Raw genomic sequence first — 144,179 nt, forward strand, 5'->3', positions numbered from 1 at the left:
GATCTAGAACTAGAAATACCATTTGACCCAGCCATCCCATTACCGGGTATATACCCAAAGGATTATAAATCAGTCTGCTATAAAGACACATGCACACGTATGTTTACTGTGGCACTATTCACAATAGCAAAGACTTGGAACCAACACAAATGTCCACCAATGATAGACTGGATGAAGAAAATGTGGCACATATACACCATGGAATACTATGCAGCCATAAAAAAGGATGAGTTCATGTCCTTTGTAGGGACATGGATGAAGCCGGAAACCATCATTCTCAGCAAACTGTCACAAGGACAGAAAAGCAAACACCGCATGTTCTCACTCATATGTGGAAACTGAACAATGAGAACACTTGGACACAGGATGGGAAACATCACACATTGGGGTCTGTCATGGGGTGGGGGGAGAGAGGAGGGATAGCCTTAGGAGATACACCTAATGTAAATGATGAGTTAATGGGTGCAGCACAACAGCATGGCAGATGTATACATGTGTAACAAACCTGCATATTGTGCACATGTACCCTAGAACTTAAAGTATAATAATAATTAAAAAAAAGAGAATCAGATTTTTTCATATCCATGAAATCCCTCCCCTCAATCTTCCTAGCACCAAATACATAGAAAATTTCCCATAACTTGTGGTTTCTAAACTGAAAAAAGTGAGGTCAGGGTGGAAAACTACCTTCCACACAATCTTGGGTTCTTTGACAGGAGACCTGCCCATACCTCAAACTGTAGGAGATATCATGAGTTCCTGAAGGAAGACATATCTCTGAGGACAGCCAGAGACAAAGGTGGGAGGTAGGACTACCATTTCCAGCCTTGGAAACTGCTCTGTGACTCAACTAAAGGGGATGCCAAATCAGTGACTGTTCAGCAGTACCATGCTGTAGGAAGTATGTTTCACAGTTCCCCTGGGCACGAACTCTTGGCCAGACTTTCCATACTACTGGGATATCCTCTTTTGGACCTCCATATTCAGGATGCAGAATAGGACTTCTATCATTTAATAGAGACAAAGCAAACCTGGACTTAAGGCACCATTAGTATTGAAAAGGAGGCAGTGACCTAGGAGAGAAAAAAAAAGAAATTCAACAAGTAAATTCTAAATAATTCTTAAGCAAACATTTCCAATAAAAACCAAACCAAGCCAGACAGAGAAGACTGGAATAAGTAAATAATCCTTCAATGCAAAGACATAGATGTACATCTACAAGAAACAATAGCAAAGAGGAAATCATGACTCCCCAAATAAAAAAAAGCAATATGGCCGGGCACCGTGGCTCAAGCCTGTAATCCTAGGACTTTGGGAGGCCGAGACGGGCGGACCACGAGGTCAGGAGATCGAGACCATCCTGGCTAACACGGTGAAACCCTGTCTCTACTAAAAAATACAAAAAACTAGCCGGGCGAGGTGGTGGGCGCCTGTAGTCCCAACTACTCGGGAGGCTGAGGCAGGAGAATGGCGTAAACCCGGGAGGCGGAGCTTGCAGTGAGCTGAGATCCGGCCACTGCACTCCAGCCCCGGAGACAGAGCAAGACTCCATCTCAAAAAAAAAAGCAATAAACCAGTGACTAACACTAACAAGATAGTGATATATGAGCTCTCTGACACAAGAATTCAAAACAGCAGTTTTAAGGAGACTCAGTGATTTCCAAGATAACACAGAAGAGAAATTTGGAAATTTATCATAAAAACTTAACAAAAAGATTAAAATAATTTTAAAAATCAAACTGAAATCCTGTAACTGAGAAATATATTTGCTAAACAGAAAAATTCATTAGAAGCTCTCAACAGCAGACTAGATCTTAGAAGAGGAAAGAATCAGTGAATTTGAAGACAAGCTATTTGAAAATACAAGTCAAAGAAGAAAAAAAGAATAAAAATAAATGAAGATTGCCTACACAATAGAGAAAATTACCTTAAAAAAATCTAAGAAATATTGGCATTCAAGAGGGAACCAAGCAAGAACAAGGGATGGAAAGCTTAAAGAAATAATAACTGACAACTTTCCAAAACTTGAGGAAGATACAAATATCTAGGTACAAGAAAGTCAGAGAACACCAAACAGATTTGACCCCAACAAGACTATCCCAAGGCAGAAATGTTTAAACTTTGAGAGTTTAATCATCAAATTCTCAAAGGTCAAGGACAAAGAGAGGGAGGATCCTAAAGGCAGCAAGAGAAAAGCTAATAACATACAAAATAACATACATCAATTTATCTGGCAACAGAGTGCTCAACAGAAACCACATAGGCCAAGAGGGAGTAGAACTACGTTTTCAAAGTGCTGAAGCAAACAAACAAAAAAAACTGCCATGCAAGAATATCTTATCCAGACAAGCTATCTTTAAAATATAAAGGAGGTATAAAGTCTTTTCTAAATAAACAAAAGTTGAAAAACTCATACAACCAGCCCCATCTCATAAGAAATGCTGAAGGAAGTTCTTCAATCAGAAGGGAAAAAAATCCCTAATGTGTAAAAAGAAAACATTTGAAGGTAGAAAACCCACTGGAAAACAACATAGACAACCCCAGAATACTCCCATACTGTAATTATGGTGTGAAATCCACTTACAACTCTAGTAAGAAGCCTGTAAGACAAATCTATCAAAAACAATAACTACTGCAACCTATTAAGAAATAGACAGTATAAAAATATATAAATTGAGACTGGACACTAGCTCATGCCTATAATCCCAGAACTCTGGGAGGCCAAGGCAGGGGGATTGCTTGAGGCCAGAAGGCCAAGACCAGCCTGGACAACATAGCAAGACCCCATCTCTACCAAATATTAAAACATTAGTCAGATGTGGTGGAATGCACCCACTATAGTCCTAGCGACTCAGGAGACTGAAGTGGGAGAAACACTTGAGCCTTGGAGTTGGAGGCTTCAGTGAGCCATAATCACACCACTGCACTCCAGCCTGGATGACAGAGTGAGACCTTGTCTCAAAAAAAAAATGTAAATTGAGATGACAAAAAGTCAAATGGATTGGGGAAGGACTGGGGTGCAGCTAAAGAATCCTTTTTGTTTGTATCCTTTTTTGTTATCTAAGATAAGTTGTTGTATTAGGCCATTTTTGTGTGGTTATAAATAAATATTTGAGGCTGAGCAATTTATATAGAGAATAAGTTTAATTGGCTCACAGTTCTGCAGACTGTACAGGAAGCACAGTGCTGGCATTTGCTAAGCTTTTGATGAGGGCCTCATGAAGCCTACAGTCATGGCAGAAGGTGAAGGGGGAGCAGGCATGTCACACGGTGAGAGTAGGAGCAAGAGAAAGAGGGGAGAGGTGCTACACACTTTTAGACAATCAGATCTCACCTGAACTCAGAGTAACTCACTCATCTCCAAGGGGATGACACTAAGCCATTTATGAGGGATCTGTCCCCATGATCTAGACATCTCCTATCAGGCCTTACGTTCAACACTGGGGATTATATTTCAACATGAGATTTGGAGAGGACAAATATGGAAAACATATCAATTGTCATTTCTTTAAAATAACTTGTTGTATCTATGAGATGGTTTCTGTAAACCACATAGTATTCACAATGCAAAATTCTATAATACATACTAAAAATACAAACTAAATAAATTAAAACATACTTAGAAAGAAAATCACTTAACCACAAAAGATTTCAGTATGAAAGAAACGAAGGAAAAGACTCGAGTTACAAAACAACCAGAAAATGAGGAATAAAATAGCAGTAGTAAGTTTTTCTTATCAAAGATAAGTATCGCTTATCAACAATAACACTGAATATAAACAGAATGAATTCTCCAATTAAAATACATAAAGTAGATGAATGGATTAAGGAAAAAAAAAAACCAACTATATAGTGCCTACAAGAAACTCACCTCACCTACAAAGACACATGAACTAAAAGTGAAAGTATGGAAAAAGATATTCCAAGCAAGTGGAAACCAAAAAGAGCAGGAGTAGCTGTATTTATATCAGGTAAAATAGACTACAAGTCAAGGGATAGAAAAAGAGACAAAGAAAGTAACTACATTATGATAAAAAGATCAATATAGCAAGAGGATGTAGCAATTATAAATATGTATGCATCCAACACCAGAGCTCCTAAGTATATAATGCGAACATTAATAGATCTAAAGGGAGAGACATACTGCAATACAATAATAGTAAGGGTTTTCAACACCTCACTCTCAGTAAGAGACAGATCATCCATACAGAACATCAACAAAGAAACATCGGAGTTGAACTCCATACTAAACCAAAAAGGCCTCACCGACCTTTACAGAACATCTTACCCAACTGCTGCAGAATACACATTGTTTTCATCAGCACATGGAACATTCTCTAGATTAGACAAAATTTTAGGCCACAAAATAAGTCTGAAAAAATTCAAAAAAGCAGAAATTATAGAAAGTATATTTTCTGACCACATTGGAATAAAAGTAGAAATCAACAAGAGGGACCTTAGAAACTACACAGGCACATGGAAATTCAACAACATGCTTCTGAATGACCGATGAATCAATGAAGAAATTAAGAATGAAATTTAAAAAGCTTTTAAACAAATTAAAATGGAAATACAACATACCAAAATCTATGGGATACAGCAAAAGTGGTATGGGGAGAGTAGTTTGTAGCAATAAACACCTACATGAAGAAAGTTGAAATACCTTAAATAAACAACCTAACGATATACCTCAAGGAAACAGAGAAGCAAGCACAAACCAAACCCCAAGTTAGTAGAGGGAAAGAAATAATAAATACCAGAACAGAAATAAAAGAAATTGAGACTAAATAAACAATACAAATCAACAAAACAAAAAGTTGGTTTTTTAAAAAGATTAAATTGGCAAACCGTTAGTGAGACTAAGAAAAAAGGAAAACACCCAAATAAATAAAATCAGAAATGAAAGAGGAGACGTAAAAGCTGAGACCACAGAAATACATAGAACTAATGACTATTATGAACAGATGTATGCCAACAAATTGGAAAACCTGGGAGAAATGGATAAATTTCCGGACACATACAACCTACCAAGATTGAACCATGAAGAAATTTAAAAACCTCAACAAACCTATATAACAAGTAACAAGATCGAAGCTGTAATAAAAACTCTCTCAGCAAAGAAAAGCCCAGGACATGATGGCTTCACTACTGAATTCTACCAAACACTTAAAGAAGAGTTAATATCAATTCTATTCAAACTCTTCAAAAAAATTGAGAAGAGAATACTTCCAAATTCATTATAGGTGGCCAGCATTACCCTAATACCAAAACCAGACAAAAACACAACACAAAAGAAAACTACAGGCCAATATCACTGATGAACATAGATGCAAAAATCCTCAACAAAATACTAGCAAACCAATTCAAGAATACATTAAAAAGATCATTCATTATGATCAAGTGGGATTCATCCCAGAGATGCAAGGATGTTTCAACATATGCAAATCAATAAATGGGAAACATCATGTTAACAGAAACAAGAACAAACCTTTATGGTTATTTCAATAGATGCTGGAAAAACATTTGATGAAATTCAACAACACTATGATAAAAACCCTCAACAAACTGGGCATAGAAAAAGCATACTGCAAAGTAATTAAAGCCACATATGACAAATCCACAGCCAACATAATACTGACAGGGAAAAATTGAATGTATTTTCTCTAAGGTCTGTACAAGACAAGGATGCCCACTTTCTCCACTTTTATTCAACATAATACTGGAAGTCCCAGCCAGATAAATTAGGCAAGAGAAAGTAAAGGACATCCAAGTTGGAAAAGAAGTCAAATTAGCCTTGTACACCGATGACATGACCTTATATTTAGAAATATGTACAGACTCCACAGGAAAACTGTCAGAACTGAAAAATTCAGCAAAGGTACAGGATATAAATTCAACAAAACAAAAATCAGTAGCGTTGATATAAACCAATAGCAAAAAATCTAAAAATGAAATCAAGAAAGCAATACCAATATACAATAGCTACAAAGAATATAAAATACTTGGAATCAATTTAACCAAAGATGTGAAAGATCTATACAAGAAATACTATAAAAAACACTGTTGAAAGAAATTGAAGAGGACACAAACTAATGAAAGATGTTCCATGCTCATGGAATGGAAAATTAATATTGTTAAAATGACAATACTACCCAAAGTAATTTACCAGTTCAATACAATTTATATCAAAATACCAATGACATTCTTCACAGCAATAGAAAACTTAATCTTAAAATTTATGTGTAACAAAAACTACCCTGCCTAGCCAAAGCAATTCTGAGAAAAAAGAACAAAGCTGGAAGCATCACACTACCTGACTTCAAAATATACTACAAAGCTATAGTAACCAAATCATCATGATACTCACATAGAAACAGACACATAGACTGATGGAACAGAATAGAAGATAAAGGAAATAATCAACAAAATGAAGAGACAACCCACAGAATGGGGGAAAAATTGGAAAACTAGCCATCTGAAAAGGGATTCACAAGTACTCAGAATCTATAAGGAGCTCAAAAAACTCAATAGTAAAAAAAAAAAAATTCAATTATCACATGTACCCAAAAAAATGTACATCTAATAAGTGTCAATATAAATAAAGTAAATAAAAATTAAAACAAAGAGAAACAAACACTGTATGTTCTCACTTACATATGGAATCTAAAATAGTTGACCTTACAGAAGTGGAGCGTGGAATGGTGGTTACTAGTGGCTGGGGAAGATGTTGGTCAAAGGATCCAAAATTTCAGCTAGATAAAAGGAGTAAGTTCAAGAGATCTATTGTACAACATGGTAACTATAGTTAATAATAACGTATTGTATTCTTGAAAATTGCTGAGATCAATTTTAAGTGTTCTTACAACAACAACAAAAAAGATAACGGTATGTGGTAATGCATATGTTAATTAGCTGGATTTAGCTATTCCACAATGTATACATATATCAAAACATCATGTTGTACATGATAAATACACATCATTTTTATTTGTCAATTAAAAATAAATTAATTTGGCCAGGCATGGGGGCTCATACCTGTAATCCCAGCCAGCACTTTGGGAGGCCAAGACAGGCAGATCACTTGAGGCCAGGAGTTCAGGACGAGCCTAAACAACATGACAAAATCCCATCTCTACAAAAAATACAAAATTAACCGAGTGTGGTGGTGTGCACCTGTAATCCCAGCTACTCGGGAGACTGAGGCACAAGAATCGCCTGAACTGAGGAGGCAGAGGTTTCAGTCAGCCAAGATGGTGTCACTGCACTCCAGCCTGGGCGACAGAGGGAGACTCGGTCTCAAAAAAAATTAAAACTAAAATTAATTAATTAATTAATCAACATAACAATGTTTGCTCTGTCCTCCCCTCTTCTCAGCTTTTGAGTTGTTTATTAAAAAAGCACAAATGCAAAATCATCCAGCCATGGGTACCTAGAGAAAAAGCACTCACGGTTCCCATTTTTCTATATCTCATCCCATTCCTATTTGCATATTACTCTCTGTAACAGAATGAAAAGTAGATATTTATAAGTGTTCTGTACAACACTGAGGATGGCAAGAATGAGAGGAGTCCTTTCTTCTACCTAGAGGAATAAAAGATGGCTTGATCATGTCTTTCTAGTGTATAAAGGATGTGTGCTTTGGTTTGTTTAAATGATTGGCATTTTAAAAATCTATCCTTCTATATGTTGATTAAAATGCTTAATGAATTTTAATCTGTAATTTTCTCAAATTCTTTTAATTCCTCAGATTTGCAGATGATATAGAATTAAACTCTCAAAATATCATTTTATATACATAAACACCTCTCTATGGAATTCAAGTTCAGTTTTGAGTTTTGTCCAAGTAATTTTTTCTAACATTAACGTTAAACTTATAGATACTGTCAATGAATATAGAACAGTGACCTAATACTTGAATGGCATTTTTACCCCCTAACTGAATAATTACTGTAATCTACCTTTCCTCTGAATTCATCTACTTTCTTAACTTCCACAACTATTGCTATGCAGATAATTTTCTGCTGGAAATAATATAGGTATACAAATTCCATTTTTTTTCTTTTTCTTTTTCTTTTTTTTTTTTTTTTTGAGACAGGGTCTTACTCTGTCACCCAGGCTGGATCTCCCAGACCCAAGTGATCCTTCCACCTCAGAATTTTGAGGACCTGGGACCACAGGCACATGCCATCATGCCCAGCTATATTTTTAAATTATTTGTAGAGATGGGGTCTTGTTGCCTAGGTTGATCTTGAACTCCTGGGCTCAAGTGATCCTCCTGCCTCAGCCTCCCAGTGTGCTGGGATTACAGGTATGAGCCACTGCATCCTGCCTCAATTTATAATGCATGGTATTTTGGAGATAATTAGAAATGTGTATTTCAGAGTAACTTATTTGCATATCTAAGAAGAGTTGAGGTTTCTAAGCAAAAACTCTATTTTTTACAAATAAACATTTGAGGAAGATAAATCAGGATGGAAGACAAGCTCTCCATAACTTGAAGATTCTCACGTTCTAGCTACCAGGTAGGAATATGAGTAAGCTCCATGAGGGCAGGAGTCATTGTTGTGCTTACTCATGTATTCTAACTGACTGGGAGAGGGCCTGGCACAGAATTGGTTAGCAATAAATACTTGTAGAATTAATGATTTAATTGATTAATTAATTAATTTAAGGTCCGTATCTTTATATGTAGGGAATTACATTGACACTATTTGCCATTTAGCTTCCATATTACAGTGTAAGGTCTCATTTGCTGAATTACACACTATATTATCTAGGTCTTTGTCCTTCTTGTTCCCTCATACATAATTATGGGCAGATATTACAAGACTGGAGGTAAGATCCTTGGGTAGAAAAGGGAGCAATTATAAAATTAGGAGAATTGGAGTCATTATGGTTTTAGGGTTGATTTGGGGACCATAAGAATCCTTTAATGTCTTTAACTTTTGGTATTTTAATTCAACATTCACTAAGTAATTATAGAAACTTACTGTGTGCCAAGCACCACTTAGGCACTAAAAGTATAGCAATGATTAACACACATGAAGATTCTTCTTTCATTCATTTGCAGTTGGGAAGCAGGGAGACGGGTCAGTTTTCTTTAAAAAGGATAGAAAAAAAAAGTGATTAATTGATTGATTAGTTGATTTCAGAAGTGATAAATGCCAGAAAGTAAACTTTAAATTGTCTGATGTACTGGAGAATGACAAATGGAGCACACACATGTATACGTACACGCACACACAAGAAAGGGAAGTCAGGGGCTTCCTGAGGTAAAGCAGGATCTGCGATCGAATGGTGATGATGCCAGCAGTGGGAAGACATGAAACATGTTTTCCATGCAGAGAGTGAGTAACCTCAAAGGCTCCCAGACAGAAACAATCCTGGCAGGTTCAAGGATCTGATCCTATGCCAGCATAATCAGAGGATATCAAGCCAGAATGGATGAAGTAGTAGAGAATGAGATCAGAAATTAAGGGCATGTAGCCATGGAAATATTGTATTCCCAGTTCATTGGGAAGCCGCTGAATATTTTAAAATTGGAAAGTAACACAGTCTGACATTTTTAAGAAGATCATATTAGTTGTTTGTTTTGTTTTCCTGTTGGTGGTGTATCCTCTGCCTGGAAAATATCTTCAGCTCTAGAGACTTAAAGAGATGAGGCCAAGCTAAGAGAAAAGAAGAGCTGAAAAAAAGACACTTGGGAGAGTTCCTTACTAGTTGAGAATTCCTAAGAATCATCAACAGGGCTTGTTTAAAATATAGATGCCTAGAACCTACTTCTAGGAGATTCTGATTCAGGGAGTCTCAAGCAAACCCAGGAATTAGCATTTTAATTAACAATTACCCCAGGTAATTCAGGTGTAACTGACTGACAGATCACTTTGGTTAAAGAATTAATTTTAGTTGAAAAGAAAAGATTTAAGAGTCTTTTAGGTTGACCAACCCAGTTCAACATTAGAAGAAAATAGCAAGAATTCTGGGAAGGGGTTTTGTCTGGAAAACAACTATACCCCTGACTAGAATTGGATCTCCAGCGGAAGTAAGTTTTTACATCTTCCTTCAAGAAAGAGAGAAATAAAGAAAGAAAGGGAGAGAACAGGAAGGATATACACTTGGTATGAATAAAGTCCAACCTTACCTGATGTTTTAACAGGACATCACAATAAAACGAGATCCAACACATTTTATTAAATGACTTCATTTCCTAATCTGCCCCACATATCCCATACTTCAATCCTTGCCCCAATTCTCTTCACAATTGTGCTTACATTTGCACTCCTCATTAAACTCTTGCTTCTTCTCCCTGAATCACAGCTAGTCTCATCTCTCATGGTTACAAATATTTGATTCCGGCTCTTGCATCTCTCTTTCAGCAGCACACAAAAAAAGCTACTGTGGATAATGAGCACCCTGACTCTCCCCAGTTTTCATACTGGCTCTTCTGACTCTTTTATACTTGAGGGGAGATAAAATGATAATAATAAGCCATTTTACACATGTGGTTGGGGATCACTTTCCTTTAAAACTGTACCCATTTCATTCTGCAACCTTGGTGGCAGAAATTGAAACTTGTCTCTTGACTCCTAAGAAAATAGATAGGGCTGGGCATGAGGCTCATTGTAGAATCCCATGTACTCACAATATGTGGTCTAAAAGAATGTTGTCCTGAGCATATGGCTTCAAGAGGGGATTATGAAATATTTTTCTACCCAAGGTATGAAGAAGTTATGCTTTAACTTTCACATTTAAATCTATAATTCACCCAAAATTGATTTGGGGTTTATGTGAGAGAGAGATCAGCTAAATAGCCAATTAGCCCAGCACCACTTATTGAATAAAAAGCATTCTTCTGCCTATTGTACTTCTATCATTATCATATCATATCATAGTCACTATCATCGTTATCATCATCTTCATTATTTGTTTATACACCTATCTTCTCCACTAAACCAAGACACCTTTGAATAAGACCATGTTTTGTTTACCAGTTTTCGTCTGTACATAACACAACTGCCAGTTAAAAGCCTATGATCAAAGAGATGTTTATTTGATAACTATGTCATGTCAATCTGAAATAGAGGTAGAGATCATGTAAGAAATCACATGATTATTTTCAAAGTTCCGGCATCCTGTCTAGTATATCATTTTAAAGGTATTAACAGAGTGTGGCAGACAGTGAAACACTATTGAAGATCCACAGAGAACAGGAAAACTGCTAAAAGACTGGCAATAGCCTTGTTTTGATTTTTTTACTGCATTCTTGTGAGTTTGATGTGGATTCTCAGAAATACAATCAAATGAATTTTAAGAACATAAAGAATGGAACAAAGAATTCTAGGAGCTTAACTGAGAACAAGTCATGACAGACTCAATTTAATTGCTCTTTTATAACACATTTAATTTGGTAAAGTAGGAAAATAGAGTTTATGTATTTTAGAAACGCACTTGATATGCCCTCTCCTGATATCCTAGTGAAATAATAACTGTGACTCCTGGACAATAAGTTTCTTTGAGGACAGAAACCATGACTTTTTACCTATGTACTCTGCCTAGCCTCTAATACACTATAATAACTCACTGTTAATAAGTGATTTATAATACAGTTAAGATTATTCTTTTACAGCACAGTGCCTCTGTTGAGCATAAACTTGGACTCAGAACCTGCCTGTTTGATGAACTAGTAATCTATCCTATTTGCGTGATTTCATGAGCATGGGGGTCTTTATTTGGGGCTGAAATGGAATGGAGAAGTTAAAGAAGAAATAAAGAAGAAAGATGAGGGGGACAGGGCTGGATAAGACAAGGTGACTCAGATCTACTTCTCTCTGGCTTGAGGAGCTAAATTCGCGCCCTGATGATGAGGAGAATTAAAGTCAGAAGGGTCAGGAGATGTTTTCATGAAAGACACCTGAGGCTGTGGGCATAAATGTCACTGCACGGGGTCCTCCAACTTTGTCATTGATCACTGAGGGGGATTTGGCAGTCTGTGGGCTCAGAGAAGCCACGTTGGGGGATTCCTATAAAGAATACCAGCAGCAGAGGACGTGGTGATGTGACTCAATGAAGAACACGAGCCACCATGTGACACACCCTGACATCCTAGAAATAACTACTGATGACTTTACCAGGGGGTGGAAGAAGTCCTTCAGTATCAAAGGCAGAGGCTAAGTCACTATAACTTGGAAAATAATGCTAATGTGACTTCATTTTAACATGCTACTAAGACTTAGGGAAATTCCATAACTTGTAAGTACTAAATGAACATATATAAAAGTAGTGATTTATTAAAATCTAATCAATCTCAAATTCTTGGCATGCAATACTTTATTTAAACTTTTATAACCTTACTAAGCTTTATTAGCAATAAATTTAGTTGTTTTTGTCTGTCTGTTTTTCTGGATAAACATTGTAAGCATTTGCAAAGTTGATTTGTAATCCCATTTGAATATTTATTAGTATTATATTTGTATATATACTTATTTAGAAGAAAAAAACATTGGCATATACAGACTCCTCATATATAGAGGAAGCCATGTTTCTCCAATTCTCTTCTAGGTATATTGCCTATTCATTTAAAAAAATTAGTTTGCTTCATATAAGCCTTGTGGTGTTTGATAAGTTTATTTCTATCTTATTTCAAGTATTTTCCCAATACCGTGAATGAACTCATCTTTCATTATATTTTCTAAATGTGAATTGTTGGAATAACCCATATTTATTGTTACATAGTTTTCATACATATCATTTTACTAAACTTTATCATAATATTTTTTGACTTTAGCCATATGTACTTTCTAGGTATATCTTCCTATCTACAAATAAAAATAATGTTGTCTTCACATTTCCAAAACTTATGCACAACTTGCTTCTATTTGAGTCTTACCACCTTAACTAGAACTTGCAGAACATTGATAAATGATCGTGTGACTGTGAGAATCATCTATTTTTAAACCCTTCCATGTGGTAAAATAGAAAGAATTTAGACGCTTCCTAACTCCTTTATAATTAAATTGAAGACAAGAGGAGAAACAATCCTAAAAGAAGGTTGGAAGGTGAGAGGGTGACAAGCATATTTATGAATCTACATATGGGAAACTGAGAAAGAAGCTATAAGGGGCAAGCTGGGATCCAACGACATTAGCATGAGTGAGTCTACGAGACTCATCCCTGCAAGCAGGTCTTGGAAGAAAGAAGTAAAGAATGAATGTGAATGTTAGATACAGCGTTGTTGGTGACATATAAAGGCGAGATGGCAGGTGGAGGGAAAGGAGGGAATGGGCCATAAAAAACAAATTTTGTCTTCCTCACAATCTCACCTGGGATTAAGATTGAAATCACATGACAGATTGTATGGTGCTGATTTTCAATGTTAGCCAGAGCAATGAGTTCATATATTTGATGTCTGTATTTCCATTCTGAAGTAAACAAAATTTCATTGTCACCATCTTACGCATAATCAATTTGACCATTTTCTTGAGGAATTTGTGATAAGAATAAATATGAGGTCTTCGAGTCAAAGTAACAAATATTTGGAGAGAGATAGAATAATGTTTTTCCATAAGAATTGCCTGAAATTTTAAAACAGAACCAATGTATTGGCAGAATTGGCTGGAAGAGGAGAGTTAATTAGAATTGACTACCTTCCTAATCACATTGAGATGTCAAACTTGCAGATGGAACCAGTACCCTAGATTCTGACGAGGTTGAGATTTCTCTTCTGACAGAGAAAAGGCTTTGAAGGTTCAGAAAGATGCTCTCCACAATTGATACATTCCCAACTGATGATGGAAACCTCTTGATAGAAAATGCTGTTTTCCAGTCAGACGCTTTTCTTTCAGAGAATTAAATTTTAGAGAGCAGGGGGTGGGGTACCAGGAACAATGAGTGGAAAGACCGTGTCCTTGGAAGCAAAACATCAGCTCGAATCATAGCCTACCCTTTATCACACTCTATTGTTTGAGTGGTAACAAAACTCTACATACCTTCGTTTACTCACCAGTAAAATAAAACTATGCATATAATAGGTGGTTGTAAAGATGAACATATATATATATATATATATATATATATATATATATATTTCATGGCCTGACACCTGGCACTTTTGAAGGAAATTTTAAATATTGGTTTTCCTTCATTTTTGTGTAGCATTTTGAAATATGTTATTATTTTATTTACTGCTCCTTTTTTCATCTTTGCTCATGATCTTTCTCCTTTTAGCCAGCAGTGCCTATTGCCTCAGAGAAGTTTAGTATCTTTATAGCTGGGATGCACGCAGAAGCTAAAAATCCATTTTCATTTCTAGACTTCCAAAATAGGCACTTGAAGTCCATCTCAGGAACAATAGTCCTGAAATCCGGGCTTTTGAATGTAACTACTCAGTCTTTGAGATAGAAAAGACTGTTCTAAATCCCAAAAGCTTCTTTTTAAATATCAGAGAACAAAGCTTGAAGGCCTGACCACATTGTTTTCACTGTAAGTCATAGGCCAGAAAAGAGGAAGAATGTATGGTACAAGTGCATGTCCTAAAGTGAGGGGATTATAATACTTAAAACATACACATTTTGTATTCCAAGTAGTTTGCATATATGAACTCATTCATCCTTATAGCAATCTTTTGTACAGATAAGAAAACTGAAGCTCAGAGAGGTTAAGTAATTTACTCAAGATTATACAGCTTGTCATTGATGGTGCTGGTATTTGACCCCTTTGATTTATCTTCATTTGGTGCTCTTAAAAATTACACCACAGTGCTATAAAAGCTGGTCCTGAAGTTGGGAGGAGGTGCTTGGAGAGTGTTGGTAGGAATAAGACTGGTCTGCCTTCTGAGAGCCAAACATTTGGAGGGGGTAGATCAACAAATTTCCAGACATGTTTAGCAATTTCAAAGCAAAGGAGGCTGGGTCAAGATGGCCTCACACTTATAAAATGTTCCATATGGTGCCAGTGTCTCTTTCTTGGTCATCATGATGTGATTACTTTGTTGTACTAAGGAAATGTTTCTGATTCTCACTGAGTCTGATTCCAGGGACAGAAACTAAGTGCACAAGCCAACTTCAGAGCAGGGGTCACTTTCTTCATTCGTTCAGCTGCCCTCTCTGCTCTGGAATTCTATTTTATATACTTCTCACAAGTCTGACACCTCTGTTCAATGTGTCTTGTCATTCTTGGTTAATAAAATTGGTCTCATGCCAAGTCAAGCATTCTCTCAAACCCTGGTTGTCCCATCTCATCATGTCTTCCTTTCATCACTGAATAAAGTGCAGCTCTGTTTAACCAAAAAAATAGATGACTCCACAAAGGGTCTCTGGGCCCACCTGCATCCCCACCAAGCACACGTGCAGCACACATCCTAACACTGGTGGGTGATCTGGCATGGAGTGTTTGTTCTGAAAGGGGCCTTGGAGTCCCATGCCCTCTGCTCCCCACGCTTCACATGCCCGTGATGCCAGTGGGGCATCCTGAATGTCACTGAGGCATCCAGTGCTTCTGAAATTCAGAACTGGACAGAGGTGTGCTGAAATGCTCCTGCTCAGGGACCACTGACCAGGACATTTCTGGGGTCTGGACACTGAGAATGCAGAATGAGCTGCCTCAGGCTGGGTTCCAGGGCCCCTTGTGTCAGCACACAATGTTCACTGATCAAGGGACATAGAGAAGGCCAGGTCAGGTCCATACGGCCTGAAGTGTATAGAATTTTAGGAGCCCACTTTAAGAAAAAAGTATACAAAATGATCAATATCATTCTAAGAAGGAAAGTGAATATTTATTTATTTATTTATTTATTTATTTTGAGATGGAGTCTCGCTCTGTTGCGCAAGCTGGAGTGCAGTGGCACCATCTCAGCTCACTGCAACCATCACCTCCCAGGATCAAGCAATTCTCCTCCTGCCTCAGCCACCCGAGTAGCTGAGATTACAGGCATGTGCCACAATATCTGGCTAGTTTTTGTATTTTTAGTAAAGATAGGGTTTCACCATGTTGGCCAGACTGGCCTCGAACTCCTGGCATCAAGCACTTCTCCCACCTCAGCCTCTCCAAGTGCTGAGATGACAGGCCTGAGCCACTGTGCCTGGCCAAAAGTGAATTGTTTTTTATATTGAGAAAAAAAATGTAAGAAAGCTTACAAATACTGCAAGTCTAACAAAATCTAAGTAACATTTTTATTAATTATTTGTTTATGCCTTAGTAAGACATTTTTCCTACATTTTGGACTGCATACTTTTTGATCACCTCGGCATAGGATAATTATTTTGTAATATTTTCTATAGAGAGGATAAAAAGGTAGATAATTCACATTTTCCTCAAGTATGCTTAACTTTTTTTATTATTGATCATTGAAAAGCATAAAACCCATGACTTCACGCATAGATATACCTCTGTCCTACAAACACAGAAATTCTGAGTTCCATTTTGCATGATTTCCATCAGAAAAAATATATGTATGCATGACATTTACAAGTATATATGCTACATTATTCAGTATATTCCTGGCCTGAGAAAACTTCTGTATATCCAGTTGTCAATGAAAATTGAATCCTCTGTTACTATTTTACCTCTCAGATGACTGGAGGAAACTTCTATAGGCTTCTCCCTAGGCTTTTTCTCCTCCACTCCCAACACACTTCTGGTGCCAGGCATTCTAAGCAGTATATCCTGATACCACTCCAGCCCTGCACATTGTAAGTAGGTATAGCAAGTGACAGGAATATTTCTGGAAGCCATTATTACCAAAGGTTGTCCAGCATATAACTTAACCATTTGTGGAAGTGACTCCAAACCATATAAATATATCACACTAAATACAAACTGAGGGTATCCCCATGTCACCTTCCCCTTAAATGACCAATATTCCTACAGCCACTCGAAAGCCACTTTATACGGCAGACAGCTTTCGTGGAGGGGAAGTCAAGTGGTGGGCAACAGTGTCTCAATCAATTGCTGTTAAAGTGTTTTACTTTCATTAATGTGACAAAAACTATGACCATGTGAATCCATCATTAAGGCCCTTTCTAAGAGCCTGCAGATGAGAAGCTCTGTAGTTTGAGCTTCATTAACTACATAGGAAATTCAACCCTGGGCATGAGACACCTCAGGGAATAGAAAGGACAAGAGGACAGAGGGAGGACTAGGAGCTTTCCCCCTGGCTTCTCCATCCAGGGTCTGGATCTCGTCCTGGGGAAGGGAAGGAAGCAGAAACACTGACTCACCCTGGAAAAGAAGAAGATTTAAACTGAAAATGAGAAAACGTGGACGGGCAACTTAAAGTTTTTCCTCATTCTTGACCAGAATCGGAGGTCTTATGGGTAAGGTGAGTTCAGGTACAGAAAATAAAACTACATTTCTGGATTTCTAAGCAATAACTTTAAGTAACCACCCCACTACATATGAAAATAAAATGACTGAAACAGGAAAAGCCAAATAATATAACCCTCTGTTTTAACAGAATTGTGAGTTAATATGAACACTTAAAAAAGGAACAGATAACAGCTTGGAGAGCTTTAAATAACTTTCTGTGATAACTCCTAAATCCCCAAGGTTCTGTGTAACTTTGACAAAGACATGGACCCAGAATGAACTGATCTGATCTTGGTTTCACTATGGCACTGGCTGGTGATGGCAAGGTCTGGAAATAACACCTGGTGTCTGCAAGGAAGTTTACCCCCAGGTTGACCCTTTTCTCTGGGTTTGCCAGGAAGACAGACAGTTGCAGCAGGAACAAATTACTCCACCAAAAGATAATGTAAAACAGTAAATTTGGTTGATCACTGCTCTGGGCTAGATTGCATCCCTGCAAAATTCATATGGTAAAGTCCTAACCCTCAGCATCTCAAAATGTGACTATATTTTGAGATGAGGTTTTAAAAGAGGCAAATAGTTTAAAATAAGGTCATGTGGGTGGGCCTTAGTCTAACATGACTGGTGTCTTTATAAGAAGAGATTAGGGATGCAGACAGGCACAGAGGGAAGACCAGGTGAAGGCACAAGGAGAAGACAGACCAAGGAAGAAGACCTAGAAAGAAACCAATCCTACTGTCACCTTGATCTCAGATTTCTAGCCTGTAGAAGTATAAGGAAACACATTTCTGTGTTTCTCTACCCAGTCTGTACTACTTTGCTAGGGAAGCCTAGTAAACTAATACAACCCCTAACTGGGGTCTGGGTAAAATGGAAGATTCATTTTATGCCCATAAATGACCATGATTTTATAAAAGTTTAAAAAATAATCTCTTGTTCATATCTACCAATTTTTTCTTCATATCAGCCAATCCTTTCTGGGCATTGATGAGATCTTTTTTAAAAAAGGAAAATGTCCTAAAAATTAACATGTCACAATAGGACTCATACCCCTGTTGTTGTGTGTTGTAAGCACACACTGAGGATCCTGGGGACTGGTAACAACTTCTGCGCAAAAAATTATTCTTCCTCTGTGATGTTTCTTGGTTTCTCTTGTAAGGGGAATTTAATATTTTTTGTTCTTGCATTAAATAACTGAGCCTATATTTGGGATGGGGTGTGGTTGGCTGAATGAATAATGCCCTCCTACCAAAGATGCCCACATTGTAATCCCCAGAACCTATGGATATGTTACCTAATGTGGTAAAGAGACTTTGCAGATGGACTTAAATTAAAGATGTTGAGATGGGAGATTACCCTGGACTGTCATTATGATATTATCACAAGGGTCCTTCTAAGTGAAAGAAAGAGGCAGGAGAGTCTGAGTAGGAGATGTGATGATGGAAGCAGAACTCAAACAGAGAAAGGTATTTGAAGGTGCAGATAAGGGGACGGAGTGGGCAGGAACTGCTGTGGATGGAGTAGGCAGGAAGTGCTGTGGATGGAGTGGGCAGGAAGGGGCCACGGCCAATGAACACAGCTGGAAAAGGCAAGAAAATCAATTTTTCTCTTCGAGCCTCCAGAAGGAGCACAGCCCTGCCAACTCATTTTAGACTTCTGACTCCTGAACTGTGAGATAATAACTCTGTGTTGTTTTGAGCCACCAAATTTGTGAAAATTTGTTACTGTCATAGGAACTAACACTCAGTGTGTACTGCAGGCTGCCCGCAGCCCTGAGCCCTTTCTTGACCCTGAGAACATTAGGATAAGGAACAGGAAGTGTGTCAAGACCTTCAGTTCCACTCTCTACTGGAACATGAATTAAGTTGTGCCATTATCTGCCCAATAACTGGCCCCCTCGGGGAGAATCCTGAGCAAATCTCACAGCGCTTGAATCCATAGCACTTCCTGCCCACCCCATCCCCTGATCTGCGTGGGCCTAGTCTCCGTGCACACAGACTCCCATCTTGACACCCACTCCAGCAGCCTGCTGCCCAGAGCATGTCTCAGGCCTTAGCAATCCTACTTTTCAGTAGGAGAAACCATTCTGTAAGAACTGGAATTGAGAAGAGAGATATATAGTTTCAGAATCATATGCCTCTTGGTTGTTAAAATAAAACTGGATTTTGAAGAAGAGTAGCAGTGACAGAACACCTCAAAAGGATGTGAATTTCATGTCAGCAACATTGCCAGTCCAACCTCACTTTGCCTTTGATTTATGTGAAAGAAAAATTAACCTCAATCAGCATTGCCCTGTTTAAGACTTCTGGGGTTTTCCTTAGAGCTGAATCAATAAAGAAAGGCCTAATGGCTTCAGAGCAAATTGATAGAAATTTTATTTCAAGTCTGACAGTTAAAGCAAAGCCATTATAAGTAGCTTGTTTACCCTCAAGGAAAACTTAGATATAGACATGTGGTGAGTTCAAACTGTTCTTCAGGAATGAGAAAGGCTGAGATTCATTAAAATAATAACCATGATGATAATGATAACTGCCATTCATCGGACATCAACTACAATGCCAGACACAGAAGTGCATTCCTTACAAGCATCATCTTGAGTCCTTGCAACAATTCCAAATAAAGTAATTGATATTATCTTTACATATGAGAAACTTGAGATTAAATACTTTGCTTAAAGTTGCACAGATAGAATATGGAAGGGTGTGTAATATTTACATGACAGATAAAAGTCACTTTGTTTTATTCACATGAATAATTTATAATGTGCATTTTTCTAAAGACTACCTACTACTTCGGTTTTCTCTTACTTCTGTCACTTATATTTTTATCTTCAGATGTTACATGACTATGTGATGTTTCCCCAAAATTCCAAGAAGCAATGGTAGACATCTGTGGTTCTTGCCTGTTTGGCACTCACACCCACTTCAGGTAATAAATAGCACCTCTGTGCACCCTCAATCCAGATGACTAAAGTGGGCCTACCCCATCTCCTGGCTCCAGAGCTGGGAATTTTGGTTAGGATTTTGGGTCTGGATTTTGACTGGGTCTAGCCAATCAAAGAACTGTATTACCCTGGCACAAGGTGACTGTTTCCAAGATGATCCTATAACCTTGCAGGGTAGAATAATTGTTACCCAAACTTTTGATGGAATGCATAAGAAAAGTCTTTTGCATTTGTCTTTCCATTGGAGTTACTCAAATGATGAGGCAAAAGCTCCTACAGACAAAGAGATAACCTACCTGAATTTGTAATTAGCACAGAGAAAAGGAGCACCAAGTGATGAAAAGAGGCAAATTCCTGAAGATCTGTTTGAACCCCTGGATCCACCTGTGCCTGAAGTCACCTAGACTTCTTCATTTAATGTCCTAATAAATATCTATTTTTTCTTTATCTCATATTAATCAAAAAATTCTAACATGGAGTATACTTTCCCTTTGAAGATGAAGGAAGTGGGCCATGAGTCAAAGAACGTGTGTCCTCTAGAAGCTGAGAATGACTTTCAGCAGGCAGGAAGAAAATGAGAACCTCAGTCCTCCAACCACAAGGAACTGCCAACAACCTGAGAGCCATATTCTCCCCTGGAGCCTCCAAAAAGAAACAGACTGCTGGCATCTTGATTTCAGTCTAATGAGACCCACACCAGGCTTCTGACCAGCAAAATATAAGATAACAAATTTGTGTTGTTTCAAGTCACTACATACGTAGTGATTTGTTACAGAAGAAATAAAAAATTAATATGGATTCTAATCACTATATTTGTCTTGGAGAGTCTGGAGACTCAGACAATACCACCCAGAGTTCTTTTGGAAAAATTATCTGGGCTTTGGGGAAGGAAACTTTGGTCCTGAACTTCAGGTTGATGATGTTAGCACACTCACACCAAAAGGGAGGCTAGGAGGAGAGGCTGCAGAAGTATAATATAGAGAAGGTAGGGATCTTAGGCTACCAAAATATGGCAAACATGTGCCCATTTTGTGTTACTGAGCAATCACTGGCGAGGAATATGTTTGCTGTGTTACTCTTGGGCTTTGGCAATTATGTTCGAAATTCCTAATGTGGTATGAGTAAAGAAAAAGCAGGACATTGGACCCTTAGAGGTCCAGAAAGCATTCATTGGTAATGGAAATACTTCCCTCCGACACTGTTGGTACCAACAGTAGAAGTTCTGATGGCAAGTCAAAGTATTGATAGGGAGAGAGAACACCAAGACTACTGAATAGAAGTAGCAGGAGCAGCAATAACAGTGACTGGGCTGGGGTGATCTAAGCTGAGTTGTAGCAGCCACTGAGAAAGAACATGGGGTCCCCAGGGCCCACTCAGTGAGAGAAGAAGAAAGGAGAGTGCTGGGATCCCAGTGAGAATTCTGGAGAAGGGATGGGGAAAGTCAAGGAAATAACTGTTGCAATTATTGTAGAAATTCTAAGTGTTCCCAAGGGCCCCACGGTCTGGCAATATAAGGGTTACCATGCACACTAGTTTATATCCACTGAGACTTCTCAGAATGTTCTAAATGAGCTTATGTCCCTTTCTTCAAGGATGTTGTTGCCCTCCGGATGATGCCTCAGAGGCCCTATCAAGGTCCCTCATTCAAGGCTCATGATAATGATTTTATACTACAATAGCCAAACACCAAGGTTTAAAACACACGACTCACTTGGCTGATTGGACACAATGCAGAGAAGGCCTAGGTACTTCTGGCAAGATATTCCTTCTACTTCTCCATTTACCTGGCTTCTGACGTCTTCTGAAGGGAATTAATCGGGGATTCTGAAGAGACTTAATCATAAATCTCTGAAGAAAGTACTTGAGAAAAAGAAATGGAGCTTATAAAGTGGAAATCTCCAGAAAGATATTCTTTTCTTCATTCAAGGAAAGTTACATTTATTACTAAAGCACCCAAGTCAGCTTTCTTTCTTAAGTAAATCACTGTTTCTTTTCTTTCTTTTTTGTAATGAGCTGTTTATACTTTTAAAATAAAAGGTGATGTCTTTAGAAAGTTTGTATTTTTGAAATCCTGAGAATAATTGAATTATTGATTTAACTTTTTAGGAATACCAGAACCCTATTTAAAGGTAATTCTGGCCCTGGTATGTGATCAGAAGCCTGTCGGGGGATGAGGGGCAAGAGGAGGGAGAGCATTAGGACAAATACCTAATGTATGCGGGGCTTAAAACCTAGATGACGGGTTGATGGGTGCAGCAAACCACCATGGCACGTGTATACCTATGTGACAAACCTACACTTTCTGCATATGTATCCCAGACTTAAAGTAAAATAAATAAATAAAAAGAACTTACAAATGAAATGCTCCTCGTTTTTCCCTGTGTCATCAGCTTTAGCGCTTATTTTATGTAATCAGTCTGTAAGCTCCATGAGGACAGTTTTATTCATTGCTATTATCTTCTAGAACTGTCAAATGTGTGAAGGTGAAACAGATAAACATTAGTATCAAATATAGCAACTTGAACAGGGGTTGGCAAGAGGCTAAGTATATTGGATAAACATATTGAATGGATGGCCCTTGTGTTAAGAAAAATTTCCAAGAAAAAAATTTAAAAACCATCTTTCACCAAAGCGTTTAATAGGGGAAGCCCTTCCTATATCAACCTTCCTATCATTAATAATGACTATGAAATCTCACTGGGTCCCTGGATGTGTTTTATGTACTTATAAACAGTAAAGCATTAACAAGAAAAAATAAAGGCACTTCTAGCTATTCATACTTTGATATTACATGTGTCAAGACAGAAACAACAGAGAAATTAATAATTGTGTTAGAAAAAAACAAGAATTCTTTGGGACCTAAACATACTGTGTACTGAGGAATCATAAGGAATTCATAAGGATAAATACTATGGTTTTAAAAGTCATAGCTTATCTGTTTTATTCACACATTCTTTTTCTTATTCATACACAGCTATAATGCCTCTACCCATTAATGACTCAATTGAGCTGATTGCAGATAATCTATAAAATGGAAGCTTGTGGTCTCTTGATATACACAACTTGGAAGAAAGGATTCTAGTTCATATTTCTTACAGCAGCCTGAGCTTGGGAAATTTTGAAGAAGACAACGAAAAGAGTTTTTTCTACAAAGCTATATTTACTTTTATTTGTTTATCTTCCTTGCTACTTAATTGAAATGTGAACAGAAGATAATTCGATTCCTTATTTACCAATAGATGTCTACCAAACAGAAAACAATGACAGGTCCTTCCTAAGCCACAGTGTTCTCTGAGCTGAGAAGGGCAGTTAATTGCATTCACATAAATTATCCAGTGGTAAATAGCAATGCACAACCTTTCTTTGATCCCTAAGATTAGTTGTTCTTTGTGATTCTGAGAAGTAGCAATCAATAAGGCTAATAACATACAGTAACCCAATGTGGGTTTTTCTGCTCTTTGCTTTTCTTAACAAGTAAGGGCTAGAATTTAAAGTGACATTAAACAAATGTTGCTCATTAAACTCTTGCAGTAGAGACAGATAAACAATTCTGTGGAGAAATTCTGTTCTGTGAATTGCTTTGATTCCTGGGTTTATAAGAAGTCCTTTTATATGATATCAGGAGATTGATTTTTAAAATATTTTAGGAGTCGTCATTTTCTTACCAGCCAGCCTTTCTTTCTACTTGTGAAGAGCTGCTAACAAAAACAATAAAACTACCACAGAACAACAAAAAAACAGGAATTTGGATTTCATGAAATCTCTAATTTCAGCTTTGGTTGCCTAATGGTGGAGAGAGTGTCTAAGATGACTTAGAGAATTGAAGACGTGGAAAGGACGTTGACATCATCTGCCCTGTGCTCTCCCCCCGACACCCCACAGACCTACTCTCTGGGCAAAGAACTTGCCTTGTTTGCTCTTCACTGAACTTCATTACAAAAGAGGAAGTCAAGGCCCAGAGAGTATGAAGTGACCATCATCACTCCACTGACTACTAAGACAACAGGACTTCTAACTTCCTGTTCAATTTTCATTTCCTGCATCTACGGTCCCTGGAGGATGCAAAGGGTCAGATCAAAATACAAATAATGATGTTGATATAATGTTAGGACTAGAAGGAATGTAGACATCTAGTCCAACTCCCATATTTTTGGGGTGAAAAATATGAGACTCAGATAGACTGTGACTTGTCTGAGATCAGATGCCTTGTCAGAGGAAAAGCAGAACTCAGTGGTACTGTGCCCCGACCACCATCACCATCAATGGTCAACAGGCTCTATGTAGTGTGACCTGAAAAAGTGAGGCCAGCTCCAGGGACCTCACTGTCTCTGTCATTTTCTTGTGTCTCATAGAGTTCTGTGTAGGTGACTTTCTCCAAATGGAGTAAGGCAAACTATTTCAAAGGTCCAAATAATGAAAATCTGCAAGACATTCCTAAATTCCTTAACTTAATAATGTCATACAATTGACCTTTGGAAAGAAACACAGTAACCTGCCTGTCATGTCCCCCTGCCTATGGTACTTGAAGGAACAAAGCCATCTTCTGCCCTAACTTGGGGTTAAACCTCACAGTTACTTTGTAGATATCCCAACAGAAAATAGAAGTTATGATGTACCATTGGAGTACAACTCCAATAGGACACTTTTTAATTAAGATAGAAAACATGTCCCTGAGGAGAGGCAATTGTTTAATGGATCAAGAGAGGCAGACTGTTGCTTTTCTTTGTGAATTTTATTTAACCTATAGTCTACATTTTCAATAGGAAGAACAGTGAAATACACATTACTAGACTCTCAAACTTGGCAGGGCATTTGGGAGCCTTGGTGAGAAAAATATTAAGTAGATTTAATAGGGATAGCTTTATAATTGGGTACTAAAGACTAATCTTGTCAGAGCCAAGCTCTTTAGACTCCCTGCCACATTTACTTGATACCCCAGGATATGTATATGTTTGCCACAATGCCTCTGGAAATTTTAATTCTTAATTCATTTACAAGCCCTGCTCTCTGCAAAGCAAATAATAATAACAATAACTGCTATTAAATGAGTTCTACTTATATGCTAGGCACTGGGCTGTGTGCTATTTCCAGTCTCACAAGAATAAGACCAGTCATAAGACCTACACAATAGGTCTTATGATGCACCCTTTATAGGTGATAAGTCTCAGAAGTCCAGAATTTGCCTAAAGTCACACATGTAAGGTAAGGACAGAGATTACTTCCACTTGTGTCTCAGTTGACTCAGGGGATCTTTACAGATTTCTCCTCTCTTCTAACCCTATTTTGGCTTACAGTCCCCATCCTCTGGCTATATTACATCTAAATTGAAGGTTCGAAAATGACGTCCACCCTCAGAGAAATTGCTGTTGCTCTAGCCTTGGAGATAGCTTCCTTTCTTTTTATTGTTCAGGTTGAAATAACAAAGAGCTGGGGAAGTTGTGCATTTCACTTAAGCTGCAACCTACATTTTCAATAAGAAATACAGCAAAATCCACATTCCTAGACTCTCCGACTCAGCAGGGCATATGGGGACCCTGATGAGATAAGCATTTGAGTGGGTTGAAGAAGATGTTTGAGCAAAGGAAAACTTAGAGATTGAAGCTTGACACTCCTTAATCAGAATAATATTCAAATCCAAAAAAAAGTGGAGCAAAAATAAGTACTAACTTTGGGATAGAGTGGGAGAAGGAAACAATAAGATTAAAAAGGTTTTAGAAATACGAAGTAAGATAGAAGGAATGTAGGAGGTGATGAGGGTAATAGTGTGGTTGGCAGGGTGGAGTTTTGGTATAATTTTAAGTGTATACCTAATAAGATTTAAACATGAGCTGTCAAAGGAGTCATTTCTAGGTTAGAATAAGGTATATACAGAGACTCAGGATCAGAGATTTATTACTGTCTCTTAACTCCTTTTAAAATATTACATAATTATGTGGACTCCCTCTGCTATAGAAATTGACCTACCCTTCACAATAACATAGAAGTTAATCTTGTCCATGGTTATTCAACAATCCTGTAGCATTGACACATTGCCCAAGAGAAATTAGGCCTTATGTTTTTAGTGAGATTAATCATTGAGTTGGTTCATATATTAAATCAGTGAAGAAATAGTATTTCTGAATCCAGTGCCTTTTCTCTCTGATTCTAGTGATGCATTAAACTGTTATCTTTACCCTTACAGGAGTGGGCCTATTGACTCTCAAAGGCAATTATAGATTGGAATGGACTAAAAGGTAAAGAGTACATGCATTGTAACCTATGAGTGAAAAACGTATAATGTCTGTTTCCTGGGTTTCAACTATTAAGCAACATATTTAAAAATATTGTTACTGTTCACTCTAACCTGTGCAGGCTTCATTACTCTTGTAACTATAGATTTTTTGTCTGTTGGTTTGTTTTGAGACAGGGTCTCATTTTGTCGCCCAGGCTGGAGTGCAGTGACACCATCAAGGCTCACTGCAGCCTTGACCTCCCAGGCTCAAGGAATCCTTTCATCTCAGCCTCCTAAGTAGCTGGGACAACAGGTGTGTTCCATCACATCTGGCTATTTTTTTTAAACTTTTTTATTTCTTGTAGAGACAAGATTTCACCGTATTGCCCAGGCTGGTCTGGAACCCCTGGGCTCAAGCAATCCACCCACCTCAGCCTCTCAAAGTGCTAGAATTTCAGGTGTGAGCAACCGCACCCAGCCTGTAATTATAGTTTTTAAACTATGCATAGTTGTCAACAATGCTCTGAAATTGATATTTGCTATAGAGTAATAGATGATTAGATTAGATAGATAGATAGAAATGGATAGGCAGGCAAATACATGCATGCATCTGTGTAAGTCTTTGTGATATGTGCATATTTTATTATTTTGATCAAATTTTGATTAACTAAGATATATCTAGATTTTAGAATTTTTAAATACTCATCTCCAGGCTCATATCTGGCTATTTGTCATCTTTAGAAGTTTTTAGTATTAAAATCTCTTGCAAATTACAAAATTAGCCCATGTTGCAACAATCATGAAAAAATATTCAAAAGAGAAAACGAATAAACACTCTTGCCCCTGTGTCCCTCCATGCCTACCTACCAACCATCCCTACCCTGAGACAACCTTTCTTGTCTTTTTACTTCTTTGCATAGTAATCAGCTCAGGTTTGGGATAAGTCCATTTTTCTCAATGCCCTGATAATTTTAATGCTATTTTGTATCCATTTTTTGACAGAAACATGTTACCTCACATGTCCCAAAGGTTTACATGTATGCTCATGAAGTTCTAAAATTGAACAGCAAAGAGGTCCCTTTACAGTCTAGGAAGCCCTAGGAAGCTTCAATTTCTGTCACAAGAGCAATAGAATATAGGAGGAAATAAGTTCATCGGTTTTAAGTCTTCCTCCACTGACAATGTAGAGGATGAGGAGACCAACTCTTCCCATGGTTAAAATCTGGAGAGGGTCCTGAAAGAGAAAAAATTTATAAATCCTTTGATCTCATGGATCTTAACCTCGGTGGGTTAATAATGTCATTCAACCAGTCCGGAATAAAACATGTATTTCTTAACACTGCAAAGTAAGGTTACTCTGCACTCATTTTTATATTAGCAGGGTTTTTATTTTTTTAGATAAAAGTTGAAAAATACCGCTCCATGCCACATAGATTTTCCTTTCCTTCCTGTTATTGATTATTTAGTTGCTGGACAATACACACACAATCATTAAAAGTTCTACAGAAAATCAGTGTTATGTTACTCTTATCCCTTTGCATAATTTTCTCATTGTATTTTCCACAATGCCATTTCCGAGCTTTTTGCCCACTGTGAAGACTCTCCTTTAATACGCCCTGAAGCATCTATTTATACAGAGGCTTCTAAAGGTGCAGGTAAATATCTTTTAAATAACTTTATGCTCTGCATGAAATACCTGCAGGAAAGCCTAGAGATGACCACCGACAGTAAGATATTTGGCCAGATACTTAGAGAACGTACTTCACACAAGCAACAGTGACTGAGTTCAGTTGAGGATGCAAGGTAAATGTGACTGGATTCCTGTCATCAGGGGCTCACATCTATTGTTCTTGGCTTATGGAGAGTACAACAATATAGCACTTGATATAAGTGGGGATTAAGGGTGAGTTGAGAAAGAATTAGGAAGACGATTCATATTTAAGAAAGTAATATGAACAGGAGGTAACATGGCTGGGCATTATCACATAAATTAGCAGTTGGAAAATATTTTCCATAGAGGGCAAGATAGAAAATATTTTAGCCTATGCAGTCCCTGTCGTAACTACTCAACTCTGGTGTGTTCTAATTAAACTTCACTGACAAAAACAGGTGGCAGCTGGAGTTGGCCTGAGGGCCATAGTCTATTGACCCCTGACATAAATTATCACAGTTTCAAATTAGATGTCTGTTTAGAGGGTGATGCCATTAATAAAGAAGAAAATGGAAAGTAAGACAGGTTTCCTGAGGAAAAAAAAAAAATGGGTTTGAAATTAATAAATATTTTATTTAATATGAAAAATATTTCCTGAGCACTTCTAGGCATGAAATCCAGTGTCAAGGAGAAGGAAGTAGACAAAATATGAGCTCCACTCTAACGGAACTTGCAATCTATCATACAATGTGGTAAGATTATAAGATTATATCATACTGCCACAGTTTTAAGGACATATTGTGTACTAGAGTAAGCAAGCCATGAACAGGGACTCAATGAAGCGCCTCCATTCAAATCACTTTAGTCCACAAAGCCACTCATGATTCAGTGAGTTGGGGTGAGTAGGGCAGGTAGAAAAATATGGCAGTGAGTGCTGGCAAAGCGAGGATAGGTGGACTTGATGAGTTCTGAAGCATGCAGTTGGGAATGTGATGAGTAATCCAGGCAGATCAAGGCTAAATTGTTATCAGTGGTGAAAATCATACTTATCCCCTTCAGTGGAGTAGTGGAAGTTGGAACAGGGCATAAAACTTTAAGTGCAACAATATCATGGGGATATTGATGTTTTCGGTAAGCAGATCATCTACTTTAAACAGGGTGTGCTCTGTGTTCCAAAAGTTACCATTGTAGGAAGAGAAAAGGATGTGCCACTATGGTTTCCAGATGTTAGTGTTCAATCAGAAGAGTTTCCCTACATGTCAATTTTGTGGTTTTGATGAAGCAAGGGAATACAACTATCCCATTCCTAGAGAAGTTGAAAGAAAAAGAGAAATGTCATTATAATTATCCAGTGCAATGATTTGAGTATTTGAAAAACATGTAGACTCAGAAAATATAATGAAAAATAGAGATAATATTTCCCCCATGTTCACATATACGAACAAAAATTTCATGTAAATCCAGAGAATCAAAAATCTATTAAAAACTATTAATTCCCTAGAAATTTGCATATGAGAGTTTGAGAAACTCCACCCACAGTATGTCAACTGGTTTTCATAGTCATCTCAGTTGATCTTCAGACCACAGACAACAGTTGACAGAGGTACCATTATCACTGCTGTGGAAAGATGAAGAAGCCAAGGGCCACAGAGACTAAACTTGCTGGAGATCATCAGACAACAGTGTATTAGAGCTGAATCTCTGAACACCGTGATCCCATAGCATAGTGGAACTCACACTTGCCTTCATGCTCTAGTGGTCTACCTGCAATCTGTGAGAAAGAGAATGGAATCATTCTTCTATAAAACAATTTGTATGACATTTTAACTGAAGCTTTCCCAAAAAGAAAATACTTTCTTTGGTCTTAAATATTGAAAAAGTGTGGTAGCCTAAACAGCATGCTCCCTTTCCCCAAAAATATCTATATTCTAATCCCCAGAGCCTGTGAATATGTTATTTTCCATTGCAAAAGACACTTTGCAAATGTGATTAAGTTAGTGATCTTGTGATGAGGTTATCTGGGATTATTCCAGTGAGCCTGAATAAAATCCCCAGGCTTCTTTATAAGAAGAACACAGGAAGCTCAGGCAGAAGAGAGGGTAATCTGATTATAGAAGCAGAGATTGGAGTGATGTAGTCACAAGCCAAGGAATACCAGCAGCTTCTAAAAGCTGGAAGAGACAAAGCACAGGTGCTTTCCTGGGGCCTCCTGAAGGAACCAGTCTTGCCAAACCCTCCATTTTAGCGCCATAGGCCTCATTCCAGAACTGTAAGAGAATAAATTTGTGCTGTTTTTAGCCACTAAGCTTCTAACTATGGTAACTGGAAATTAATACAAAAAGTGAAACCAAACTAAGTCATATTATTTAATATAATCAAACGCCTTTTTTTTTCTGAGCTCCACAAGAGCAGGAAGTTTTATATTCCAAGTACCTAGAAGACTGCCAGAAACAGAGTACATGCGCCACAAAAAATAAAATAAAGCACCCAATTCTTGGTAGTGACATGGCACTTCATTTTAAATTTGCCAAAGACAGCCGGGCGCGGTGGCTCACGCCTATAATCCCAGCACTTTGGGAGGCCGAGGCGGGTGGGTCACCTGAGGTCAGGAGTTTAAGACCAGTCTGACCAACATGGAGAAACCCCGTGTCTACTAAAAATAACAAAATTAGCCAGGTGTGGTGGCGCATGCCTGTAATTCCAGCTACTCAGGAGGCTGAGGCAGGAGAATTGCTTGAGCCCAGGAGGCGGAGGTTGCAGTGAGCCAAGATCACACCACTGCACTCCAGTCTGGGCAAAAAAGCGAAACTCTGTCTCAAAAAAAAAAAAAAAAAATTGCCAAAGACAGGCAAGTTTAAAATGCAGCTAGGGGACCATTTCCACAGGGAGAAAAAAGAAATGTTTTAAAATATTGTTGGGAACCACAAAAACAACTATCTTAGCCACATGTCTGCACCAAAAGATGAAGAGGCAGGGAAAGCATTATGCAAATTTTAAGGTGAATTTATTAATGAATGAGCCAAATTCTTCCATACACAAGTACTTTCCTCATACGATCTTTTTTTACTTATAAAGGAAGTGATCCAACTTCAGTTCTAATAGATAACTATATTTTTCTTTTTCTGATTTGTTCTGATCATTCCTGCTATTCTTGTTGGAACTGGTCAGGAAAAGAATCGGGTAGAGGCAGCTGTGGGCAGAGGCTGCAGCTGAGAACCCTCGCAACCTGGAAGCTGATGTCTGCACCTCTCCACATCACTAAAACAAAGTAGGATGACCATCCCTCTTCTCTTTAAAACAAAAACTTTCAAATTGATCTTCTGTGGCCACTTTGCTTCCCTAGGGTTGTCTAATCTAGGGGATATAGGATAAAGAATGAAAACAAAATAAACTCAAGGGTCAGCTTTATTAAACACTTCTTTTTAAACCGTAATTATTCCAAAGCTTTATTAGTGAGGGCCCCCACATTTTGGTGCCTTAGTATAATTAACTGTATTATGTGCTTATACAAAGTCCAATGTAAATATTCCTAGTTAAGTAATCGGAGACCCAGGACTCCCCAGAGCCTTTAGGTCTTCTGTGGGATCCTGTGCATCTGGCAAGCAAACAGAAGAGAGAATCACACACAACATTTATATGAGTAAGTCTGAAAGTGATACATTCCATTAGGCAGAAATATTTCATGTGTCTACATACCTAACTGCAAGGCATGCTGAGAAATACAGTATAGCTACCTAATTAGGAAGTAGAAAAAATAGCTTTGGTAAATTCAAAGACTTTGCATAAGCTAGCCACTTCTGCCAACTCATTTCCTGTTATTCGTCTACTCATTTAGGTTGCTCCAGACACTCTGGCCTCTTTGCTGATCCTTAAGCATACCAAGCCATGGTCCTGCCTCAGAGCTTTTGTACAGGCTGTTCCTAGTATCTGCAATGCTCTTCCTCACTAGACAGTCACATGGCTTGCCCCCTAACTTCATTCAGGTCTCTGCTCAAAACCGCCTCTTTAGAGAGGTTTCCTTAACCTCTTGTCCCTCAATTTAAAATAGCACCCTGTCACTTTCCAGGCCCTGACCCTGCTTTTTTTCTTTTATGACATTTATTACTCTCTGACATTGTGGCATACATTTATTTGTGTGTTCGATTTTTATCTGTTTGCCACACTAGAGTTTAACTTCCAAAAGGTCAGAGATTTTTTATTCTTTCATTAATCATCATGTTTGCATCACCTAGAACCTATTGCCCAGTACACAATAAAACACTCAGTAGGCATTTTATTTAATGAATTATGTTTCTTAATAAGCACTTCAAACATGTGCACATTGCAATGATTCTGTTTTCTGATGACCCAGTCTTGAGCAGAGCCTGAATTACCCACTCTCTAAATTATCTCTGTTCATTCCACTTCCTCACCTCACTAACCCGTTTTTATCTTACATTTAAATCCTCATTTCAAAGATCCTCTCTTTTCCCAAAACTCTAGCTGCCCTGTGCCCTATAGAGCCTCATGCATAACTCATGCTTGTTTGGAAATCTGCTACAAGACCAGGGCAAAGCTACATATTACTCAAATTTGTATCTTCATTGCCTAATATACTGTGTCTGGCATACTGTCGAATCTTATTAAATGTTTGCTAGTCAGAACTTTTCAATAATTTTTAAGACTTCTTCTTGCTTCAGGAAATCAAGAAAAAAAATTATGCAAACTTCCCTAAGCAGTTTCAGTGCAAATATAACAAAACATTATTTCCTCCATCATCTTCTGAATCACAAGAATACAAGCAAAATTAATCCTTGAATCATGTGTAATTAAAACCATGGCTATTAGAGCTAGAACATTTGTTTTAAATAAGTAATGTGAGTGTGTGTTATAATTGTTAAGGGTTATATATGTACATTGTGGTACAACGGGATTCCTTGAATAGTTGATGTACACAACTTATTTGTATTATTTTTATGGATTTTAGAACATAACCTTATTTTAAATGACTGCAGAGATTTTAGTATATGTTTCTATGAAACAGTGTTAGTTTTTAAACTCTGAATTATTTTATTATTGTACTCATGATCAGAGAAGACAGGCCTAATTACAACACTATTGCTATAGGGAAAAAGAACCCACTTCATACTGATATGCATTGTGATTCAACTTCTACAAACATGGAGATTTCCTATAGTAAATGAATAATTAGAGAGACAAGCCATTCCTTGAAATAACAAATTGAAATGATTTTCAATTAGATGATTAGAAAAATTAAGTGTTTTTGTTAACTAGATAGGGCTTTTTTGTATTTATCTTTCATGTGTATAAAAGATTTCCATAAAATCTGGTAGCATTTAGACAAATGTAATATTATCAGAGACACCTTCAATCTATATAGAATAAAACATATTATTTTTGTATCTAGATTTATGGATCCATATATATATATTCTGTGTAATAGGCAACAGAAAAAATAAGATATAGAGAACCATTTTTTTGAGGTTCCAAATTTCTTTCAGGTACCATTCTAGAAGATTTATTGGGTAAATCAGACTTTCCATCTTCTACAACCTAGAAGGCACCACATTTGCAAAGAGCATAATTCAAGTCATACTGATTGAGTGGTCCAATTCCATCATAACCAGACAAACTTAACCAATCTGGGGCAAACTGAACACATTCATCAATCCATAAACATTATGCTTATGGCATGAGTTCATTCATTAACTCAGTCATTAACAGATATAATGGTGGTGCTGAATGCCAAATCACTGTTTATTCTTGCTTTGTTCTCACACCCATTACAGAAAACAAAATCTAGAACTATATTTTAGTTTTAATTTATTTTGCTTTATTTTTCTCTTGTTATGTGATACCACATGTTTCCACCAGAAATATTTATAGTTCTGCATTGAAAAAATAATATCCTATTTAATATATGGCAGATTAGACTCGTCAAGAAGAAAGAACAAGAGGCCAACTGGTTGGCTCATGGGCTATTTTAAGTAGGGTTCCTTGGGGATGTAGTACCTGTGCGAGATTAACACAGGCCAGGTGTTTAGTTGTGTGGTTTGCTAAAGTCAATTCTATCAGTTCACTCCAAGTGTGATCACACTCTGGGGAAATTATTTAGACTGGAAAAACCTGTAAGAGAAGGACATGAAAACCAGAGTATCCATTTATTTATATAAGTTGACATTTTGGCAGGATAAGTGTCATTGATCAGGGTAATACAGCAGGGAAACTGACTTAGAAATTAAAAGGTTGCTCAGTGAGCTCAGCCTAAGTGTAATGGTAGTTAAGAATTCTTAAAAAGTATTCCGTCAGACTAAACTAGTTGTTCAAATAATAGTTTTAAGCAGCTTTATTGAGCTATAACTCACACACTATACAATTCACCCTTCTAATGTGTACAATTCAATGTTTTAGTTCATCCACAGGGTTGTGAAACCATTACCGTAATCTAATTTTAGAACATTTCATCACCCCAACAAAAATCTCATACCCATTAGAAGTCAGTTCCCATTCCCTCTTTCCCCCAACCTTACTGCCCTAGGCAAACACCAATCTACTTTCTGTCCAATAGATCTGACTATTCTGGATATTTTATATTAATGGAATTCTGCAGTATGTGGTCTTTTGCGACTGGCTTTTTTTTTTTTTTAACTTAGTGTAGTGATTTCAAGGTTCATCCATGCTATAGTATGTATCAATACTTTGTTTCTTTTATTTCTGAACAAAATTCCATTTTATAAATATGCCACATTTTACTTATCCATTCATTCGTCAGTTGGTAAATATTTGAGTTGGTTATTCTGTGTGGATATCAGTTATAATGTTGCCATGAACATTTATGTACAAGTTTTTGTATGGACATATGTTTTCATTTCTCGAGGGTATATACTCAGGATTGAATTGCTGGGTCATATGGTAACTGAAGTAGCTTCACCATTCTTCATGCCCATGAGTAATGTGTGAGTGCTCAGTTTCCCCATATCCTCACTAGCACTTGCTAGTTTCTAGTTTTTGATAATAGACATCTTAATGGGTATAAGGTGGTACTTTACACTTTATTATGGTTTTGATTTGCATTTCCCTGATGGCTAATGATGTTGAGCATTATTTTATGTGCTTATTGGCCATTTTTATGTCTTCTTTACAGGAATGTCTGTTGTCTATTTTCAAACTGGAGCATATATTAATATCATTATTTCACTCTTTTGTTGACAAATTATATATATATATACTGCATTTTATGTTTCCATTCATCAGTTGATGTCCTGAATAGAATAAAAAGGCAATGGAAAGACAAATGTGCTCTTGTCTTGAGCTGGGATATCCATCTTCTCCTCGCCTTGGACTTTGGCACTCCTGGTTCTTGGACCTTCGGGTTTGGACGGGAACTATGCCACCAGCTTTACTGGGCCTCCAACTTACAGATGGCAGATTATGGGAGTGCCCAGCCTCCATATTCACATGCGCCATCAACATCATACCTCTCTTTCATTATATCTCTGTATCTCCTAGTGGTTCTGTTTTTCTGCAGAACCCTGAATAACACAAGTGACTACGAGGAAAGGGAATTTCAGGAGGAGACAGGATGGGGCACAAATAACAAATTCGTGTTGTTGTGAAACAATATATTAGTGTGTTATAAAAACTACTATTGCAGGAATGGAACATGTAAAATTAGGAGCCGCAAAAGATGAGGCAGTAGGACAAGGAGCGATTCGAGTATCTATTATCCAATCAGTTGAACAAGCCTATGTTAAGAGTATTCCAGATGGAGACAATCTAAACACTCAACAATAGGGCATTGATTAAACGTACAATGGAATACTAAGTATGGCCAAAAATTGATGCTGGAGAAGCCTTATTTAGTAACAAATAGAAAGGGGTGGAGAAAGAAGAAGGGGAGGAAGGAAAGAAGAAAGGGAATAAGAGGGGAAGGGAAGCAGGGAGGAAGCAAGGAGTGAGGGAGCGAGCGAAGGAGGGAGAAAGGAGGTAATAAACAGGAGCCTGAGTTATACGCTTGCCATGATCTTCCAGAAATCCAGACACACTCAGGTAACATCAAAATGGACTTTAATGTGAGCCTTCAGTGTTTCTCCAGTGATTTTCTGGGAAAGACACTGCTATGGGATGATCCAACAACCTGCCTTCCTTCTCCGTTACCAACACAAGCTCAGTTTTAATTGAGGTAGCAAGATGTCTAGCCTAGAAAAAGCAAGGCAACACCATAGCTGCATGCTTGGTGCTTATTTCCACAGCCTCCTTGAGTGATCTGGTGACCACATGCTGGTCAATGGCTCTAGGGAAGGCAATGGATTCTAGAAAATACATTTTCCTCCATGAAAGACAAATATATATAAATATATATATAAATATAAATAAATATATATAATATATATACACATATATATACTGTTGTTTTCACTGAGATTCTATTTCTTCCGGCTTTGTGTGCAGTTTGTAAAGATACGATTTTTAAGAAGATGGCAGCCTTCTTATAGTCATCCAGTGACAAGTCTATTTTGAGTCCAGTACTGGGCAGAAGGCAGGGATATAAAAGAATTAGAAGTGATGGTCCCTGTGCCCAGAGAGCCTGTAATACCAAGTGTCAAGATGTGCACACACAAATTAACTTGAAAAAATTACAAAGCAACTTACAGTATTACTCAGTGCCAAATAACTCAGAACCAATGGCAGCCCTCCAGAATCCACTGTTGGTAACTCTGTCCTGCCAATTCTTCTTGCCAATCCGGTTAAACTGATGAAGTTTTTAGGAAAGATGTGACATTTAGAGAAGATTCTAGTCTCAAATTCTTATATTTTAAAAATTCATTGCTGCTCCTGTTTAAACATCACTAACACTTTCACTTGGAAAGGAAACACATTGTCCAAAAAGCACTGGGCTGGACATTGGATTTTAGTCTTCGTAAAGTCACTGAATAGCTGTAGGACATTGTAAAGCTTCACTTAAATATCTGGGATTTTGGTTCCCTAATTGGCAAACTGAGAGTAACAATTCAGTAACAAATATTTACTGAACATTTAATAAGCGTTGGACACTGTTTTAGGCAACAGAAATACAGCAATGAACTAAAGAGCCAAAGATCTCTATCCCACCGAAGGTAGACGTACAATAAGCAAATCTATACCAATCAAGCTGTAGTACTAAATTCAACAGAAAAACATAAAGCATGGTAAGGAGGATAGAAAGTATGCCAGGTAAGTGTTGAGGGGAGCTGCTAATTTATATAGAACAGTCAAGAAAGTCTCTTTGATAAGAGGCTCGCATTTCCTTTCCCACGTTGGGTATGTGTGCGTGTGTGTGTGTGTGTGTATGCACTTCCACATGCACTGGTATGCTGGTATGCTTGTCTAGGGGGAGAGAAGAGGAGGTCAAATGACTGAAAATACATGAAAAGCACTTAGTAAATTACTTGGCACTATGTGAACATAATGTATTATTACCATTGTTATCACTGTAGATTAAGTCTAAACTCCTTAGCTTGACATTTAAGATCCTTACAACACAACCTTCCAACCTACGTTTTGTCTCCATTCCCCTGGATAAACCTAACCTGCAAATGAAATGTTCACTTCATCTACTTCACTTGTCAATTAGTAACGTACCAGGTCAAGTCGCTTCTATTGTTTTTTCTGTTTAAATCCTTTATGATTTCATTTTTTATAAATTCTGTGTTCCCAATGAAATGACAAACTTCCATATATCAGTCTTTCTACAAATGCTTTGAGTACAAAAGCCATTCAATAGCATTTATTGATTTCGTTTGATGGACTGATTTAATGTGTATCATCACTCTGAAAACTATGACCCTGTTTAGAATTTGGTGCTGTACTCAATTCTGCATGAGTTTTGAATCACCTTATTCATCATGGAACTGTGTACTGTTTGAGTTGCAGAATTTTTAAAACCTTTGTATTGCTAAAGAGGTCCTTTAATTGTATTCAGGATGTCCCTCAAGGATCATCTCAGAGTCAATCAGACCAAAAGCAGCTCTACATCTTACATGTCTTTTTCGTGATCATAATCCTATGTGTCCTTTTCATGACTTTTTCATGACTTTGGGGTATTTCTTGCCAGTACTGATTTGTTATTGTTGTATCTTGAATAACTTTCCTGTGTATTTTTGAGCTGTAAAAACTTCCCAGCAGTCTGAGAAATGAAACAGCGGAGAAGGATGAATAAGGTCTAGTAGAAACTACAGTGTAAGTACTAAATGTGGTTTTGATAGGCAGAATAATGACCCTCCCCAGTGATATCTACACCCTGGGACCTATGAATATGTTACTTTACACGACAAAGGGACTTTGCAGATGTGATTAAGAACATTGAAATGGGGAGATTACTCTGGGTTATCCAGGTGGACCCCATGTCATTACAAGGGTCCTTCCAGGAGGGGTGCAGGAGGATCAGAGTTGGAGGAGATGAGGCAAGAGAAGTAGAAGTTAGAGTTCTCCAACCAAGGAATGCAGGCAGCCTCTAGAAGCTGGAAAAGACAAGGACGTAATAGGTGATCCCCTCAGTCTCCAGAAAGAGTGCACAGCCTCTGTGGGCCTTTGATTTCAACTCTAAAATATCCATTTTCAGATGTCTGACTTTCAGAACTGTTAGCTAATGAATTTGTATTTTATTCAGTTAGTGGTACTTTGTTGGCAGCAACAGGAAATGAATACAGTAACATAGTAAAAACAGCCCTAGACAGAACTAGAGCTTGGTCACAATCTAGTCCCTACAACTCATATAATATATTCATTGTATAATCTCAGGAAAATCACCCTATCTCAGTTTCCTTTCCTGTAAAGTGAAATTATATCTGCCTTACAGTGTTGTATAAAGACAAATAAAATTATTCACATGAGCACTTTGTAAAGGGTTTCATCCTATACAAATGTTAGGACTAAAATTTTGGCTTAGTTTGCTTAATGAGGGGGAGAATTGGAATAAAGACATCTGTGTTTAGCATATTTATGATATGAATACGATGATGACATAAATATTATGCCACAACCACTCCTGTAATAAAGATGTCCTTTGGGAAGCGGCCTAGTGTAGGGAAGACGACCCAGCTCCCTTCATCTTCAACCAAAATGAACACGGCTAGCCCGAGAACCCAGACGCAGCCTGAGAATCCTTCTTAACCCACCTTCAGGAAGCAGCTATCAATTAACTACACCCGGCATCAAAGAAGAAACTTATTTAAAATCCCTGATCTAGTGGCTTAGAAAGTTTGATCTTTTGGCCACTAGCATGGGCATTACCTGGGAGCTTGTTAGAAATGCCTATCCTGGGCTGGGTGTGGCTCACGCCTGTAATTCCAGCACTTTGGGAGGCCGAGGCGCGGGGATCACCTGAGGTCAGGAGTTCCAGACCAGCCTGGCCAACGTGGAGAAACCCTGTCTCTACTAAAAATACAAAAAGTAGCCGGGCGTGATGGTGGGCGCCTGTAATCCCAGCCACTTGGGAGGCTGAGGCAGGAGAATCGCTTGACCCCGGGAGGCAGAGCTAGCACTGAGCTGAGATCGCACCACTGCACTCCAGCCTAGGAGACTGAGTCTCCGCCTCAAAAAAAAAAAGAAAAGAAAAGAAAAGAAAGAAACTAAAGAAGCGTTTCTTCAGTCCCTACCCCAGACCTATTGGATCACAATCAGCATTTTAACAAGACCCCCTAGGTGAGTGCTGTGTACTAGTTGAGAGGATATATTTTGGATTGGTTTGAATCCCAGCTGAGCAGGTTACTACTGTGCGACCTCAAGCAAAGTGTTTAGATCATCTAAGTCCGTTTCCTAGTCCACATAGTGAGGCACCTCAATGGGTTGTAGTAAGAATTAAAGAGGCTGAGGCTGTATGTAAGGCATTTTGCACAGAGCCTTCCAACAAATACCCAGTTAATAATGAAACTCTTTTCATCATATCATTTCGCACCATCTACAGCTGCTAACCATACTACACATCCATTCAGAATTCTGGAGCTGCTCAACAAGGACGATTTCCAAAGCCCACAAAGCCCTCCAAGCCCATGGGGTAAGGGGAAAGGGGTGGGGACAGGAACACTGTCAGCAGTGCCTCTCGGAATACGCAGGATACTGTACATTTTGCAAAACATATTACTCATCGGATCATCTTGCTTTCAGATCTTCACTGCACGTGGCTTTACTGGAAACCTTCTGCTAGAGTCTAGACTCAGCCATGGAGTCTGGTGACCTGTGGGAGGGAGCAAGGGCCAGAATGCTTGTTAAATCGCTCTGGGCCCCCAGCCCTCTTCCTTAATCCCTTCTTAACTTTCCATCTATCTCTGGTCTCCAGGGGTGCAGAACTGCAACCCACCAGCCCTTTCCCAGCTCCCCGGGCCGGCGCTCAGCAGCCTGGGCTGCAACACTTTCCCCCAGGACCGGGAAGGCGGGGGAGGGGGTTTGGAGGGGGCGGAGCTCGGCCTCCTGCTGCCGCCGCTGCTGCTGCTGCCGCCGCCGCCGCCTGCAAAGCTGTCGCCCCTCTCTCGGATGCTCAGGCTGGCCAGCGCTAGACAGATGGGTGCACCCCGGGCCTGACGGATGAACAGTCGGGCAAGTGAACTCTCACCTCCAAACTGGCTCTGCGCCCGGCTGGGGCGGCGGCGGCGGCGGCGTCTGCAGCCCCGCGGTGGGGGCAGCCCCTTCGGTCTCCGCCAGACTGCTGCGCGCCTCCTCTGCTCTTGGCATAGTAATTTCAGTTCCTGAACGCACGGAGCTCGCTCCGGGACCGGGCTGAGAAGGACCTGAGCTCGCTGGCCCGCCGGAGCCATCGGTGTGGCGCCGAGAGACGGTGCTTGGGATATGCGACGGGGAGCCCCCGCCACAGCGCAGGCAGTGGCCCCGCCGCGCCGCGGAGCCGGGCAGAGCAGGTAGGAGACCCGCGGCCGTGGGAGGAGACGCCCCCTGCGCACCTACGCCCGGCGGCCAGCGCGGGGGACCGGAGCCTGGTGGTGTGCTCTGGAGGGATGCGGAAGGGATTCGATCCCACATTTTGCCCAGGGATCCTTTGCCTGTTGCTCTTGTCTCAGTCCCATCCTGCGCTCTAGGAGGGGCAGTCTTTCTGGCAGGTGATGAATTTCTCTGCAAGGTCATTGCTCTCTTAGGCTCTGGCTTTGAAGGTAAATGGGAGAAGACGCCTGCTGATCGTGGGCAGGGGGATTTATAATCAATCCGGTCTGCACACTGCGAATATTCAAATATGGGGGGGGGTGTGTAACATTTATCTCATTTTCCTATGCTTATCCCCTTTAAGGTCAAAACACCATAGAAATATATATTACATATGCATTTATATATGTGTGTGTATACACACATACATACATTCGTATGTATATAGGTTTTCTTGAGGTAAGCAGAAAGAAGAGGAAGGGCGGGCAGGGGTTGATAAAGGGAAATCGTTGTAGAGACCTGTTCACTAATAGAGGCGAACTTTGGAACCACATTAAATCAGGGTAGAGACTAGAGGTGATAAACAGTTCTTTCAAGATGGGCTTTAGAAGAGGTCTGAAGGAGCCTGTCAGCCAACACACACAGATCTTCATGCTCTCCAGGCAGATGGAGACGATGTAAGCAACATTTCAGACGCAACAATGGATAGTGAAAGAGGAAAAAAAGGAGAGGTACTTAATATGCCACTGGGAAGTGATTTTTGGGTGGTGGGAAGGCATTGAATCCAGACCAGGTTTCAAGGGCTTGCTGGAGGGGCGTTGGGAGAAATCACCGCTTGGGGTGTAGACAGTTCAAGGTTAAGACGATGTGAATGTCCACAAAGCAGCCGAGGAGATGAGCAAAAGGCCTGGAGGGGGAGGGGAGAAACGGAGCTCTGAGCAGTCACTCAAGAAGCACCCACCTTTGAGTAAGGTGTCTTCTTCCTCTTGGTTAAAGCAGTACTTGGATATGCGCCATCTAAATATTTTCACAACACATTTGTTTAAAGATCCATTGGACTATGTTTTTACTTTGTTTTTGCAAGGTATCTGGGTCATGGTGGGACTGGAAGAAACTGAAGTGTTTACAACACCAGCAAGATTTGGAAGAGAGGGTTGATTAAGGCTTAGCTTCATGAAATATTTACACATCTCCTGCGTGGGCTTTTGTTTGCTCTTGTTGGTGCTGCTGCTTGATAATGCTTTGAGTGTACTTCTCCCGTATGTGCTTATTTTCCAGTTATAAACTATTCTTTCTTTTCCCATTGTGCTCACCATTGGCCTGCCCTGAGTAACAATTGTGGGAATAAAGGTACATGAGTCACAGCCCAAAGTAGAAAATCTCTGCTGCTATCTGCAAAAGACAGGAGTTTGCATTAGAGAATGTTCTTTTGAAATAGAAGCAGGAAGAACATTTTTCGAGTTTTTGTGTGTGTTTAGTTTTTCAAGTTTTGTGTGTCTTTAATCAGGGGAATAGGTTATTGACTCAAAAGAGAAAAAAAACCCAGTAATTGCAATTGCAAGTCTAGATGTTATGTGATTGAAATTTATTTTGGAAACAGCAGAGGAACTCATGGAGAGCCATGTACAGTGTATTGTGGTGTGGTGAGCCTTCACCTAATCACTAACTAGACTTCTGCGAAAATGATTAGGACAAAATCACAAGTGCATCAGCTTCACATGGGAAGTAGAGGACTGAAGCGTTATATGAGTCAGATCAGTGTCAATTGGAGGGCAGGCTGGATTCCAGCAAGCTGTTTTGAAATTTGAGTGTTTTAATTGCCTCAAAAGAATTGCCCAATATGCTTAATTATTTGTTCCTGCAACATTTTCTTAATTATGCCTCAACATACTTAAAAGACTATATTTAGATCTAGCTATCCTTCACCGTTTGAATTTCCAGTCGCAAAATCTGCAGCCTGCAGGAAGCATGGAAATATTGGAAATATTGGTCCTGGAATCACAAAATTATAAAATATTGGGCTCAGAGAAGGAGGACACATTATTCTAGCCACAGCTCATATTTGAGCTCTTTCATTGGCAGCTGCTCCTGCCCTTTATGCACTCATTTATTCACTTTTTCGTGAATATATGTTGATATATTTAATCCTGGACTAAACATGATCCTAGATTGTGGAATAGAAGAATAAACAAGACATAGTCTCAGCCTGCAAAACTTGGGAGGGATACTGCCAGCAACCGCTGGTGGAGTGCCCTGACGGGGTGCTGTGGAGGCCAGGGTAGAGGTGGAGAGAATAAGGAGAGTTTCCCATGGACCTGAAAGATGAGAGGGCCTAGTCCAGTGAAGAGGCGAGGAAAGGACATTCCTGGTGTAGGAACCAAAATAAGCAGAGACCAAGGAAAATACGCAGCTCCAGGTGGTTGAAAAACAGTGTGAGTACGTAAAGATGGCAAGATGAGAATGGAGAGGGCAGCAGGATCCACCTACAAACTGAAGTCCTAAAGGCCGGCCAACTCATCTGGTCAGTAAACCATTTTATCAGGGTGACTTAGGTGAATGCATTCATTTTAAGGGTCTATGGTATTCAGATTACCCAAATTTATATTCTTCAAATATCTGAAAACGGTATTTACCTTAATTTACAATAGACTGCTTAAACGGGGAAAAGTCTTAATTCTTTTTGGCTCAAATATTTCATCCACAAATGTCTACCACCTACTTTGCATATTAGAAAAATAAGAGAGAGAATGGGGGAGCAGAGGTTTGAATTTTATACAAATGAGTTATAAAAACTCAAGGATTCTTATTTTTATGAGAATAGAATTCAGGGGAAAAGAATTACAAATAGTATATATTCTAAGTATTTACTTGTCCTAGATGACTCCAAGAGGCAAATGTATGATAGTGTAAAAAACAGACTGAACAAACAAGTAACTCAGAAACACAGGCTAAAGAGACCCCAAAGGCCACATACATTTTTAAAAATTATTTTTTAAATGAGAGAAATAGTACAGTAATCCCACGGTAATCATTAAGTGCCCTTCAAGAATGGTGCTTTTCAAACCAACACACTGTGAAGTCAGTTTAGTGGGTCCGATCAGCATTTTTATTTTTGAAAAATAAAAGACTGAATCAGAAGAGTAAGTATTGTTCATGAAATTCCTTAAATATATATACATATATGTGTGTATGTGTGCACGCCTGCATAATGGACTGTGATGTAAAATGTATACCTCATTATACATTATGTTCCAAAAAGTCTGAAAGCTCTTGCTTTAAGTGATACAAAGAAGAGATGCTCCCAGTTTGCAAGATGCCAAGAGCCGACCAAGAGATCTGACAGATCTGATAGACAAGCATTTTCCGCAATATTCTGAATAGCATAATTGCCTGATTGAGGAAGGCAAGACTTATGATTTACCGACTGCATGGCAGTAAAGTCAAAGAGCAAGATCCTTGGGTACTGAATTAGTCTGGAAAGACTTCAAGGAGGAGGGCAACCTTGAGTTAGTTTATAAAAGACGGATGCATCTGGATGGGCCGTGAGGAAGGGGTGCTGATTTTGTGTCTATAGAAGGAGGAAGCAAAGAATGAGTGGAGTAATGGCAGTTATATTGAAGAATCATTAAGAAAAGAAAAAATAAGTATCAAGTTGGGGGAAGAGAATTGCAGTAGAATTTCTGATGGACTGAAATATTACATGAGTTACTTTTAAAAAAAGTAAAATTCATTGTGTATATTTAAGGTATACAACATGATGTTATAAGATATATACATTGTGTGTGTGTGTGTGTATATATATAGTAAAATGGTGACGGTGTCTGTAGTGGAACCAAATAATGTATACATCATCTTTTATATCTACTACTTTGTATCCTTTGGCCTGGATGTCCCCTTTTCCTCCCTGACCATTTTCACCCTGGTAATCACTGTTCTATTCTCTATCTCTATATATTTGACCTTTTTTGAGTTGTTAATTATTTTATGACTAAGATCTATTTTCCTAATACTGCTACTTTAAGAAAATCTAGCCAGAGTGGCCATAACATCATAAATCTGCCATTTCCTGCCATCTTTTTATTTGTTTTGCAGTAATTTACTGGTTAGGCCTTGTTCAGTTGAATCTTGCTGTTGAACTATTGACATTACGATATACACCACATTGTGGCGTGATTATTTCACTTCTCAGAATGCAACTACAATCATTGGCACAGAAGGCAGAGGTGGTCATGTGAGGAACTGACAGGCTGTGAAGATGAACCAGATCGCTTGGTAGCCATGAGCTCCTGAAGGAAGGGCAGCATCTGCCATATTTTCTTTTCGTCAGTTGCTCTGTGACTTGTCCGTCTTCTTAGTTCGATATTTAAATATGTTTGTATGCATTTTTAGACATTTTATTCTGGTGTTTTGCTGTCCCCTAACAGTTATTCTGAGGAAAGCAGTTATTCTGAGGAAAAGTTAGAGAAGAAAACCTTTACTTGTGTTCCTGAACATTTTCTTGGTGGGCTTCATTCAGCTCTCGCTGTCTTTTCTCTGGAATAGAACAATTTTGTGATATTGACACCCTTTTAAATGAAGCTATGCCTTTAAACAGAAGAACAATGCCAGTTAATTCAGAGATTCATCTGCTTGAATTAGTTGGAGTGCAACCAAATATGGAACTTTGCTTTAAAAAAAAAAATTACTTGGACCTCTTTCTTGTCCTTATCAGCGTGTTCAAATTAGTGATAAACTAACTTTTTTCACATAAGCATCAAGTCTGGAATAATAAAAACATTTAGAGTCTGCATTTGGATTGAAATTCTGAAATTACTGAATTTCAGGGAGAAAATGTATATACTCTTACAATTTAAATCACATACTGTCTTGAATGCCAGTGAGAAAAGTTTTCACAGCTTTTTAACTGGGCATATTGGAGTTGGCAACATAGTAACAGCTTTCTAATTGTTCATGTCGGTAATTAAATTATTGGCTTTATTTTGAAGCTAGCAGCATAATCTGGGACCCCAATTATTATTACCAGGCAGTTATAAATGACCTTAATCTGAATCTGAATCTGAATCTGGAGGTGGGGCTTAGCAATCTGTATTTTTATGAAGGTCCCAAAAGGATTCCAGTACCCAGATTTGGAAACCATTGCCTTTATTTACAAAGAAATAAAATGATTACAGATGAGTCCCAAGGAAGTTAATAACTGTTTCTAGTCACTAATAGAGCTGAAGCTAAAAATCCAGAACTCCTCTTTCTAATTCCCCATTAATTCTTGGCTAAGGGGAAAATGACCAGGACCTGAAGACAACGTCCAAGAGTCCTCTCCATGGTGAGGGAGGAGAATCAGTTACTATGCACCTCTTCCTCCAAAATTGAGAGTCAATTCAGTAAGTCTGCCTAAATGACAATGCCATGATCTCATCTCTGTCCCAAGGGTCTAGTGTAGCAGAAATATCGTGGGGAACAGCTGGGTGATCTAAGACAAGACAATTTATTGGCCTTACACACCAGATTCCATTTAAAATTTTTAATTCTTGGATCCTAAATAGTGCGGATATCAAGCCACCTCTAGAAGATTGGTGTAGTCAGGATTCACAGCCTTGTGACTCTTACAGAAGCAAGAGAACCCTAAAAAAAATTCTGGAGGCTAGAGAGTAAAAACTCACAGTGTCAGGCATCTCCGGGGACCTCAACATTGTTGCTAATTCAGTAATGGACAGACGGAGATCTATCTCCAAAGCTCCTTTGACAATCACATTTGCATCTGTTAATCTTCTGGAGGAAAAAAGAGTTACAGAGAATGTTTTTAAAACTTGAATTGCAAATAGTCCATCCAAGTGGGAGATCTGGTTTATGAAGAATAATCAGATGCTTTACGTTAATAGATTCCTGATTGTTTTTCAGAAATCAGTTGTTAATGATTTCTAAATAGTGTAAAGTTAAAATAACCATATTGTGTCTATGGGAGACTCCTCTCTTTCTTTATAATGTATAACTTTGGTTAAATGAAATGCCTGAGGGAGTAAAGTGTTTGTGTGAACTATATTTTCTGAGTAATCAGAGCATTTTTTGTTTCAATTCTTGTCAACAGTTTTTCTAAAATGTAACAGCCTGCAAATATTATCAAGATTCAAAATTTTGCATTGCCTCTGTGTCTTTATTCTGAATTATGACTGTATGGGACAGATATGCTGAATATAACATAGAAGTTTTTCTTGCATTTCTTCCTTTTCACTCTGTAATGTGAATGTGCTTTCTCAGCATACATTTAAAAAAAAAATTGTTGTTCAAAAATGCAAAAGACATTTGACTCGTTGTGAGTTCCACTTTCCTGGAGTTTGCTCTCTGCTTTTGCCATGACATCACTTTGAAATGCTCATTCCTTCACTCCACATTAGTTTCTCAATCCACTCAAAGTATGGCTTACAGCTCCGTGATTGCAGCAAAACTTTCATAATCCTTAAGACCTGTTTCTAATTTGTTTTATACGTAGCATGATTCTTAAATTTATACTTAGTCATATTGTTAATTAAGCATGCCTTTCTTTGAATTTTTCTACAAGGTATTTCTCCCTGAAAAATGCAGGTAAAAATGAAGCAGCTAAAATTTTAATTGTTAATTAAAATTAACAATTTTAAATTCCAGTAAAAATTTTAGTCGGGGCTAAAGTTAGTAAATGCATATTCGTTTTCACCTGCATCCTTGGTTGAGTAAAAATTGCTTATGACAAGTGGGTATGGATGATTGTTCTTATTTTCATGTCGAACATGTTCTGAAAACAGTCAGAGAGCAGAAGTCTATCATTGTCAGGGTAAGGGGCTGAGCTCTGATTAAGTGAGTGAAAATGCACTTCCAGTCTCCTTTCACATGAGGGATTGTCTACCCAAGTGGATTCTCAGAGTAGAAGAAAGCTTTGCTGTGAGCATCTGAGACACTTGGTACACTTCACTTTACTTGTCTGGGCCTCAGATTTGGAGATGTACGTACCAAATCAGAATTGAAAATTGGCAGTCTGTGGGCCCAGCAGGAAAACTGTGACCTTCAGGTATTTATTTTTTAATTAAGCCATTGTTTAAACATCAGATCTATTATAAAAAAAATGAAGCCCTCACCCACATTCTCTAGGCTGGAGCTGAACAGCAATATATATGCTACTTCATTATTTTGCTGTAGTCCCCACTTCTCAATGTCTCACTGACATTGAGCATTTATATAAGTCACTTGTGCCTAACAGCTTCACTTCGTTGTGTTACTACCTCAAACCTGTAGGTACTGAGTCTGTAAAGTCTGGACTACTTAGGTGTTCTCTAAGTACCATTGAGCTCCAAAATGCTATGACTATACTCATGAAATGGATGTGTCTACAAAGCCGAAAGGTAATGCACCAAATATAGTTAACCCCCGTGAACCATAGTGAGGGTCTCAAAATTTTACAATATCAAAATATGTAGAGTCTGTGAAAGTTTAATGAATTAAAATTGAGTTAACGTAGTCTGTTAAAGAATAACAGAGTTTTTCATCTGTGTACTTGCTTGCTTTTTACTGCACCACGAGTGGCGAATAAAAAATATTAGCAGTTTTAACAATAATGTAATTTATTTTTTCTTTACCGTAAAGACCAACGACTGAGATCTCACATTGGATTGCTTTATGTACTTTTAAATGCACCATATCTTTATCTTATGTATAATTTTTAACATATAGGCCAAACTTGCATAGATAGCTTCCTGAAAGTCCAGAGTATATCTCAATCTTTCAAGTAATGCTGCATTTTATTTAGCAGGCCTGGCAGTCGAGATGAACTTTCAGGAGTAGCATCAACTTGTGTCCCAGCTTGTATTTCTGTATAGCCTAGAAATGCTCAGTTATTGATTGCAGTAGGCAGTGTTTGCAACCCCTCTCTGAGGCTAGGCAGATCACTGCACAGCCTGGCCACTTGTGCTATGTTAATATGGCTAAAAAATGAGATGACTGCATCAGGGTTGATTTATTCATGTTGCAAACAAAGACAAATGCCCTTTTGAGGCAACGAGATGGAAAACTCAGGCAGATCTCTTCGATAGGGAAAGCTGTCTTCCCAGCGCTCTGAAATCTCTCATGCCTTCTCAACTTCTGCTGCCACTTTCCTTCCTCATGCACACTTCACGGCATACCACCCCCACTTCGTGCCTCCTACTTTATTTCTAAAAACATCCCCTCATCTAATTATTAATCCTAAAGTGTCGGTGCTTCAGCAACTTCACTTAAAGACAGTGCCGAGAATAGTACCGATCGAAACGAACAGAGGACACAGTGCCACACTGACTCTGCGCTTTCTTTGGAGAGAGTGGCATTTCCTTATAGAATGGTGACCGTGTTTAAGTATCAGGCGTCCTGTCACCTAAAATGAATTGATAATATATAAAAGACCATAGGTGTTAAAAGTCTTTAGAGATAAAGTTATTTTTCTGAAAGTGCCATTTAAAACACAAATGTAGTTCACTGAAATGTTTATGTTCTCTTATGAAGAAACTGTTCTGCTATTCCCCTGGTGGCTATTTTGATGTTTAGAACTATAATGATAGGTTTTTTAAAAATCCTCCCTGTGGGGTTTGTGGCTTTTGAGTGATGAAATCTGAGTGTCCGAGAGGGAGGGGAAACGTTAATAACCTGAGCTGGACTGGATTGAGGGCATCTCAGCTCCTTTTACTTTGCAGATTGAATCAAAGCTTTCCTCCAACTGGAAATAGGAATTTATTTAGGAGGTGAGAGATAGAATGTGAAATGGGGTTGGCAGAAGGCCCTGGTTTAAGAAAGGTGAATTCTTTGGATCATTTAATAAATCTGTATCAAGCACTTTAGATATATATATGTGTGTGTGTGTGTGTGTGTGTGTGTGTGTATCCCTGTTCTGTGTGCTAAGGGCTCAAAATTGAATAATACATAGTCTGAACTCTCAAATAATTCCCAGATGATGGGAATAAGCTTAGTAATAAATATAGTTCAACAAAATTAGAATGAGCTCTTTTCCTGGTCATGATCTCAGAGAATTCCCCTGGTAGCCTAACAACCTGGGTCCCTCCTCTGTCCTAACCAAGAAGCCCTGTACCTCTTTCTTCCTTCCTGTATGCTGAGCAATTCAGCTTCATTTCCGTTCCTCTTCACAGCTTCACCACCTGCTTGCCACACCTGGGTTCCTTTCCTCCCTGCCAGGCTAACTTGAAAAGTATATGTCTTTCCCATACTCCACTTCCTTAATGTTGTAGAAAATAAAGTCACAGACACGTGCATTTTTGACTTAATTCTGTTAAAAACAACTAAGAAGCAGAGGGTAGCAGAAGTGACAAAAATGGAACAGATATAAGATGTAGAATTCTTATTAAGAGTCTGCTGGTCTGCGTACTACAAGAAATTTCTTTCTCCTGAGGGTACCAGAACCTCAGTGTAACTTCATTTCCATTTTTTTTCCTATTCAAGAAAATATCCACACATGCCAGTGAGATGAGTGAGAGTGACATTATCATAGAAATAACTTGATTTTTGAGGTTAATATAATTCATTAGAGAAAACGGCTCTAAATTATACTTTAATAAATAATTTGCTGTCATTGGTGCTTTATCATTGCTCATAAACTCTCTGTGATACACGAGTGTATTTTAAGATTGTTTAAGGGCCACTGTTTTAGATAATTGCTTAGACTCTCAGGAAGCTCTTCCACCGTTGGGGAACGATCTTGAGTCAGATCAGTATTGGGGAATGTACCCATTCCAATGGTACTGTAAATACCCAGCTGTTTACATAGCTGCTCTGTGAAATACCCCATGCCTTCTTGCTATCTTTTTATCCTGAGGAGGTGCTCACCACTCTCCATTGGTCTCCCTCTCCAGGGCTTCAACTTTGGAAGTTTAAGTGGTAATTCATGCCTCTGGAATGCCTAGTAAGTGATTCCATCTCTGTGTATTTTCCCCGACTGGGAGGAGAGCCTCCTTTGCTTTGGAGGGCAGAGAATGGTGGTGTAGGGGAAATAAAAGAAATGGAGCCTCCATTGTAGAATTAATGATGATGAGTGGAAAAGAATGAAACACCAACTAAACGCATGCAGGAAGAGGGTTTAAAACTCATTAAAGAAGGAACAAGAAATAAAACAAAACAAACAAAAAAACACTTGAGGCACTTTGCCATCTTGATTCTAGAGCATAAGAGAACCCTAACACGTGTATTCGTATATATCCATCTACTTTCCAAAGGAAATGGGTGAGGGTTAGACTACAGATATGTAAAAATCCTTCAAAATTTTATTCTTCAGGCTTATCTGCCACTGGCATCTTGCTAAAACCACTTCTCCTTTAAAGAAATCTCTGAGGTTTGTACTATTAAATAATAGCACATTAATAATTCACCATTCTAGAGATGAGGAAATAGGTAACTTGCCCAAAGTCCCACAGATGGTAATGGAGCTGTGTCAATTCAGTTGTCCAACTTCAAAGGCCGTGAGCTTCACCACTTTGCTGCACTGCAGGACTCTGTTGGTGATGCAAATCACAGTGGGTCAAAATGTAATGACTCAGTATGATTTTATGAACTTCTGTCTTCTATCTTGGATTTCATCTTGTGTTGCCTAAAAAACAAATGTGAAAGCTTCTAAATCAGCAATAAGACATTAAAAAAAAAACAGGATGAGTTCAAGGACAGGTATTTTAGGTTAAAATTTTATAGAGCATTGCATAGGTGATAAAATTGGCAAACATAACTTTTTATCAAGATACCAGGTAACACGTGTGTTCAGCAAACAACATTTCTTTGTTTCTCAAAAGAAAAACCAATTGCTTTTCTTATGACACATGTGCGTGCGCACCCACACACATACACACACACACACACATATACACAAAAACAGAAAAAACAAACATGTGTCTTTGTTTAACTGCCTATGGACTTTGGACCTAGAAACTATTTATAGAACTAGTGTTTCCGTGATTGATGTTTTAATCATAGACATTCATTTACTTATGAAAGTTAAGCGATTTCTTATTATAGCTTACAGCTAAGTGTTCTCATTGCAAATGGAATACTAAAAAAAAAAAAGGTAATCCACGCACAGGAGGCCCATTTGAGACAATTCCTTCTTTAAACTATAGTTCTAATGAATTAATGGTACTTGGTAGGAGGATGAATATACCTGTCTGTCCATTTGGAAGGTGAAAATCCAATAACTGAAAAAAGCCATGATTTCTGCCTTAGTTTTTGAGTTCCTTAATAAACGATTGATTTTTTTTTTTCTAGTAAAAGAAAATGGACAGAAGTCACCTAGAGGCATTAGTCTTATAACTGGATCCTTTGAATCGCTCTGGAATATCTTTACCACCTCATGTCATTTCAGAATTCAAACTCTTTGTTCCCGGAGGTAACACAGTAGAGGGCACTGCTTTTCAAAGTGCAGATTTCCGGCAGCGACCTGTGAGAGGATTTTAGGTGGTATACAGACTTCCTTTTGATTTTAATACTTATGAATTTATTTAAATGTAGAAATATGTTCAGAACACATTTCAAAATAGATTTTTAAAAATATATGCTATGAAAAATAATATAACCAATACATCAAACCTGTAATTTCACAGATATTATTTTTTAGAACAAGGCTAATGTTTTCAACCAGTGCACTAGTTAAAGTCAATTTAATGGAAAATTGAGTAAAAAAAAAAAAGTGGTTTAGATAGGAAGCACATGAGGCTAAAATCATGAAATGGGTACACAGATGTCACAGTCCCTGAGAGTGGTACATGAAGTCATTTCATTGCCCATGGCACCTCAGGTTCTCTCTAGAAATGAGAGGGCTGGTCCAGAAATCCCTAAGATCAATTCTAGCTCAGATGCCCCACCACTTGTTTTTTTAAATCTTACTTGTTTTCTTCTTCATTCATGGGCTTATTTTCTGAATTTTAGGCCCCTTCTGCCATTGTTGGAACCCAAACGGGCCCTTCTTATCTCCCCCTCTTCATCATCACCAAGCATGTATGCCGTCATTCATTTACGCATGTAGTCATTTAGCCCTACACCCTAGGGAGAGCTTATGGACTAGGTAATGTGGGCATGCAAGAAAGCTACAGAGTTCTAGACCTCTGACTTCTGGGTAAAATGAGTATATTTGTCTATGTTTCACATTGAAGTTAAAGCCGTTGAATGAAAGGCCTGGACTTCTGCCATCATTTTGTCTTTGCAGTTCTTGAACAACTGAGAGATCTTCAAGGAAGGCCCCTTCATTGATAAAATGCATTATCAAGGCTCATGTTACAAATTTAAAATGTGTGTTGAGGTCCATATGAGTGCATAACATGTGAGAATGGAAAAAAGGGGGTTCTACATTTCATAGCTAGAAATGTCTAATTCTTGGGTCGTTTTGAATACAAAGGGAAAAAATTAGTACTTTCGTTATTTTGGAGTAGCTGTTAATACATCTTTGATCTGTTAGAAATCTTTATACGTCTGAGTCATATGAGGAATTTTAACACTTGTCAGTTTTTTGGGCTACATTGAGAGGGGAATCAAGTTTCAATACTGCTTATTGCTTTTTCATATAATTAAACTCCGAACACGTGGTTAAGGTATATGATTATTTTTCCTTGGGAATTTGTCCTTGAGAAACATTGTTAAGATGTTTTACAGCATTTGAGTGTGGTGAGTATAAATTGTCACAAACATTTATGTGATGTCAATGGAACTGTTTTATGTTTGCCAGCAATTCATAAGATTTTGCTATAGTGGTGAAAAGGATATAGCAGTGGTTTCCTGCTGGAGTTTCTATATAATAGTGAGAAAAGCATCAGAGGATGTAGTTGGTTGTGGTTGTTTGCTCATACCCTGCTGCTCTTTTCTTTTTTGTAAAAAACAGGAAGCTGAAATGTGTTCTTTACTTAGTTCAATTGATGTTTAATAAGGACTTATCTGTGTGCCAGTAGGGGAGGATGTAAAAATGAGAAGATGCATCTCTGCCTTTAAAGACCATAAAATCTTCAGAAATTATGTAAAACATTAGGAATTTAAGTAAAAAGTTCAAAGTGCTTCATGGCAATATTTGTTTATTCTCAATGCACATACATTATGATAAAAATTGATTAACTGAAATTGGTTTCAATTTTCTTTCTTAGAGGAGGTGGGTCTCATTTTGTTGGCAAGGCTGGTCTTAAACTCCTGGGTCGACTGATCCTCCCACCTTTGCCTCCCAAAGTGCTGAGATTACAAGTGTGAGCCACCATGCCCAGCCTGTTATCGAAATGTTAATGTTTAGATTTCATCATGAGTGATACAACTTTCCAAGTGTCACATTAAAACATATTTCAAAGAAACAGCTAATTCACTCAGGTAGTTTTTAACTCATTTTTACACTGAAGTTCAAATTAATTGTTAGTTTTTCTGTATTCTCTGGTTATGGAGCAGACTCCCAATTCCTCAGCTTACCAGTTTTGAGAGGAATTGTGTGAAAGAGCATATTCCAAGTCCCTATTCCCAAAACAAGAGAGAATAAAATAACATACTTAGACTCAGTACGTTAGTACTATTTCATTTGACAGTATCATACATTTTTAAAAAAGAAAGGCATGCACAAAAGAATATTTGTAACCCAGTACGTATTCTGAATAGAAATGATTTAATGGAATCCCTATCACTTAGAGAAGCAGAACCACTATGGTAATATGGAATAATGGATTTAGTTTCAGTTTTAGACCTTGCACAATTGTGGGAGCTTTGCAGTTGCTTTCACATCTGGTATGGAGCTAAAGTCATCATAGGTTAGCAGAGCTGGCAATTGGGAAGAAAAGCTGAATTTGAAGTAGAGCTGAGCAAGGGCAAACTAGAACCTGCAGGAGAATATGAAACCCATAAAGATAAACTGGAACTTGTATTTGACTCATACTTCTCTGTCCTCAATGACCCTGACTTGAACAGCCTGAAAGGGACTGGCACTCTTCACTGCAAAGCCATTCATGCACCTGGCCCAGAAACCAAAAGAGGAGATCTGTGGGGAACTAAAGGTCCGGCAGCCTGGCTGCTGCCTAACATGGACAAGGTGAGCTGGGAGGTCAGTGAGCTGCACTTGTTGACTACACTGACCTTCAGGGCAGAATGCTGTTGTTTCACTTTTACCTTCCAAAGGTCACACAAATTTCCCTTGCAGCCAACTGGAATGAAGAACGATGTAGGAAAGGGCATTCTGGGAATGAGTTTCCATCAGATCTAGACAGTGATACAAAACCAACACAGAGGATGCTAGCCCATAAAAGGAGAAATATTTGCAGTCAGGAAATCTCTTGCTTTTAGTTCTCCAAGAAACCTTCCAACTGAAGGATAACTAATCCATGCTGCTCATGAACTATGTCTAAGAAGTTTTCTTCTGTAGACTTCTATAGACTTCTATAGACTTCTATAGACTATACACAACTAGAACTTGTTGGTTTACTTCCATTCAAAAACTGAAGTTTCAGAAGAAGTAGATATTAATGTAAAGAAATTCCAAGATGCATGTCATTTACCACTGAACTCATCTCTCTAAAGTATGCATCATCCTGTGATATAAGTTAATGAGATTAACTCCCATGTGGCTGGTTGATGTAGTGACAAACTTATTTTCTGCCACAATAGATTCTAATCTCCATTTTTAGATTTCTGTAGGTGCTACAGAAAGTTTACATAATATAATGTTACAGAAAAATGAAAGTTCAGTTAAGAAGTTGCCTCCCCCATGTTTCTTTTATTTATTGTTTTGTTTTGAATCTCTTGCTTGTAAGGATGTATGAATTGGTGCTGTATGAAGTGGTGAGCTTACCAATGGTGGAAGCCAGATGCTGTAGCCAGGATTCTTTCAATAAATGGGAGATTGGCCTCTGTATCTTCTGAGAACCTTTCCGTTTTCAAGATTCTTTGAGTCTTCATCAGTGACTCTCAACCTCTTTTTTGCCCCAACTCACTTGACAAATGGTATGTACAGATCAGGTCCCCTCTGTAATTCCAATTCCTTCTCTCTCGCCTAAAAAACACATTGAAATATATGTGATCTAATTTGTGAAGTTAATTAATTAATAATTCTTAATTTCTTACTTAAGTACCAGTGATAGCAATCTTGTCTTCTGTATAAGCACAAGAAATTTATTACACAAACATTTCACAATCTGAAATATGTTTCCCAATTTAGCCCTTGGTAAAGCAAGAAAACAGAAATCTGTTTTTTCAGACATATAAATGAAAATGGAAAAATTCATGAAAAGGGAAGGAAGTATATAGTTTTATTAAAATTCTTTTGGTGTTCCACAATTGACAAAATTTGCCAATGCTAGGTTAGCCTTTGGATGTATTAATTGTGTCACTGTATGTATTAATCTAATCTGATCACACAGAAGCGTTTATTTAAGTAGCATGTGTTATTTGCAAAACCCTGCACTTGGGATGGGGTGGCAGAGCTTCATGTATACAAGGATGACTTACCCACAAAGAAACCTTTAGTCTAGTGGGAGAGCTAATACAAATAACCAAATGAAGGGAGAGGAGGAAAAACTGAATGTGGGCTGAGTATCAAAGTAGAAATATTTTGGTTCTAAAAAGATGAAATGTTAAAATTCCATCCCACGCTATATACTAAGAATGGCAGAGAAAAAGCAAAAAAAGCCGGGCGTGATGGCTCATGCCTATAATCCCAGCACTTTGGGAGGCTGAGACAGGCGGATTACCTGAGGTCAGGAGTTCGAGACCAGCCTGACCAACATGGAGAAACCCCATCTCTACTAAAGATACAAAATTAGCTGGGCGTGGTGGCGCATGCCTGTAATCCCAGCTACTTGGGAGGCTGAGGCAGGAGAATCGCTTGAACCCGGGAGGCAGAGGTTGAGGTGAGCCGAGATCGTGCCGCTGCACTCCAGCCTGGGCAACAGAGCAAAACTCTGTCTCAAATAAATAAATAAATAAACCATATACTAAAAAGAAAAAAAAAAAAGCCCTGACAGTACCAAGTGTTGGTAAGGATGTGAAGCAACTGGAACGCTACTATGTTACTAGTGAGAATACAAAATATGGTAGAGAAACCATGGAAGATATTTTGGCAGTTTCCTATAAAGTTAAACGTTCACTTACTATATGACCACTCCTATTTAGCTAAGTGACGAGAAAACCTATGATAACATAAAAACCTATTTATAGTGGCTTTATTCATAATCTCCAAAAATAGGAAATAACTCAAATGTCCCTCAACTGGTAAATGAATAAACAAACAGTGGCACATTCATGCAGTGAAACAATATCCAGAAATAAAAAGGAACAAAGTATTGATATGCACAATAACAGGGATGAATGTCAAGTACATTATGCTAATTAAAGAAGCCAGACTGAAACAGCTAGGTGCTTTTATATTTATGTGACATTCTGGAGAAAACAAAACTATGCAGGTGGAGAAGGAGGTCCGCATTAAAGGTGAGGAGAGTTTGACTACAAAGTGTCATGAAGGGGAATTTCTTGGTGGGGGGCAATGGAAATTATTCTGTCTTGATTGTGGTGGTGGTTACACAGAAGCGTTTGTCAAAACTCATAGACCTGTACACCAAAAAAGAGTAAATATAACTGAATGTAACTTGTGTTAATTCTTAAAGAAAAAAAACCAGTCCCAAATCATGGTCAGGAATATAGCGAATTCCTAGTTCTGAGGTCAGAAAAGCAGGCATATGGAGGAGATGTTAATCCTGCTCTCTGTTTATTGACTCAGAAAAGTGTACTCTCTGAACAGATTTGCACTCTGATATCCAGAAATCTTGGGTTAGTTTCTGTCTCAAACGTCTCTTTAAATGGATGGAGGCAAGTATCATGGGACCCTGGATGTCAGCTGACAGTTCTGTTGCCTAAAATAATGTTATGTTCACCATCTGGTGAGCATGTGTGGGAGTAGTGTGTGCTCACTGTGTCCTCTGCTGTTTGTGTGTGAATGGAGCATGCGGCAGGCTCTCCCCAACCTCATACTCATAGAAGCTGAGAAAAATTATTTATTCCAATAGTGTTTATTGAGGTCTTGTTAAATGAGAAGTCCTGTACTACATGCTGTGAGGGCTAAATAGGGAGCTCCATAGAGTCCCTATCAAAAATGGAGCTTATAACATAGTATGAGAGATAAGACATATGCCTCAATAACTGTAATCCAATCAGATTATGGTAAATCCCATAATCGAGGTTTCCTCACTGTTCTATGGCTGCTGAGAAGAGAAAGTCCTCACTTCCGGCCGAGGGTATCAGGAAAGGATTATTTTGTGGAGAGTATGGCATTTGTTCTGAAACTTAATGCTTCCAGCAGATCCTAAGCCCTTTGAGAAATGGATCCTTCCTGCCTTATTCACCGGCTTTTTTCTGTACCTAGCCCAGTCCCTGATACACTATTGCTCCATCAATGCTTTGGTGTTAATTCATGAATAAAAGAAAGAACAATCAGCATTTTCAAAGGCAGAGAAGACATTCCAGGGGTCATGGCCTAAGCAGAGGAATGCAGGCAAATGCTTCAAGCATATTTGAAAAACTAAGAGTAGGGCCAAGTGCAGTGGCTAACTCCTGTAATCCCAGCACTTTGGGAGGCCTACGCAAGAGGATGGGTTGAGCCTCAGGAGTTTGAGGCCAGGTTGGGCAACATGGCAAAACTCCATCTCTACAAACAAATACAAAAATTAGCCAGGCAAGGTGACACCCGCCTATAGCCCAGGTCTCACTCTGGCCGCCCAGGCTGGAGTCTAATGTGCGCCACTGCCCTCCAGCCTGGGTGTCAGGGTGAGACCCTGTCTCAAAAACAAAACAAAACAAAAACACTGAGAATAGTTCAGCCTGGCTGGCGTATGGGAGGATATGGGAAGCAATGTTTCAAAATGGTGTTGGAAACAAACTGGAGAGTGCCAGGTTAAGTGATTTGAACATTTTTCAGTCTAAGAAGCTACTGACAGATTTTTGAACTGAGAGCGATGTGATCAGATCTGTGTTTTAAAAAAGATGTCATTTAACAATGATTATTAGACAGTCACTATTAGTGATTACATAAGCTGCATTGGAGCAGTGAAAAAACTGTGTCTGAGGCAGCTATACCTCACGCATGAAGGTACAGGCAGTTGTTGGACTATTACACCTGGAAAACAGGAATCAGAAGACCTGGGATCAAGTCCTCACTTTGCTTCTACACTGTGTAACAAAATTCATACATTTCTGAAACCTCGGTTTTTGTATCTGTGAGGTTAGTGTGGAAATTATAAGAAATAGTATCTGTGGGAGCTTCTTTAATTTTAAAGAGCTATCTAAACATAACAGTTATTGACATTTGAGTCTCAGATGTTGGAAAGATAGTTGCAAATGTTTCTGGAGAGATGCCATAGAAGTCAGTGACTCTGTGACTCTAGGAGCTAAGGGACAGAAGCTGTCAAAATGACTTCAAGTTTTGACTCGGAGAACGCTGGTGCCATGAACAGAATTAGTGATGTCAACAGGGAAAGTTTGTTTTGGCAGAATGATGTTGAATCTAGTGGTGGGTGTTATTTGGGACCCTGGCAGAATATGCAAGTCAGATATCTGGTCCGCACTTATTATACAATAGGAGAGGACCAGGCACGTGAGGAAAGGGAGATGCCTGGATTGAGAGCAATTAAGGTCAGTACCATTAGATATCCTAAGATTAGACGAGATTATCAAGGACAAGAAAGAAGAGGCCTAAAGGAGAGAGTTTTCAGTAAAACCGACATTTCGGGTCCAAGAAGGGATTAGTTTGATCTCAGGCTACAAAGGGATGATCTGAAAGTGGAAAGAAAAGTCGACATAGGAAAATGTCAGAGAGGTAACCAGTGGTAAAAATGATGCCATGAGTTCAAGGTGGATGAAGAATAAAATTCTGTTTCTTGATCTTAAAACTGAAAAACTAATGCCTGCCTGTGGGTTTGTTGTGCAGCGTAAATAAGGGACAGTGCTGAGTGCCATCTCTTATATACAAGAGGCCAAAAAGTAGGAGCTATTATTAGTACTGTTATTGAAATTTATTCTCATTTTTAACGTTACCCAGATCTTGTGAGGGTTATATGTGATGATTCCTTTTTATTTTAAGATAAATCATAGGCTAAATCTGCTGCATAATAATATCTCCTGACCTTAAAAGGGTAAAATGTAGTTCAGCCCCAGTTTTAGAAGAACTGCATACTGTTCTGACACGAGCATATTGTTTTTCGGAAACTCTCATGAGAGTGCCCTGCATGGAAAAACAAATTCCCCTCGTCCGGGCCAAAGTTGAATCCTATCAAGGTACACAGATTAAGAACAACCTGCTCATCAGCTGCCTGCTGCCCTCATGTAGAATATATTAAACCTGAATTTCACTCCTGAAGGTGGCAATGAGATGCATTTATGCAAACTTAATTGACCCAGAAAATCATTTGTGAAAAGGAAAAAGGTGAAAAGAATATTGGTTTAATATATACACTTTCGACAATTTCTTATAAGTGAGTGACCAAGACAGCATAGAACGACCATCAGATCTATTTATGTCGTATTGATTATATTTTATTCTTGATCTAGAAAGCCAAGCAACAGCTAGTTGGCTTTGCAGAGAAAAAAACAAAAAACCTCTCTTTGGAATCACATGTCTTTTCTCAAATCGGCCACCTTAAAAATGTATGCAGTTAAGATGTCACAGAGAGAAAACAGACACGGCTCAGGGACAGCTGTTACTGCTTTGGGAAAAACTATCCAGCACCAGGAGCAAGATTCTGTGATCTGCACGAGCCCTCGAGGCACTGAAATTAGATAGTACCTTATTCCATGTGTTCAAATGATCAGTCAAAACTCATGAGCTCTCCCAAGAAAACTGATGAAAACAATTTTTTTTTGGTCATTATCTGGTATGTTTGCTGGCCTGATGCTGAAAATATGCAAATTTTCTTCCATATTTGCAGGGATCAGTAAAAATCAAGATTATCATGGCATCAACCTATCAGTCTTTCTTAACTTTAGGATTTATTATGATTTTCCTAATATTCAATAATGCTTCTGAACACCCCCAATATTTCTCTCTTCTCTTTCAGATTCCACATTTTATTTAATGGAGTCATTCATGTTTTACTCATTTCAGGGTTAGAACTTTGAAACAGTTTCTGGAATTAAATCTATTTCCTTAAGCTGGCATTGAAGTCTATTCATAACAGGCTTGTGTCTAGAACTGAATTTCCTAGTGAGTATCCCAAGCCCCAGCCCATTTTCTCCCCACCCCAGCTCTTCCTGCATATACTCTTAAGTTCCTGGTAACAGTGTACCACAGGGACCACAGTAAGTCTGTACCTCCCTGCCTTTGAATCTTTCCTTAGCCTCTTCCCTCTGCCCAAAGGCTCAGCTTTTAAAACCCAACTCAAATATTTATCCTGTGCTAGGAAATAGCACACAGTTCAATTTGGTCAGTTTCATTGTATTAACCACAGGTTGTAACATACAACCCCCAAATTTCAATAGCTTAAGGAAATAAAACTATATGCATTCAAAAAAAATCTCTGCCAGATACCTCCAAAATACCTTTTAAATCCATCCTAATGTTAATTAACTATTTGCTTTCTTGCTCTCTCATGGCACTTTGCTCTACATGTCTAGTACAAGAGTTATTTTTCATGGTGTACCTTCTCTGAAATATTTAGTTTTGGAGGCCAGTTTTGTATATCTTGTATATATCTTTGTATAGCCCCCACAGAATTTAGCACAATGCCTTATACATAAGAAGCCTCAATAAATAGTTCTTGAATTCATTTCAGTTTTCCATTGAGTTCACTACTGAATTCCTCCAGATTCTGAGGCCAGAGTAGTTGTTTTGTTTTTTAGAGACAGGGTCTCCTTATGTTACCCAGACTGAAGTGCAGTGGCTATTCTCAGGCATGATCATAGCTCACTATAGCCTCAAACTCCTGGGCTCAAGTGATCCTCCTGCCACATCCTCCCAAGTGCCTGGGAATACAGGCACATACCACTGGGTCCAGCTGGAGTAGTAGAATTCAAACATAATTTGCTTTCTAAGTATTTTGGGGGTACTACCTTCTAAATCCTTGTAAGATTAATAGTTGTTTCTTTTTGTGTGTTTTAAGTGTCTTGGTGTCTTTATTATAATGGGAGAAAGAAAATATTCTCCAGTAATTGGTGACTTTTCTTCTTTGAGAGTATTGTTTTCTCAAAGGAAAAAGAGAAAATTAATGTATAAAAAGGTATGTACATAAGAAACAAAAAAATTGAAATTGGAGTCCCATTCTAAAAAACACAAAGAAAAAAGGCAAGAGAACTATAAACTTGTTTAAAGTAAGCTTTCTGAATATGATGAGGTAGATTCTCTGATGAAAAGAAATACCCGCTGTGATAAAGACACAGTGTAGGAAAGCACCAGCGAAAGGCAAACTTGGCTGAAAGGGAAATACCAAAGCTGTTCCCAAGCAGGTCCTAGACAAAGAACAAGCAATCAAAAAGTTGAGCACAAGATTTTGGGGACCATCATTATACCATAGTTGTAATGAACTCCGTCCACCTGATACCATCTGTACAACTTTAATAAGACCATCAGCAAAAAACATAGTTTAGTTGAAACATTCTTATATTTTGCAAGTTGTTGTTCCTCCTAACTTCTGCCTCCATTCACTACCATTGTTAAAACAGTCAGAGAATAACACAACTATTCAAACATTATTTTTCTTAATTTTTATTAACAAATTAATATGTCATCTTAGTTTATGTATATGTACATACACATGTAGTAGAGTAACCTCTGCAAAAAGGAAAATGTCTAAAATTTAAAGAAAAGGATATGTTCCACAAAAGAAAAAGTGAGAGAGCTGACAATCTGTGCAACTGAGGAAGTCAAGCTAGAAAATGACTAATCCAAATGAAGAACTAGTATATGGCTTCTCTTTCCCCTGAGGATAAATTAAGCAGTTGGAGGAGCAGAGTTAGAGATTCAGGCAAAGAATGAACATTCTAACAAGCTACTTTTCCATTGTAATTCCCTCCCAAACACCAGTTCATGAGCCAGTTCTTCTTGGATACACTGATTTACTTTACATGCCTTTCCCCATCTCTCTCAGTTTCAGTTTGTTTACAGAAGAATATTTTAGGAGTAATTATGGAGAAAGGAGATAGTAAAATTTGGGAAAAGTAAAAAGTGAACTGGGTGACAGAACAGGAAGTTGAGATACTTGTGATGCAGCCTGAGGCATCCAACACATTTTCAGAATTAAAATGGCATGTTATAAAGCATGATCTTTGATCTTTTGGTTATTCTATATTGTGGGATCGATGGGGTTGAAACCACCAGAGGGTTCTTCCTGCCCACTGCACAAATAAAGACCATGGCACTGCAGTAAAGAAAGAGTTTAATTGATGCGAGGCTGGCCATGCCACATGGTAGACAAAGTTATTACTCAAATCAATCTCATAAAAGCTCATATGTTAGGGATTTTTCTTTTCTTTATTATTATACTTTAAGTTCCAGGGTACATGTGCACAAGGTGCAGGTTTGTTACATAAGTGTACATGTGCCATGTTGGTTTGCTGCACCCATCAACTTGTCATTTACATTAGGTATTTCTCCTAATACTATCCCTCCCCTGCCCCGGTGTATGATGTTCCGTGCCCTGTGTAGGTTAGGGATTTTTCAAAGGCAGTTTGGGAGAAGGGGTGGAAGTGGCTAGGAAATGGTGCTTGCTGCTGATTGGTTGGGGTGGAGATGAAATCATAGGGAGTCAAAGCCATCTGTCCTCTTGAGCTGAGTCACTGCTCTGTGGGGCCACAGGAGCAGTTTGGCAGGACCAGGTGGAGCCATCAGTGTCAGACATGCAAAAAACCTGAAAAGATATCTCAAAAGGCCAGTCTACATTGGTGATGTATTTGCAGTAGTAATTGGGGAAGCTGCATATCTTGTGACCAGCCTATTAGCAGAATTCAGGCTCCTCTCCTTCCCCTGGCCTGATGGTCTCATTATTCTCATTTAAACTATAACCTAAATGTCTTCCAAAGTTTGGCCTAAGTCCAGGAATAATTAAGGCAGCTTGAAAGCTAAAGACAAGGAATGGGAAGTTGGGTTGGCTAGATCAGATCTCCCTCACTGTCATAATATTCTCACTGATATAATTTTTGCAAAGACAATTTCAGGGTGAGAAAAGGGAGCTAGGGAAGGGGCAGTGAACTTGGAAAGTAGGCCTGGTGGTGAGTTCCTGTTAGTAAGAAAGCCCAAGTAATTCTACTACCATGATCACTAATATTATCGCTGTCACTGCTAGCTAATCTGTGTGCAAAGCTCTCTTCTAAGAGAGCATAACAATCCTAGAGGTAGGTGTTATTTTCACTCGTGGGTGGCAAGTGTTACAAACCTTAGGCACTGGGGAGTCAACTAATTTGCCTGAGGCTACACAGCTTGCAAGTGGCCAACCAGATGTGAACCTGAATAATTTGATCCTAGAGGCATTGTTAACCACCGTGCCTCTCACACAGAGAAATGTTTCCAGAAGGTAAGGGACAGTAATTCTGAATGGCTGGCAGTCCTCCAGCATGTGGTCTTCAGCCTCCTGTCTCTGCTCATGCGTTCATTTGCTTTAGTGGCCTCTTCCACCCACCCATTCCTTCACCTGGCTGACTCCCCATCCTTCAGGGCTCATCCTGCCCAGCACACCTTTCCAGAATCCTGCTGAGGCTCTTACCTCACCAGCTTGTGGTGGGTACCCTGTGATTCCATCTGTCGTAGCATTTACCTCGGCACAGTTGCTTTTCTGCCTTGTCTTAAAACCTTGGATCCTTCCATTCTTTCATCCTTCACATTCAATCAGAGGGCACAGCTGATTTGACCTTTTCAGTATTTCTAGGTCCATCCTTCCCTCAGTTCCTGCTGCCGGTGCCCTACTTCTCACAGTTCCACTTACAAAGCCCCCCGCAGTCTTACTTTGTCACTCCCTTTAACCCTATATCTTGCATCCGGAGCTGCAGCCATGCCAACTAAATATTGTTCCAGCCCCACCCCACCCTCAACCACTTCTCCAGCAGCTGCCGGTTTATCTGTTCATGCTTTGTCCATATGCACCTGAAATGCCCTTTCCTCACCACTGGTGAAGTCCTGCTCAGTTTTCAAGGCAGCATTGCTGTTGCTTACACTCAGAGGCCTTGGGTGGGCCTTCTCTTAGATGTGCCAGCATTGTGCACTCCTAATTCCCTATGCCGAGCTCTACCGAAGGGTTCACAGTTATACTGTAGTCCAGTCTCCCTTTATGTTTCTGCCTCCCCCACTAGATAGGAAATTCCTGAAGGTGAGGACTGGCAGATTCTACCCACCTTGTGTGTACCATGATCTGTGTGATTACTTACTCTGTTCCTGGTATTTTTTTCCTTCCCTGTTTTACAGCAGATCTCCACTGGTTCCCCGGAAGCCTTCCCTGATTGCAAAAGTTGGAATGAGTCATTCTTCTCTTGTGTCACCATTGACATCTGTGGCAATGAAATCACCTTTCTCCCCAGTAGATGTGAGCCTCTGAAGGCAGGGATTCAGTCTTTGTGGCTCTCTAGTACCTACCACAGGACTGGCACATTGTATATGTTAAACAATTTGGGATAGCCTAAAAAGTAATGTTTTATGTTTGTGCTACATAGGCCTGTTGTTTAGCTGCATGAGTTGAGTGAATAAGAAAAATAATTACTCTGAAGGCCTGGCTTTACTTCATCTCATAGCCCTCAATGAAGCAAGGGATTTTACAAACAAAACACTAAAGGCCGCGGCTATCTTTGTTAATATTAATAACAATTGGTCTTTTAGGTCCAAATATATGTGCATAATGTTCTTATCACTTTCAGAAAAACAGTCCTCCATTACCATCTGAGGGTAACATAATCGCATGTGTGGCAAGTCATCAAATTAGTGAATTCTTACAAGTCCAGCTTATTATATGTTTATGAGGCAAATTTCCACAGATTTGTGAGGTCTTCAATGTAGACTCTGAGACTGTGATTCATAGTTCCCATGACAGCAAAGTGGGGACAGCTCACTGAGCCACCTCGGGCCATGAAGAGGTAGTTTTTACTGGGTAAAAATCCCATACTTCTGAGAAGTGATTTGTCAGACTGATGTTCTACACCAGGGTTGTCCAGTCTTTTGGCTTCCCTGGGTCACATTGGAAGAAGAATTGTCTTGGGCAACACATAAAACACACTAACACTAACAATAGCTGATCAACTTAAAAAAAAAATAAATCACATAAAGTTTCAAGAAAGTTTACAGATTTGTGTTGAGCTATGTTCAAAGCTATCCAGGGCTGCATAAGGACAAGCTTGTTCTACACACTTTGGATCCTTCCTTTCCTAATGAGCCTTATAAACCTGTGAGTTTATCCCAATAATAGATGCACACCGCTGAAGCAGGTGACAGATTATAACCCCTTACGGGTCAAGGTAACAAGGCATGTTGGAAACATTCCTGACTCCCAGTATCTTATTGTTTACAAAGGATATTTCTGTTATTTAGATACTCATATGACATTGATTTTTGTTATAAACTACTATTCAAAGCAGTAAAATAAATTCGAAGCAAATAATTCATGATTTGAGATAGCATGAACATAATTCTCATCATTGCTAGTGAATATAATTAACTTCAGTAATAGAAACAGCTATTCTTTTATGTTACAGTAATTTTATTGGCAATGCATTATACACATTGGCCTTACGTGAGATTTTATTTTTCCTATTAACATGTCCACTCTACTTAATGATTTGTAATACTCCATTTGAATGAAATAAAAATCACACTTCTTTTGAGGCATGTTAACATTCACCAAACAGTAACTGTACTTCTTTTTCTTCTTGCCAGTGCCATGCAGGATACTGAGACTACCAGGTAGGCACCCACTCACTCTCTACAGTACTCTTACTAAAGAGACCCCCCCAAAAAAAAAAAAAAGCTGACAGCATAGCAGTGCATTATAATAAAGATCTTCAGAATGCAATGAGACAACAGAGGAAAGACTTGTAAATAAGGGGGAATGGTTTAGCGATGGGAAAGTGCAAGGAAGGCTTCCCATAGAAGAAAATGCTGAGTCGTGTTGAGATTATTAGCAATGCAAGAAAGAGTAGAGAGGGTATTTTAGTTTCCTAGAGCTGTCATAACAAAATACCACAAACTGGATAGCTTAAAACAAGAGAAATGTGTTCTGTCCTTGTTCTGTGGGCTAATGATCTGAGATCAAGGTGTCAGCAGGGTTAGTTCCTTCCAGTGGCTCTAAGGGATAATTTGTTCCATGTCTGATGTAGATTGGATCTGTGTCCCCGCCTAAATCTCATGTTGAAATGTAATCCCCAGTGTTGGAGATGGGGTCCGGTGGGAGGTGATTGGATCATGCGGGCAGATTTCTCTTGCATGGTTTAGTACCATCCTCTTAGTGTTGCCTTCACGACAGTGAGTGACTTCTTTGTGAGAAGTGAGATCTGACTGTTTAAAACTATGTGGCGGCTGGGCGTGGTCGCCACACCTGTAATCCCAGCACTTTGGGAGGCTGAAGTGGGCAGATCACGAGGTCAGGAGTTCAACATCAGTCTGGCCAACATGGTGATACCCGGTCTCTACTAACAATACAAAAATTAGCCAGGTGTGGTGGTAGGCACCTGTAATCCCAGCTACTTGGGAGGCTGAGGCAGGGGAATCACTTGAACCCAGGAAGTGGAGGTTGCAGTGAGCCGAGTTCACACTATTGCACTCTAGCCTGGGTGACAAGAGTGAGACTCTGTCTCAAAAAAAAAAAAAAAAAAAAAAAAGGAACTGTGTGGCACCTTGCTCTCTGTCTTGCTCCTATTCTGGCTATGTGATGTGCTTATCCCCGCCTTCACCTTCCAACATGATTGTAAGTTTCCTGAGGCCTCCCCAGAAACCTAGCAGATGCCAGCACCATGCTTCCCATAAAGCCTGAAGAACTGTGAGCCAACTCAACCTCTTTTCTTTATAAATTATCCAGTCTCAGCTGTTCCTTTATAGCAATGCAGGAATAGCCTAATATAATGCCCCTCTTCTAAATTCTGGTGGTTGCTAGCAATCCTTGGCATTTTTTGGTTAATAGATGCATCACTTCAATCTCTGTTTCAGTTTACATGGGACTTTCCTCCCTTCTTGCTTGTGTGTCTGTGTCTATGTCTGTGTCTATGTCAAATTTCTTTCTTATAAGGACACCCGTCATATTGGATGTAGGGCCCACCCTAACCCCGTATGACCTTGTCCTAACTTGATTATATCTACAAAAATCTATTTTCAAATAAAATCACATTCACCAGTTCTAGGCAGACCTGAATTTTAGGGGACAGTGTCCAACACAGTAGAGAGCATTCAAGAAACAGGAAGCGGCATGGAAGAAGGCAGAGAGGCTATGACATATTTGAGCAACCATTGATCCTTCCTTATGGTTGTATTGAAAGACTCTGGGGGACCTAACAAGAGGCATGAAGCTTAAGAGGCAACAGAAGCCTCATCTCACTTGTGTGCCAGACTCAAGAATTTGAACTTCATCTTGAAATATGTGGGTACCATAAAACGACTTTAATTCTGGGACTTACATGATCATATTTGCATTTTAGAAAAATTTCTCTGGCAGCAATGTAGAGAATTGAAGACGGTACAGATCGGAGGCAGAGAGATCACTTAAGAAGGCTTATTTCTGGCAAGAAATGATAGAGCCTACATTATATCAGTAGGAAGACTAGAGAGGAGGTGGGTAGATATAGGAGATACTACAAAGGAAGGGTCTATAAGATTTTGTGTTTAGTTGGATGTGAGGAATGAGAAGAGAGAGGCGAGAATGGCTTTGAAGTTTCTGGCTTGGATGAGAAGATGAAGATGACATTTGCTGAGATAATTAAGAAGGAAGAACATGCTTAGAGGTGAAAACGGATCAGTTTTGGACATACTTAATTTGAGATATCAATAGGACTTCTAAATGGAGAGTTGCTATTTTGGATATCGATAGGGAGCTCTGGTTGGAGATGAATTTTGAGATTTATGAACATGTAAGTAATTAGGTCCTCCAGGTTGAGTGTATAGAGTGAGAAGAACAGAAGGTCTGGAAAATGCCAACATTTAGGAAATGAACTGAGAAAAAAGAACTGAAGAAGGGTGTTAAGGAGGAGACTTCTGTAGAGAAAAGAGGAAAACCAAATAAAAGCCTAGTGCAGATAAGAGCTTCCAGAGGACAGAGTGGTCAGAATATCAAGTGCTGCAGAGAAGGCAACAAAAATAAGGAGAGAAACATGTTCATTTGTTTGGGCAAAGTCCAGTGATTGGACTTTGAGCAAGGGCAGTTTCACTGGAATGGCAGAAATGATGAAGAAACAACACGATAGTAGATTTTGGAGTGACTGTGCAAGAAGTGGGGAGTTTGGGGATTGTAGACTGTCTTTTTAAGAAGTCGAGTTGTGAGGAAAGCAGAGCTGTATAGAAGTCAGTAGCTACATGGGCCAGGAAAGACTTTTCGCTGATGATAGAGGCTTGAGCACACTGTCATCCAACTGAGGTGGGAACACATGGACTCTATAGAGTGACCATGTTGGTGGGGCACGGGTGGTGAGACAGGAAAAAGTTGGGACATCTCTTCCAAATAAAAGAGTCTACTGAGGACACGTTTTAAAGGCAGTTGAGGAATTTCTCACACAGCTGTCATTGTGAGCTATTTGTTAATAGGAAATAAAAATCTCCTTTCCTTCATGCTCCATGTAATGGGCAGTGTTTTGCTGTCCAACCTCCCAAATTCATTGTTTTCTTTTTATAATCCTCCTGTCTTCTCTAGGGGAACTGGTTCTTCCCTCTGCACTCAGCATTTGGTGAAACTGCCAGTCAAGGTGCCCTGCCTTCTCCCCATCAAGGCTGAATTGGGCCTCTCTCCCAGGACTTTGGATCTGGAGCCTTTAAATGGAATCAAGGGTTAGGGAGATGAGGGTGATTAGAGTTTCTTCCAGTGACAGGCCTCTTCCATGACCTGGTTTCTACCCTCTTTGAACCTGCTTCCATAGGTTTCCCCTCAATTCTGTGACTGCCCCAGATCCTTGGACAAGATGTAATGCCTAAGACTCTGGAGCTACACATCTTGGGTTCAGATCCATATTTAGCCATACCCTAACTGCACAACCTGGAGCAAGTTACTTAACTTCTATGTGCCTTGATTTCCTCATGTGTAAAGTGGGGCTAATAGCAGTACCTACTACATAGGCATTAATCTTGAAATTAATGAGTCCAGTGCTTAGAATGGTGCCTAATCAAAGTAAGTGCTATAGGTGCTGGTTATTGTTATTCTAATAAATTCTTCTTGTCTGTATGCTAGCCAGGATATTTTCTTCTGTGTGCTGCCAAAGAATCCTAATGGATGCCTCCTTTATTCCAAATTAGTAACATTTTATTGTACTGAACTTGAAAATGTAGACATAATTAATAATTTTATAGAAACTGATTATTTTTGACAATTTGGAAAAAGAAGGAGAATTTAAATATGTCATTATAGCTGTGGCAAATGAACGAAAGCTCTCATTTAAGAATCAGATAAAGGCAGTTAACGAGAGACACTAATGGCATGTTTTTACAGAATTTTGGAGAACAAAAATAAGGGAGAGATTTTTGAAAAATTTTTGAAATATGGTAGCTCATTAGCTGTTCATAGAAATGAGACAGATAATGATCGATCCTTTCTTTAAGTTCAGAACACAGTAGAAAATACAGTGAACTGGAAATCTGATTTAGAACACATGTCACTCATGTCCCCGAGAAGTTCATTTTTCTCACTGAGCCTCACTTTCCTCACTCAGAAAATGCCAACTTCTGTCTGACACTGAGTTTCAGGGTAGTCGGTTACATAGCAATATTGCAGCAATAGCTAACTGATACATGGGGTTATAAAGCGGTGGGATTAGGAGAGATCACCCAGAGAAAATAGAGGGCAGTGAAAAACACCAAGGAACAGATCTAGCTGAGGAGCAGGAACTACCCAAGATGAACCAGGTAGAAAGACAGAAGAAAACAAACAGGCTGTGTGGGTCATGGAGGCCAACAGAAGCGCATATTTCAAAGATATTTCAAACATGCACATGTTGCTAAGAGATCAACTAAGATGAGGGCAGAAAGTCCTTTGGATCCCTCCACATGAAGGTCATCAGTGACCATAGCGTGAAACTAGATGGACTCCAGTGATGAAGGCTGGACTTTCTGAGTCAAACAATGGGCAAGTGGTGACAAGACAGTGAACCCAGAAGGCTCAGATACCCAAAGGCAGAGGATGAAAAAGGAGTTTGGAATTACTAAGATGTTCACGTCAGGTGACTCAGCAGTTGGCTGACAGGGCAGACATGGCAGTCTCCTTGTTGCAGACAAGCAGCCTGAAGGTCAGCATTGTCCACTGACCCTATAAGGTCCTGTGACAACAGAGGCAAAGCCAAGCTGTAGACCTGGTGAGCGGAATGAGGGTCAACAGCCAGGGATAGTGAACAGGAAACATTCAGTCCTGCTTTCCCTGGGGGTCCTGGTCCCTTCCCTGGCATGCCCAGTCTGTGGACTGCAGACCTCTCCTTGGGGATGGACCTTCTGCTCCTGCAGGTCACTCATGCCTCCCACCTGGACAAATTCTATCAGTTTTCTTGTGAATTTAGCCCACAAATGAAGGGAATACTGGCCACTGTGGTTACCATTTGGGCCTGGATCTAAACTATTTTGAGAAGTCAGCCATGACCCCAAAAGCTACTACAATGGAAAATAGATTGTTCTAAGGCCACAGCACCCTCCAACTTTAATAGTTCTAGGAGAAGAATTCTTTGTTTGTACTGAAGACTCCTCCCAAGATGTGTATGAGAAGCTCGTGTATCAGAATAAATAGTTGAAAAGTAAGAAAAGACATTAAAAATTATCTTTTTGATGTAAATTATTATACATAGGTCCACCTAAACCAGCATATTTGACACATATCTTTATGAGCTTTCATTTCATAGGACACATCCTCCTCCCACCCCCATATAGGAATATTAATTATGCGTTCCAACTAGAGCTGCAGGAGCTCATCTCATCCTGCTAGATTCTCAGCAGGTGAAGCACCACCCAGCCAACGTGCCCCCTCCACAAATGAGAGTAGGAGAAACAATGTCATCAACTTTGAACTCCCTTCGTGGGGTAATAGGAAAGTGGCTGGGAAACACTGTACTGTGCTAATATGCCTGACAAGAATAATGGTCTCTAACTTCTTCCTTCATTTCTTAATGGTTTGCAGTACACTCACATTATCTTCTTCTTTTACTTTTCAAGGCTTTCAGGTGAGGGGAGGCTCTATGTCTCACGTGTAACAGATTACCTGTACTTTCTGCAGAGGAACACTAGAGAGATAGCTAGTTTTTCAAAAGAAATTGCTGATGGTGTCTTTTTCAACTAGTTCTGTCTGTGCATATAAATGATAAGCAAAAGCAAAATTCAAAATCTAGGTGATAATTGAAGTGACTAGTGCAGTATTAACTAATAAAAGGGGTCTGTAGTTATGAAAGATTCCATTAAAAGATAAATTAGAATATCATCAGCAAGAACTATAATAATCTTACTAAAATAAATATTTTAAAGACACCTAAAGAGCAGTGCATAGGCAAGTTGCAGAATAAATAAGAAGAGAAGTAAAAATTATATAAAATAAAATTGTACATGTTATCTGGTGCATAGTAGGCACTCAATAAGTATCTTTTAAAAGAATGGCCAGTCTATTCAAAATTCATTGTTATCATAAAAAAATACCCTATATTATTTGCTGTGTGGCAAGGGACAAGATGGGCTCTGGGCTCAGAGAAAAGTACTACTGTTTATCCCAATTCTACTAATTATAGCAAGAATTTCTTGGAATTCAGTTCTCTTGAGGCAGGTAAAACTCGCAGAACCTTTCCTTGAAATTAAATCGGCCTGGCCTAGGTTAATTGTAGACATTATTCATTATGGAACTGGGAGCTCCACATAAAACAGGCCCCCCTTAAGGTGAGTTAGGCAGATTGGAGTTTTTTCTTTGTGAAATGTGTTGGCAAATATTAACCCATCTGATCACTATCCCAGATTGCATTACCATGACGGCATTACAGTTCGTCATTGCTGGTGACGTGGACGAGGAGGCAAACAAAGGTCTACTTCATTAAAGGAAGGAAAAAATAACAACTGAGTCAAAGGTTACACAACCATTTCTTGGGCAGCTCTGTGCAGGGCTGGTAGGAAATGGGTGAGAGGAGGAAGGAGAGCTGCATTCTGCTCCTCCAAGAGTGGATGCAATTATTATCTTGTTAGCCAGGGCACCGAACTGCCAGAGCAGATCTTACCCAACTGTCAGGGAGTCTGTTCTGAAGAAAGAAGAGGAAAACTATCCTTTTGTCTTTTATGTCTGTTTTGATTCTCTTTTTCTACTGATTCCAAGATACCCACATAACCTAAGGTCAAGGAATGTGCTAACTCAATCCAGCATTGACTGGCTGCTGGCTCTCGGCAGGGTACTATTATTTTAACATCGATTAGAATATCTTGACTAGCAAAATATAGACATTATCGGTAAAAATTTCAAATTAGATATGCAGCTTTTGTTCTATTACCCAAATCACAGGGCCAAACCTGTCTTGCAATTGAGCCTTCTTTGCAAACAAAGTCATTGCTTTACTCTTAGGGTAACTGCTTCCCATCCACACCCTGTGTGTGGGCTCACATACCATACACTGTGCACATGCGTGCGCTTGCACGCGCACACACACACACACACACCCCACACACAGAGTTACTTGGTCCATTACTGGAAAATATAGAAGCTACCAGAACACAGTGCTTGTGAAAGAGGCTGAAGCTCTTCTGGCCACATCCACAGCTCCTATACCCATCCTGCCTCAGTGTTCATATTTGGTGCCAAACACCAGTCATCCACGCCTCCTCGTCTCCTCATTTACCTGTCAGTAATGGGTGTTTTCTGGAGTAGGACAGCAGCTACCTGTCATCATTCCCCTGCCTCAGTGCCAATCTAATTAGCTCTGAAAGGTTTTCAGGAAGGCAGGCAACACTGGAAAGACAAGGGGTTGGGAGAGAATTGCTGACAAATGTAGTCCTTTCTACCCTTTCCCACCCACAGCATCATCCCAGAAGGCCCAATCTCTGCCTTATCTTACAAGTTCCTGACACCTGTAATTTTTTTAAAGCCTTCCAGATCATTGTGCTGCACAACTAAGTTTGGGATCCACAACCTAGGCCAACCTTCTCATTTTCCAGATGAAGACACTAAGGCTCCAAAATCATCAAGTCTGTGTCTTCTAAATAAGTGTTTTCCCCATTGCCCTGTGCTGCCTTGCTGCAAGTTTTCTTTTGGACATGCCTTCAGGGACACGGTGAAAATCAAGATGATTACTATCAAATAATTACCCTTTTGTCCAGTCAGTGCAAATATCAACATAGTCAAAAAGGCAAGTAACTTTTAGTACAATTATGAAAGAAATTTTGACCTCACAAACCCCCTGAAAAGAGACCCTGGAACCCCAGAAAAGCCCAGGAACTATACTTTGAGAACTTCCAAATAGATAATCAGCCTCCTTGCTGTTATCCTATGCCTTAGTAAGGATAGCAACAACAGGCAAAAATAAATGTGTTTCATCTCAATAAGCACAATTAAACACAAACATAGTTCACCTTGACAACAACACAGTTAAGCAGCACTTTGGGGTTATTTTGTCTTCTATCACCAATCGTTTATTCGGCGTGCTGCTGTCTGTGCTAGATTCTTTGTCATGAGAGAAATGACACCACTCATCGGGCAGAATCCTTGTCTGTCTTAGTCAAGCCCTCTTCCCCCATTTGTCTCATCCTCTCATTGTGTGCCTTTCCCACTCTGGAATTATCATTTGTTTAGACATCTGCCTTTCTGACTTCATAATACGCTTCTTGAGGGCAGAGTCTATGTTTACTCGTGTCGTATCCTCAGTGCTCTTAGTATACAATTGTTTAATTAATTGGACTAAATTACACTGACATTGGATATAACAGCGAAGAAGATCTACCATATGGAAGGAGGGACACAGACCATAACATATCAAGTCATGAGTGTTTTACACACAGGTCATTTCTAGGGGGTTTGTGAGGTCATATCACAGAGATTTGCTTGCTGGAATAGAGCGCCTGTGAAAAAAGTGTTTCTGTAATCATGAGGCATGTTTTTGTTTGTTTGTTTGTTTGCTTGCTTGTTTGTTTTTTGAGACGAAGTCTCACTCTGTTGCCCAAGCTGGAGTGCAGTGGCCCGATCTCGGCTCACTGCAACCTCTGCCTCCCTGGTTCAAGCAATTCCCTGCCTCAGCCTCCCGAGTAGCTGGGATTACAGGTGCCCACCACCACACCCAGCTAATTTTTGTATTTTTAGTAGGGACAGGGTTTCACCATCTTGGCCAGGTCTTGAACTGGTCTTGAACTCCTGACTTCGTGATCCACCTGCCTTGGCCTCCCAAAGTGCTGGGTTTACAGGTGTGAGCCACCATGCCCGAACCAGGCACATTTTTTAACATTAGTATATGTTCTAGCAATTACCGAGGCAGGAATGGTGAGATTGTGTTGCCATACATATATTTGATTCCAGATTAACTACTTTTTGCAGCTTATTGAAATTCTATATCAATAAATGTTATGTTCTAAATCGATGTAATATTCTGCTTTGTCATGAATATGACCTTCAGGAGACGTAAACCCCAATTTTAGATTTAAGCTCCAATTTTTAGTGGTGATTGGATTCAAGTTATAACTGAGGTTATCAATTAACTTGAATTTGGGATTGGTAACACATTTACTAAATTTTCAGATGGCATAAACTTAGTGAGATTGCCATGTAATGTATTTACTGAATGTTTCTTAAATTAAGAAAAATAAATGATCTACAAAAAAAAAAAATGTGGTTCACTCCTTCTTTCTTGTTTTCAACACTTCTAAAGCTCTATGTGCCAGTTTCTGTGAGAGCAGAGAGCCCAAGCTGAACACATGGTCACCTACTTGGATGGAGCTCTGAATTAAGCTCGCTGTTTTCAATCTGTGGGTCACTATGGATGTCAATTTGGAGAGTTTCAGTGAGCATTTTAAAATGGAATAGAATTGAGTAGAAAATATGAGAAGGTAAGTGTTGTTTTATTAACACTGGATTTTGGTAAAATAGGTAGGTGGTTGAATATGAATGTGTGTACTGGATTGTTATATCATTTTTTTTTACACTGGATGGTGCCAGAAACGCATGAAATCCACTGGTATAGCTGATTAACAGAGAAAGTTTGTGATAGCCTAAATATTCCATTAAAGCAAAAGTTCTACTAACCACAGTCATTTTAAAACAATCAGAAACATACCATCAGAAAAGTACCAGACAAATTCAGGGGAAATGGAAGTTTGAGTTAAAGGCTCAGAGAGTAATGGAGAATGTCAAAAGAAATTTCATTTTCATAAATTCTAAACTGATAAATGCAGTGATAATCGTGATTGCCACTCTGGTATGACTGATCATGAATCTTCAAAAGGAAATTGCTTATGGAGTCAGCAGAGATGTATGTGATATGGTAGGCATGATCCCACTCAGTACCCAACACCAGCAATTGCCATTTTGTGAGTCCATTGCCTTCCTCTTTCCACTCATTTCCTGCAGTCTTTTTCTAGAAACCCAACTTTTACAGCCTTCCCACTAAGATCCAGGCCCCGTCTCCCGGTTCTTGTTTCCTCCACCACCCTTCATAATCCGTTAGTCTGTCTTAGTTCTTTCAGGTTGCTGTAACAGAATACCACAGACTGCATAGCTTACAAACAGCAGAAATTTATTTCTGGAGGCTGGAAAGTCCAAGGTCAAGGTGCCAGCAGTTAGTGTCTAGAGAAGGCTCCCTTTCTGGTTCATTGACAGCTGTCTTCTTGCTGCATCCTCACATGGTGGAAGGAGGTTTCTGGAGTACTCTGGGGTCTCCTTTACAAAAGCAATAATCTGAGAATTCATTAGGTCCTTGACCTCATGACCTAATCACTTCCCAAAGGCCCCACCTCCAAATAACCATCACATTGGATTTGAGGTTTCAACATGAGTTGTGGGGAGACACAAATATTCAGTCTGTAATAGAGAGCAAGTTCCAATCATTCTGGCTTCAAAACTTGAATTGCACTCTTGTCTTTCTTTCTTTACTGCCCTTCTCATTGCTTGTCCAGGGACTATTGTTTTAACCATTTGTCCATCTCCTTTATTCCACTATCCCCAATACAGCCAGCCCTCCCTATCCATGAATTTCACATTCATGGATTCCTCCAACCATGGATCAAAAATATTACTCAAAAAAATAAAAATAAAAAATAGCAGGAGCAAGATGGCCGAATAGGAACAGCTCCAGTCTCCAACTCCCAGCGCGAGCGACACAGAAGACCGGTGATTTCTGCATTTTCAACTGAGGTACTGGGTTCATCTCACTAGGGAGTGCCGGACAATTGGTGCTGGTCAGCTGCTGCAGCCCGACCAGCGAGAGCTGAAGCAGGGCGAGGCATCGCCTCACCTGGGAAGCGCAAGGGGAAAGGGAATCCCTTTTCCTAGCCAGGGGAACTGAGACACACAACACCTGGAAAATCGGGTAACTCCCACCCCAATACTGTGCTTTAAGCAAACAGGCACACCAGGAGATTATATCCCACACCTGGCCGGGAGGGTCCCACGCCCACGGAGCCTCCCTCATTGCTAGCACAGCAGTCTGCAATCTTGCGGCAAAGTAGCAGCGAGGCTGGGGGAGGGGCGCCCGCTATTGCTGAGGCTTAAGTAGGTAAACAAAGCCGCTGGGAAGCTCGAACTGGGTGGAGCTCACAGCAGCTCAAGGAAACCTGCCTGTCTCTGTAGACTCCACCTCTGGGGACAGGGCACAGTAAACAACCACAAAAGCAGCAGAAACCTCTGCAGACGCAAACGACTCTGTCTGACAGCTTTGAAGAGAGCAGTGGATCTCCCAACACGGAGGTTGAGATCTGAGAAGGGACAGACTGCCTGCTCAAGTGGGTCCCTGACCCCTGAGTAGCCTAACTGGGAGACATCCCCCACTAGGGGCAGTCTGACACCCCACACCTCACAGGGTGGAGTACACCCCTGAGAGGAAGCCTCCAAAGCAAGAATCAGACAGGTACACTCGCTGTTCAGCAATATTCTATCTTCTGCAGCCTCTGCTGCTGACACCCAGGCAAACAGGGTCTGGAGTGGACCTCAAGCAATCTCCAACAGACCTGCAGCTGAGGGTCCTGACTGTTAGAAGGAAAACTCCCAAACAGGAAGGACACCTACACCAAAACCCCATCAGTATGTCAACAGCATCATCAAAGACCAGAGGCAGATAAAACCACAAAGATGGGGAAAAAGCAGAGCAGAAAAGCTGGAAATTCAAAAAATAAGAGCGCATCTCCCCCGGCAAAGGAGCGCAGCTCATTGCCAGCAACGGATCAAAGCTTGACGGAGAATGACTTTGATGAGATGAGAGAAGAAGGCTTCAGTCCATCAAACTTCTCAGAGCTAAAGGAGGAATTACGTACCCAGCGCAAAGAAACTAAAAATCTTGAAAAAAAAGTGGAAGAATTGATGGCTAGAGTAATTAATGCAGAGAAGGTCATAAACGAAATGAAAGAGATGAAAACCATGACACGAGAAATACGTGACAAATGCACAAGCTTCACTAACCGACTCGATCAACTGGAAAAAAGAGTATCAGCGATTGAGGATCAAATGAACAAAATGAAGCGAGAAGAGAAACCAAAAGAAAAAAGAAGAAAAAGAAATGAACAAAGCCTGCAAGAAGTATGGGATTATGTAAAAAGACCAAATCTATGTCTGATTGGGGTGCCTGAAAGTGAGGGGGAAAATGGAACCAAGTTGGAAAACACTCTTCAGGATATCATCCAGGAGAACGTCCCCAACCTAGTAGGGCAGGCCAACATTCAAATCCAGGAAATACAGAGAACGCCACAAAGATACTCCTCGAGAAGAGCAACTCCAAGACACATAATTGCCAGATTCACCAAAGTTGAAATGAAGGAAAAAATCTTAAGGGCAGCCAGAGAGAAAGGTCGGGTTACCCACAAAGGGAAGCCCATCAGACTAACAGCAGATCTCTCGGCAGAAACTCTACAAGCCAGAAGAGAGTGGGGGCCAATATTCAACATTCTTAAAGAAAAGAATTTTAAACCCAGAATTTCATATCCAGCCAAACTAAGTTTCATAAGTGAAGGAGAAATAAAATCTTTTACAGATAAGCAAAAGCTTAGAGATTTTGTCACCACTAGGCCTGCCTTACAAGAGACCCTGAAGGAAGCACTAAACATGGAAAGGAACAACCGGTACCAGCCATTGCAAAACCATGCCAAAATGTAAAGACCATTTAGGCTAGGAAGAAACTGCATCAACTAACGAGCATAATAACCAGTTAATATCATAATGGCAGGATCAAGTTCACACATAACAATATTAACCTTAAATGTAAATGGACTAAATGCTCCAATTAAAAGACACAGACTGGCAAACTGGATAAAGAGTCAAGACCCATCAGTCTGCTGTATTCAGGAGACCCATCTCACATGCAGAGACATATATAGGCTCAAAATAAAGGGATGGAGGAAGATTTACCAAGCAAATGGAGAACAAAAAAAAGCAGGGGTTGCAATACTAGTCTCTGATAAAACAGACTTTAAACCATCAAAGATCAAAAGAGACAAAGAAGGCCATTACATAATGGTAAAAGGATCAATTCAACAGGAAGAGCTAACTATCCTAAATATATATGCACCCAATACAGGAGCACCCAGATTCATAAAGCAAGTCCTTAGAGACTTACAAAGAGACTTAGACTCCCATACAATAATAATGGGAGACTTCAACACTCCACTGTCAACATTAGACAGATCAACGAGACAGAAAGTTAACAAGGATATCCAGGAATTGAACTCATCTCTGCAGCAAGCAGACCTAATAGACATCTATAGAACTCTCCACCCCAAATCAACAGAATATACATTCTTCTCAGCACCACATCACACTTATTCCAAAATTGACCACATAATTGGAAGTAAAGCACTCCTCAGCAAATGTACAAGAACAGAAATTATAACAAACTGTCTCTCAGACCACAGTGCAATCAAACTAGAACTCAGGACTAAGAAACTCAATCAAAACCGCTCAACTACATGGAAACTGAACAACCTGCTCCTGAATGACTACTGGGTACATAACGAAATGAAGGCAGAAATAAAGATGTTCTTTGAAACCAATAAGAACAAAGATACAAGATACCAGAATCTCTGGGACACATTTAAAGCAGTGTGTAGAGGGAAATTTATAGCACTAAATGCCCACAAGAGAAAGCAGGAAAGATCTAAAATTGACACTCTAACATCACAATTAAAAGAACTAGAGAAGCAAGAGCAAACGCATTCAAAAGCTAGCAGAAGGCAAGAAATAACTAAGATCAGAGCAGAACTGAAGGAGATAGAGACACAAAAAACCCTCCAAAAAAATAAATGAATCCAGGAGTTGGTTTTTTGAAAAGATCAACAAAATTGACAGACCGCTAGCAAGACTAATAAAGAAGAAAAGAGAGAAGAATCAAATAGACGCAATAAAAAATGATAAAGGAGATATCACCACCGACTCCACAGAAATACAAACTACCATCAGAGAATACTATAAACACCTCTATGCAAATAAACTAGAAAATCTAGAAGAAATGGATAATTTCCTGGACACTTACAATCTCCCAAGACGAAACCAGGAAGAAGTTGAATCCCTGAATAGACCAATAGCAGGCTCTGAAATTGAGGCAATAATTAATAGCCTACCAACCAAAAAAAGTCCAGGACCAGATGGATTCACAGCTGAATTCTACCAGAGGTACAAGGAGGAGCTGGTACCATTCCTTCTGAAACTATTCCAATCAATAGAAAAAGAGGGAATCCTCCCTAACTCATTTTATGAGGCCAACATCATCCTGATACCAAAGCCTGGCAGAGACACAACAAAAAAAGAGAATTTTAGACCAATATCCCTGATGAACATCGATGCAAAAATCCTCAATAAAATACTGGTAAACCAGATTCAGCAGCACATCAAAAAGCTTATCCACCATGATCAAGTGGGCTTCATCCCTGGGATGCAAGGCTGGTTCAACATTCACAAATCAATAAACATAATCCAGCATATAAACAGAACCAAAGACAAGAACCACATGATTATCTCAATAGATGCAGAAAAGGCTTTTGACAAAATTCAACAGCCCTTCATGCTAAAAATGCTCAATAAATTCGGTATTGATGGAACGTACCTCAAAATCATAAGAGCTATTTATGACAAACCCACAGCCAATATCATACTGAATGGGCAAAAACTGGAAAAATTCCCTTTGAAAACTGGCACAAGACAGGGATGCCCTCTCTCACCACTCCTATTCAACATAGCATTGGAAGTTCTGGCTAGGGCAATCAGGCAAGAGAAAGAAATCAAGGGTATTCAGTTAGGAAAAGAAGAAGTCAAATTGTCCCTCTTTGCAGATGACATGATTGTATATTTAGAAAACCCCATTGTCTCAGCCCAAAATCTCCTTAAGCTGATAAGCAACTTCAGCAAAGTCTCAGGATACAAAATTAATGTGCAAAAATCACAAGCATTCTTATACACCAGTAACAGACAAACAGAGAGCCAAATCAGGAATGAACTTCCATTCGCAATTGATTCAAAGAGAATAAAATACCTAGGAATCCAACTTACAAGGGATGTAAAGGACCTCTTCAAGGAGAACTACAAACCACTGCTCAGTGAAATAAAAGAGGACACAAACACATGGAAGAACATACCATGCTCATGGATAGGAAGAATCAATATCGTGAAAATGGCCATACTGCCCAAGGTTATTTATAGATTCAATGCCATCCCCATCAAGCTACCAATGAGTTTCTTCACAGAATTGGAAAAAACTGCTTTAAAGTTCATATGGAACCAAAAAAGAGCCCGCATCTCCAAGACAATCCTAAGTCAAAAGAACAAAGCTGGAGGCATCACGCTACCTGACTTCAAACTATACTACAAGGTTACAGTAACCAAAACAGCATGGTACTGGTACCAAAACAGAGATATAGACCAATGAAACAGAACAGAGTCCTCAGAAATAATACCACACATCTACAGCCATCTGATCTTTGACAAACCTGAGAAAAACAAGAAATGGGGAAAGGATTCCCTATTTAATAGATGGTGCTGGGAAAATTGGCTAGCCATAAGTAGAAAGCTGAAACTGGATCCTTTCCTTACTCCTTATATGAAAATTAATTCAAGATGGATTAGAGACTTAAATGTTAGACCTAATTACCATAAAAACCCTAGAGGAAAACCTAGGTAGTACCATTCAGGACATAGGCATGGGCAAAGACTTCATGTCTAAAACACCAAAAGCAATGGCAGCAAAAGCCAAAATTGACAAATGGGATCTCATTAAACTAAAGAGCTTCTGCACAGCAAAAGAAACTACCATCAGAGTGAACAGGCAACCTACAGAATGGGAGAAAATTTTTGCAATCTACTCATCTGACAAAGGGTTAATATCCAGAACCTACAAAGAACTCAAACAAATTTACAAGAAAAAAACAAACAACCCCATCAAAAAGTGGGCAAAGGATATGAACAGACATTTCTCAAAAGAAGACATTCATACAGCCAACAGACACATGAAAAAATGCTCATCATCACTGGCCATCAGAGAAATGCAAATCAAAACCACAATGAGATACCATCTCACACCAGTTAGAATGGTGATCATTAAAAAGTCTGGAAACAACAGGTGCTGGAGAGGATGTGGAGAAATAGGAACACTTTTACACTGTTGGTGGGATTGTAAACTAGTTCAACCATTATGGAAAACAGTATGGCGATTCCTCAAGGATCTAGAACTAGATGTACCATATGACCCAGCCATCCCATTACTGGGTATATACTCAAAGGATTATAAATCATGCTGCTATAAAGACACATGCACACGTATGTTTATTGCAGCACTATTCACAATAGCAAAGACTTGGAATCAACCCAAATGTCCATCAGTGACAGACTGGATTAAGAAAATGTGGCACATATACACCATGGAATACTATGCAGCCATAAAAAAGGATGAGTTCGTGTCCTTTGTAGGGACATGGATGCAGCTGGAAACCATCATTCTTAGCAAACTATCACAAGAACAGAAAACCAAACACTGCATGTTCTCACTCATAGGTGGGAACTGAACAATGAGATCACTTGGACTCGGGAAGGGGAACATCACACACCGGGGCCTATCATGGGGAGGAGGGAGGGGGAGGGATTGCATTGGGAGTTATACCTGATGTAAATGACGAGTTGATGGGTGCTGACGAGTTGATGGGTGCAGCACAGCAACATGGCACAAGTATACATATGTAACAAACCTGCACGTTATGCACATGTACCCTAGAACTTAAAGTATAATAATAATAAAAAATAAATAAATAAATAAATAAATAAGAATTACTGATATACAAATGTTCATAAGCTAATACTAAAAATAACTACAGTCCAACAAATTTCCCTACAAGAAAGGTGCAGGAACAGATTATTTTACTGGATAATTCTGCCTAATATTTAAGAATGAATTAATATCAATCCTCCTCCAACTCCTCCAAGAAACTGAAGAGGAGAGAACACATCAAAACTCATTTTACATGAGACAAAAGCTATACAAGAACACTAAAAGAAAAGAAAATTCGGCCGATATCCCTGATCATGGTAGATGCAGAAATCCTGTAAACCAAATTCAATAATACAACAAAAAGATTATTCACCAACATAAAGTAGGATTTATCCCTCGGACACAAGAATAGTTTAACATATGCAAGTAAATAAATGGGATACACTGAGTTAGGAGAATGAAGGATTAAAAAGTATACAATCATCTGAATAGTTGCAAAAACCCACATTTGACAAAATCAATATCCTTTCATGACAACATTTCTCAATAATTTAGGTCTAGAATAAATACATATCAACATAATAAAGGCCATATATGACAAGTGCATATCAAGCTGACATCATGGTAAAAAACTGAAACCATATCCTCTAAGATCAGGAATAAGACAAGAATGCCCACTCTCACCACTTCTGTTCAACATAATACTAAATGATCTAGTCAGAGTAATCAGGCAAGAAAAAGAAATAAAAGCATCCAAAACAGAAAGGAAGAAGTTAAATTGTTTCTGTTTGCAGATGACATGATCTTATATATAGATAATTTTAAAGTCTCCATCAAAATATTGTTAGAACTAGTGAATGAAATCAGTAAAGTGGCAGGATACAAAATTAACATTAAAAAATAGTTGCATTTTTATGCACTGAACAAACTATCTGGAAATAAAATTTTTAAAAATCCCAAAAAAAATAAAAAAATTAAAAAAATTAAAAAAATAAAAAATAGCAATACAACAATAAAAAATACAAGTTTTAAAAATACCATATAACAACTCTTTACAGAGCATTTACATTGTATTTGGTATTATAAGCAATATAGAAAAAATGTAAAATACATGGAAGGATGTATATAGGTTATATGCAAATACTGTGTTTTGTTTAATGGGCTTGAGCATCCATGGATTTTGGTGTCCGAAGGGGGTCCTGGATGATGGTATGTCTATACCATGCACTGTCAATGGGTCTTTGATCCTGCCATTCCTACCATGGTACCATGTCAATAAGCTTACAAAGAATGCAGGCTCTAAAGTTAGTAGTATTTCTTACTAGCTATTTGACTTTGGGCAAGTTGGTTAAATTTTCTGAGCTTCAGTTTCATTGACTATAAAATATGAGTTAAATGAGTTCTACCTCCTAGGATTATTGTGAAGTTTCAATAAAGATAATGCTTATGAAATCTTTAGAACATAAAAGCACCTAGAGCATAGTAACTGTTCACAAAATATGTTCCTACATCATAGTATATTGCTAACCTCTAGGATGGGGTGTATACTCTTCAGGCCACTAATCAGCTCCATAGTCTGGCATTCAAAACACTAGTCAGATCACATTGTATTCAAAACACTAGTCAGATCCTTCCGCTTCACAGCCTGACCATGGTACCTATCCCTCAGCATTGTAGCCTTTGACACGTTTGTCTTCTCTTTCAGTCGCCACTTACGCAATGCATATTTATTCTTCTAGGCTGCACCAAGTTCCAATTTCTACATAGTACTTTTTGTTTTCTGTCATTCACTTGGCCCTTAGCAATATGTCTAATTAGTTATTGTTTCTCCTATGCGTACCTTGATGCATGAAATTTATAGCAAACCAGCCTGGGCAACCTGGTTAAACCTCCTCTCTTCAAATATGAAAAAAATTAGCCAGGTGCAGTGATGTACCCCTAAATTACCAGAGAGGTATACATTTGTCTGACAACTTTGATAAGTTACTTGATTTCAGTTAACTCACTTTTGTTTTTTTGGCTTTTTTGTTTGTTTGTTTGTTTTGGCAAAAAAAAAATTGAAGAGAGACTGACTTCACCAGATTTTTTATACCGACGTTACAAGTCATGAACATTAATCTACCATCTTCATTCCTGAGAAGCTGTAGCACCACTAGACAAAGGGAAGTCTTCTTATCTTTATTTCTCCTGTTCCCTTTCCCCTTTTTATGGTGAATAAATTCATCATATCTCTCTTGTCACTTTCTTTATACTTTTTAATATCACCATATATTCTGTTTTGGCAACTTTAAAATCGTAATGAATCGATAAATCATGCTAAATATTTTCTCCTTAAGTGAGAATTAAAGATACTCAAGCTAAGAGAATTAATACTCAAGATTTGCATATTATTCATTGAGTAAATTAATCCAACAGTTGAAAACATTATTTTAAGTTAAAAGGGCATTTATTCTCTTAGTTCCTCAAATATTTGATATAAAGCTTAGTGTAATGGAACCCTACTGTTACAGGAAAATATTCCAGTCTTTCCATAAACATTTTTGAGCACCAGTTATGTGCTCAAACCACACAGCAAGAGATTGGATTACTTTGTAGCACCTAATCATCTTTCTTGAAGATGAAATGGAAATTCCTACTGCACAATCCTCACTTTTTTTCAACAGTTGACTAGGCTTAAAGAACCATATTTTGTCTTGTATAGGAGAATATGGTTCTAAATCATGGTATCTTAACCTTAATCCAAGCAAAACGTCAGTTAGATATAATCATCTCTTGTATCTTGCCTGCTCTAGTGAACAATTTCTGTAATAAATTTCACAGTTGAAGGATTAAGCCTTAGAAATGATTCATTATGAAAAGAGTGAGTACAAAATACACTAGCCTTTTGGAGGAGGTAGGAGAAAGACTGTGCAGATGGGGCTTGTAGAGGGGGCGGTGTGGACGTTGTAACACAGATCTAGTTCTGAAAAGATACCCTGAAAGAGAAGTTTAGTATTATACTACCATGGTGATTTGCTATCTCCTTCATAATTGCTTCCCACATTCAGAAGGCTAGCCTACTGAAGATTTTCATTATTGCTCAATTTAAGTATTCATCTAATTTGTAAAGGAAACCCAGCAGGACCATTCTAACAGGAAGAATGAGAAGCAGGAACAACGGTCATCTTTGAAAAACATTATTTGTACTAGAGTATTAAACATTGTTTAAAAAAAGCAGAGGAAATTTTTTTCCTCGAGGTACCGATGAGTAACCTAGAAATATTTGGAGATCCCTTCTGCAAGGGAATAAATTTGCCATCCCACCTTTCATGAACTTTCATAGCCATGCATATCAATCATACCTCAAACTCATGAGCTTCTCCTTTTTCTCCTTCCAGCTGATATTCTTAAAGTTTATCTTAAGAGTCATTCAAGGGTTATGTAATACTTCACTATTTTTCTTGCTTTCATAGCCAGTTCCTCAAGAGAGATATAAATATTTAGCAACTGGCTTTCTAGGGGAAAAGTGCCTGAATTTAGAGGGTTTGCCAATTTCTGGGGTGTGAATATTCCCACAGTGGCCCAGTTTCAGGCTACCTACATGATGTCACTGTCATGGCGTTGGGAAGAGATGAACACAAGCAGCTCTGTGAGCCAGCTCCACCACACAGTTGGTTGTGGGCCTGCTATTCCCATCTTTCCACACTTGTATACTTTAGTAGTGGCTTCGGAATTTTTACATAAAAGGGAATTTCAGGATCAACTCAGTTGGAAAGGGAGGCTTCATGGGAAGTACACTGCTTTTATTGGATTATACATTTATTTGAAGTGAGTTGTGGGGGGATTCGGGAAGGGTAGCAGAGCTGCCCAGCCTGTGCTCTTTGCCTACCCTTGGCATAGCTACCCATAGACATCTTCTAGTCTAGCCTTGTTCCCTGAGCTTGAACCATCTTTGCAACCTCTCCAACATTCTCCTAGTCACTCTGCTTTGAAATCTTAGAATCATCCCTGATTCTTTTTCTAGCCTTGCTTCCTACATGCCACCAGTCATTAAATGCTGCCAATGCCACTTCTGTAATAATTTCCATATCTCTTCTCTTTGTATTCTTACTAACAACATTGATGGATTCTTTCCTATCTCTTGTATGGAAATAGCCTCATAGTTGATATCTCTACCTGTGGACTTTCCCCTGCTAATCAGTGCAACTTTAAATCTGCTTCCTTTGTAAGTTTTCTAATTGTTTCACTGGTCTGTTGGAAAACCTCTAGTAGCTTCTTATTGCCCACCACAAAAGCCCAAACTTGTTGAGGCTATTAAGGCTTTCCAATTTTGGGAAATAAGATAATTTCCCAAACTATCTTAAATTCAATTCCAAGGGGTAGAATTACTGGTTCAAAGGGTATAAATATTGGTAATATTCTTAATCCGTTGGTTAATTTGTGTTCCCATAAGCAGTGCTAAGAATACTGCACCCCACCCTTACAACAAGATAAGATGTTTGGGAGATAAGATGTTTGTTATCTCCCAGTAATAGCCACTTTTGTGTAACTACATGCCGGTATTATGGTTTTACAAATATCACCCAATCTGATAAGTCAGGCACATCTAGGTGAGTGCTAGATGACAAATGTTTCTAGTGATACCTCTGCTTATGAATATACTATGCTGAAGCTTTCAGGACAACCCACCCTTTCCTGAATAAGTGAAATATTCCTCCAACATCTGCACCTTTCTTTGTATAGGTTTCTCTGATGTCCTCTCTCCTGTACAGTTGAAATCTTCCCTATTCAAAGTCCAACTCAAATGCATGTAGTACTTATAGACATTAATAACAAAAGAAGAAAAAATAGATCCTAAAATCAGAAGTAAAAGAGACTGTGGCATCTATATGGCTTACACCAGAAGCCAGAGATGGACTGGGGCCCAGACAGGAAAGAATGTTAAGGACCAATGAGGAGCCGTGAAAAGCAACTCCTAGAAAAGGCATTTTAATGCTGTTGAACCAGAGGCATCATGTGCCTCCATGTCAGGGTGACAGTGAACCTTCTAAAGCTGGTTAGTACTATCAAGCAGCAATGCATAAGAGTACCTCAACTAGGCAGGTCTAATCCCAGATTTCTTCCCAGATATCTAGTAGAGCCTAATTATATACTTGATACGAGTGTGTGGAACTGATTTAAACCAAGTCAGAATGAGTGTAATACTGGAAACCCCAGAGAGTGCATTGAGATTAAACAAGATTCAAAAGTGCAATTGCTGAGAGGAACACGCTTCTCAATTTTGCACCATGAGTATTCTTAGCGGTGGTTAACTTGGAAGATTTAACAAGGATTGTAAAATGGGAAACCTCTTGGCTATGGGGTTCAACTTGGTAGGAATCTTGTTTTCCCAGTCTTACCCTTCTTTACATTTCGCTACATTTTACACAGTTGAAATAAGACTATGTTTCCAGAGTTTTTCAAATACAAAAGAATAGTTTTAAAAATCACCCATAACCGCACCATATGGTAACCAACTGACATTTAGTCTACTTCCTTCTAATATTTTTTCTACATATATATTTCTCTACATGTTATGTTAGGTATAAATTTCTTGCAGCCTATAGCATCACAATTTATTGATATAATTTATCAAAAAATAGTAAAAATGAAGAATTATAAAAATGACACATATATTCCTAAGGTTTTTCTTTCAACTTAAAACACTTGAATTTGTATCATTCACTAACGATTTAGTGAGTTTATATCATTCACTAATCATTTATAAGGCCAGATGTCTTTGAGAATGGATCCATTGGTTGGAGTTTTGGTTCATCTTTCTTACAGAAACTCACTATGGAACGTCAGTATTTTTCTGCTTCCATTTTGTTACAATGGAGAGAGGCAATCATAATTAAGAATAAGAATGTTAGGTGTTCACAACGATTTTCCTATCTTTTACAGCTGTCTCACTCACCCTTAATTCAATAGTAACTTGGTTTTAGCAGCCCACCTTTGTCAAGTTTTCCCAAACCATTCAACTTCATTTCAAAGGAACAAGAACACTTTTTGAACTCATGCTTCATCCTCTTTATATAATATAACTGTAGTCAAATTATGTGGTGACAAGAACAAGAGTAAGTGCCATGCGTAAGTTTATGAAGAGCCACTTACTCTTGGTCTCATGCAATATCGGTGACAGGTACTGGGCCAGCCTGCCAGAGAGAGGTCCACTAGCTACCACGATTCCTTGAGTCATGGCCTCCTCAGGAAGTCCTACCTTAGGAACAGAAAGCTTGTCTGTCTGTTGGGGGCAGGTTATTGAGAAAGTTTCTTCTGTATAACCCTGTAATGAACTTGATTGTTCATAAACCCTAACCAGTTATTTTGTTAACTATCTTAAATTCAATTCCAAGGGGTAGAATTACTGGCTCAAAGGGTATAAATATTGGTAATATTCTTAATCCGTTGGTTAATTTGTGTTCCTATAAGCAGTACTGAGAATACTGCACCCCACCCTTACAACTGAACATTATTCTTAATCTTTGACATTAAATATACAAAAATACAGAGCTTTGTGTTAATTTACTTGAGTATGGTATTACATAACATGGTGGAGCTCACCCATGCGTGCATTTCAACTTCTCCTAAGAAGTGGCTTAAAAATTGTCATATCTTATCATTTCAGTTACAAACTATATTACATTGCAACAAAGTAAGTAATGAAAAACAGCATATTGATTCTGTTATAAAATATTGGCAAATAAATTCTATTAGGCCTATGCCAAATAAAAAGGAGGGGCAAGGGAAGAAGGGAAAAAAGGAAGGAAGGAAGGGTAGAAGGAAGGAAGGAAGGAACGAAGGAAGGAAGGAAGGCAAGCCCAATAATTCATGGTATATTATAATAAATAAGCATCAGCTGAAATTTTATTGGAAGGGAAACAGTATTTTAATGTTTAGCTTTGTTCTAAAGCATAGTAGTCTGCAAGGTCAACATATGTTCCTAGGCACTGTTACCCTAATGAACTCATCACAAAGTTTTAAATGTTCCAGAAAACGTCCAAGGAGCAAATATAGTTATAATAAGTATTCCCTAGGTTAGAAAGACAAATTTGAAAGAATATTATTTAATTTGGGGTATTTTTCTGTAAATGTATTTATTATTACATTTTCCAAAGTATTTTAAACAAAAAGAAGTATTGTAATCAGTTGCTTACAAGTCCCCAAATAAGATGTACCCTATCTACAAATAGAATTAGAAATTTCCTGTCTCCATAGCAGATGACTTTAGAGGAATAGAATTTATTATCTAAATTAGCCCCCCAAAACACTGATCTATATCCCATTATATTAAAACCATATCTTAAGTGAAAATTGAGAGTAGCATAATAATACTTATGGTGGCATTATTGCTTAGAATTTGAACTATAATTATTCCCAAAACACCCAGGATGTATGATTACCTCACCTATATATGTCCTCAGAGAAAAATCTATCTTTGAGTGCAATTAGTCAAAGCTAACTGAAAACCATAAAAACTGTAGAGTACTACAAATGCAGTCTAAAACACAAAAGGCGGTATTTATTCATTTAACAAGTGTTTGCTGAGAGCTTATCATGGGCTGTTCCCTGATCTAGGCACTTAGGGTATCAATGAGCAAAAAAGGACGAAATCTTGCCCCTTGAAGCCTGCATTCCAGCAGGGGAAGACATTTCATATATAATACTCACAATAAATGGGTAAATGTTTTGGTATTTTAGGTGATTAATGTTATGGAAAAAAATAATAAGTTCAGCTGGGCTTCAGAAGTGGCAGAGAGTGGAAGTCAGTGGACTTGCAGTTTGAAATAGCTTGGTCTGCAGGAACCTCTTTGCAAATAGATGCATGCGCAAAGCCCTGCATAAATCCCTCCACCTTGTGTCTCTAATCTTGCCCCTTATTCTCTCCTCACCTGGTTGGCTCCAGCTGCCATTCTGAACTCCTCACTCTTCCCCATGAGCCCCTGCACAGGGGCTTTGCACCAGCTGCACCCTCTGCCTAGAACTCTGTTTCCCAAGCATGCAGGGAAGAGAAGGCAGCCAAAAAATAACCAAGTATAAGGCTTAGTTTGTTTGTGTTGTTGTAAAGGAATACCTGAGGCTAGGTAACTTATAAAGAAAAGAAGTTTATTTCACTCACAGTTCTACAGGTTGTACAAGAAGCCTGGCACCCGTATCTGCTTCTGGAGAAGGCTTCAGGCTGCTTCCACTCATGGTAGAAGGCAAGAGGGAGCTAGTGTGTGCAGAGATGAAATGGGGATGGAGGAAGGAAAAGAGGGACAGTAGGTGCCAGACTCTTTTTATCTATCAGCTCTCATGGGAACTAATGGAGAACTCATTCATCTTCAAGGGAGGACATTATTCACAAGGAATCCACCCCCATAACCTAAACACATCTCACTAGGCCCAACCTCCAACATTGGGGATTAAATTTCAACATGAGGTTTGGAAAGACAAACACTGAAACTACAGAAGAGGCAATATGTGCAAAGTGTCCTGAGGTTGGTAAAACAACAAACTGATATAGAAGAGGAGAAATGGAACAATTGCTGCTGTTTGGTGTTATCAGAAAAGATCTTGGGGCAAAGTTACTTTTCAAAAATGCTTTTGAAATTTACCCCTTTTGTCTGTATTTTCTTTTATCCACATACATCATGAGTTCATGTTTATTTCCCATTCTGTACTCTTGGAGACACTTAACATGAGTTTGGGAGTCAGACTTGGTTTTGAATTTCAACTCTGCTACTTAGTAAATGCACACCTTGGATAAGCTGAAATTCTCTGGGCCTCAGTTTCCTCATCTGTAAAATGAAGACCATAATCCTTCTTTGAAGCTTGTTTTCAGATACATAAATAACACACAGAGTCTGACAAATGACAATAATGCTGCAGGACTTTTTCCTTAGTTCAGCTAAAGATGGAGTTCTTTGTCCAACAGCCACGAAAATTCGGGCTCGCAGACAATTTGAATGGTTAGCAAGACAGGGTTTTACTGAGTGAAAAGGAAGAAAAGGGGGGAAAAGGGACTCTCCCAAGGCCTGAGTCCCTACTAGAGCACTTCCTGCCCGGCGTTTGAATCCCAGGTTTCACACAGGAAGAGGAAGGGCCAGGCTCCTCCCTGCCGCAAATGGTGCAGACTTCCTGGGGCTCCACCCCACTGCACGTTCCCTGCAGTGCACAGGCTGGTTGGAGATTCTCTGGAGACCCCCTTCCCACCTGGCTATCTCAATAAGAGAACATACAGATCAGAAAATGAAATGGATCAGATAGTGAAGGACATTTTTTAAACTGTGCCAAAATATACACATCTTATTTTGTAGGTGAATGGGGAACCATTAAACTTTTTTGTGTGTGTGTACAGACAAGTGGCATATTTGTTTGTTTTACAAAGGTAACATTAGCAGCAAGTGGAGGGTAAGTGTTTAGCATTGACTAAATGAGGGCAGTTAGTATAATATTGAGCTTTCATGAGATATGATAAATTCAGTTAAGCCCAGTACTGACAGAAGAGGTGGATTTGATAACTGGCAATTAAAATATGTTTTTCTAAATTTTGTAGGTTGACATTTAGTCAATTCCGAAAATACAGACTAGAGAAATAAAAATAAACGCCGTTTTTTCTTAATCATTTTTATTGATGTTTTGACTTAATTTCGTACTTGTTTGTCTAGGTCATCTTTGGATTTATTGTTTGAGGAATGTATGATTTGAAAACCAACTGCTAGAGCTACCAGGAATAGGAAAGTAGGCGGGTGGCGGGGAGTGGGCAGGGCAGAGAAATCAACTAATAAACAGGAGTCAGAAAGTCTGGGAAAAGTAACTTAAGTAAACTTTTATTTTGTGACCTAACAGACATTACTTTAAAAAGCATTTCTCAGCTGTTGACTTTGAAAACTACTCACATTGCCCAGCTTGGAGCTTTTAGATAACCAAGATGGATAAGAAAATTATGGTTTCCTTAGTTGCATGGCCAGGCTGACCTCCCCGTGCAGCAAAGAGCAGACGAAAAGGGTGTTGAAGCATAGACCAGCACGAATCCATCATCACTGACAGAAACTTCGGAGTGCATGCTTGCTCAGTTTTGCCTAGGTGAGGAGCACCAGATCTTAAATTTTTTATTATTTTTGAGTAGGTAATAAGTTCATATAGTTTAAAATTCCAAAAATACAAAAGGATGTTAAGCTAAAACTGTTCCATCCATTCTGTTCCCCAGGCACCATTTTCCTTCTCTGATAGCAATTTTTTATTAATCCTTGCAACAATATTTTATATATCTACAAGCAAATATACTCATTTTTCTCTTCTTAATACAAAAGGTAGCATACAAAATATGTCTGTATCTTGAAATTTTGTTATTATTATTGGATTTTTGTTTTGTTTTAGTTGTTGTTTTACTTAAAAATGTATTTTGGAGATTATTCCATATCAATACTTTTTTTTTTTTTTTTTTTGAGACTGGGTCTCACTCTATCATCTAGGCTGGAATGCAGTGGTACCATCTTAGCTCACTGCAACCTCTGCCTCCCAGGCTCAAACAGTTCCACCACCTCAGGCTCCCAACCAAGTAGCTGGGACCACAGGTGCGTGCCACCATGCCAGGCTCATTTTTTTTTTTTTTTTTCATTTTTAGTAGAGGTGAAGTTTCACCATGTTGCCCAGGCTGGTCTTGAACTCCTAAGCTCAGGCGATCCGCCCCCTCACAGCCTCCCAACGTCCTAGGATTACAGCGGGAGCCACCTCACCCAGCCCCATATCAATTCTTAAAGAGCTTCCTCATTATTGAATATGGCTGCTTAGTATTCATTACATAAAAATAGTATAATTTTTATAACTAACTCTTATTAATGGACATTTAAATTGCTTCTAATCTTTTGTTATTTCATGCAGTGAAAAACCTTGTGCATATATCAATTAGCACATTTATTTATTTTACTCACAACATTAGTACCTAAGGTGGAATTGCAGAGTCAGTGTGTATACAACCTGGCATTTTTGATAAACATTGTCAAGTTGTTCTTTATAGGAATTATACTAATTTGCATTCTCACAGGTCAAGTATGAGAAGTGCTCTCTTTGACTGGAGAGCCGAAAACTATATCATTAAGTCATATCCAGCTGGAGGAAGTTCTCTTACATCAACTCACAGGCATTCATTCTAAGGACGTTTCGGTCTATCAAAGGTGAATATGCTTACCTCCTGGATTGGTGGTTCCCTCAATCAGAGACAATTATGTCCTCCCAGAAATGTCTGGAGACATTTTTGATTGTCACAGCTGGAAGTGGGGGCACTACTGGGATCTAGGGAGTGGTCAGGGATGGGCTGCTAAACATCCTACGGTGCGTAGGACAATCCTCCTTTCTTCCCTTCCCTGCCACAAGCTATCTGGTCCAAAATGTCAATAGTTCCAGGGTGAGAAACTCTACCCTAGATTAACATCTGGCTCTTCTTGATCATATTAAATACATCTCACAAAGCTTAGGATTCTCCACTGTAATTTAAGATCTATGCTGAATAAAATGATAAATCCTCTGTACTTCTATAGTACATTTAGGGGAGTTGTGTTCTGTTTCTTTTATAACACTTTAATTCTGTTTAATGCAGAAAGTGTGAGCTCCTCGTAGACATAAGTGTATCTTATTTATATTTGTATACTGAATATCTGGCACAAAAAGGCAGTCCGCTTATTAAATGAATGAATGGATGTCAACAGTATTTCTTAATTGTCTTTGTATGATTTAAGGGGTTATTTTATCTTTAATCAAATACCATTCTTTTTCACCCTTACTTGATTCACCTTTCTCTTATTTCAAATGTTCACTTTTCTTTAGACTTACATAGGGGCAACTTTTTCTAGCCTACAGAACTTTTTCTAGCCTACAGAATACAGGAAACATCAATTGAATTAGAAATATTGGCCTTTTCCCTGATTGAACATCTATAAAGTAGTTTATTACCACCGCATTAAGTCACTTAATTATATACATTCTTGCTCACTTATAGCTTCTGATTGAATTTGTCTTGTCTCCTCAAAAAGATTGATATCTCCTTAAGGGCAAAAAGCAAAACCTTTATGTACTCGCGATGCCTAACTTAATGTTTTACACACTGTAAAGCAAGAGAGTGATGGGTTCCTTCCTTCTCTCCCTTGCTTTTTCAATCACAACTGACAGACCAAACCTGAAGATTGCAGCCCCAGCAAAGAAGCTGTTCATTCTCAAGAGCAGAGCACCCCAGATTCTCTCAGGCAGCCTGGTTCTCCTTGCAAACAGCAAATGGGGAGCACAGAGCAGGTATAGACCATAAGACCCTGAGGAATCTGCTTCACAACTTTGCCTATTCCTGGGTTTCTCCGTATTCTCTAAGAGTGGAAGAGCCCTAAGGCACCATCTCAGTGAACAGCTCCCTTTCCACTTCGATTCCTCACTGCATATATATTACCACCAGACATTTTTCCATCCTCCATTGTGATTAAAGACCCAAGTAGGGCCAGGCGCAGTGGCTCACGCCTGGAATCCCAGCAGTTTGGGAGGCTGAAGCGGACAGATCACCTGAGGTCAGGAGTTCTAGACCAGCCTGGCCAGCATGACAAAACCCCGTCTCTATTAAAAATACAAAAAAATTAACCAGATGTGGTGGCACATGCCTGTAATCCCAGCTACTCAGGAGGCTGAGGCAAGAGAATTGCTTGAACCTGGGAGATGGAGGTTGCAGTGAGTTGAGATCACCCCACTGCACTCCAGCCTGGGCCACATAGCGAGACTCCATCTCAATTTAAAAAAAAAAAAAAAACCCAAGTTGGGGAACTAGAGGAAAAACTTGGTGGTGTCTGATGTGAGCTAAAAGCAGAAATCACCAATAAGTTCTCAGCCTGTTACAGCGCAGCAGGGGTCTCCCACTTAGATGTCCACCTCTGCATTTGGAAGACGCCTTTGCCAAAAGGCAAGCAAGTGGAGTGGAAGACTTGTTTTAATGAGAACCTGGAATAGTTGGGGGTGGTAGAAGGGGGCAGTGTGGCAGCCAGGGAAAACGGTAGCAAGATCAGTAAGGTCAAGAATGCAGCAAGGACAAGAATACTTGTTCATAAGGCTGAATGGCACTTTACTGGTGCTAAATATATCCTGTAGAAAATTGGGATGCAGAGCAGCTTTGATCATATCTAACACAGGATTTTAAAATGCAAATGCAAAAACATGCAAATGGAAGCTGCCTAGTTTACTTCTATTAGCATGTTGTTTAACCACCACTTAGCCCTGAGATCCTGTTGCATTCTCTTTGCAATTAAAATAAGCTTGCAATTGAAGTCCTTCAAAGCTGAGCTGCAAAAGAAGAAAATATTCAGATTTGAATATTCGTCAGGCAAACCAAGTAGATGATAAGATCCAGCTTGATTAGAGAAGGTAAGAATAACAAACCTAAATGTTTTAATCACTTCTTCTGGAGAAGAGTTCAAGCTTAAAAAAAAATGTTTTTGTTGAAAACGGAGCAAAAAAGTCTATTCCTCTCACCTTATTGAATGAGAGTAAAGCGCATTGTGGGTTAATTTTCAAGTTAGCTAAATGTTACCTCTTCAAGTGATAGTCTTTAGATTGGGGTTTGGGGGAACATGTAGTAAACTTATTTAAATGTTGGACCATGTAAGATGGACTCTGCAAAATGTATTGCATAATTCCTGCCTCCATAGATAAATTATGCCAAAATACTAATTTTTAGGAATAATAACTCATGATTGTTTATTATATTCTAAGCAGCATGCTAAGTGTTTAACTTATTTCATTTGAGCTCACAACAAGTCTTTGAAGCAGGTCCATTTTATTTTGTGACGTTTTCCAGTGCCACAGAGAAAAGGATACTGATGTACAGCCGTGGAAAGGCTGCCAGTGACAGGGCTCAGAACACATTACCCCGAAATAGGGCGCCTTGGCAGAGTGACTATTTTAAGCTGAAGGAATTTGAGAAATGGCAAGTACAGGAAGGACTTTCACGCCCCTTTCTCTCTCATAAGACCCTCATGTGAGGGGCACCCTCCCCATAGCCAGAGGGAATCCAAGTGAAGGAACAGGCTTTGCTAAGTTTCCTGCAGTTTACTACTCTTAGCTCCTGCCCATTTGTCTTATCACATTTTTCCACGATTTTCCATTCTTCATCAACCCTACTATAAAAATGCGCAGGTTTGGCCAGGCACGGTGGCTCATGCCTGTAATCCCAGCACTTTGGGAGGCCAAGGGGGCAGATCACGAGATCAGGAGATGGAGACTGTCTTAATTTAATTTAATTTAATAATTGTCTTAATTTAATACTTAATTTAGGAGAGCTAAATAATTAAACATGAGGCCAAAGTACATAAGAAAGCGGCAGTCTTTTATTGCAAATATGCACACACTCTCCAGCGAGGTTCTCCGGTCCTCAAGTATGGGGCCAGGGAAGTCACACCGGCGCTCTCGGGTGAGGTTCTCCGGTCCACAAGTAGGAGGGGCTGAAGAAGTCATGCCGGCTCCTGCCAGCAGCCGGGGACTTTTATGCATTGGTACTGGAAGGGGGAGGGCAGTGGTCAGGATAAGGGCGTGATAGGGGCGTCTCCATAGGCGTGGCCAGGTAAGTTGCGATCTCTTCGGATTGACATCACCTGGCCCATGCTCAGTTGATCTGCATCTTGGGTGGGGGGGGGGCTGCATTTTCCCACGCCCGGGCAAGTTGGTGAGGAAGAACCGGGAAGCAGCATGGATTGTGCCTTCTTGTTCACCTTCCTCCATCTTGTCCTTTCACCCTCACCCAAACAGAGACCATCCTGGCTAACATGGTGAAACCCCATCTCTACTAAAAATACAAAAATTACCTGGGTGTGGTGGCCTGTGCCTGTAATCCCAGCTACTCGGAATGCTGAGGCACGAGAATTGCTTGAACCCAGGAGGTGGAGGTTGCAGGATGGCGCCACTGCGCTCCAGCCTGGTGACAGAGCAAGACTCTGTCTCAAAACAAACAAACAAACAAAAAAAAACAATGCTCAGACTTAACCATTTCTACAAGTCTTCGTTTCCTTATGAAGGCGTCTATGTCACATAAAGCTTATATTAAATACAGTCATATGCTTTTCTTTTGAAATTCTTTTTCCTCCTACCTTCCTGGGTTCTCAGGGCTCCAGCCAGAGAACCCAGGAAGGTAAGAGGAAAAAGAATTTTCCCTCCCCTACAACACCAAGCATAAACCTTCTAAAATGATCTGCAAATATGTGTGTGTGCACACATACATGCATGTGATTCTACAGGGTTCATGGCTTTCATCAACTTCTCAGAAGAGTCTATGGCTCTTAAAATGTCCAAATTGGATTAATCGTTATGAAGAGCAGGAATTTCTGTATTAGCTTGGGTTAGTAATAGGTTTAAAGGAGTGTTCCTCTACCACTATGCTTTTTGAGTTTTCTGTTACTGTTCCTATTGTCTGATGATGCTGCTTGCCCAAGTCATTGAGTTTGCCTCCACAAAAAAATAAAAATAAAAAAGGTCTTTCTTCCCTGTGTAAAACTGGTGGACAACATGGACTCAGGAACCAGATGGTCTGGATTTAAATTCCGTCTGCACAACTCACTAGTGGTGTGACTTTGCCTCAGATTCCAGATCTGCAAAGCAGGGCACACAGGAAGACCATCCTTATAGAGTTGTTCAAAGGAGTAAATGAGTTCACATACAGAATAGTGTCTGCAATAGAGAAAGCAAGAAATAAGTGCTTGCTGTCCCATGATTCTAATCTGTTGTGAATTTAGAAGCCATCTGTTCAAATTGTATTTGACAAAAGAGGGGGGATATTTAGGGTCATCATGCTTCTTAAAGCCCTTTTTTTTAACCTCTTAGTTTTTATCCAGTCCTGCTTACAGTGGAATTCAGTAAGATAACAGGTCATGCACTCATTTTTCTAGAACAATGTTGAAAAGACAAACTGGATGGGAGAAGGGATGCAGCTTGTTTCTCGTGAGCCTTTTATTAAAGTAACCATTATAATTGAAAGTCTGCATGACACTGTTAGTAGCACTAAGCAAAGCAGCCTTCCTTTCTCTTCAGCCATTCTGACTTGCTTTAGCCACAGTCTGAAAGGGCAAAACAATTTTTCAGCTAGTGTCTTCAAAAAGAGCATTTTAGGCAGCTGTTAGTGCCAGGGTATGATGTTTTCAAAGAAAGAAGAAGGGACTGCTCTTCCCAGCCTGTGGGTGTTTCCTGGGATTGAATCACCTCTCCTTGAAACTCTGCATTGGCACAATCTGCTGGGTTCAGAATGCAAATGACCCAGGCAAAAGTTCCCAATTAAAGGGAGCAATTAGATGAGATTGAATAGGATGCCAGATGATGTTTTTTCTTTACTCTTTTCTTGAGGATTAGTAATCTCTTACTTTTTGCCTTGCTGTTCTCTGGGGGTCTTTGCATGAGCTATCTGATTACTAAAAACGGCTGTCCAATGGCTGGAAAGAAAGGTGCTCACTGAGGTCCCTGTAACTCTTATTTAATATCAGTAAAGAGGCTTGATGACATCCCGGAGCCCTTGTTCTAGCAGTGCAGTGGTTCCGAAGTGGGCTAAGGTAATTGCTGCCCACAGGATTATCACCATGACCTGTACTGCATCAGCCTCCTGTCGGTCCAGGGCCACCACACCTCTCCCCATCCTTTCTGCTTAATGCTCTTCCCATCAGCGTGGCTTTGGGGGAAGTCACAAAGGGTTCAGATTCCCTGCTGCCTCTCTTAGTAAGTGCAGGTGTCTGTTATGAAAATAGGCAGTGTGGCATAGTAGCGGAACTCATTATTTTCAGAATGGGCAGTGGCAGTGTCAGCTTTCAACAAGCTGGCTGGACTTTTCCTAAGGTGACCAGTTATGAATGTCACTGTCGTGGATGTTAATGCCATCTAGGCTGCCCCTGGATTGCAAATAACTTGCAAATAGAAGGTTCCCTCTCCTCTAGGGAGATATATATAGATATATAGATATCTATAAAAATTTAAAAATGTTTTCTTTCTTTCCATTTTCTTCTCAGAGTTACAGTTAATAAGGAAGCAGCATAAGAAGGGCCCAGGCATTAGCATCCATTAGAATTCAGTTCAACAAGAATTACAGGTATTCCACCTTGAGTGGGTTACTTAGCCTCTGGGCCTCAGTTTCCCTCCCTGTAAAAGGTGGATAATGTTTACCCTGCAGTCTTGCTGTATTACCAGAACAAGGCTTTAAGTCTTTGCTCATGATTTGAAGGATAGGTGCCAAAAGAGTCTGCTGTTAAGGAGACAGTGCCCATTAAACTTAAAGACAAACTCACTTAGAGTACCATTAGCTTCTGTGTGATTTCTGCTCAATTCAGGAAGAATTTATAATGTTACAGCGAGTCTTTTAAGAAAATCCTTATTTGCTGAGCCCTCCTCTCAACCAGGTCTTGACTTTAGGCATCTGTGTTCATCTTTTGCAGAGTCCAGTTTTAGCAAGAATCTTGTTAAGCCAGTTTAGAGAGAATTCCCCCTCCCTGACATCTGATCACTTTGGTCAACCATGCTTTCAGCAAGAATTTGTTAAGCGGTTTAGTAAAAATCCCCCTTCACTTGATGTCTCCTCTTAGTAATTTTAAATCCACTGACACACCTGCCCCCCACCACAAACCTCTCCTTGGCTATATATCTCTACTTGTTCTTGTTGTATTTGAATTTGAGGCCCATCTCTCTACCCTATTGCAATATTCTTGATACCCATCACAAAAGTCCTAAATAAAGTATTCTTACCATTTTAACAAGTGTCAGAATAACTTTTTCTTTAACATAGATAAAAGCTTAAATTACCAAGGTTTCTAAAAGAGGCTAACACTTATATGGTGCTAAATATGTGCCAAGATGCTGTTTGTTCTAAAGGCCAAATCTATTCCTCATGACAACCCAGTGAGGCAGTATTATTATTATCCTCAGTTTATAGATTAAACTGGGGCCCTGAGAGATTGAGTTACTTGTCCAGGCACACAGAGCTAAAGCTAGGTAGTGAAACTGATATTCTAATCCAAGGAGTCTGCCCCAGAGTCCATGTTCTTAAACACAATGTCAGACTGCCCTCAGAGGCCTGAAAATTAGAGTGGAAAGTCTACTTTGTCAGTACTTTTAGCACAAGGTCTTCAAACCCAGCTGCACACACAACCCCAGCTAAGTAATGTTAACAAGTGTAGCAGGACTCCTGGGGAATGGGTCACTTGGAGAGTCCCCGCCCATCAAGAGGGACAGTTCTTCTCAGTGCCACCTAGTTGATGCCATCTGGAAATGCAAACCTTACAATAAATAGAAGCAAGGGAGAAATCTGGATTTGTATGAAAGATCTCTTCAATTCAAAAGAAAAAGAAGGAAAAGAAAGGGAAGGGAATAGGGAAAGAGCTCCATCACTGTGGAAAACAGTGTGGCGATTCCTCAAAGACCTAAAAAGAGAACTACTATTTAACCCAGCAATTCCATTATTGTGTCTATTCCAAAGGATTATAAATCATTCTGTCGTAACGACACATGCATGTGGATGTTCATTGCAGCACTATTCACAATAGCAAAGACATGGAATCAACCTAAATGCCCAACAATGATAGACTGGATAAAGAACATGTGATACATATACACTATGGAATACTATGCAGCCATAAAAAAAGAATGAGATCATGTCTTTTGCAGAAACATGGATGGAGCTGGAGGCCATTATCCTTAGCAAACTAATGCAGGAACAGAAAATCAAATAACTGCATGTTCTCACTTTTCAGTGGGAGCTAAATGATGAGAACACATGAACATATACGGGAGAACAACAGACACTAGGGCCTATCAGAGGGTGGAGAGTGGGAGGAGGGAGAGGATCAGAAAAAACTAACTAATGAGTACTAGGCTTAATATCTGGGTGATGAAGTAATCTGTGCAGCAAACCCCTGTGACATGCGTTTACCCATATAACAGACCTACACATTTACCCCTGAACTTAAAAAGAAGTTTAAAAAAAGAGAAAGAAGGAAAAAGAAAGGGAAGGGGAAGGGGAAAGGAAGGAGGAAGAGAAAACCATGCAGCACACACACTCCACACACACACACACACACACACACACACACACACACACACACACACTCTGATGCAACACGCCCTTCTGTAGAAGGGACTCATTCAGTCTGGGAGCCATCTGTTTGCATCTTATTTTTAGTCCAAGTTATTAAATCTTACCATAATGGACTCTGGTTGATGATAAAGACACATACTCCCCACTCTAAACCAACAAGTAGTTATACTTTTTAAATGTCCGATTTGTCTTGTCTGACCTACTGGAGCCCATAGATTTCTGCCATTCAGTGAGGGAGGGAAGGAGGGTTGGTTCAGAGCTTGGGGGAGTCTCTTCTGGGCTCGGGGAGATGCTGTGACAATTCCATTAGCAGACAGATTGGAGAGTAGTATTGATTTGTTATCTATGTATAAATACAGAGATTTCGAGTGCCAGGTGTTAGCCAAGCAATTTGGGCTTTTCTTCTTGATCTTCAACTGATGGACAATTAAACCTCTATTAGCAAAGCAAATGAAATAAAACACTTTCAAAGTTAAACTAACAGTTAGCTGTGTGTTGGAAATGGAAGTGAACACAATGGACTTCTGAGAGTTTTGTGAAGTCATCTTCATCTAAATCTTTTAACTTTCAGTTGCTGAACTTTGAGCTGCTCGTGTTTTATAGTCCTCTTTGGCGAACAAGCTTCCTTGACACCAGCCTTACAACACAGGAGATATTCTGTGTCCCTGGCTTTATGAGACCTTCCAACTTTTCATAGCAGGTGTTCAGTGTTCTTGGTTTTAGTTATCTAAACCTGGATTACAGATACATAAAGTTTAATAAGTAAGATAACACCATTTTCTCACTTCCAAAAGCACTCTTTTACATTGTGTTTTTATTAACATTTCATGCCATGGATCAAATTTTCCTGTAAGTTTGACATTTGGCAGAGCTGCAATAATGGCCATTTTGGAGGGTAACAGGATCAATTAACAACTTTTTATACACAAGACCCTGCACTGTGTCCTGTAGAGTCAACAGAAAAGAATCAAAAGGCTTCTTTCTTTTCCTTCTGGGGCTTGCAGTGTTTTTGGGAAAATGAGGCATTTATGTAAGTAACAATGGAGCAAAAACAGTGCATAAAAAGAACAATGCAAAGGACACAGATGACCAACTAACCTGGAGGAGTTCTTTTTTAAGAAAAGAGAGACTTCATAACTTGAAGTCTTTAGAGGGCTTCAGAAAAAAAATGGGATTTAAGTGGGGCCTTGAAGAATGTTTAGGTTTTTTGAGGATGAGGAGGGCAGACAGTGGGAGGAAAAGTATAAAAAACGCAAATGCAAAAGAGAGTGAAAGACTGGCTGAGGCAGGGCAAATGATTTTGCAACAGAATACTGGGGTAAGGAAAAAATAGAAGAGAAACCTAGAGAAATGGTTTGAGCAGAAAGCAGGTAAGACCAGGGATGGGAAAATATTCAACCTATTCGTATAAAGAATGAAGTTAGAAGGAAGAACTTGTGTAGAGGAGAAAATACATTCTATTTATTGTTAGATCTTATGTGATAATAGGTCTGCTGGATTACATTGAGCTAAAAGATAAAATTATGTATTTTCAAAATCTGGGCCCAGCCGGATTTGATTTTGCCTTATTTTGACACTTTGTAGCCTGAGTGAAGATCATACAGTTTGATGTATTATTCATCATGTGCAAAGAAGTAGAATCCGTGAATTTTGGAGCTAGAACGATCCTCAGAAATCATTTAATTCATTTTGCCAGTGAGTCAATTTGGGGTTCAGAAAGATTAAGTGATTAGCCTGAGGTAACATGACTTATTAATGATAAATATTAAAACAGAGTCATCCACTAATTTCTGAGCCATTGCTTTATCCACATGACCTAGTGTATAGTTACCTTTCTAAAAAATGCTTATAGGCCAGGTCCATGGGCTTACACCTATAATCCTAGCACTTTCAGAGGCTGAGGCAGGAGGATCACTTGAGTCCGGGAGTTGCAGACTACCCTGGGCAACATGGAGAGACCCTGTCTCTACAAAAAAATTAAAAATTAGTTGAGCATTGTGGCATTCACCTGTAGTCCCAGCTACTTGGGAGGCCGAGGTGGGAAGATAGCTTGAGCCTGGGAGGTCGAGGCTGCAGTGAGCCATGACTGCATCCCTGAACTCCAGCCTAGGTGACAGAGCAAGACTCTGTCTCAAAAAAAGAAAAAAAGTTTATACATAAACACACACATATAATTTTACATAATCATATGCCCTAAATCATTTCAGATTTTTTAAATTCAGCATTTCTCCACCTTTGGGTACTTTCATCTCCCCTCTCTGTCCCCAGCTTATCACTCCCCCTCTATTTAATAAAACCTAGTATGTCTCATTCCAAATGTTTTTAGAATTTATGTTATCATACACAAACATATCTCTGTGTGTGCCTGTTTGTGTGCACACTTATGCAGTGTTTTAGGTCATTGTTTTACAAAAATGAGAATGTATATGCCGTTTTCTGGACCTTGTTTTTCTCATTCAGTCATACCTTGAGGAAATCTCTTCCATGTGAAAAGTTATAGCTGAATATTTACTTTACTGGTTGCCTAATACTCTGTAGTAGAAATATGTCATGACTTATCCTATCATTCTCCCTATTTATAAAGACCAGTCTGTTTTTATTCGATAAATAGTACCTCAGGAAACGTCCCCATATTCATATATGTTGGTGTTTTTATTTCTGTTGATAGAGTTGGTATCATTGAGTCAAGGAAATGTGTATTTTTAGTTTTAAAAGTTAAACTGCCTCCATAAGAAAGCTGTAACAATACATATTTATTTGCACCTACAATTAATAAAAACACTTCCTTTTGCTAGGTCTCCCTAGGGCTTACTATTAAAAGTCTATTTTTTTAAAGTTTTTGCTGATGCAACTTGTGTGAAGTAAAATTGCATTGTTACTTTATTGGCATTATTTGACTACAGATGAATTTGATCGTCTTTTCATAAGCTTGATGGTTATTTAAATTTCGTATCTTGTAAACTATGTTCTTATATTTGTTACCCATTTTTTCAATGGATTATTTGGTCTCCTTGTAAATGTTAAAGAGCTCCTGCTATATTATAGGTATTTTTGCCTGCCCTCTAGGGCTATACACTTTTTATTTCCCCCAAACATCTTGTATTTTTTATGGCATCTTTTGTCATGCCATAAAATTCAGGTTTTGAATATTATTTAGTCACCTATGTTTATGTTTTCTCCTACAGTGTGTCTACCTTCTCAGAAAAAGCCTAGCTCACCTGTCTCTAGATTACATTTATGATTCCTAGGTTTTCTTATATGAGTTTATTTATTTATTTTATATTTTAACCTTTAATCCACTGCATCCACCTAGGATTTATTTTTGGAATTGGTATAATATAAAGATCTACTTTTCTTTTCTTCCAGATGAATAAACAGTTTGCCAGCTCCTTCTATGAAATAGCTCAGCCTTTCACCACCAAATTGTAATGCCTCTTTTGTCATAGATTAAGTCCCCATTTGTATTTGGATCTGTCCCTAGATTTCCTATTTCACATATCTGTTTATGCCTATTTCAATACTTACTTAACGATTTAATTAGAGTGGCTTTACAGGATTTTCTGATATCTGCTAAATCAGATTGCACCAGTAACTTTTGAGGTAGTTAGCAAACTTTGGTAGATACAAGAAAAACCTATTTGCTAGACATTAGCGGGATGCAAGCAGAAACTAATATATCCGAATAACATTTTTGTAATTATAATTTTTTTCAAAATCTTTTTCTCGTCTATTTTTATTTATTTTTTTCTTCTCCCTCCCCAAAGGCCTATTTTTATATCAACAGATATAGGAAGAAAAGTTTTTAATGTGCTCTTGTAAAAATGACAGTTTGGTTTATTTTTCAATCCTTAAGCGACGTAGTGTATTAATGATGCTGTTTCCTTGATTCACAGACTGGTTCTTCAGAGGAATCATCCCTGACTGTGTCATCACTCTGAGCTCTGACTGCACTCCCCCTCCCCTACCAGTGGGAACACTACCCAAGAGAGAGCTCTGGAGTGCTCCTGACGAGAAATTCCATGGGGACTGTACCTGACCCTCTCAGATCAGCTAAAACTTCCCTGATTGCAGCTTCCGGAAAAGAAGAGGATCTAGGAGAGCCACAGGCTGCCTCACCTCGGCATCGACCAGCTCTCCTGTGTAAGAATGCCAATGGCTTTTCAGGTGCCCCTGCAGAGCCAGACCTCAGCCCCAGGGCAGCTGCCGAAGCCCTGATGCAGGCTTGTGAGCATGAGACCACCCAGCCAGGTATGTCTTCTCCTGGTGTCTTCAATGAAGTGGAGAAAGCACCTGCCACATTCAACTCTCCCGGCAATTCCCAGCTGCCAGGGAGCAGCCAGCCTGCAGCGCCAGCCCCGAGTTCTGCAGCAGGAAGGGATCTTATACACACACCATTGACAATGCCTGCCAATCAGTACACCCGCCAGTCCATCCCAGGTGATCAGCCCAATGCCATCACCTCATCCGCACCTGAAGATTCCCTGAGGAGATCACAGAGAACCTCAAATAGAGAGCAACCTGAGAAACCAAGTTGTCCTGTGGGAGACATCCTCAGTAGCAGCAAAGATCAGGTGTCCTGTGAGTTTCCTTCCCCAGAAACAATCCAGGGAACAGTGCAGACTCCAGTGACAGCAGCCAGGGTGGTCAGTCACTCATCCTCTCCTGTAGGTGGACCTGAAGGGGAAAGGCAGGGAGCCATCTGTGACTCTGAAATGAGGTCCTGCAAACCTCTAACTAGAGAACCTGGATGTTCAGAGAACAAGCAGCCCTCTGTCACTGCCTCGGGCCCCCAGGGCACAACTTCTGTGACACCTCAACCGGCCCCTCTCACTAGCGAACCTTCGGCATGTCCCCCAGGTCCAGAGAAGGTGCTGCTACCAGTACAGCATCCGATGTCAAGGTTCAAAGAAGCCAGTACGATGACCAGCCAAGCTGAAGGTGAAATCAAGGAAGTTCCCAGCAGGGCTTGGCAAGATGCGGAGGTGCAGGCAGTGGCGAGTGTGGAGAGCAGATCCGTCTCCACCAGTCCCAGTATCCTCACTGCATTTCTGAAGGAAAGCCCTGCTCCTGAGCATTTCGAACAAGAGCAGCTGCGTGTCATTTGCCACAGCAGTGGGAGCCACACCCTGGAGCTCTCTGACGGCACGCTAGCCCCCCAGGAGTCCAGCCAGTGCCCTGGCATCATGCCACAGGTGCACATTCAGGCAGCTGCAGCTGTGCCCACCACTTTCCAAAGGGAAAATAAACTAGTGAGCCTACCAGGTGGGGTCCTTAAAACCTCGTCAATCAATTTGGCCTCCAGTAATGCCCAGCATCTGTGTAAAGAAGATGGGAGGTTAGCAGGAATGACTCCAGCAGGGGAAGAACCAACTGCTAAAAAGCTCGCAGGTACTAATTCTAGCTCCCTGAAAGCTACCGCCATTGACCAGATTTCTATCAGTGCATGCAGTCAAGCTGAAACAAGTTATGGATTGGGGAAATCTGAAACCAGGCCATCTGAGTTTGCAGAGAAAACCACAAACGGTCACAAAACAGACCCAGGTTGCAAACTATCTGACTCTTGTGGCTCTATCAGCAAAGCTGACCATTCTGGGAGCTTGGATCCCACTAATAAAGAAGATGCAAGGGAAAAGAAGCCTGCATCTCCTCAGGTAGTAAAAGAAAAAGAGTCTGCTGGCACTGATACCTCCGATACCAAAACCCTACTGCTCAATCCTAAATCTCAAGAAAGTGGAGGCACAGAATCAGCTGCTAATCCTACACCCTCCCCAATTAGGAAGAACCAGGAGAGCACCTTAGAAGAAAGCAGACAGACCAAGACAGCCACCAGCCTGAGCCTGCCATCTGATCCCATGGGTGACTCCAGCCCAGGTTCTGGCAAGAAGACCCCATCTCGCTCGGTCAAAGCCAGCCCACGCAGGCCCAGCCGCGTCAGCGAGTTCCTCAAGGAGCAAAAGTTAAATGTGACAGCAGCTGCTGCTCAGGTAGGACTCGCTCCGGGAGATAAGAAAAAGCAGCTCGGTGCAGACTCCAAGCTCCAGCTGAAACAGTCCAAGCGTGTCAGGGACGTCGTGTGGGATGAGCAGGGAATGACCTGGGAAGTGTATGGTGCGTCCTTGGACGCAGAGTCCCTGGGAATTGCGATCCAGAACCATTTACAAAGACAAATCAGGGAACATGAGAAATTAGTCAAAACTCAAAATAGCCAGACCCGGAGATCCATTTCCTCAGATTCTTCTTCAAATAAGAAGCTCAAAGGAAGGCAGCACAGTGTTTTCCAGTCCATGCTGCAGAACTTCCGACGCCCCAACTGCTGCGTCCGCCCTGCCCCTTCTTCTGTGTTAGATTGAAAGGGAGTATTTATGAGAGTTTGTGTATAAATTTACGGTATTCACATGTGTCCCTTTATGTCAAAGCTTGCTTAGCTTTTTGCTGCAAGACTAGGAAGAAAAAGCAAGTATTCGCTATAGGAAATTGCTATTAAAAATTGTTAGATCCTTTGACCTGGAGCTCTATAAACAAAAATGTCATTTCAGTTTGAAAGAAGGAACAAGAGAAGAGAAACAAGCTTCGCTGAAGGTTTGCAACCTTAATAAATTGAAAATAATACTCACTGGGTTTTTAAAAATATGATGTTTTTCGTAGAAATAGCATTATTATTATATCATTATACATGTATTATTTTGTATTACTGCCTCAATTTAGCACACAATAGTATTCCCATTAAAATCCCTGCTTCATATTGAAAGTAGCAAAAACACTATTGGCAAAAACATTGTTATAATTTCTAGTCCTATTGCAGTAAGAGTGCTGTAATCACACAAATTTTAAATAGGTGATAAGAACCGGAATGAAAAAAAATGAGAACAAATTTGACTCATTCCTAGGCCAGACAACATTAAATAAAAGCAGTTAAATGTGTAAAATATGAAATCTGAATTGATGTTTGTAAACATCTGCAGACAACTCTTTTTATAAACCTTCTTATAGCTGTTAATAAATATAAGAAAGTTATATTAGGAACATTAGCTAAGCTTTTGACTATGAAAACTGCCTACATTAAACATGGATTTATATAGACACATTTTCTTGCACTGAAGGGGCAAGGCGCCTCTCTGTGATTCTGACCAGACATATTCATATTTTCTTACCCTAGAGGAAGTACATGGGACTGAATTCTTAAAAAGCGTCATCAAATTAGGGATAATACTAAATTGATATTGTGCAGGTGTTCTCCATTCTACTGAGAATGCTAAGGTTCTGGTAAGGAACTATAAATAGCAGATTAGCAAACACTGCTTTTTCTGTGATGATAAAAGCCTCATAAGTAACAAAAACAATGTTTAATTTAGACTCCTGTAAACAGGATGCAATTTGTGATTTTTTTTTAATTGGGTTCAGTAACTTCCAGTAACAAATGTGATCAACACCAAATTAGAATGTGAGCTTCTTTACAATTTTTGTACATAGACTACTATCATCTAATTGCTTAAGTGTATACTCTGGAGTAAAAGGGTAACTTCTGCAAACTTACTGATTTTAAGAGAAATACCCATAATATCCTTCAAACCCAATGAAAGAAGAGGCCTTTACGAAAACATGGCTTGTGATTTGGGTGGATTATACTTCCTGGGACCTTGGCCCTACCGTGTCTCCAAAAGAGATGCGTGTCCCAAGACACATGCGTGTCCTCCAAGGCACTGGCCTGGATGAGCAGCATTGGCTTGAGAACTGGAGTAGTGTGGAAAGGAAAAATGAACAACGGCCCTGGGAAGGCTTCCCTTCTGCAGACATTGTTGGGGGAGTGCTGGTCTCCATTTTGCATTTAGAAAACCAGACTTAGATGCTGGAGGGGCACCAGTTGCCCTCTTTGAACTCATTCCCCGGAATGAGCTAGAAAAGAGTATCTAACCATAGGTATTCTCTCTAGAGACTCATGTGTCCCGTGGGTACAGTCAATTCACAGTATCTGTTCTGGCTTTTTTCACTTAAATTCTGTTTTGCACATTCTGAACATATGCAGGAAAAAAATCATTCCTGAACTTTAACAGCACAACCTACACTCGGCACAACCTAAAAAGCCTTTGATTTATTCTGAAGCAGTTTAACTGTAGACAAAGCTTGCATACGTGGACCAGTATTCCTCAGAGCCTGAGAGTTGTTACAGTTGTTATATTTGGAAATTAGAAGGAATTTTTTAATAAGGCACATTTTTCAGTTTCTTACCCATTGGTGTCCATTAACAATACTATGTAATACGAAATTTCCATCAAATTACCAAGCAAATTACTATTAATGATTAGAGATTCAGCCTAAAACTCTCTCTTTGGGCCTTAAATACCCATTTGTAGTTGTGTTCGTGTCACTTCTGTCTCAGATGCCTCTGCCAGGACATAATCTCTCTGCTAGTTCTCGCTAGCTGGCTTCTCCCTCCCACATGGGCATACATGCTGTGTATACACAGAGTACAGCCTGTGTACACAGTAGCAGCTGTCAACAGTGCCTACTCCAGATGGGTGGCCCCAGGTAATCCTCTGCTGTGAAGTGGCTAGAACAGGCTGTCCCTGCATTAAAATAGGCGAGAATAAGGAATTTCGCATCTGGTAATAATATTTATTTTCATGACTTTAGAGTAACCACATGATTTTTAAACAGTTAAATGAAGCAGAGGCCTGAGAGAGTTGTAGGCATTTGTCTCACATTAAATACATTAAAATTGCTAGCTTTGCTATTGTGGTTATGCCTCTCAAAACTTTAAGAAAATTTGTTTAATGTGCTAAGTTTAACTGGTTTTCTTCGGTGCTGGAACCAAATTATTCACTTGTACAACACTCAAGAGATTGTCACAAAATATTACAAAAATATTGTTTGTTTTGTTGCTCATTAAGTCCTATGGAACTAACAGCTTTTAAGGACAATAACAGAAATATATCTTCAGATGGATAAATAAGATAGGGACCTACTCAAGACAGCAGCATTTTTATATTTTGATACCTCCCCTAAGTTACTCTCACAATAAAACCATTTAGTATACCTTATTTGTAAAACCTAAGGTTCATTCAACAGATGAAGTTGCAAAACAGTTTTCGTGGCAGACTCTTTGAACTTGCTCAGTTTTTTCCTTACTTTACCTGCATGACACACATTGGGTTGAAAGTTGTCTGGTTTTACCCTTCATTTCTCTTAGATATGATTTGGTTCTTTTTCATGCATTCTGTTGTGAAATATATGGAGGAAATATTTTATTGAATCAAGAAATAGAAAATATTCCTTAAACCAGTAGTAAAAAAATGAGTTAGAACTCCATGTCTGGAAGACAATTCAACATTTAAAATATTAAGATGCTCTGCCACTTAACAAGTGAATACTAAAATTTTTAATTTAAAGATTGATTGTTCTATTTTTATGACCATGAGAAAAATGTGGCAGCTTTAGCTGTCATTTGTTTATCTTGAATGCTTTTCTAATTATGTATTTCTGGATGATTGATTTCGAATGCCACAGACCAACTACTTTACATAGAGTAAAATATTGATTAACCTTTGTGCTTTGGGTCACTGGCAAAAGTTGAACGGATTGATAAGTCAAGGTTAACCAGAAACCTTTTTGTTCACGTCTGAAATGAAATATTTATAAAATGTGTTAGTATGTTTCCTGCCTTGATAAGTTCATCTATATTGAATGTAATTTGATCTTTGATGATTTTTTTAATCTTGAGAATTCTCTGATACTGTTTTGATTACCAGTGTTCACCGTGTTATACAGTTAAACATAAAAATTGAACTAAATTGAACTAAATATGCATGTGTAACATATACCTTAGAGGCTGGATTTCAGAACCAAATTCATAATAGGAGCTTACTGTCTTAAAGTAGAAAGCAGAAGAGGAAAATAGCGTTTGTTTGTATTATAGCGTATTGAGGTTTCACTGTTCCTAGCTTATACTAATGTTTTTCCTCTCATTTCTGGGAATGCCTGTCATTCTGGGAATCCCTATATATAGCATACCAAGAACAGAGTAAGATGTTACTTTAAAACGTGTTTACAGAGGATATGTGCAAGTGTGCTGTTAATATAAATTGTTTGGCCTTTTCTGCATCCACTTTGTTACTGTTTTGCTGCCAAAATGTGAGAAATGTGTGTCTTCTCTTCCTCCTACATATTGTGCCAAGTGTTTAAAATTTTGTCTACTCCTAGTAACACATAATTCACCACATCCTTTGTCTACTTTTATGAATCAGTATAAAGAAAAACAATGCATTAGGATAAGGTTTGCATATATGTATATGTGTTTTTATTGAAAACTGGGCACTTGTAGCCTTGTGTAGCCCTCTCCCTGCCTGATTTACTAATTATCTGTAATGCTGCCATGGAGATGATGCTGTTTACTCTCTCCTGCTTTGTTCTAAGTGGTGTTTGAGAAATGAGGCCTGTGAATTTCCCTTTGTGATAGAACAGTGAACTCAGCAGTATCTTGGATAAGTGAGCCGACTACCTTATTCCCACACTGCTTTTGTCTACATGGTGAAATCAGAAGTCAAACATCCTCTTCAGTGTTTGTTATTTTACATATGTATCTGAGCATTTTGTTTTCTGTTAGCAATGCTTCCTGATGTTGTGCGTGGCCCTTTTTGGTTGATTCTCTCCAAATTCGGGTCAGCTGCTGCCACCTGGCAAATAACAGGGGATATGCTGAATCTCCTGTCCATCCTTGTAACAATATCCTTCTTAATGAAATTCTTCAACTGGCTGAGCAATTGCAAATGTCATCTGTCCAGATACATGGGCTTAAGGATGTCTACAAAACTTGAGACATTTTTGCAAATGGGAAAAAATAGTCTTGTAAATACTGAAACAGATTTCCATGAACTTTATCCTACTCTTGGAAAGAAAACAATTCTCCTTGGCTGCAGAAATCAAATAAGCTGGGTTTGCAATGTCCAAGGACATAAATGAAGATGGATTGAAGTGGAAAAATTCTGTCTCCCAAGTGATCAGTGACATCTGCCAGAGGTCATTACAGCTACTTTTAACTGTGAACAGTCACCAGCTAAACTACTCACTTGCCACAACCAAATAACCTCTCTCAAAGTAAATCCAGTACATCTGTATATATGTGTAGAAAGCAGCAACAAACAATCCTGAAACATTACGTTTGGCTGTTAGGCAAGCAAAAGTGATGATAATTATAAACAACATTCAAATAACCATGGACCTTGGTGAAATGACTTGTAGTGGCCAGAATGGTGCAACAAGATGTTATTTACAAGTTTTTTTTAAGACACAAATATCTCAGATACTAATAATGAGAATAAAGACTGTTGAATATGAAATTAAAGTCAAGCAATAATGTGCCAAAAAGAGGCAGTTATACCAGCAAATGCATCTATTATGGGCACACCATTATATAATGATGGTTTGCTTTATGAAGACTGACCGTAACCCACAGGATAAAATAAGCAAAGGCATAGTTTCTGCTTTCTTCCTGGAAAAACTTGTTTAGAAGCTTCATAAAGAGGTACAGCACTAATGATCATTAGTAAGGATACAGTTGGCATCTATGTTTTTATGCGAGCCCAGAGTGAAGAGGAGCCACTCAAAGTCTTGCTGGCTTAAAACTCAAGACAGCTGCAACCAGAAGTTTTGTTGAAATGGAGACTTTAAACTTATGGTAATTACTCTTTCTGGACACTAGCATGTAGAAAGCAATTCAATTAACTCTGCCCAGAGGATTACCAGCTTTAGCTGTGAAAAAATGGGCTCCCAGATGTAAAATCACTAAAACATGAGTACTTGTATCCAAAGAGGCTTCAAATGATGCCTTACAGAAAATGATGCTCCAGATGGGCACTTCTAAATGCTGACTCTTCATCAAGTATCTTTCTGGATTCAAGCTCAAAATTAATTGGCTGCAAAATAGTAGGAATAAAAAATTTTACACTTTAGAAAAAGATACTGATGATCAACCTGCATGGTAATAATTATAATGAGATACCCCAGTGATTTAATGATGTTAGAAAGAATTAAATGGGAGAGAAATGCTAACAACTTTATCTCTTAACTATGGAGATGTCATTCATTTATTTCTGGGGCAAAAATTATAGCTTGCTTTTTGACATCGCTGCTAGCATTGTTCTTTGTTGCTTTAAAAATTGTCTGTCTTTAGAAAAACTCTTGAACAGTTAAACAATTCTTTTCTGATTCATATCATTACTTTTAATAACATGTAAAGGCTGTGTGTAGAGCAAACTATATAAAATGAGTAGAAAGGGCTTACTCATGTTAATGGCATCGTTAATGATTTTAGTTTAGATTCCTTAACATTTGTTTCAGATCACGTCTTTAAGTAACTTATTTTTCCTAATGTTTTCCATCGTGTCTTAAAATGATGCTGGTATATCCAGAGATTGCAGTATTATAGTCATACTCCCCAATCCCTAGAGGAGAGGAGAGACTAATTCTTGTTTTAAGGGCCCCTGGAGATTCCTTTTATTAAGGTTGAAAAAGGTCAACACAGCCTGAAAACAAGAAAAATATATACTAGCAATTACTAAATTTCTAAATGTGTGTATCTCTGCTTTACTAATGTGTGAACAATATGTCGTGCATAATACTGTAGCTGGTCATGGTATGTCAATACATTCTGTGAGTTTTACAGTCTGAGTGATCAGTTTTCTATTTTTATGTGTAGAAAAAAGTAACTTGTCATATCCCATTTAAAGGCCAATTTCTGTATTCAGGCAGGCACATGTAAATACGTGAATAAAGCCAACAAAAGTGTGCACATGTATTCAGTAACAGAATTTGTCCTTTTATTTTTGAAGGTCAGAAAGGGCTGTTTGATCTGTTTTTTTTTTTTTAATTGTCTCCTTGAGTAGGTAACATAATTATCACAAAGGCTGAATATAGTAATCAGTACATTGGCATATTATTAAATATGCCAGGGCTAATTAACCATGCCATTAGTCACAGGTAAGGTCAGTTCTTTGACCACTGGGATAATTTACATTCCTCACACATCCTCTCTGTGTTAAGTGTGTGACTAGGATGTACATACTATGGGTGTGATTGTGTACATACCTTGTATGAATTATCTAAATCCTCAAAGCAGTTGCAGGAAAGACGGAAGATGAAACAGTTGTTCAAAAGCCTCAAAAGGGCTAATCAATATATATTTTCATTTTCTACACATAAAAATGTAAATAGCTTATCCACATATATATGCACACATAATACATTTTATTTATACTAGTATATTCAAATAAATCACAAAACCACTAATTGAAAGCTACATATTTCCATGACTGCTCTGTTTTGCAAATATTATTATTGGATCAGATGCCCCCCATTTAATGGTGTTACTCCCTGGTAGCAGATTTTGTGCTTAGAAAAGTCCAGCCTCTGAAGCACAGACTGGTAACTGAGTAGCTACAGAGAATTAATGCTGTTCTTTAAGCACCTAATTTTATATCTGGAAATGGTAAACAGTGTTGAAAACCAATTATGTTTTGGAGACTCCTTTTGGACATGTATCAATGTGTTGATTTGCACAAACCAATAAAAACCCTACATTTTTTGGAAATGGATCCCTAGATTTCAAGCACGTATAATCACTCGAAGTGAATATGATCACAGGCATTCTTCTCTTGAGCTCAGCAAAACTATGCACTATGATTACCAACACCGAAGAGAAGTCAAAGATTTAAGTGGAGAAAAATTGCAGATGATGTTGGTGAGATAATAGGATATGAGCAATGAACCCATAGGATATGAGATAATAGGATATGAGTGGGGTTCCAGGGCACTTAAATTGCCTCATGTCTTGAGTTCCTTAAGATGGACTCAAATAAAAAATTAGTATTATCAGTAACAGGTGATACTGTGTGGACTAGGTAACAATGTTAGAATCATTAGCTGGCAAGTGTCAACTCTGGACAAGATTTGTTAGCTTATCACAATTCCAACCAGTTAATTGATATTATTCGAATTTATCTCATTTCTTCTGAAAGGAAGTGCTTGATTAGGGATCAAAAATTCTGACCTGGTTCTTAAAACCTAATACAATTTGACCTTGAATCCTTGACACTAAAAATTACGTTGGCTGAGTATCAGATTGAAAATACGCATGGAGGCTGGGCGCAGTGGCTCACGCCTGCAATCCCAGCACTTTGGGAGCCCAAGGTGGGCAGATCACCTGAGGTCAGGAGTTCAAGACCAGCTTGGTCAACATGGCAAAACCCCGTCTCTACTAAAAATACAAAAGTTAGCTGGGCATGGTGGTGTGTGCCTGTGATCCCAGCTACTTGGGAGGCTGAGGCGGGAAAATCACTTGAACCTGGGAGGCAGAGGTTACAGTGAGCCAAGATCATGCCATTGCACTCCAGCCTGGACGACAGGGCAAGACTCCATCTCAAAAAAAAAAAAAAGAAAAGAAAAGAAAAAGAAAGAAAATATGAATGGAAATACTAGAATCACCCCGATAGAGAATTTCATATGGCAAAGTACAAACAACCACTTCTCAGTAGAAAGTTAAGAATCACATTTAAAAACATATTCATGTTTTAGAGAATGAATGTGCCATCTTTGTATATTAAATAAAAATAAAAGATTAACCAGATACAAGAACACTACAGTTACAACTAGAGTGGCAGTGTTTTTTAACTAATAAAAGTATAGATGTTTATAAGTGCAGCATACCTGAAATCTTGATGTTTGTCAATACGTATGGTTGCTTAAAAGATAAATTTATGTGATTGTTTTTGGAAGATGTGTATTAATTTAAATAATACCCAGAAAAAATATAACTTTAAAAGTTACAGTTTTCAATATGAGAATCATTTATGTGTATAAATATTCAACTAAGAAAGATCAAAAGTATGGTATAATATTAAATCACTGAAGAAAAAATATTCAAAATGGAAAGTCCATTTATGAATGTATTAATATTAAAATCTAGAGTTCTGTTTTTTAATAATGTCTATATACAAAGGTCATAAAATCATTTCAGAAAGTTCTCATCCTCCAGATATTGACTAATAAAACTTATTTCCTAGAAAAAAGAAGGAATATAATAATTTATACAAAGATGAAATAAGATTTTGGAATGGCATATACTTACACCTTCATTTTGGATTTGATTTTTGAATGGATGCTTAAAATTCTGAAATTCAACTAATGACTTAGTTTTACCCTCAAAAAATTTAGAATATGATTTTTTTGCATCTCACTTTTCATAATAAATGTAATGTAGATACAATTTATTCTGGGTTTTGTTGATGTTATTGTTGTTTCCATTGCTATTGAAATCGTTCTTTTAACCATGGATGCGCAGAATCAGTTGATTTTCCACGTGACACACTTCTGCTAGGAATCTGCAGTGGAATTGGAAGTATTTGCAATGAAAGAACATTTTTCTTTAATTAAAATAGAATTCCCATAGAATCAACAATGCCTCCTGGTCATCAAAAGCGAGGTTTTTCCTGTACTTGGCAGAGCAGAGTGTGTGTGTGTTTGTGTGTTGTGTGTGTGTTGTTTGGTGAGAATGATGAGAGCTGAGCATTGTGAAAATACAGGTGGGGGTGGGGTAACAGGGCTGGGTAGGGGTCCAGGGCACTTAGATTGCCTTATTGTCCAGGCTTAGATGCCTCTTACCCAGAGCCATCTGTGTAGTTCCAGCCTTTCTGCTTACTCCTGAGAAGATAAATTGGGATCCTGCAGTCTGGATTCCTAGAAGGAGATGGAAAGCCCAGCCATATGCCCCAGTTTGACTTGACCAGTAGTAAAATTGGCACTACAATTTCATCCCTTTTTACCTCCTTGAATGTCTTCAATTCATCAAGGGTCTATAAAGAAGGAGAGGTACAAGATATATGGAGCCCAAATCTCAAAACAATGATTTAGTGAATTTTCCATGAACTTTAAATAGTGATTGCTTTAAAATTTCCAAGAACCATACTCTCCCTCCAACTGCTGTGTGTGTGTATAAATGCACACTATTTTAACCTAAAATAGTGCCCGGTGGCTGCCATTCTCTAACTCTTGCATACTTAGACATTTATTCTTGGCCAAATTAAACCTCATCATTTCCAAAGATATAAATGCCATGCATGAAGAAGTTAGATCCTGCAAGTCTCAGGAGGGCTGAGATAGTTTGTCTTATGCCTATAGCTGTATATGTCCCACCAGCAGGTGTTTGTTTCATTAGGTGCCATTTCCAGCCAAATGTTCTCATTCTTCACATCTTCAATGTTGAGTAGCAAACAGAAGAACATCCTTCTTAGCATAATCTTGCTTCACTGGACTGATGGCGAACTCAAAATACCTCTTGTTTCTTGTGAAAGATTTGCCTTTTGTAAACAATATGAGATCACTTTCGGTCAACCACCCTATCTGAGTTTATAGCACCCTGGGCTGCTATAGTAAAGGATCATAAACTGGGAGGCTTGTAAATAAATTTATTTCTTACAGTTTTGGAAGCTGGGAACTCCAAAATCAAGGCTAATTTGGTGTCTGGTGAGGGCCTACTTGCTGGCTCACATGCGGTGCCTGTTTGCTGTGTGCTCACACAGTAAAAGGGATGAACGGTCCCTCCTGGGCCACTTTCAAAAGGACACTAATCTCACTTATGAGGGCTCTGTGACCACCATCTAATCACCACCCAAAGCCCCCACTTTCTAACACCATGGGAGTTCAGATTTCAGCATGAGTTTTGGAGGGATATAGACATTTAGACCATAGCACACACATTCTTAATGAACTTCTGAATGCCAACATTAAATTTTCTTCAACACCATTCTACACAACCACTGAGCTAATTTACAGAGCTCTGAAATGTTTAGACCCTTGTAACTACCTTAGCAATGTTCTGAAGCTGGTTTTTCTAAATATATCACAGAGGTCTAACATAGTTGAAATTCAAATTGTCTGGATGGAAGCTGAAAGTGCTTGCAGAGATTTCTGGTGGGAGTACTGGCATCTCAAGAATAGTATTTCCCTACACATTTTTTAGTCCTGATTGACACCTCTCAATCAAACTACAAAAGAGCCTTGACCTGCCGTTAAAAGTAATAATAAGCAGAATATCATTGCCAAAGATATTATAGGTGTTTAAAAGCAAGATAAGACTTCTTAAAGGACTCAAAAGCATTTGCTTGTAATCTATGTTTTTTTAGCCCAAAGCCAAAACAAAAAATAACGCCTTTGTGTCAAATGGTTTTCTGGGCACTTCCACCTATGTCTCAACCTTTGGAGGTATAATGTATACATGCATGGTTTCTCAATTTTTCAGTGGCACAGATACTTGAGACATATAAATTGGATGATCACCGAGATATTGTGGTAAATATCTGGGCTTAGAATCAAAGGAGCCTGGGTTCAAACCTCAGCTTCAAATCAAACAAGCTAAATTCTTTGGCTGAGTAAACCAAAACACCTCCATCCAGACCCCATGTCCAAATTTCAACATGAAATTTGGAGAGGATAAATATCCAAATTATTTCAATGCATTCATCTGGAAACTAAGAATAATAATGCTCACTTTGCAAATTTGTGGGAAGTAAATGGCACAGGCAAAATATTGTTCTTTTCTTCTCTTACTCTGAGTTTTGCTTTCTTCTACTTGAACTTTACCACTCTACTGTTAAAAGCCTTGAATTTTGCCATTTTATTCTATTTAATACACTTAATAAATCTAGATAATACTAAGAATTTTTCCCCCCTTCAGAGTCTCGCTCTGTCACCCAGGCTGGAGTGTGCAGTGGTGCGATCTCAGCTCGCTACAAGCTCCACCTCCTGGGTTCACACCATTCTCCTGCCTCAACCTCCTGAGTAGCCGGGACTACAGATGCCCACCACCACACCCGGCTAATTTTTTGTATTTTTGGTAGAGACAGGGTTTCACCATGTTAGGCAGGATGGTCTCGATCTTGTGACCTCGTAATCCACTCGCTTTGGCCTCCCAAAGTGCTGGGATTATAGGCGTGAGCCACCACGCCCAGCCTAAGAATGGTTTTAATGTATGACTGTGAGATACATAAAATGTGACTTTAAAATTATTTTCTCTTTTGTTTAAAACATGAGGGCAATACATTGAAACATGTAAAATTGTCAGACCTTTAAGAATTAGGAAAACATTTTAATTAAATTTAACTAGGTCACATTAAATGTGATTTCTAAAATATAAAGTTAAATACTAATAAAATATTACCAATTCAAAAAGGGAGGAAAGGGGAACAAAATTGGTAAATTTACCTACATTAACATTTAAAACTTTGATAAAAAGACTTCATAGACAAATTGAAAGAGAAGTCATGTACTGGAATCTAGAAAATAGAAAGAACACCTACAAATTAATTTAAAAAGATGAACAATAAAATAGATTACTCAAACTATATAAGCAAGCATCATAAACATATGAAAATATGCTAAACTTCACTAACAAATCTCTAATCCCCACAGTTTAATGTTGCTGGGGGAAACTGTCCAGATTCATGGGAGTTGAATTAAGAGCTTTATGTGCAAGAGTTAGAAGGAGAGTCCTTCGCCTGTATTAAGAGATCTTCCAGTTGGAGATACCTGGTGATGTGGGAGTGTGTGTATTAGTCTGTTTTCATATGCTATAAAGAACTACTCAAGACTGAGTAATTTGTAAAGGAAAAAGACTTAATTGATTCACAGTTCAGCATGGCTGGGGAGGGCTCAGGAAACTTACAATCATGGCAGAAGCCTAAGGGGAAGCAAAATACCTTCTTCACAAGGTGGCAGGAAGAAGTGCCCAGCAAGGGGGAAAAGCCCCTCATAAAACCATCAGATCGTGTGACAACTCACTCATTATCACAAGAACGGCATGGGGGAAACCACCCCCATGATTCAATTACCTCCACCTGCTCTCTCCCTGGACACGGGGTTGTGGAGATTACAATTCAAGATGAGATTTGGGTGGGGACACAAAGCTTAACCATATCAGTGTCTGAGTGAGGCCCATGAGAAGAGTTCAATGTAAACACCTGCCACAGGCAGAGTACAGCACTCAGGAAAGTGTGACCTTTCCAGACCCTCCTTCTTCCTCTCCCTCCCTGGTCTCCAACCAGATTATTTGGCAGAAATGGAATCTCTAGGGATGGAAAGAGAAAAGAATCAAAATCACAACCCTCTCCCCAGTGTAGGTCTATAGGGCTGGTAAGGAGGGAACCCTAAATTATAAGCAAGTATCACAGTATTACTTACATGATTATTACATGAGAGTTGGCATTTTAAATTTGAATTGAGACTATATTTGCAATTTTGAATGACCTGTGGCTGAATCAAGAAGTGTATCCAAAACTGAAATAGATGTTGTCATTAATGATGACCTTACCATGATTATGAGATCTACTTAGCCCCTAAAGGCGTGTACATTTGTGGCTCCTGCTAGTCTAGAGACCCCAAAGTTACCGTAGGTTTTAGAGGTCAGCAACAACATCAGATCCTCCACAAGGAGTGGAAAGAAAGAGGGCTGCAATGTTTTTAAGGTCCACTGTGGTAGGCAAAACCTGAAGATGCTCCCCAAGATTCCCAGCCTCTGGCGTACACACACCTTTTCCCAGTTATTCAGTCACTGCTGGATGTAATACAGGTTGTAACTGGGGAGATTATCTGGGTGGGCCTGACATAATCTCATGAGCCCTTTAAAAGACAGAGTATTCTCCCACTGGTTCCAGAAGAGGAAGTCAGCAAGATGCTTCAGCTGGCCTAGGAGAAAGCAAACATCCCTGTGAACTGCCTACAGAGGCCACATTTGCAGGAATTGCAGACCACCTCTAGGACCTGAGAGTGATCTCGGCTAATAGCTAGAAGGGAAACAGGAATGCAATTATACAATTGCAAGGAAATCAATTCTGCCAACAACCATGTTAGAAGAGGACACCCAAGCTCAGATGAAGACTGCAGCCCTGACGGTCACCTTGATTTCAGCCAGACAAAACCCTAACCAGAGAATCAAGCTAGCGTGTGCCTGGACTACAGAAATTGTGAGAAAATGAATTTATAGTATGTTAAGTTGCTAAGTTTGCAGTAGTTCATTGTGTGGCCACAGAAAACTAATACAACACCATTCAACTCAATTAGGGATTCAAAATTGCCAAAGATCAATTTTGTAGTAAAGGACGTGCTTATATCTATGCTACTCAAACCAGGACACACAAATCTTTCTATCCTGATGCATCAATTTTACTGAAAAATGTGATGGTAGTTTTAATGGGTAAATGCTGAAGTCATTTTAATATTGTAGCAAACATAAATTTATTGTACTGGATATCTTTCATTTGTTCTTCTCTATCCATTCTTCACCCTTATTCATCTTGTCCTATGCACTTGGAGGCTGACTTGCATAGGCAGATTCAACAGGCTCCCTTGCAATCCTGCTATCTATTGCATTCAACCATTCAGAAGTGCTGACTAGAGATGGTGGCAGGGAGAAGAGTAAGGTTGGAGCATTTGTTTCCTGAATCCCCCCCACCCCTAATAGGATGCCTCATGTTGGCCATGTCAAGCTCAACAAAGTCAGAACCCCTGCCAGGCAGACCTATACATTAGGCTGGGTCCTGGCAACTCCTCCTTCCCCTTGATTCGTCAGACCTAAGAGTGATGTGCCTGACCCCAGTGTGTTGCTAGACAGTACTGTGCTATTACTTTGTGACTGCCCTAAAACCTACTTATACCTTTATAAATAATCTCTTTATAACACTCTCTTCAATTACCCAGTTTGAAAATGACAGCTGTCTCCTGCCAGAAGTTGACTGATACAGGCATCAAAAGACAAATTCACAGTCTTCAAATGATAAAACATGAGATTTTAGACAGATTTTTATTTGGCTGTCTTTTTTCATCAATTCCCCTTTACCCTCCAGTTTTATTAGTTTACTATTCTCACCCACCTTTAGTGATAATACTGCATAAAATTTGAAAAGCATTTCTTTGTGTAAATAGTGTAGATCATAGGTATATATGATTTTCGTTACTATATAATAAAATGTCATTTTCAGTAAAAGAGAAGCTACTGATGTAAAGTAGGTACTAACTTGTCACAGATGTCTTCATGTATAAATATTTCATGAAACTGTATGCCTCATTTTCCCCATTCACAAAAATAGGACAGTTAGTACTATTTGTCTCTGGTCACAACTAAATGTATATATAAATTGTATCAGTCTGTTTTTCCACTGCTAATAAAGACTGAGTAATTTATAAAGGAAAGAGGATTAATGGACTCACACTTCCACATGGCTAGGGAGGCCTCACAATCATGGCGGGAGGCAAATGAGGAGCAAAGTCATGTCTCACAAGGAGGCAGGCAAGGAAGACAGCATGTGCAGAGGAACTTTCCTTTATAAAACCATCATATATGATGAGACTTATTCACTGAGAAAAGCACCAGAAAGACCCACCCTCATGATTCAATTACGTCTTACTGAGTCCCTCCCATGACACATGGGAATTATGGGAGCTACAATTCAAGATTTGGGTGGAGATACAGTCAAAGCATATCATAAGTGATTATGCTTTGATATTTTGTCCAGACTGTTTCAATTATTACTAATAATGGCCCAGGCATATTAAGTGTTTACTACACACTAGATATTATTCTATGTTTCTCGGACATAGAATGCTGGGAGGGGCTGCTGTGAAGGTCACTGACATGCCCGTGCCCTGGAGACATTTTCATCATGGTCTTGGTGATTAACATTTGGCTCCTCATTACTTATGCAAATTTCTGCAGCCAGCTTGAATTTCTCCCCAGAAATGGGTTTTTCTTTTCTATTGGATTGTCAGGCTGCAAACTTTCCAAACTTTTACGCTCTGTCACCTCTTGAATGCTTTGTTGCTTAAAAATTTTTCCCACCAGATACCCTAAACCATCTCTCTTACATTCAAAGTTACACAGATCTCTAGGGAAAGGGCAAAATGCCACCAGTCTCTTTGGTAAAGCACAGCAAGAGTAATGTTTACTCCAGTTCCCAGTAAGTTCCTCATCTCCATTTGAGACCAATTCAGCCTGGATTTTGTTGTCCACATCACTATCAGCATTTTGGTCAAAACCATTTAACAAGTCTCTAACAAGTTTCAGACTTTCCCACATCCATCTTCTTCTGACCCCTCCAAACTCTTCTACCCTCTACTACCCGGCACTGGGTAATTTATAAAGTAAAGGACTCACAGTTCCACACGGCTGGGTAGGCCTCAGGAAACTTACAATTATGGCTTAGGTGAAGGGGAAGCAAGAACCTTCTTCACATGGCAGCAGGGGAGAGAAGTACAAGGAGAGGAAATGCCAGATGCTTATAAGATCATCAGATCTCGTCAGAATTCACTCACTATCACAAGAACAGCATGGGGAAACTGTCCCCATGATCCAATCACCTCCCTCCCTCAACATATGGGGATTATAGGTCACTCCCTTGAAACATGGGGATTGAAACATGGGGATTACAATTTGAGATGAGATTTGGGTGGGGACACAGAGCCAAATCATATCAATGATCTTATTATGCTTCACAATAACCTACAATGTAAACACTATTATTCTTATTATTATTATTGTGCCTATTTTATAGATGTCAAGCCAAAATGCAGAGAGGAGCATATAGTGAGTAAATGGTGGCACCAAGACTCAAACCACTCGCACCTGGTGTTATCATCCAGGCACCTAACTAGGCACTGCATTATTGTATATTGACATGCTGATTAAAAACAAAAATAATTATCAGGATGTTAAATACTACCTGAATAAAACCTAATGGTTTTCTCCTTGTGACCTACCTGATACATTCTCCTATCGACCATTACAATGTGTTAGTAACTCAATGTTTTATTAACTCAGAGAATTATTTGATGTCACAAATATAGTAACAACTTTCCCTAAATCAAGGTCAGAATATAAAAAGGGGAATAATTACTTTTAGAAAGTAAATAAGGATCACTCAAATATATTTCCTCTAAAATGTGGCAGAAAAGAAAAAAAAACAGATTAAGCCATCAAAATATCCACTTATACTCTATGCAAACCTTACATTCACATTAACAACAATTTTATGTCATGACTGCATAAAACATAGGAAAACACTAAGAAACGATGTAAAGATATAAAGAGAAAGGCTATAAAATTACTTGTCCTTTTCTTGGGAAAAGAAAACAACATATGAGTGTATGAAGGGATTTTATGTTCAATCTGAAGTACGATTGTACAAATTAACTAAAGGCTATGTATTGTCTCATGTAGCAAATAAGATTGTGGCAAATGGGATTACTTTCTACCCTCACTAGTGTTTTGATAATTAAGTTAAATTTTTATAAACTTTATATATGCAACCCATGAACAAGCCTTGAGCATATTTGAAAATAATTAATAAAATTATTGGAAGATATAAATAAATTTTTAATTTTACCACTAGGCTCCCTGATGAAAGAACTGAGACCTAATGTAATTTCCTTTTTCCCTTGAAGGAGAACTGCTCATTTAAAGATACTAATCTTAGTAACATTGGCCCAAGGTAGGGCTTTAAAGTAATTATGAATTTATAGGTGTTGCAATCATTTCATTTTGTGACAATTTTTTATCTATTTTCAAAGGTGGCACATTGCAACAAGACAGGAGCCAGCAACACATCTGACACAGGTGAAGAAGGAAGGTTTGATTGCGGTCATCACATCACAATGCATATGTATCTCAAAACATGGTGTGCACGCTTAAGATATAAAATTTTTATTTGTTAATTATATCTCAATAAAGCTAGGGAGAAATTTTTACAAATAAACATTTTTATAAAGGAAGGAAAGGAAGTCACAAACACAATGCATTAATACTTACTCTTTGGGAAAAGTATCAGAAACACTAAAGAAATAAGCACTGACACAGATGACTTGCTAGATAACTGGTCAATTTAGAAAAAACAAGAACAGATCATATCTCCTTCTGAAAACTTTCCAGGGCATAATAACCAGCTCTGCCTATATTTGGGAGAATTTTTCTACACTAGATCAAATGTCAAGCTGAATCTGAATTCTAGAACCCAAAATGGACTCAAACAAAATGAAATCAGAAGAACCACTCTTTTACTCAATAGACACATATTAAGCACCTGCACTGAACATGTGTTAGGAATTTGAATGACCCTCAGCTCTTACCCTTCTGAGGCTCCCAGATACATAAACCACTAAACACAGCAATATGAGAAAGGCGATGGCAGAGCCATTATCAGTTACTTTAGGAGCCCAGAAGATGAGCACTTGCCTGCCTATAGAGTTCAATCATGAAAATAAAGAATGGAAATAGAAGAACACAGTACATACTGTCTGTGTGTATATTTGCACTCCTATATATTTATAGTTTCTTATATTATAATGTCATAAATTATTTGTCACTGGACACATAATACCCACCACATAGATAAATTTTTACTAATGCAATTTTTTCAGGTCACACAATTGATTAGATGTGATACTTTTAAGTGGACTGTAATGTGAAAAATCATTGGGTGAATGAACACTGAAAAGAAAAACTATGTATGTATTATGTAATATATATATAATATGAGGAGATGATACAGTATGATATATGACATGAAGAGATGAACCTTCGTTATTCAGAATCCCTAAATCATATTTGGAGCCAGTAGTTGAGGAAGGTGCTTTTTTTTCTCCTACAAAACGTATAAGGCTCATTGTTTCCTTTTGCTTTCACCTATTGTGTTTGTGATCTATAAGATATACACATAACAAAGAGTGCCAGATGTCAGTGCAGAAAAAAAAATGGCCTCCCAGTGTTCAATGTTTCCTAATACAAAAACAATAAATCACATTATATTCTTGAGTGGAGAAGTCATGTGAATCAACACAAAATTGGTCTAAAACAGGAATCTACTGCTCATCATGCTCATCTTGGGGGTCCTCTTACTTGGTTCGGCTTGAAGTGCTCTGTATCCTCACACCCCCACACTAGGAACTACAGTGTAGAAGTAGTGTTCTCACATAGCCATCAGGAATTTGGTATGTCAGGATTTGAGGCAGACACAATTTAGTGACTGCACTCTTGTGACAGCAGATACCAATGCATTAGCAGCCCTGTTCAGACAACAGGGCTCCTCACTGTCCATGTCTTGCCTGGTTATTGATGAACATTAAAGAAGCAACAGGAATGAATAAGAAATTATGCCATTGGTCTAAATCTATCTAACACATCCTTTCGAGTTCTCAAGAGACAACACGTTTATTTTTCCAACCTTGTTCTACATGGTCAAAGGTTGTACAGTTCTTTTTCATAATGCTTATCTGTGTTTAGTGCATGTCTTAGTCATGGAAAGAAGCAAGATTATGGTGGCCTGGGTTTTCTTTTTTAGTCTCTACTATTCTCTTGGGATATTGAAGAATCTTCAAAATCAAAATTATCCCAGTTTAATTTAAAAGAGCCAGAGAGAAATCCTCTTTTCACAATTTGACTATTCAATCTATAGATTTCATAGGGTTTCTATCCCTGTAAGATGAATAGGAGTAATGTTAAAATCTTCTAAGCCCACATGCTGCCTATAATATAAGCTGACACCTTAAAAGTGTTAGCATTTGTAGCTGTCAACACCACTCCTTGATGTCCCCTGCACCTGGCACAGCACTCCTATAGGTACCTCCAGTAGAGACAGGCAGAAACTACATCCCATTTATGAACTAGCACTAGAAATTGTATAGCATCCCTTCTGAGATACTCCATTAGTCAAGGCAGTTACAAGCCCTGCCCAAACTCAAGGGGAGAAAACAAACCCCACTCTGAGGTGTGTTAATCGCCTTGTAAGGAAAGCATGCAAGTTTGATAAATATATTGGTGCCGCCATCTTTAGTACATAAAATCTATGCTGTCATGTCCTTCCTCCAAAGGTAAGGCGGGCCCAGTTCTTAGAAATATAATGACCTTTCTCTCCTGGTTCAATTGGAACCAAAGACTTACTTTACTCAGCTGTAGTATCAGTAACTAATAACTTTACATCATTCATGAAAGTTCAGCTAGAAATGAATAATATTTAAATTAAGAATGCACTGTGTAAGACTGTCTTCTTGGCAGTTTATTGTGAGGTTAAGTCTCTCGAACTAACTTCCCTAATGAAACGGGAAAAAATTTTTTTAATAATTTGGCAAAAATAAATATTGAATCCTAAATTTAAATAAGAGAAGAGAAGGAAACAGTAATTAACTGAAATCATTTATACCACATCATTATCTAAAACCTAGTTGTTGATAGAATGGCATAACATTCCATTTTAATTTTCAAATATAAAGTTAATTAACAGAGATTTCTGGACTATGGACTTTAATAAATTATCAATAATCACTAACAAAATAAGTATTCGAATATAAGTGCCTTCTAGGTGTTTGAAGTTCCTCAAGCCGGTGGAGGGGGAAAGGAGTGTCCTCATATATTTCTTAAGTGTCTTAAAGTTTTCCACCTTCAAATGTCTAAATTTTTTCTCTTTTACAATAAACTTTCAATTAAGCAACCGTAACTTCAAGCCTTTGTCTAAATCATATTAAATTCTGAACAGACACATTCCAACATGATCGTTGATCCAACTCAAGAGCAGGGAAGCAAAAAGAAAATCTACGTGGATATATCTTCATTTCTGTACCCTGCATGAAAAAAAAAATGTAGTTACAATATCACCAAGGTCTTCTCTGGAATTTGAGACCTCAATAAAAGCCTTTTTCGTATCCATGGATTAGAGAAAAAGAGAGGGAACTGCTCTACCCTAAGCGTTGGAACCTGGAGTTAGCCTTGCCCAGGCAGTGAAACCCAAGGAACGAAGCCAGGGGTTGCCTGAGAAAAACCAAGCTGTGACTGTCCTCTGTTGGAGAGGTGTGGATGACCTGTCTCTGAAACTCTTTGGTAGGCCCTAGAGGTAGTTTCCTTCCACGCTCGCTCCTGCCAACTGTGAACAAAAGTTCTCTGAAAAGGAATTTAAAGGAAAGAGACTTTATTCCAGTGAACAGTTTGCAAACTGTTGAGACACAGCCTTAGGTGTAAAACAAAGGTGGTTCCAGAGAACAAAGAAAGAGTGTGAGTTTTGTAGCAAAAGTTTCAGCCCAGCTTCCCGAGCAGGTCCTTTATGCAAAGGATTCAACCCTTCTTATTTCTGATTGGCTGGCACAGCTGAGTTCTGATTGACTGATAAGAGCCGGGCTCTGACTGGTTGGTTCAGGTGAGTTCTGAAAGTCCCAAAGTTAAAAAAAGTGTGGCTTTTTGTGCAACTCAGAGTATGTGTGTGACCTTTAGTCAGCAAATAGCTCCTTGGCTCTATTTTAAATTTAGGTCCAGTTAGCCACTTGGGATTCATTTTGAAGGATTGACTCTTTCAAGTTCACATTTGTTCACACAACTAAGCCCATAAATGCCCCATTGGCTAGTTGCTACAGCCTCCACCCTGTCTGCTCCAGCCTGCCACCATGCTAGATCTTTCTTCTCCTTAGGTGTGTACTGTGACTTCTTAATTAGTAGTAAGTAAGCCGTAGATCTTTGCTTTCCCTATTAATTGCCAAGGTGACATTCTGCCACAAGCCTGAGACATCTGTCTCTTCACCAATTCCACCCAAAACACTAAAGTATTTTATCTGTAGAGATGAGATGAGCAAAATAGGCTACAAGCATAGCTGATCGCTGTACAATCCACTCATGCCTCTGAGTTATCTTCTTTAACACAGAGCTATTCTAGAATGGAATAGAAAGGATCTGTGCCCTACAAGAGACCCATGCATGAATGGTAATGTGTATGCTAACTAAAATAACGTATTTCTAAAGAACTTAATTATAATTGCATAATTATAATTACTTTTGCCCTAGATTGATACATTTGAAAAAATAAATTATTTACATAATTCAAAAACCTTGAGCTCTTACCTCTCTTTGGATTTGAATGACCATACATCATGATTTAAGCCAAAATTTATCTGATTTATCACACTCATCTGTACAATTATCAGCTACCTCCTTAATCATATTTCCCATAGCTACTTCCGAGAATCCCTGGGGAGTTACACAAATGACCACAAAACAGTAAAATTGTATTCTTCCCCTCCTAGCTTTTAGATGGTTTCTGCTGTCTGCAAATCCATCGTAAATACCATTACCACAGCTCCAGGTACTTTCTGGGGATTGTCTGCCAAACCCATGAAGTTGTCTCCCTGACTTTCCAATGCTGCAAAACCCTTGAGCTAATGAACCCTATAGTTTCACTGCACTTAAGTTAAACTCAATTCAGCACATAAGGAAAAACAATGGTGTCTCTACGTAAGGCTCAGAGAAAGCCCATAAACCTTGGCCAAACTCAGAGCTAAAAGTCCACCTCCTCTTAACCTCTCTATCTTATGGTCTCTGCTGCCCCAAACTCATCCTCTCCTTATTATCTGGAGAGGAAAAGGAGAAAAAATCTCTCCCCCTCCAAATTCTGTTCTCCCACGCACATTACTTATTAATTCACTGACAGATCAACTCTCTTGGTCAACCGATTTATTCAATGGAGTAGATGGAGGAAAAAGTAATAAAAGAAAGTCTTGCTGGTGATCAAATTTAAGAACCCTGAGCTATGTTATGCTTAAGCCCCCCTACAGGACTTTTTTTTCTTGATGATACAACTTCTGACATCAACTTGCTCACCAGGAATGTGGAAGTTTTTCTTATCTAACTTTCCTGGAGTACTTTCTCCCTATCACCATTCCTACCACTACCACTTCCAACCAATCCAATACTTATTCTCAATTTTTCCTCCCTTGTCCTGTCTAATAAGCATTACATATCTTATCTATGAAGTACAGTTTGTCTCTAGGTAGTTCTATATTGCAGGGATTTTTTTTTTCAGCTTGCGAGACTAATTTTTGTATTTTATTGTCTAAACTCTTCCTATTTATCCCACCCTCAGATGTCACCAAATAGCAATTTAAGAGTTTCATGTTGATAAGCCTCTTTATGTATTAAAAACATAATATTTATAACTTATTGAGTGTTGCAGGAAGTCAGGGACCCTGAATGGAGGGACTGGCTGAAGCTGCGGCAGAAGAACATAAATTGTGAAGATTTCATGGGCATTTATTAGTTCCCCAAATTAATACTTTTATAATTTCTTATGCCTGTCTTTACTGCAATCTCTGAACATAAATTGTGAAGATTTCATGGACACTTATCACTTCCCCTGTCAACACCCTTGTGATTTCCTATGCCTGTCTTTACTTTAATCTCTTAATCCCATCATCTTCGTAAACTGAGGAGGATGTATATCACCTCAGGACCCTGTGATAATTGCATTAACTGCATAAATTGTTTGCAGAGCATGTGTGCTTGAACAATATGAAATCTGGGCACCTTGACAAAAGGAACAGGATAACAGCAACGTTCAGGGAACAAGGGAGATGGCCTTGGACTCTTGACTGCCAGTGAGCCAGACGGAACAGAGCCATATTTCTCTTCTTTCAAAAGCAAATAGGAGAAATATCACTGAATTCTTTTTCTCAGCAAGGAACATCCCTGAGAAAGAGAATGCACCCTGAGGGTAGGTCTATGGATGGCCCGCTGGGGGCAGCCGTATTTTACAGTAGAAGCCGAAAGGATGAAATAAGCCCCAGTCTCCTGTAGCACTCCCAGGCTTATTAGGAAATTCCTACCTAATAAATTTCGGTCAGACAGGTTGTCTGCTCTCAAACCCTGTCTCCTGATAAGATGTTATCAATGACAATGCGTACCCAAAACTTCATTAGCAATTTTAATTTTACCCCATCCCGTGTTCCTGTGATCTCACCCCTGCCTCCACTTGCTTTGTGATATTTTATTGCCTTGTGAAGTATGTGATCTCTGTGACCCACACCCTATTCGTGCACTCCCTCCCCTTTTGAAAATCACTAATAAAAACTTGCTGGTTTTACGGCTCAAAGAGCATCACGGAACCTACCGACATGTGATGTCTCCACCAGACACCCAGCTTTAAAATTTCTCTCTTTGTACTCTTTCCCTCTATTTCTCAGACCAGCCGAGACACTTAGGGAAATAGAAAAGAACCCATGTTAAATATTGGGGGTGGGGTTTTCCCCGATAATTGAGTGCTTTAAAGATATCATCTTATATTATGGCATACTGTGATCAATACATTCCTATCCTCATTTAGATAATTTTAATGGAGTGATTTATTCTTTAAAAATATCAATAAGATGACAGAGCAAGTACTCAAAACCAAATTTGTTTGTTTTCAAGTCCATACTCCCACATTTCTGCTCAGTAAAACTTGAGAATAAGAAAGGAAACAAAAAGAGGTCTCTGCAACCAAAATAAATGTCACAAAGTCCATGTGCTAAAGCTCATTAACTTATCCCAGAGGGAATTCCTCAGACTCATAATCAGAGCCTATTCAGTCTAATCCTTATCACAATTCTAGATTATCTGTTTTCTAAATCTGTGTCAGATAGGAAACAGCATGTTGAAAGCACTGAAATTAATAAGAGATATAATTAGGCTGGGGGTGGTGGCTCAAGCCTGTAATCCCAGCACTTTGGGAGGCCAAGGCAGGCAGATCACAAGGTCAGGAGATTGAGACCATCCTGACTAACACTGTGAAACCCTGTCCCTACTAAAAATACAAAAAAATTAGCCGGGTGTGGTGGCGGACGCCTGTAGTTCCAGCTACTTGGGAGGCTGAGGCAGGAGAATGGTATGAACCCAGGAGGCAGAGCTTGCACTGCACTCCAGCCTGGGCGACAGAGTGAGACTCCATCTCAAAAAATAAAATAAAATAAGAGATATAATTAACAGATTTGGCATAAGGAAGAGACATGAAAGCTACAAAAATTAGTCTCACAAAGTGAAAAACAAAATCTCTGCAGGAGAGACCTACCTAGAGGCAAATACCTCTACACTCTAATCAAATGAGTGTAATAGTTGATGTTCATAAGTCCTAAGAACATCTTTTTGTTGTTCTTATACCCACTTACAATAACTCCATTAAATCTTCCAAAAGACAAGAATCAGCAGCCCTGTTTTCCCATTTGTAATCTTTTCTTTCTTAAAGATAACTTTCTGCTTTAAATATCGTAGTACCATTGTTGGAAAACAATTGTTTTCGCCCAACATGAAAACTTAATATAGGAAGACACTCAGGATTTTATGTTAAAGACTCCATGCAATATAAATCCATTTTTTATAAAGCTCGAAAAGAAGAAAACAATGTGTTGTTTAGGAATACGTGGTGGGAAACAATTTTTTAAATGCAAAGGAATAATGACCTTAAAATTTGACATAGTGCTGGCAGGGCATGGTGGCTCACGCCTGTAATCCCAGCACTTTCGGAGGTCAAGGCTGGCAGATCACCTGAGGTCAGGAGTTTGAGACCAGCCTGACCAACATGAAGAAACCCCATCTCTACAAAAAACACAAAATCAGCCAGACGTGGTGGCTCATGCCTATAATCCCAGCTAGTCGGGAGGCTGAGACAGGAGAATTGCTTGAACCTGGCAGCAGAGGTTGCAGTGAGCTGAGATCACACCATTGCACTCCAGTCTTGGCAATAAGAGTAAAACTCCCTCTCAAAAAAAAAAAAAAAAAAAAATTGAGATAGTGCTTCCATCCTGGAGGTAAAAAGGAGATGAATAAGAGAATAACCCAATTTAAAAGGACTTCATATCTAAAACACCAAAAGCATTGGCAACAAAAGCCAAAATTGATAAATGGGATCTAATTAAACTAAAGAGCTTCTGCAAAGCAAAAGAAACTACCACCAGAGTGAAAAGGCAACCTACAGAATGGGAGAAAATTTTTGCAATCTACTTATCTGACAAAGGGCTAATATCCAGAACCTACAAAGAACACAAACAAATTTACAAGAAAAAAACAACCCCATCAAAAAGTGGGCAAAGGATATGAACAGCCACTTCTCAAAAGAAGACATTTATGCAGCCAACAGACACATGAAAAAATGCTCATCATCACTGGCCATCAGAGAAATGCAAATCAAAACCACAATGAGATACCATCTCACACCAGTCAGAATGGCGATCATTCAAAAGTCAGGAAACAACAGGTGCTGGAGAGGATGTGGAGAAATAGGAACACTTTTACACTGTTAGTGGGAATGTAAACTAGTTTAACCATTGTGGAAGACAGTGTGGCGATTCCTCAAGGATGTAGAACTAGAAATACCATTTGACCCAGCCATCTCATTACTGGGTATATTACCCAAAGGATTATAAATCATGCTGCTATAAAGACACGTGCACACGTATGTTTATTGCGGCACTATTCACAATAGCAAAGACTTGGAACCAACCCAAATGTCCATCAATGACAGACTAGATTAAGAAAATGTGGCACATATATACCATGGAATACCATGCAGCCATAAAAAAGGATGAATTCATGTCCTTTGTAGGGACATGGATGCAGCTGGAAACCATCACTCTCAGCAAACTATCGCAAGAACAGAAAATCAATCTCCACCTCCCAGGTTCAAATGATTCTCGTGTTTCAGCCTCCCAAGTAGCTGGGACTACAGGCATGAGCCACCACGCCCAGCTAATTTTTGTATTTGTAGTAGAGATGGGGTTTCACCATGTTGGCCAGGCTGGTCTTGAACTCCTGACTTCAGGTGATCCACCTGCCTCAGCCTCCCAAAGCGCTGGGATTACAGGCGTGAGCCACCACACCTGGCCAGCAATTTCACTCTTTAATGTCATAAAAACGTGCACACAAATATTCATGGGAATATTACTCACGTTGGTCAAAACCTGGAATAACCCCAATATCTATTAATGAGTGAACAGATAAAATGGGATCTACCCACAAAATAGAGAACTATTCAGCAAGGAAAAGGAATGAAGTGCTAATATACTTCATTATATGTGGATGGACCTCAGTAACATTATTCTTGATGAAAGAAGCCAGACACAAGAGAACACCCACTGTATGATTTTATTTAAATGAAATGTCCTGGAAAGATAAATACCGTATATAGAGACAGAAAGTACATTAGTGGCTGCCTAGGACTGGTGGTGGAAATAGGGAGTAACTGTAAATGGACACAAAGGATTTTTTTTAAATAATGGAAATGTTCTAAAACTAGATTGTGATGACTGTACAACTCTGTAAATATACCAAAATTCAAAGAATTGTATGCTTAAAATGGGTGAGCTTTATGGTATGTAAATTATACCTCAATAAAACTTTTTAAAAAACATAACAGTTTCTAACTTTTTCCTCTTTAACATTTTAATCACCTACCCACATTACTCAAAATTCTTATGAAATGCTTCTTAGTTGAAGCAACACATAGCTATGCTGTTCATCTCCTTCTAGTTTGCATAACTGTCAGGTGGAAAGGAGAGACTTAATTACCCACAAATTACTCTCATTATCATCCCCACCTATTTAAACAACCACAGTGTGCTTATGAGTAATGTCACTAAAAATGTGCTAGTTTGCAATCCCACCGATGACAGGAAATAGCGATGACTAGTGACCTGTGCACCATTGTCCTTGATCATAGGGGCACCTCTAGCTTGCAGCCCTGCCTCTACCTTAGGTCATACCACAATATATCCACACTTTTTAATCTCAAAGTCAAAGAATGGAAATTGGCACTAGCTCTTTTATTTAAAAAAAAAAAATCAGAAAAACAAATGCTATATGGTCTCATGTGTAAAAAAGGTAAACACATAGAAATAGAAAGTAGCATGGTGTTTGCCAGAGGTAAGGGAGTGGGGGAAATAGGGAGATGTTGGTCAAAGTGTATAAACTTTCAGTTATAAGATGAGTAAGTTCTGGGGATCTAAATCTAATATACAGCATGGTGACTGGAGTTAACAGCACTGTGTTTTTACTTGAAATTTTCTAAGAGAGATCTTAAATGTTTTTACCACAAATAAAGGTTAAAAAAAACCTTTCTTAATGTATCAATTTTTCCTGACTCTTTTTTAAAAATATATAGATAGATAGTCCACCTGTAGGACAGGATGGAAAAGTAGATGAACATGGTTGAATGTCATCAAATCCTGTAAGAACAAAGAAGATTAACTTGTAGAACTTGGCCAGGTTTAAGATTTTCTATCATGAATATTTCCCCAGAAACTCAGGTGCCTGTTTCTGACATAGCTGTTTTTAATGGAGATATACTCTTTAAACGTATGTCCAGTGTACTATTGTTCTATGGGTTTGTGGGTGTTTGTTCGTTTTTAAAAACAGGCTATTTGGAAAGCCTTTTAGAAAGAAGGCCCTTGGCCGGGCGCGGTGGCTCAAGCCTGTAATCCCAGCACTTTGGGAGGCCGAGACGGGCGGATCGCGAGGTCGGGAGATCGAGACCATCCTGGTTAACACGGTGAAACCCCGTCTCTACTAAAAAATACAAAAAACTAGCCGGACGAAGTGGCGGGTGCCTGTAGTCCCAGCTACTCGGGAGGCTGAGGCAGGAGAATGGCGTGAACCTGAGAGGAGGAGCTTGCAGTGAGCTGAGATCAGGCCACTGCACTCCAGCCTGGGTGACAGAGCAAGACTCTGTCTCAAAAAAAAAAAAGAAAGAAGGCCCTTGATGAAAATGCCTTTGTTTTTCCCTTTTTATACAGCACGTTATCATCAGTTCTTTCTACCCTGCAAAATAAAAAAGTTGTTTGGGAAAACACAGCATAGACTGGCATATTTTTCTCCAATCAGTAGTGTGATGCAATGAGGCGAAAGCTGGAAGGCCAAGGCAGAAAAACCATTGGAGTGCATTAGCACTGAAATGCTGCCTAGTTTTCTCTTACTGGTGGTGCAGAAGGAAAATGCAACAGTGCAGCAAGGACACAAAATGAATTATTTTCCTCTTTATTTATCACCTTCTATTCAACCTGACAGAGCTAACTGGCAGGATAGAAAACAGCAATCTAGAGAGAGAATTCTCTACTTGTTAATAGGGTAATTTAGATTGAATAAGTGTTATTGATCATCTTCTATGTATCCTGGACTGTATTAGTTTTCAGTATTAAGTACTTCCCCTTCTCTCAAATATCCTCCTCTTCCATCTTTTAATAAAATTCTATTTATTGGAGCCCAGAACAGAAAAAGAACATTAGTGGAAAAATGGAGAAATTTGAATAAAACCTACAGTTTAGGGGTAGTGTTGTATCAATATTAATTTTCTAGTTGTGCCAAGGATATATAAGATGAGGGGGAAATTGTTAACATGAGGGGAAATTGAGTGAAGGATAGATATAAATTCTATATGTATTGTTTGCAAGTTTAGGGGGGAAATCATAACCCTCATACATTTGTGGTTGGAACACAGACTTCTGTTACAAAAGACAGATTAACAAGAAAAAAACAAACAGAAGTTTACGTGTATATTTCTTATATACATGGAAGACACCCAGAAAATGAGTAGTGCTCAAAGAGGTGACTTTGAATTCTGGTTTATATGGCATTTTCAACAAAGAATAGTAAATTCTAAGAGAAGAAACAACACAAAAGAAAATAACTCTGAGTTTCTGTGGACAGCAAAGTGGGAAAAGGTAAATATATGGCAGATAAAGACTAGTGAGTAAAGCTTGCTAATATAAATTCCTCTGGTATCATCTCCAGGCAGATAAGGGTCTAAAGCTCTCTTCAGGGGTTAAACTTTGCTCTTGCTCAGGGGAAGAATAAAGGGTACGGGCAGAATATCTTCTGTGTTTATAAATCTATGTCCTGCTTTCAGGCAAATAGAGGGAGGCAGAGAGCTCTGCTGTATCTGTTTCTTCTTAAATGCCTTCAACTCAACAGTCCTTCATGCTATGGTAAGGCGTATTCTAGTCTCCCGCGCAAGTCTTCTCTAAATCCAAATATACAGCCATGTGTCATTTAATACTGGGACACATTCTGAGACATGCATCATTAGGCAATTTTATCATTGTGCAAACATCATAGAGCTCACTTACACAAATCCAGATGGTATTGCCTCCTGTACACCTAGGCTATATGGTATAGCCCAGCAGTCCCCAAACTTTTTGACACCAGGGACCAGTTTCATGGAAGACAATTTTTCCACGGATGGGACTAGGGGGTGGGAATGGTCTTGGGGTGAAACTGTTTGACCTCAGATCATCTGGCATTAGATTCTCTTTAGAAGTCTGCGACCTACCTAGATCCCTTGCATGCACAATTCACAATAGGGTTAGTGCTCCTATGAGAATTTAATGCTGCCGTTGACCTGAAACAGGAGGTGGAGCTTAGGTGGTAATGATGTTTGCCCACGGCTCACCGACTGCTGTGCAGCCTGGTACTGGTACTGGTCCATGGTCCAGGAGTTGGGGAACCCTGGTCTAGCCTATTGCTCCTAAGCTATAAACCTGCATGGCATGTTACTGTACTGAATACTGTAGGCAATTGAAATACAATGGTAAGTATTTGTGCATTTAAACATAGAAAATGTACAGTAAAATTATGGTATTATAATCTTATGGGTATAGCATTTATGTGGCCCATCATTGACCAAAATGTCTTTATGCAGAATATAACTGTAATAAATACTTTCTAAAGAAAAAATTTCAGGAGAGTTAATAAACTCAGAACAATGGGAAAAATTACTCCTCATGTTAGACTTATTAACCGATATTACCTTCCCTATGATGTCTGCTTCTACACCCTTGGTTAGAAGTAAAATTGTATAGTACATTCTCTGATGGACTTTTTAAATTTCTTATAGCACATTCTAAATCTTATCACTATATGTTTAATTTCACCTATTAGGTGACATTTTTATATGTTTAATTTCACCTATTAGGAAGGCAGAATGGGTTAGAACTGGAAAAATATGAGTTTAAATCCTAGTTCTACCAACCTAGGTCAAATGACTTACTTTCCCTAAGCCTTGGGCACTTCATCTAAAAAAAGTGAGGATAATAAGTTATTGTGAAGATTAGATGACATACACACATAAAGATATTTGGACAATATCTGGCACATAGTTGATGCTCAAAATATGTATTCTATTGTGGTTCCCATTACCATTTTTATTAACTAAATTTCTTGGCACTGGGACATTCTTGTTGAAGTTCACAGAAACTTGAAATGTGAATGCTCAAAAAATGGGTTAGTGAATTGAAGTGGTTTCAGAGTATGGTTTTTCAGGTTTATATGTTTGTCAAACATTCTCATTTTACCAATATTCTGCTCTAAATTAGTGTTGTCCTTTTTATACAATTTTCAACTCTCAAAAGTACATATTTATATTCTATATAGCCCATCCCTTTGAAGTTTCTTGTCAACCTACAGCAAATAAATGACGTTTTTCTACAAAGATACTGAGTAAATACTAAATGTTTCCCTTTTCTATTTCTCTCTATGAGGCAGGACCTTACCTCCCATTGCCAGCTCACTAGCTTGGGTCCCATTCCTGGACCTGTCACTACCTTTTCAAGGAGACCCTGCTCAAAACCCACAGTGTGTGCACACCTTTGTTAATATCTTCTGTATCAGTCTGTTCTCACATTGCTATAAAGAAATACCTTAGACTGGGTAATTTATGAAGAAAAGAGGTTTAATTGGCTCACAGTTCCACAGGTGGTACACGAAGCATACTGTTGGCATCTTGTCAGCTTCTGGGGAGGCCTCAGGAAACTTAGAATTATGGGGGAAGGCAAAGGGGAAACAGAGTCCTACATGGCAAGCTCAAGAGCAGGTTGGGGGAGGCACTACACACTTGTAAACGACCAGATCGCATGAGAACTCACCATCACAAGGACGACAACACCAAAAGGATGGTGCTAAACCATACATGAGAAATCCACCCCATAATCTAATCACCTCCCAGGCCCCACCTCCATCATTGGGAGTTACAGTTCAACATGAGATTTGGTGGGGACACAGATCTGAACTGTATCATTTTCATCCCAAAATTAATAGAACATACTTTATTTATTCCAACCTTATTTTTTATGCCTATGTGCTTTGGATCTTACAAAAAAAATGAACAGCACTGAAGTGAAACAGGAGGACAGTTTAACTCACTTATATATGAATATTCTGAAAATGTTTATTAGCCTAAGCTTAGTTGTTCTCTCATTCATTTGTTCTTTCATAAAGGCTGGTTAAACATTTGGTACCTACCAGTCACTAAGCTAAATACTGAAAATACAAACTACAGTGAAAACAGCTCCTACCCTAAAGGAGCTCATATCCTCTAGGGAGACAAACTAGTAAACAGCTCATTATAATGCATTCTGGAATGTGCAATAATACAGATGTTATAGAACATCACGGTATCATAACAGAGCATTTCAATCTGAGGAGAAAAAGAGTGTCAGATCAGATAAGGCATCCTTGGAGAGAGGATGACTAAACTAACTCTAAAGCAGTGTTCTCAGCCATAGCTTCCATGGAAGTCACCTGGGAAACTGATTATTCAAACTCTGATTCTTATATTTTTTAATTCACTCACTTACATTCTGTAGTAATTGACCTGGGGTGTTGCCTATGCATAAGGACTTTTTAAAGCTCTAATATTCCAAGGAATGAATGGAAACTACCCAAGATGAAAACAGAGAAGGTGGGAAAGGGCACGGAGAGAAGCTATGCCAAGCAGAGAAGAGCGTGAGCAAAGGCACTAAGACAAGAAGGAGCTTGGTTAGCAAGAAAAGCATTCTAACAAAAGGTTTTTTTTTTAAAAAAAAAAAAAAGGCCCGGTATGAAAGTTCAGACCACAGGAGTGGGGAGAAATGAGGCATGGGAGATGGGCAGGGATGCCAGTGTGCTGCCGTTAGGACAACACATTTAAGGCTAGGAAATGGCATGGTCAGATTTACATGATGGATAGCTTACTGTGCTAGCTGAGAGGAGGCACGGAGGTGAAGCAGGAGATCCAGGTGAAGCACAATCAAGAACAGACTCTTGACACAGCATTTGAGAGGGATTCCTAAAAACTGTTTAGGAAGTCATATTAGATGGCCTCAAGTATTGTTTGGAAGTGCCAAGTGAGGTAGAAAGAGCAATCTGGTGAACAGGTGGAAGATTAACACCTACTGAGATAGAGAAGATAATAATAGCAGTATGTTTAGGAGGAAATATGACATGCCTGTTTGGAACACAATGCATTTGAGATGCCTGTGGAGTGTTCAGGTGGATGTATTGCATTAGGCCACCTGGTCCAGATTCAAGAATGGGTGAGAATATTGACTTGGACTCATGCAAGGTTGCTTCTGCTTGGCTTGCTTCTGAAGCAGCAAATAAGCAATGCAAAGATAAGGATGCAAATGGCTGACATATATCCTCCTTGTCTCCTTTTTATCTTAAGGAGATATTTAAAAAGCACTGTCTTAGCAATGTATATGGAAATTTTGCCCACTAAGACAAAAGAATTACGAATCTATGGGCTTGTTGGCTTTTGTACTCTCAGCCATGTCAGTACCAGCAACTTATGGTAATATTTGAAGCCACAGTTCTGCTATTCCACAAACCACATCACACAGGCCTAAGAATTGAGCTATGAACCTTGAAATTCTTGCTCTGTTAGCACTGGGGAAAAATACCTTATCTACCCAAGTCAACTTGGTCATGTACAACTCTAAGGTTCTTTTTACCATATCTCAATGACCAAGAATGTTTAGAGGTAGATCATAAGGACTAAATGTCCCTAAAACTTCAATGTTAGGTTATAAACAGAGCAAGTCTCACGTCAAACTCTGTAGCACAGACAGACATTTATTACTGTTCTGGCTATCCATTCTCATAGCAAACCACCCTAAGACCTAATGGATTGAAAACAATTTGATTATTACCTCTTACAATTCTGACATATGACCAATCTCAGCTGGATTCTTGAGGACTTTCAGGGGTCATTCCAGTTGGGGTTCTGGAGGATGGATTGAACTAAGTATGCAAGATGGCTATTCACATGGCTGGTTTTTGATGATGACTTTGACTGGGAGCTCAGCTGGGGCCAGGACACCTATGCACATTCTCTCCATAGAGCTTGGACCCCCCCACAGCATGGCAACTGGAAGCAGAAACTGCCAGGCCAGTTAAGGGCTAGGCCTAGAAATGGCACAGAGTCATTTCTGCCATATTCTAACACCAAAGCATCCACAGGCCTTCTCCAGATTCAACAGGGTAAAGAAAGAGGCTCCTGTATCTTACTGGGAGAATGACAAGGTCACATCTTTCTGGGGAAAATACAATCTGTGCTGGCTGGCTCTGGCACATACAATCTGCCACAATTAGCAAACAGGCACAGCACAGTCGTGTAACCTGTTCTTTAACAATGATGAGAAAAGAAAATGATGAAGTCTCAGCTCTTTATCCTTTAGCTCCAAAAATACTTTTCATGAAAAGCTTCACCTGAGGCAAGTGTAAAGCCATTCCAAAGATAGGCTTTGGCTAGCATTTGTTTTAATCACATGGTATCAAAGAATCCAGACTGCCTGAGGACCATGGGACACTTCAGGCCCATGGGAACCAGCTTAGAACATCATTACAAAGGTTACAGCCTATAGAACTCATTAAACTCTTATATTCTATTCATGCAGGATTGGTGAATGTCTCTAAAATATTCATATATATACTTTTGTACTATCTATGAGACAATATTTTAAATCAATATGCAAATGTCATAACAAGGTGGTAGGACTTTGCCATATATGTCTACTTGGGGGTTTCTGAGAGTAAGTTTGTTTCTCACCCAGAACAAATGCCCTGTAAAGCACTGGACATGAACATCTGAGCCTTTGCAGAGAGCTTAGGGTTGGAGTTTTTGATTTAATAAATCTCTGGATATAAATTTTTGACCCAATTTTTACCTGTTTAAAAAAAGAAACATGGAAGTGGATGAAATAACTCAGGAAAGTTGAGCACAATGAGGAAAGCAGAGATTCTTGGTCAGTCCCTTGGAATCACCAATATGTAAAAGGACCCCAGAGGAAGAGGAGCCCTCCAAGGGCTCAGAGAAAGACTAGAGTTAAGCAGAAACCATATAGACAGCCTCCAGAAAGAGGGCCAATCAGTAATTTTAAATGGATTAAGATAGTCTAGTGAAATCAGAATTAATTTTTTTATCTAACTGGCATCGGCAACTGGAAGTCACAAGTCATCTTAGCAGACGTACTTTCGATGAATCGTGGTCAGAAGACAGATAAATGGGTCTTAAGAAGTGAATGCAAGACAAGGAAGTGAAGACTGAGAATGTCTGGATATAAAACAGAAGAGAGAAGTAGAAAGCCTCAAGAGGGACATGGGATTGAAGGACAATTTTTTGACAGGAAGAGGCTGGAGCATGTTTCCAGAGTGATGGAAGAAGAGAGAGAAACATTGAAAATGCTGTAAAAAGAAAAGACATTTCTTATTAATGTTTCAGAGGAGAAGAAAGGGAAGAGATACAGGTAAAGTTTAAGAAATTGTCTTAAGCCTGAAGAAAGAGGGGAAGGAGATAGATGCAATTAAGTGTGGCAAAATAAGTGACAAATTTATGAAGTTGGAATCTGATCTTATTAAATTTTTCTCCACAATAAGGTGGCCAAGCATTTGTGTTCTCTTCCTTAGGGGCATTTGCATAGCGGAAGCAGAAAGCAGAATTTTCTTGAAGACAGAGTGCCCCAGGTTTTTGTGTTTGAAAGCTAA

At 39.0% G+C, this 144,179-nt stretch overlaps 1 protein-coding gene across 1 annotated transcript; it reads left to right on the forward strand.

Moving 5' to 3' along the window:
- Positions 1-40,595: 40,595 nt before the first annotated feature.
- On the forward strand, positions 40,596-111,409 carry GPRIN3 (GPRIN family member 3). Its single transcript, XM_025386813.1, has 2 exons — positions 40,596-40,997; positions 106,471-111,409. The coding sequence occupies exon 2, from the start codon at positions 106,597-106,599 to the stop codon at positions 108,925-108,927; it is 2,331 nt and encodes a 776-aa protein (XP_025242598.1). The 5' UTR covers positions 40,596-40,997; positions 106,471-106,596; the 3' UTR covers positions 108,928-111,409.
- Positions 111,410-144,179: the final 32,770 nt, after the last annotated feature.

This window comes from Theropithecus gelada, chromosome 5, assembly GCF_003255815.1.
Source record: "Theropithecus gelada isolate Dixy chromosome 5, Tgel_1.0, whole genome shotgun sequence".
NCBI lineage: Eukaryota > Metazoa > Chordata > Mammalia > Primates > Cercopithecidae > Theropithecus > Theropithecus gelada.

Coding starts and splice junctions, on each gene's coding strand:
- GPRIN3 (XM_025386813.1), top strand. CDS start 106,597: ATGGGGACTGTACCTGACCCTCTCAGATCAGCTAAAACTTCCCTGATT.